This window comes from Argiope bruennichi, chromosome 9 (assembly GCF_947563725.1).
Source record: "Argiope bruennichi chromosome 9, qqArgBrue1.1, whole genome shotgun sequence".
Classification (NCBI taxonomy): domain Eukaryota; kingdom Metazoa; phylum Arthropoda; class Arachnida; order Araneae; family Araneidae; genus Argiope; species Argiope bruennichi.
The window spans coordinates 19025173-19147843 of NC_079159.1; the positions used below are offsets into that span (position 1 = coordinate 19025173).

Sequence of the window (122671 nt, forward strand, 5' to 3'; positions counted from 1 at the left end):
TGTCCTCGCACAATCGCCCATGTCCAGAACCCTCTTTTCCAGGAACTGTGCTAAAAAAAACATGTGCAACAAAAAACAAATGGGCAGAAAGGGAGAGGGACTTTCCTACGAGTTTGAGACATTAAAGATGTGCTATGAATAAAATGCGGGGATAAAAAAACATTTCATTGAGAATTGAAACATTTCACTGAATATTGATAAGATTAATCTAATTTGAATAATCAATCTAATTATCGAATTGACTTTTGAATTATCTACGATTTATTGGGTCGGCAACTACATCATTGCGGATTTTGTCAGTAGATAATTTTAGCACATTCTTTTGTTTTGTCAACACGTTCAAAGCAACAATTTATATTGTTTTCTTATTGTTTGGATTTTTTGCCTTTAATTTAATAAAAAAAATTGTGTCTATTAGTTATTTAGTTTCACTTTTATCCTAGTTTATAGATAAAAAGAACAAAACGCGCATTTCAGACATATTTTATTGTATTATTTCCGAAAAGGCAAAAACCCATCACATACACACAAGAAGTTATGTGCCGGGAATAAAGACTTGAAAGAAAGGCAGTGTCAAAACTGGTTTGCCAAATTTCGTTATGGTGATTTTTTTACTGAAAAATGATCAATGATCTGGCAGCTCAGTTGAGGTTTATGAGACCCATGTCAAGCCTATTATCGATTCATGTCATAGCACAACACGTAGCAAGTTTGATGTATTGCACACATGCATTAAAAAAATATTAAAACAGCTTGAATGCGTCAAAAAACTCGATTTATGGATCTCTCATAAGCTTAAGAAAATTCAGTTGATGCAACGCATTAGCATCTGCGATTCGCTTCTGAAACGCAACGAATTTTATCTATTTCTGACACGACTAATTACTACTGTAAAAAAGTGGAAAGTTTATAACAACGTAAATCAGAAGAGATCATGGAACGATGATGAACAAGCCCAGACGATACCACAAGCTGAGATTCATCAAACACAGACTATGGTATCAATTTGGTGGGATTATACAGGAATTTTGCACTTTGTACTTTTACCAAGAAACCAAACGAATTATTCAAATGTTACTTTCAACAACTCACCAAACTGAGCGATGCAGTTAAAAAAAACGGATAAAATTGGGAAATCTTAAAGATTTTGTTTTCAATATTATAATGCAAAGTTCTACAAATCTTAAGTCTTTCGCCAAAAATTATTGGAAATATGTTGATCTACTTCCATGCAGAGCTCCTTAAGTGGTAAAATTTTTAATGACGCTCATGATGTAAAATAACATTTAAATTGGTCTTTTTGTTTGTAACAGTTGGAAGTTTTATGAACATGGAATTGTGACACTGCCTGAAAGCTGACAAAATGTCATCAACGAAGACGGACAATGCCTAATTGAATAAATTCATATTTTTAAGCAAAAAATTTGATTTTTCCTTCTCATATAAAATCAGCAATCACTTAGTTGCCAACCCAATAATTGGAATGGTCAATTAAGAATTTCATTATGTCTGTGATTCTTTTTTAATCATGAATTGTTAAGGACTCTTTTATACCAAAGATTTTCTGTCCAAGACAAAGGTTTTCAAGATGTTGCAAAATAAATGGGATCAGGGACTTTTCCACAAAAGCAAAATTCATAATCTAATAACTGGAAACGGTGAAGAAAAGAAGGAAATGGACCATGCACTGTGACAAAGATTTTTTCAAGAGTCTAGGAGAATGGTTGTAATTTTACTGTTTTTATGACTTTATAAACAGAAGGGCCAGTGTTTCCATTAATCCAAAGGTTTGCATTTTCTTAAAATATTTCCTGGAAACGCTGTTTAAGATGACACTAGGGTTTTGAAGCGTCAACTGAAGCAAATTCGATGATTGCTGCTTTCATGAGATTATCGTCTTTTTTCATTATCCGGATAGCTAACATGGGCTTCGATCCATCTTAAGAGGATGTTTGGGTTTTGGAAGAGAAGGCATTTGATGTATCAGACAAGTTGATGAGGTGCAAGGGGATCTTACATTGCTAAAAAATTCGAGAGATTCCCTGTAAATATTTTAATTGTTTCATGTTCTTTACTATCTCAAATAATAGCTATTTTCAGTCTAGCAATTCGGTACGCCATTTTTGAATGCGCAATATGAGAATTATGTTTTTCGGTTCTGTTTTGAACCCATCTGTGTAGATTGTCAGATCTTTCTCCACCTCGTACTGTTTTATTGTTCAGATTTAGTTTTCTATTTCAAACAAGAAAGAATGGGTAGTAATATTCCTAGCTTTTTCTTTAAACTCTGTAGGGTAATAAGTTATTCGCATTTCATTCGAATAAAAGAAATAAATAATTCTAAATTTTAAAAAAATTAGGGAACATTCAAATAAAATTATGTTATTTAAGATTATTGCCTTTCACATGAGTATTCTTCATTTAAAAGATGAGTATAAAGCAATTTTTGCAATATATGAATCTATTGTGAACAAACTATTTGCGAAAATGAAAAGAATAAATAAAATACAGCTATTATATGGTAGGGGCTCAAGAAAAATATGAGGAATCGTAGTCCAGCACTCAAAGTTTTGGTTATAGGGATAAAAATTAGAATTTTTGAAATAGAATTTAAGGAAACTTAAAATAGAAGGATTCTTTCCAAATTATATTCATCAAACACTCATGAATATTCTTCTCTTAATATAAACTTTTAAAAATCCTCTTCATTTTTTTTATTTTTTATTTTTAAGAATGAAAAATAATTTTAAGGAATCTCATAATATAATGATCAAGACTCTCCATTTTGATAATTCTTCTCATACTTCGAATAAAACTTTTTTTCATCATTGTATATTTTAATTTTATTGATAAACTGTGCAAAAGATTTTTACAAAAAGTTGCGTTGAGAAAAATTGTTTCATATAATCATAGTTATATGTTATCATAACAGACAAATTGATCAACAATGATTCAAAAATCATTATGATAATTATGGAAAATTGTGAACCCAATTTGCTTGAAACAAATTTTCTATCTAGTATCCTTAATGATAGCGAAAATATATAAGTGTTAGTTACGCTTGGCAATTAGAGTTTAATTATATAATGAGTGATTTACCTGCTAATTATGCTGTCTCAGAGAAAAATAAAATCACTTACAAATTCACTATTTTGTATTATCTTATTAAGTAATTCGAAGTTTATTAAAATAGTTTAATTTAAAACATACTTGTTTTTTGCTGCCAAAACTCTCCTTCAATATGAATCATGTAATTGTCTAAAAAATCCTCGTTACTCTCATAATTGAATCATATGAATCAGTTAAAATTTTCAACCTGTCGAACAGTTTGAAATCCAAAAACTCATTTCATTCCGACAGAATGACACTGTATTTTTTTTCACTCAAACTCACTTTTCATTCATTCAGTGTGCTAAATTTTGAATCATGTCGGTAATCTGCTTTAATCCTAAAATCACATATCAGAAGTCGTTATTCTTCCTTTTAACTTCCCATTTCTTCTCTAATTCCTTTCAAGTGGGGATGATAATTCCGTGGAAAATCAAATACAAGCGTTTCCACTACAACACTTTCTGTAGCTTCAGGGAAAATATTCAACCAAGTGATGAAAACAAGGCGGGTAATGACAGAAATAAAGAGAAAACTTTGTACCTGGAGACACCGATAATGGTTAATGTTATAAAGACTGTGCTCAAAGATATCAACTGCAGATATCGTAAAGTCTTCGGTGAAACATCATTTACTACTTGGATCATGGTTTTCAAAGTAAGTTGTGGATGTGTTTCTTATTCCACTTATGAACTTCGTAAAAGAAAATTTATTTTTATGCAATAGCAAGGGTTTTCTAAATATATAATTCTCTTCATATAGCAATTTTAAAAAAAAGTGTATTATATTAAATAATGCTATTTTTTGTAATTTTTATTACAGGAAGTATTTTATATTTAATAAAAACTTCATTTGTATTTTCTTCACTCATCTGAATCAGTTCTGATCGTAAACAAACCATGCACTTTTTTTCATATTTACCTTTATTATTATACAGTAAAATGCAGTTTTAATCTTGTGAATATCCTATTGCAATGCTTTGTGGCGAAATTTAAAAGGCGGACTAAAACTTGATTAGTAAAACCTTTATACACCATAAAACATTATACATAATTTATACATCTTATTATAATTTTTTCATAGTTTCATATATAATTTAGTATTATCATATTCATTCAAAAACTCTTATTGTATTTTTCGTACTCTATTTAGCTCTTTTTATCATTTAATATCTTAAAAATGCATTACTATTATTTAAACTTTAATTCAACTTAATTTTATTTAATAAATCGACAATTCCATTCACAAACCAGGCTCATTCTCTTAGACTATTTTATTCTAACATTTTAATAAATTTCGCGTTTTAGAATAGTTTGTATATAATTATTTATCTATCATATTTTCAAAATATATTTTAAACAAGAGACCGTTTTCTTGTAAATACATTTTATTCGCCTCAAGATATGCATTCTACGTTTCTCTCAATTGTCTTTAACTGATACGTTAGTTAAAGACAAAAACTGTGCAACATTATTTGGAACTGTATATCAACTCTATATCAGCTATATCAACTTATATCAGCTTATATCCAGATTATATCAGCTTTGGAACATATATCAGCGCAGCATGATATAGTTGATATGTCAGCTATATAAAGCTGAATCAGCAATATCAGCTACTGATTCAGCATATATCAGCTTCTACCAAAATTATGTTTATGGTTTATTTATATTTCTTCATATGAAGTATAAATAAACCATATGAAATATAAATAAAACATAAACATAATTTTGAATGGATTAGTAAAAATTGCCATGAATAATATGAAAAGGAAGGAAGCTATTACCAGTGAACTACTTTTCGACATAACTGCCATTCATGATGAAGTATTTATCCCAACATTGGATCAGTATGAATATCCATTTCTCATAGAATGCGACCGACTGAATAGAGTTCTTGTAGTACGGTCCATTTGGCGTCATCATCATAACCGAGTTTCTGGCATCCAGAAATCTCTTCATGGGTCCAAACAGACGAAAACCTGGGGATTCCAAGTTCAAAATTTTTTTTCGGCGTGAACCGGAACAGTTTCCCAGTTTTCCGTTTCTACAATTGTAAGTGTTCTACAAAGATTCTGTTAGAACACCTACAATAAACTTAAATGTAGTACTCTCAGGGTTCTATCTGTTTGCACCCATGATTGTCTCCTTGGCTGTCAGAAATTCGATTCTATCGATGACTTCAAACGGATCCTACGACAGCGCTCTACTCGTAGCCGACGGTGTTCTATGAAGCCTGGATCATCAAACTGATCCAATACTTGAAAAAATACTTCAATATGAATGGCAGTTATATCGAAAAGAAACAAAATGGCAATATCTTCATTTCCGTTTTAAATTGATATTCATTGCATTTATTATTATTGTGTCCAAAATTATGTCCAATATTTATGCTACCTCGTATATCGTTGAAACTGTGTCAGATCTATATATAATTAATCGATAAAAGAATGACTATCTGTTCCATGACTCCTTTCCAAACTAAGAAATAAATTTTTGTGTAACAGCGAACTTATTGGCTTTAAAATAATTCTACTGACTACCGTATTATGCTTCAAATATTTCTCAACTTAGCTCATGATTAAATAATGATGTTCTTCCCACGTCTTTGTTCGAAAAACTCGATATTAGAGAATTAAAAAGGTTAAGAAGATTATGGTATTTTGTGTGCGTGTCAGTATTATATTAATTGCTTATATTTGGGATTTTTAAAAAATTATGCTCAAAAAATTTGTAATATTTTCAAGCTTTTTTAACACATTTCAGTGATTTTTTTAAATAGTTAAAAAAAATCAACAATATCAGTGATGGAAATGAAAAAAAAAGTTATAATATACGAATATGATTTTAGGAATATAAAATTTCAGAATTTTAATAGTACAAGCGGGGAAATTCTTCATAATGTAATAAAACTTTTAGAAATATTTAATACATTTTTCATTTATTCTATTATTTTGAATATTTTAGAAAAAATTGCTATCAGGATATAGCATACTGTAAATTAATTCTATCTCTTATATTTGTTTATGCATTAGTAACCGATATTCAATCTTTCCTCCTTCCCCATAAAAATAAAATAATTCATGCATTTTTTTTTTAGGAAAAGTATATCTTAAATTTAAAAATAAAAAATGTTCAAATAGTCCATTCAGATTTATAAGAAAAAAGAATAAATAATGATACGGAGGTGCAGTTTGCATTGTAGCTTAGGAAAATATTTTCTTAGCAGCAAACTGATTTTTCATTTCAAGAAATCGTCGATAGATGGCACTAACAGCAAAATAACTTCCTAAAACATATAAATAATGAGTATTATTAAAAAGAAACTGTCCACTGATTTCATTACATATTTATTATTGAGCTATCATTTTGATAAGAAAGGATAAATTATTAAAAGAATATTATTAATAGACTTTCGTAAAATGAAAAACAATAAATATGCGAAGATTCAGATCACAGAAACATTCGATTGCTATAGCTAGTATATTAAATTAGATAAACACATGTAATTAATAATTTTTTACGATTTCTTAATTATCTATTTTATTAGATTGATTGAAAAATTTAATCTAGAATTCCGGATATCTTACTATTAATAGCACCGTCTAGAATGTTAAAATTGGTTACAAATGTTAAATAATGATTTGGTGCTCTTATTTCATGCTTCAGAGAATTGATTTATGGTTTCACTTCTCATTTCTAATAACATTACTGATTATAATCATTAATATATTGTATATTAATTTTAGTAAAAATCAGTATATGCTGATACATTTTAATGCATTACTGATTATAATCATTAATACATTTTATATTAATTGTATTAAAAATTAGTATATATTGATACATTTCATTGCTTAGATGTTGTCCAAACTGCTTGCTTATTTTTCCCTTCTATGTCTTCATAAAATGATTGATTTTGCGATATTAATCATACTACTTTTACATGAAATGTTATCCCATGAATTATAATTGGTTGAAACAGTATGAAGTGTTTAAGGCCTTTGATTACTGCTAGCCGAAAATTTTAATTTTCCGAGTCTCAGTTTTGTAAAACTAGACTTGTAAGACTTCGTTACAGCTATAAATGAAAACTTTGATGTTTGAATATGGACCTTTAAAAGAATGTTTACATGCACCTGTAAACATATCAAATTTTTTCCTGCTTTTATATTTCCAATGTATTTCATACTTTAATCTTGAAACAGTCATTTTCTATCGAATACTGAAACCAAAATCTTTCCTCTTTTCAAACTATTTTTTTAATTATTTTTTTTTTACTTATGAGCATGGCATCTTTATTGGTAGATTGATAGATTGATATTCTACTACTTCAATATAGATGGTATGTGCTAATGAGTGGCGACTATGAACCAAATATAATATCCAGAGAACCAACATAATATCCATCAGTCCTACCGACAGAATGCATGGAATCCTTTAAATCTCTGCTTAGCCTTTAGATGCTACACAGTTCCATTCTTTTTTTATTCTATATCAAGTAGTGCGTGGATCCCTCGCAGTTATTACAAGAACTTCAGTAAGAATATTATGAACCATTTACACTATATGCTTAGTTGTATTTAGAAAACAGCCTACTTGATAAATACAAATTTATCAAAAGAAACATTCGATAATTCATGCTGTGTGTTGTTTTTATGATTCTATTAAATAATTTAACTGCGAGTAATCCTTTTTCATATTAATCCATATTTCTAATTTCTGCTGGCGAATTCTATCGACGATTTTCTGAATTACAATTTCTTTTGTTCTTTAAAAATCTCCTTTTCATATGATGCTTTGAGTGCAATAAATTTATAGATCTGTACAGTTAACATAAATGAACGTGGAAGAAATATTTGGATATGTTTTCAAAATTAAATAATACCTGTATATAATACTTGCCATTATGAACAAGCATGAAGGAATGTCTGATGCTTTTATACCATATATATATATATATATATATATATATATGCAATATTAAAATAATTTTTGAATATGTTTGTAATATATTTTTATTATTTATAAATAATTTCAGATATTATTGGCACTTATAGGCCTATCTACTGCTTTTGCGATGCCTGTTACTGAAGAAAAAGTGAGATAAATAGGATTTTATTTATTATTAATGCTATGTACTATATTTTATTAAAAGGATAGATGATAATAAAATATTTCATACTGAAATGGAATAACATTTCTTTTCATAATAGCCTTTATTTTGTAAATTTTGTATCTCATTCTTTTGAATATTTTCTATAATTAAATTAAAGTTATTTTTTATTGAAGAACTTCGGAACAATGCATTTATATCTGTATAATAACTTTAAAATCAAGTTTGACTTTTTAAAAAGACTCTGAATAATTGTATAGTCTTTTATTTAACTCCTTTTCTTTGGATATTTTGAAATATGTTTGACTTTTATAAAAAAATATTCTCAAATTTAAAAAAAAATGATGTGTAGTTATATTTTAAAATCTGAACACAAGACATTTTAAAGATACACTAATAAAGAGATTTCGTTTGTATATTCATGGTCAAGATAGAAGCTTATTTGAATATAGTTTCAGATAGAAATTATGTACTTATATGACAAGCAATATTCATCAAATTTTTATCAGTTTTATTTAAATAATAGAAATTATCAATTTAATACTTTTTTTTTAATTTGTAAGAGAAATTATTCGATTATGTTAGAAGCAGTATCCATCAAGTTTTTATTAATTTAGATTAAAGAGTGTATATCATTAATTTAATGCAACAATATTCAAACTTTATTGTAATGTATGTGGGAGATTCTTAAAAAAATTTATATACTATAAAGTTCTTACTTTTTTTTTCTACAAATATTTAAGAGTGGTTGTTTCACGGTGGCACAAAGCTCCTAAAAATGTAAGAAAAGAGAAAAGTTGACATAAAGGGAAATTAAAATGAAACACTTTTAAATAAAATGGCAAACTTTCCAAACAGCATGTTCTATTTTAACTTCAAACTGGCCATTTACAAAAATGTTTCAAAAGATATTTAAAACATTAAAAAATATTTATGAGGAACTGATACTCCACAGCACCAAAGTTTATTTTAAGATGAAATTCAGAAATATGGTCACTACAATGAAATAATTAAACAAATAAATTTAGCTGAGTGAGGTAATCAGTCTTTTCATCTAACATACAAATACCTCAAGCAACATGATCCGTGCCTTTTATTGCATTCAAAAGAAATAATTACAAATCTCTTTAACTTTATAATTGTTTTACATTTAATCATCTAATTCATAAGGTCATTGTAGTTCAGGCACTTCAGAATATTAGAATGCCTGAATTTCTCTTTTATAGAAAAGAAAAAGAAAAGAAAAAAAACTCCCTCTCAATAATCGTAATGATAGTCTATATTCTTAAAGGATCGGTATATAAAAGAGACTTCCACTTAGTTTGATATCTGTCAAGCAAACAACAGCTTTTTGAGTGTTCTGAAAAACTCTTTTTGCCCTTCTAATCCATCCGTCACTATCGAATAAAACACACACCAAGGAGTTCAAACAATCACATTTAATAAAAAGGAGCAGGAGAGAATTTAGCAATGACCAACTTGGGCGGGATCCGTAGTGCTAATAAACGGGAGTTTGAGGCCTTTTCTTAATGATAGAGTTATATCAGAGTTTAATTTTTATATAGTGAAAATATCAAACACCATATCTATGATTTCATTTAAATAAATACCTGACTTCTTGCCACAGAGTAATATCATAATTTATTCGAAATTATTTGTATATAATTGCTTTTTCAGCCTGAAAAATCACAACCGTATCATTTCGAGTACGAAGCGAAAGCTGACCATGGAATACATTACAGAAAAGAAGAAAGCGATGGCCATGGTCATGTGAAAGGAATGTATGGCTATTTGGATACCGATGGCATGTTCAGAGAAGTTCAATATGTGGCTGATGAAGATGGATTTCGAGCTGAAATAATGACCAATGAACCTGGAACAACAGATCAAAAACATGCTGATGTTCAGATTATGTCATTTGCTGAACCAGAAACGACTAATCCAGCAAATCATGATTTAGAACAACGTTCAAGCAACGGAAATTCCAAGACTGTCAAGAGTTTGACTCCAGTTCATTTCCAGTTTTTTCAGCAGACAAATGATAAAGATAAGGGATCACCTGGTGGCATTAGATCGTATATGTTTCAGCATACGGGTGAACATGGAGGCCATGAATGAAAAGAAGCTAATAGAGTTTTTTTGAGTTATTTTATGTTGTATACCAAAGAAATGCTGTGATACTACTTTTTGAATAAAAATTTCTTGTTTCCTGTTTACTACATTTTTGTGTTAAGACATATAATCTTGTGTATTGACTGGACAGGTCACATATATTTGATGAATATTTGAGAATAAGCTCAAAGGATTTTTTTTAACAAAATTGTTTTCAAATTTTTGTCCGGGGCAACTGTTTTTTAAATAAGAGTGGTGTCACTTTGTCCTCTATACATATACAGTTTTCCTGAAGAAAAAAAAAAGCAAAATTAACTAGTTAGATAAAATAATAAAACTGGTAAAACAGTGAAATATCTAGTGAAGGCATTTATCGGAAATATGCATTTTGTAAAGTAAATCAATATCCGTAATAGTGAAATATCTAGTGAAGGCATTTATCGGAAATATGCAATTTGTAAAGTAAATCAATATCAGTTGTAGAAGTTTGTCATTCTTTTTTTATATAATTTGTCATTACATAAAAAGTAATTTGTATATTTCTCAATTATTTTCCAAGATTATACAAATTGAGTTTACAGTGCAAATAATATTTTTTTAGATACGAATGTTTCCTTTGTTGGGATTTTTGCAGTACGTTTCTTCATAAAAATGTAAGAAAGTGCTTTCTTAAAATACACTTAACTAACGGACATAAATAAATGTTCTTTTAATAAATCTGTCATGAAGAAACAGCATAACTTTAAAATATTTAACTGACTAAAATATTTTGTACATCATTTAATAATTTTACATAAATAATCCCCAATTTATTAGCATAGACTGGCAATAAAAATCATAACAATTTTACACCTCTAACTAAATCATTTTACCCTTTCTAGGGCCGTGGGAAGTATGCTTCCCCCAAATTTATCAATCTTTGAATGAAATTATGTAGGTTGGCATAATTTTTGACTAATTTTTTTTAGTAAGTCAGAAATTTAGATGCTTTAGTTCTTTATGTCAGACAAAATGATGTGTCTTGATTAGTTACTTAATTATTAATTAATCAAATTAATTAATTGATCAAATTAATTTTATCTAATAAGCTAAATGAATCCCTTTTCTTATTCTAATTTCAAGCCTAAAAATATTGTAACATAATACGACCAGGAAAAAATGGCCCTTTAAAGGGTTAACTTAACCTCTAACTTATCATCGGAATATGGTAACTTTTCAAGATTGATTTTTCCATGTAATGATCACAGCCTCTGCAAAGTAATAGGGCATAATTACATTAACTTTTGCATTCTGTTTTTCAAACAATTTTAAGGATGGTTATTAGTCTCATATTAATTCCTTATTGTTTTAATTTCCTTTCTTGGTAAAGTTTTCTCACTTAAAAGTTGTTTCATGTCACAATTTGCATATCTATGCCAGTCTGAAAATACTTTAAGTTTAAAAAAAAGCACCAACTGACAACAACGTCGATAGTAGTAATTCATTTATTTACTTTAGTACATATTTGAAAACTCGTTTCAATTTATCTTAACCCTTTAAAAGGTCATTTTTTTCTAATAATATTATGTTAAAATATTTTTAGGCTTGAAATTAGAATAAGAAAAGGGATTCATTTAGCTTATTAGATAAATTTAATTTGATTAATTAATTAATTTGGTTCATTAATAATTAAGTATGAAATCAAGACACATCATTTTGTGTAAGATAAAGAACTAAAGCATCTAAGTTTCTGTCTTTCTAAAAAATTTATCAGAACTTATGCCAACCTATATAAATTCATACAAAATTTGATAAATTTGGTGCGAAACATACCTCTCACGGCCTTAGAAAGGGTTAATTCATATACCCGATAATAATCAGTATTTAATTTTCTTCGTCTTATACGTCATTCATTTTATTTGTCAAATGTCCTAGATTTAAAATATCATATAAGTTTTGGAAACGGACATTAAACATTTCAACAGCAATGAAATGGAAACAGTGGCTTGAAATTGAGGGTTAAATGGTATGTATTGATGTAGGTTGGACTTGGAAAGCGAGCAGTAATCTCAACAGTATCCAGCAGTATGCATATACACTGTATGTATTTTATATATATGTTATCTATTAATATCATAAGATACTAAGCAGCATTCGCAAAATTTTACAACATTGGTGAATATTGAATAATATAATGCAATATCGCAAAATAATATATAACATTCTGAGCCCTATCGTGTTATCATATAATATAACATATAACATGAATCAAAATCCCGAAATCCTTCTATAAAGAACCTTCTTTCTGTTTTAAATCAAGATACTATTATTATGAACTATTATATAAAAATAATGGCGATTTAAGCAGTATTTCATTAATCGCAAGAAACTAGGAAATTATGTTTTAACAGTTGTTTTACTAGAGGAAACTTGAACACACACAAACAAAATTGTTTGATAACAAAGCCCAATTTCATTACTTTACAACCATTTTATAATGTGTTTAGAATAAATAAATATAGGTAAATGGAGATAAGGAAGTTCGATTCTTTGTAAGGTAGTTCAAATTATGCAGTAATAATACAGATAAATTATTTATTTTGACATTCGAAGAATATTTAATGCTTGGCTGCTCTTACTGATAACAGTCTACCTTATTATTGAAAAGATGAAGAATTTTTTTTCCCATTTTGCTTCCGACCATATTTACAATCTATTACTTAATGCCCCTTTTTTTAATCTTTTTTCCTATTATTTCCGTGTCTGACTTCCTTTATTTCACATTTTACATATTAAGTTTCAAAATTATCTTCCTGACTTTAAAAATGTAGATTATAAATTTATCAACTTAGTTGAAAATTCTCCACTAGCACTTTTTTTTTTGTATTTAAAATCATAACACATTTCATTCTATGTTTTCTTCCGTTTAGAAGTAAAGTAGCTCAAAATCAGAATATTTTAATTATTTTAAAAGATGTATATTTTTACTTCGATAAATTTACACTAATTCGAAGAATAATATAATATATATAAAAAAAAAACATAGAAAGCATGATGTGTAATTGAAATAAAATTTAAATGGAACAGAATTCCTTTTAGCCAAATAAATTTTCTTCTAATAGTGAATTAATTGTGAGCTTCTTTTTCTAATTCTTTGAATCTTATTCATTATTTATTTTAATTCCATTTTTGGGCTTCACTATAAAACTCAACATATTTATTTATTCATCTATATTATAGAGAAGCAAGGTTTACAAATTTTATCACATGAAAATATTTTCCATGGAAGTTTTCTGCAACAATTATACCTCTGGATAATGCAAAAGTTGTAGTTAGTGTATATACTTTATTGTTTTTTTTTTTTTTCTTTAAGTTAATCTTTCTAGAAGAATAAATCGATTTGGAAGCATAAGTCATTTTCTTCATCCTTAAAATTCTCTTTTTCTTCAGAAACCAAATTGAAATTTTATTTTTCAATTTTTGTCTAACACATTAAAAATATTTAATTAGGTATATTTCTGCTTATAATAGTTGAAAATATTGGAGGAATTTATATTAATTATGCGTTTCTTATGGCACTTGGACAATCTCGCTGCTACGAAAACAGCGATTTAAGCCGGTAGAGGGTGTGTCTCTTGTTTAATAGCGCCAAATAGGGAAAAGAGTAAGACTTTGCCACTCACGCATCACTCATTCGCTTGCAGAACCCCTTTTCACAGAAGGGTACAGTCACACAACTCACAGAGGGAGCAGAGAAAGAACAACCATGCCCGAACCGGGACTCGAGCCCGGTGGGGGAGGTGCATTACCCCGATGCTAGGACGCCAGTATATTAATCATAAAATACATAAAGCTAATAAACATATCCTTACATATTAATATTTTTGAAAAATAAGAATATTTTAACTCGTATAGAGATTAAATATAGTAAGTAATTTAATCATTATTTCCAAATTCATTTTACAGTTTTAAAGCCAAATTATAATTGTTGATTTATAATTTAATTTTGAAAAATAGTTTTCTAATAATTGTTAATTCAAAGGAATTTTCATTCATTTTTACTCAAATATTCCTTTATATTATACAAAGGATTATGAATATTAAGTGATGTAATATGATTAGTTTCTGTTTAGAAAATACAATCAGTCATTTTATAGAAAAAGTATAAATAATTTATAAATGTGTGATAAATTGTTACTCGACAATGGCATGAATTTTACTCATTCTTCTGTTGCTAATAATATGAACGATTTCAAAGCGAAAACTACCATATAGAATTAAAATTCTAATTAAATCACAAAACTTGTTTTGTTGTAAGGTATCAGGAAAAAAAAAGATGTATCATTATTATTTTGAAATGTTTTATTATTTCTCAATAAAACAAAACAACATTTTTCTTATTATTTGGAAATTTTTTGTTATTACTTTTTGAATTAAACTAAATAAAACAAATTCTTATTATTTTGAAATTTTTTATTACTTTTTTCATTAAACTATATAAAAAAAGATTTTTTTCTTATTAATTTGAAATTTTTTATTACTTTTTGAATTAAACTAAATAACAAAGTTTCTTTTCTTATTATTTTGAAATTTCTTGTTATTACTTTTTGAAATAAACTAAATAATTTATTCCTTAAATACATCAACCATAAGTTTCAGAAACACCACAAAACTGATTTCCCAATATAATTAGAACTATATACCTGGATGATTAGTTCCATTCTGAAAACTGATTGCAGATTTCTTCAATTTTTTTAGTTACACTAAATATTTTAATGACATTGTAAGGTTTTATTATTCTACAAAATGAGATTCTGTTTGCATTTTTAACTCAATCTGTTCAGTTTCCTTTTCACTTTTTTCGTCAAATCTAGCTTTCATCTACAATTCATAACCTTTTGAGTTAAATACTTTTTTTATTTAAATCATAATGATTTAATTTTAGAAATTAGTATCTTGTTGTAAAATATATATATTCTTTTTTTCCAAAGAAAATAATAAAAAAATTTTTTTGAAAATATTAAAAAAAATAAAGTAGAAATATAAAAATGTTTTAACGGTGAGTTAACTACATTTCTGATCTAAATTACTATACTAAATTCGTTTATCATGATTAAAATCTTTTCATGTCTGAATATCTGATTTTACTTGCGTTTAACTGAATATTAATTCCCGTTCAATTCCCTGCTTCCAATTCTTTTTGTCTCTCAAAGGGCCAATTATTTTGATTTTACAAATATGTTTAGAAGACCTTACATTTAATGTATATAAATCATACTTTTATGTATTAGTTAAATCTCTGGAATAAAAAGAAAATATTTTAGTTTGAGGATTTTAAGAAATTTTTTTATCTAATTACGATTTTTCTGTTTTTGAACTAAATATTGAAAATGGAAATTTTCTTCTTCCGTCCAAGTGGCTCCATCTGCAGTACATTTGAGAAACATTTATTACAAGGTTTTATAATATTAATTAATTACAAAAAAATGATGAAAATAAAAAAAAAATCTTCTTTTTAGAAAACTGATTACAGATATGAATTAGCATAGTTTTATAAAATTACTTTATTTTTAATTTCATTATAGTTTTAATTTCATCTTAATGATTTTTGAAAATGTTGTAAAATTGGATATTTTCAAAATAAAAATAATTCATAGATAGTTCATGTAATCAAAAATAATAAAATAAACTGTGCGATTGTTGCATTAATTAGCTGTGCAGTTTGAAACAAAAGAATGTGTGAAATTAAATTTGGAGTACACAAAAAGTTGTCGGTCGCAGAAAAACAATTTTTTCTAACTCTGAAAAAATTACTTCGCTTTTGAATTTACGCTTACTAGTCCTTATCACCTCACTTGCTCCTCTAGCCAATCCAAAACCTCATTGGGTTTTTTTTAGTGTATTCAGGAACATGGCTTCGATAAGGATGATGCGGAAGATTTGAAAAGTCTGAAATTCAGAGGAGGCTAGGTTGACGGATCTGTGTCTTGAATTGTTTGCAGTTTTGTTTTAATCGATTCTTTATTTATGTAATTATTCTGGTACAGCTTCTAGTTGTTTGTTTTTTATGTAGGATTATAACTATTAAAAAACTGTACATTTCTGCTCATATTCTTGATTTACTTTCTAATTATGCTTTTTATATGTATTTGTCATTCTAGATCTGCTTTGCATTTTGACCTTGTATTTGCATCATTCACCTATTATTCACTTTATATAATGGGATAGATATATGATTTTAGATATTGGTACATTATTTGCTATTGCTATATGTCTATGTCTACGATATTACTATATCTACAATGTGTTCCATCCTTTGGACGCTGCGATAATTTTTTTATGCTTATGTGTGTTATTGCTTTATACATATATTTTTCAACTTAATCTCCTGATTCCGGAATTGGTTTGCTAACTTTTTAATATAAATATTTTATTTTTCTCCAATGAACTATAATGTATACCCTTATTTACTGGCCATATTCTGGCGATGACTGTAAGACTTTTAATAATAAATAATGGTTCTCTCCCCGGCGATCTTCAAGTTCTAACACTCTTTCTGGTTCGGCGGATCTTCTTCGGGTACACCAGGACCTAACTCTGAAAAATGCAAAATTCAAACTTATTTAATGCTAGCCGCCCTTGGCGACCAGCCGGTTCGCCAATCTTAATGCTCGTTAAAATTTTAATAATTAAATATGCTATGTAATTCCTACTTTAATAGCTTCTTCATTAAAATATTTCAAAATTTCAAATTTCAATTCACTCATAATATTATAAAGACCTACAGTCATAACGTAATTTGTATCTCTCTCATTTTCTGTTAGCTCCCGTAGAATTTATGCTTTACATTAAATTAAAGTGTAAATGATTAATCTGCAATTAATATAATAATATTTTTTACTGAAACAAAGCATTTTTATTAATAATATGATTACTGATAATAGAGTCATTGAGCGTTTAAACTTTATGGGAACTAAAGAATATCTTTCTTAATTTATGTATTATCTTAAGAATTTGTCAACAAAATTTTTTCAGATTCATCATAAACAGATCGATTCATTAACAATGTTTAATTTTAAATGCATCAAACACTAAGAAAATAAAATGAAACGTTTAAAATAATCGGTCGAAAACAGGTTTAAAAAAACTACTTAAAAAACGATGTACTTAAAACTATAAGCATATACAAAAAATATATATAATTAACATAAATACAATTTAATTACAAAAGCAGGCAACTAACCTAAAAATAATTTAAATCATTGAAAACAGGTTAAAAAAAACTACTTAAAAAACGATGTACTTAAAACTATAAGCATATACAAAAAATATATAACTAACATAAATACAATTTACTTACAAAAGCATGCAACTAATCTAAAAATAATTTAAATCGTCCGTTGATAATGGTTGTCATGGTAACAATCGGAACAGAATGCGCATGCGTGAATTTCCTTCGCCAATTACGGTAACGCAAATGTGTGAATTTTTCTACACCAGTTGGGGTACCACTATGCAGATTAGACATTTTTAATTTCCTTTATTCTGAGTTATTTTAATTCAAAAGTACTTCAGAATGAATCTGAAACATGGATTAATTAACAATGTTTAATTTTAAATGCATTACACATTAAGAAAATAAACAGAATCGTTTTAAATAATCCGCCGAAAAACGTTTACCCTAGCCTCATTTCTGTTGGGAGGAAAAAAAACTGAAGCCTTACTCTTTTGGCGGTGGGGAAAAGGGAAGATTTTTTTGGCGGAAAAGTTGGCGGTGAGGGAAAATAGAAGATTTTTTTGGCGGGAAAGTTAGTTTTTAATTAATAATTAAAATTTCAAAAAAAACGGACCCCAGGTGCACATTCCCGACCTCTAAGGTATACATGTACCAAATTTGATAGCTGTATGTCAAATGACCTTGCCTGCAGAGCGCCAACACACACACACACACACACATTGAGCTTTATTATAAGTATAGATTCTTTAGAATGCTGAACAATAAAAAAAAATAATTCAACTTCATTTGCACATGAGAAATGTTTTAAATATATATGCAGAAAATAATCGCAGAAGTAAGTGATCTTTACAGTATATATCTAATAGCAAAAACAATTTAGATCACATTTCTTAGAATATTTCATCAACATAAAAATATTTGAAATAAAAGATGTCTTTTACATTTCATATGTGTCGTACTAACGGATATGTCGTATTCGAAACGGATAAATTTAATAAGTACAGTTATAAAACACATACATTAATGTATTAAATAATAATATTTTTATTTTCAACACCTTATTATTTGCCCTTTGATGCCCTATAACGCCGCAGAGACAGTGCATGCGTATAGTAAATCTCATAAGCTCTGAAACTGCCAGTGTTCAATGCTAGCTGTAATGATTTGATTTGCAATTGCGTAGAAAAATGTTCACATTTGTGAATGATCTCGCTTTGGAGAAATTTTCTTGCTTATTGAATCTGTCATAGAAGTACATAACATTACAGAGGAAGATAGGTTGGCAAACATGCATGTAGTATCACATGCGCTGAATGCACCAATTTCTACAATCCGAAAGTTCTGCTCCCTGCTCTTCACATTATTTTGTCACATCTTCAACGTGTTTTAATTTTGAAAGTAGATGATCATTTGAAACTGCTGAATTTCGCTAATTAATTCCTCATCTGGTATAATTCAATTTTGACAGCAGCAAGCTTTTAGGTATTTTATGAAAAGAAGGGGCAAGGCAAACGTCTTGTCAATCGCTAAGGGTAGGTTAATTCGAAAAATTGCGCATACTCAGAAAATTTCAACCTCCATGATGTGGTTGAACTTTTGTGTGCAATCACAGAAAGTGCCTGTGTGATAAGGAATAACGGTTATCTTCATCCTTGGATCTTACTGTTTGGAAGAAATTACTGTTCAAGGTCAACGATAGTGTACGCTAACGATTACTTGTTTGAATCAATGTTGAACAACTGCACAGCTCCCTTTACAAAAACGAAATATTCTGCTGGACACAGCATTGGTGAAAAGATGGTATTATCCAAAATAGTAATATTATCTGACGTTACCTGAATCTGCATATTATTGAAAATTGTTTATTTATTTATTTGTTTCCTTAATGGAAGGAAACGAAAAATATCACATATTATTTTGCTATAACTGTTTTATTAAAAACTCCAAAATCAAATTACTGAAATAGCATGTTTGTAAAATGCCATAAATGTTTATAAATCAGAAAAAAAACAAAATCCCACTGCATTATTAATTAAAAAATATTATTAATGATATGTTGGTAACAGATTTTTCATTCAAAATACATTTAAAAAAAGAATTTCAAATTTTAAAATATTGTATTTATAAACTTATTCTTTCTGATTTACTGTATAATTAAAATGATATTTGCCTGTTTAATCCATTAAATTAACAATATTACGTAGTCAAGTAGCGGAAATCAACCATTAAGTAGAAACATAAACCTTAATTACCTTCGATGCGCTTGAATTCTTTGAAATCTGTGACACTTCCTCGAAATCATTCGAAAGGAGGAGTGAAATCTATAGCTTAAACTTATCCTACAAATTCAATTACATTTTGAGTTTTGAATTATTCCTATTTAATAAAGTTAAAATATTTTCACATGAAAAACTTTCGTTTATTCCCGGCATATAATGTTGAAATTCATTGCGAATTTTAAGTGAAGAAGGAGATCATGATTTTCATGATCATTTGTTCTTAATTTTTAACTACAATAATGCTATAATGTTGCAAAAGATTTTTATAAACATAAGTAAATAATTCATTGATAATGTAAGAAAGAATTTTAACACGAGAAAATAAAATTCTTTGGTAATAGAAAATCGATTATACCATATATAAATTTTAATTTTTGTCTCATGGTCGATATGTTAGTTTTTCTTATTTCTTATACATAACGCAGAAGGTGGTCTAATCATTAAAACTTTTAATTTGAAGTATTTGATGAATTTCCTTTCTTTAAACCTTTTTGATTTTTTGAAATTGAATCTGATTCTTTTTTATTTATTTATTTCTTTATTTTGAAATTGGGTGTTTGTTTTAACTCGTATCACACGATTTTGTATAATATTATAAAATTAACAAAACTATTTAACAATTGAGTTTTACAGTATTAAAGCAATATAAACGATAATACTTTTGTTGCATTAATAAATATTGGGTTATCAATATTGAATAATATAGTTTTCTAGTATTTCACCAAATTAATTCCCACTGTTATAACACAATAATCCTAATTACCAATCGAGTGCAAAATAAATAAATAAATAAAAATAAAATGCTATTATGCATTTCTCAAATATTTTTAAGATAAATTTGTTACATTTTATTTTCACATTACCTTGAAAATTGAAATCAAAACCAAGCGCCGATTATGCTTCTAAGTAAAATTTTTCATTGCTTTTTTAATTAAAATACTTTTTTCTACAATTTGGAATTAAGAATATGATTTAAATCTAAAAGGAAGTGATTATACTCGTAACTAAGATTTACTATAAAAATAAATGATCAAAATTAGGTATAAAATTAATAACTTTTAAATGCATGAACATTAAAAAATTATTATTTTACTGAAATTATTATTTTTTTTTTAGTTTATGAAGATTTAAATTTCAATATTATGAAAAAGTAAAAATAAATTATCTAAAAGATAAAGTTGGCCCATTAATATTATTTATAATATTATAAAAAATACCAATTTTGGTATATTCTGTTTTTATTAAAAGCTGGATAAAACAATTTTCAAAAAGAAAAATTTCTATAGGTGCATAATTAATTATTAAATTCATTTTTAACTTCCTTTATTTACTTTTCTTCCATTTTCTAACATTATTTCTTTTTATTTTTAATAAGTAAAGGACGGATTAGGACATTTTACTGAAAATCGAATGTTCTTTTATTAGTATAAAAATTAAAATTAGAATTTGAAAAAAAAAATGTACTTGAATAGTCTGATCATTTTTCGTAAAGCACATAAAAGTGAATAGTAAGCTGTAATATCGTCATTTAAAATATATATTTTATAGTTGTATCATCACGACATTAATAAATTTAGAATTTACTATTTTGTTTTCACAATATCGTTCGACATAAATCAGTGTGGAACTTTTAATACTGTCTGTTGCACGATAAATCCGTCGGGGCCAAAAGTCATCCAGCTGGTGTGGTGGGGAGAAAGGGGTGCCAGCTCAGGTGCCCCTCGTCATCTGACCGCACTTTAAAATTACGAGGTCCGTCCCAAAATAGCCCTAGTGTTATTTTACAATGGGATGTTAATAAAACTAAACTAAACTAAATCCATAATTCAGTGAGGACTAACGATGGTTTTTATCAGTAAAACAGATTTCAATCTTGAACCTGTAGCATAGCTGCTCATTTAAATTAATCAAGATCATTCTAGTCGTGACAAAAGAATGTGAAAAAATTAACTTCTGAGAAATTCTTCACAAAAAAAAGCAAGAAAGTCCATGACAGTCAACAATTAATGCTAGTTGTAAATGAAAGATCTGCCAACAATTTCAAATTTGCTTACATTAAACTGTATGAAGATGCCACTAAACAGTAAACTTTAAGTACATTTTAATATTTTAGCTCAGAACCAGAACATTCTGATAATATAGGTAACGTTAGCTGCCATTAATCTCAAATCAAAATGTGATTAATGTGAATTCAAATGTGATTAAATCCACGATCACGAGGAAATCCATCTATCTAATCTTATGTATGAAAGTTAGCAGAATATTTCAATAATGTAACTATATGTAAGAATGAAAATAACTAATAGTTTTATCAACAAATTGTAGGTCGCGAGAAATCTTTGAAGAATGTACTAAAGAATTGACTCTCGATCACTGTGATTATAAGTACACGATATAACTAAAAAATAAAAGATATATATTTTATACTTGATAAGAGATCTTGTTTCGAAAATCATAGTCTGGTTTTCTGTTGATTAGTTATTGTAGTTGTATTAACATCCCGTTTTAAGCAACACTAGGGCTATTTTTGGAACGGGCCTCGTCATTTTGAACTGCGGTCAGATGACGAGGACGGCACCTGAGCTGGCACCACCCTCTCCACACCACGCCAGACCAACGGGAGGACGTCTGGCCTTCATGGATTTAACGTGCAACAGACCCCCTTACATGACGATTCTTCCATGGAATCGGGTCTCGAACCTGAAACCCTACGGATCATGAGCCGAGACCTTACCACCAGACCACTGTGGCTCCCTTTTTTCTATTGAAGGAGGATAGTCGTGGATGTACTTTCGAATTTCTTCATTATGAATAGAAAAACCATCACATTATGTTAAATATAAATCGATATATATTTGTTTGCTCTATGACATGGTCAGTAGCGTAGGTCGTCACTAGTTTGATTGTTCAAACTAAATGGAATCGCCACGAAGAAAAGTAGAATAAACGGAAATAAAACACTAGAAATTCAAATATTCTAATTAATAATTGAAACATAATTAAAAATGTATTTTTTCGTTAATATAGAAAAACATCATAAAATCGAATATAAATGATAATATTTTTATGTTGACATACTACAGGAGAGATCTTGAGCCTACAAAATTTGCCCAATACGCTTTGGAGGGTAGAAAAATAATACATGGGAGTGTGTTTTTCCCAAATTTCATTCTGAATTTAATTTATTTGAAAATTGTGATTTTAGTGTTTCTGCGATAACATGCGATACTATTATTATGAAAACCCTAATTTTTATATTCTTTTAAATAAAAAATATTTCTGGTGATATCAACTTAAATGTGGTGCTTTTGGGGGGAGGGTATTTAGGGAGACAAATTAATTTTTTTCTACCAAATTTTCAACAATGTGTAAAATTGTTGCTGTGAGGTTAAAGGTTTTAATTGCTGCGTCAAATATTTGATTGCGTAATCTTCTTTTTATTTCAAAATTAAGGAAAAAAATTCTACTTAATATATAACAGAATAATAAATTATATTATTCTGCATAATATAATAAATATGATTCAATAAGTGATCAACTAGAAAGTGCAAATATATTAACGCAGAAAACAAAAATCTATTTGAGATGGATGTTTGGATGAGAAAATTTAGTCTAAAGGATACTTTTAGATGATTTCGATTATCTCTTAATTTTATCTAAAGGATAAGAGAATTTAAGTTCTTATACATAAGCTAAGTTTTTAATTTCGTTTTAATGTAATGGGATTTTCTCTATTAAGAATGCTCAGTTCATGTGTCTAAATAAGAACAACAATTCAATATAATTCTATTTGAATCTGATAATAATCCATATTTCTGGTTAAACATTTGATTGCCGAAGGGTTTTAAATGTACACACATATATAATCAAATATTGATATAATATTTATCGCTTTACATTTTAAAAAGCCCATGACGCGAGAAGAGAAATTCACCTTTCAACAAATACATCGATTTTATTGAATATTAGTATTGTGTATTTTAACATAATTTTTATATTATAAAAAATAGATTTTTCGGAAAGATTTGCTATTTGATTTCGATCATATTTTCTGTGTTTTATTCCGAATCAGTAATATAATCACCTGTAAATCATTCATCATTATGGGACAAATCTAAGCAATCATTTTTTACTATCAGTGGAATACCCACAAGAAGATCTCTGATCGCTGTTGGCCACGTTCTTATGTCCACATAGATATTTATGATCTAAGGTTGTGTTCTTAATTGTTGTTATGCAAATAATCATCAATGCGAACTTAGGAATGAAATGTCGGGCTAAATGTTTGTAGTTCTATATCAAGGAAAACACCATTGTGGGTCTGTTTCCTCTGAATGTCATAAATGAAAGCTGCTTACTCTTGTACAATATAGCTCAGAGATTCTTCATTCCATGAGCGAAATTCCAAAGGATACCATGCAATGTAGTGCAATACCATGCACTGCATTATTTTTCTATGGTTTTATTATTATTATTAAGTGAAACAATCGTATTATCATGAATCCATGCCACATAAGTGTGAGATATAATAAAAACGATTTAAAAATCTGAAATATTTTCATAATTTAGGAACATTAGTAATTCTAATGAAAGAAATTATGCATGTGAATCATACAAAAAAGAAAGAATATACTCATTAATTACACCAAATAATGCAGAAACGCGTTTCAGAAATTATAATTGAAAATGTAAAAAAGTCCATGGAAATTAAATTAAATTTAAATTATATTGTTGAGGAAAAAAGTGAGAGGAGTAAACGATGATATTTTGGAAGATTTAGTAATGCATCGATAATTTGTTCATTTACCAAATTTTTTAATCGATGGACTGCATTATTTAAGGAAAATTGTTTAAATAAAACAATATTTTCACTTAATTAGTATTCGGTTAAAATTGGTCATCATTATTTGTATTATTGGGAAAGAGTAATACAAACGTGTTTTCAATAATAAATTGTGTGTTTTAATACGATAATACATTACGTGTTTTTATTTTATAACATTTAGATTATGTTAAAAAAATATTAATTATTGATCATTTAGGTTTTCACAACTTTTGATCATAAAAGAAATGGCAATATGTAGTGAAGAGCAAGCTTAGTATTCAGTCCAAATTTGAGAATTATCATTTGTATCATTGTTTTCGTTGGAAAAGAATAATACAAACACGTTTTTAATAACACATTGCACGATTTGATACAATAATATACTGAGTGTTTTTATTTTATATTTTTTAGATTAAGTTTAAAAAATATCGATTCCATATAATTTAGTTTTTTACGACTTTTGAAAATTAATAATAAAAAGCAATATGTTTAGATTAATCAATATGTGTAATAATCAATATTAATCAATATGTGTAGATTAATCAATATTAATCAATATGTGTAGATCAAACTTAGTATTAAATCTAAATTTGGGTATCATTATTTTTATTATTCTTCTCGTTGAAGAAGAATAATACAAACGTGCTTTAATAAAATATTGCGTATTTTAATGCAATAAAATACTGCTTGTTTTTATTTTATATTTTTTTAGATTAGGTTTAGAAAATATCGATTGCATATCATTTAGGATTTTATAATTTTTGATCATAAAGAATACAAAAAAACAATATGCAGATTGAAGATCATACAAAAAAGACTAATGCAAAAAAAGAAATAAAATGTCGAAAAAAGAGGATTAAAAGCTTATACATTTAAGAAATGTTCAAATACATTTAACATGATAACAGAGAGGAAAAGGTTTGCTGGCACTTACTTTGCATTATTTAAATTATTTGAGGAAAGTATTAATTGTGTATTACATTAATGTAATTTTATTGTAAAGTAATATTATAGAGCGTTGTAAAATCCAAACTGATACAAAAAATTAGGTACCCAAATTCAAAATTATCGGGAACCTTTGATTAAACGCTTATCTACTTATGAAGAATTTCCAATTAACTTTCTTTGAATTATTTGTTCGTAATACTTTTAACACGAAACAAAGAGGAAAAGGAAATATCTTTTACTTTTTTGCATGCTTCATAAAGCTAATGGTTAAAAGTAAGAATGAAACGTATTATTACGGAAGCTTTAAGGTTAAGCATCATAGATCTTTGTACCTAGAAGCGCCAACTTCCTCTTTATGTGCATGTATAAGAATTGTTGTTGTCACCCAGGTTCGTTATTCCTAATCTGAAAATAAAGAAGTGAGTAGAAGGAGCAGTTTCAAAGATGATTTCTTTGGTAAGTTGATAAGTTTGCATTTTCTGTTTACCATCTTTGGACATAGCTGTTAAGAAATGAGGGTTAAACGGAATTCCTCATAGCTTTATTCATATACTTTTATTTGCTAAATATCTGGAAGATGAATGACAAATGTGTCTTACCGTTCAAGTAAAAAACAAATTATTATGTTTATCATTATGATAAATAACACTAAGGTTAGCAAATTGTATATTATAATACCAAAATAATTATAAAATACTTCTCTTGAATGTATATATTTTTAAATATCTTCAAATGCTTTATAAATAAACTGAGAAAGAAATATTTAATTTCTATTTTTCATGCATAATAAGCTTGGAAAAAATCTTAAAGAATAATGAGAAGAATAACAAGACAACAGAAAAGAATTAATTTTATTTCAATGGAAAAAAGATATATGCTATAATTTAACAATTCAAATGTGTAAAAAACAATATATTTATTTAAGAAAACAAACTGAACAAATATTGATTAAATAATATCCTTAAACTCCAAAATGATATACACATATCCACGACTTTGGTGTATAAGCTATTCTATACTGCTCATAAGTTTCAATTATATTTTTCATATAGAATTTTTTGCTAGCAGATTTATTAACAATTCTTCTTATTTTCCTGGCATAATTTATTAAAAATATAACTTCTGTACAGTGGTAAAATTAATTTTTTGACAAAAACAAAATGATTTAAAATTGTTTTATCTAAAAAATCAAAATTCTAAATCAATTTTTTTCTGTGTACAGAATTAATACTCCAAACTATCATAGCAGAGAGGATATTTATAGTTTATTTATGTAAATGGCTGATTTTATATGATCAAATAAAGTTTAAAATAGTTCAGTTCTTTATTTATACATAAAATTACAACTTTTTTCTGAAGATTAGCATGTGCAAAACAGATTTAAATTTTACAGACCATATTATTATTTTAACTAATCCATATACAAAATCATTCCAGAATACATTTTAATTAAAAGTACAAAAAATGGGGTTTAAATCTTTGAAAAAAACTATTTGACTTCTAAAAATGTCTTCATGTTTGAAAACTTCATTCATTTTTCTTTCCTGGTTTTTTTTATTTACAATAATGAAATTAAATTAATTAATCATACGTAAAACATTATCCTTAGTTTCCTACTCTTTCCTTTATTAACAATTATTGAAGTAAAAAAAATATTCATGAATTATTAAATTTCTAAGCAATTTCACATAAACACATACATTACTAAAAGGAAAGAATTTTTCTAAACACAACATAATTACGTTTTTTCATATACTTCTTTAGTAAACACTTGAAATTGAAATAAATATGGTAATTGTTGAAAAATATTTCGGGATTGGTCAAAAAAATAACATGTGCTGAGTTTTTTGTTATATACATACAATACTATTATAGAAATTGCGGAATGGACCATTAAAAAAAACCAAGACATTTATAGTTTTTTTTTATGTTTTCTAAGTAGTACATAGATTAAAATTATTATAGAATTTAGAATTAATATTTCAAAAAAATCTGATGATTTTCAGATGTTTTAAGGTTTTTTATAATTAATTTAGATTTACCTTTCATGTTTCTAGTTTACTTTAGGATGTCTGTTAGTCTGTCTAGTCAATGGAGAAGATGACTCCTATCATCATGTAAGTATTTATCTTACTGTTCTTTATATTTTAGATTTCATTGTAGAATTTCAAGATAACACCTAAATTGTAAATAAATATAAAAGTTACAGAATTATATAAAAGATGTGTTTATCAGGATACAAAATTCTACCTGGAGTGTGTGATTCATGAACCATCTAACGTACCTAAGTAATATCAGTTAGATAACATTGCATAATTTTAATAATACATATTTCAAAAATGTTTCAAATTTTTAAAATACGATGCATCTTGCCCTGCCAAATTTTTAAAATATGATACATAAATACGATGCTCGGAATTTTACATATTATATTCTGCACTTTTTCTATTCTTCAGTATTTAGCTTATTCTATGAAATAGCTCTGAAAATTTGTATTTTTATTTTAATACTAAAAGTCTTTTTTTTTCTGAATTTATTCCGTTAATCGCTTGATAAACAACTGAGTCCAAAAAAAATTTCATATGCCGATATTTTTTTGTAATTTTTTTTATTTCTTTTATTTTTTGTTTGAATATTCTGATAATAGATATTTTTTTAAAGTGTAATATATTTTTTACAATTTAAATCCTTATTTATTTATTTCTAATCTTTTATTTTTTGCTTGTTGACAGCTTTGGAAAAATGATCTAATCAGTCGGTTATTAGAATTTTAAATTTATTAGATGGATTATGTTTAGCATAAAAAACTATAATCTGTTGAATAATTTTAATTTATCAACACTGCTAAAAATCCACAATTTCTAATCCGTCATTAAATCGCATTAAATTTTGAGAATTAAAAAGTTCTTTATACAGAATTGTTTGTTTGGAGAAATATTGCTGAGAAAATAAATAACTTGATATTATTTCGAATATATAATAGCTATAATTCTTTTTTCAAATGCTCATCTGCAAATTTAAGAATTATTGAGGGATATAGACATTTCTTGACATACTATCGTTATTATTTTATTTAATAAAATAGCAATTTTATGTTTTATTCGAGATTATTTGCGGATAGTAACAATATAAAGAGCAATTAGGATATGCATACTAACCTTGATGAATTACATAATTTATTCTATTCATAAATTATTTTTTGGGTATTATTAAATAAATTTATTGAGTAATAAAGGAGTATTTTAGAAATGTCTATGATTATTTCAAAGAATTTGAAATTCTACAAGGATTAATAATGCAAATTCTACGCATTTAAAGCCATAAATATTTAATGAAATTAAAAATAAACTTACCATTTATAAATGAATAACAGGATATTTACTTTAACTAATAAAATAAGGTGAATGATGCAAATGCTACGTTTTTCCTTTTGATGTAAGATGGTTCATTATTTTATCTTCATAATGACTGAAACGATAAAAAGAATTTTTTAAATAATATTTATTTCCAAATTCAGCCTTAGTTATTAACAGCTGATAATTTTGGTCATGAAAATATGTGGTTGAAGAGAAGTGAGTTAAACTTTTCATCCGTTTATTGAAATAAGTCTTTTTTTTTTTAAACGATAGATTAAAGATAATTTATTAAAGTATTTTATTGGTTTTGGATATCATATGAAAATTTCAATCAGATTAAACTGATTATTTATCAAGTATGATTGCTCATAGATTCATTACTAATACTTGAAGATAATAAATTTCATTTAATTTAATAATTCTTAGAGGTTATTGCTATATTAAATTACTTTACATTTAATTATAAATCTTAATCCTTGTTACAACAATTACAAATGAGAAGCCAAAATTTAAAAGAAATGTACTAAAAAAGATGCAAACAAAAATTATAATTTATAATTATTCATAGATTTTATTACTAGCGCTTGAATATAATAATTTTTTTAATTCAATAATTATTCAAGTTTATTACTAAGACTAATTACTTTACTTTTTTATTGTAAATTTTAATCCTTCTTATAATATATAAAAATCAGAAGCATAAATTTAAACGAAATGCACTTAATAAGATGCAAACAAAATTCAAGCATTATATATTAATTATTAATTGATAATTCTCTATTTCAAAGAATTCTCATCCATACAACTTCGGATACGCCGTCCAAAGTCACGACGGAACTCAATTTAGAAAAGAGGAAGCCAACGGCAATGGTCAAGTCCAAGGCAGTTACGGTTACAGAGACCAGAACGGCATACTGCGCGAAGTTCACTACGTCGCCGATCATAATGGATTCCGAGCTCAAGTGAAAACGAACGAGCCCGGAACGATTAACAAAGATCCTGCCGACGTGAAAATTGTAGCAAATGGAAATCACGGTTTCCACAATTACGGACACTTCTTCACACATGATCAGTAAAGCGGAGAAAAGCACTTTTCATTGCTGTAAATCTTATTACTTCATCACATACTTGCTTTCATTAAGAATGTAATAAAAATAAAGTTTTATTTTCTTTGTGTCTCAGTAACGCCTCATTAATTTCTAAATCGTGTATTGTCAAACCCTTTAGAGTTTAGGAAATATGAGTTACCTTAAAAATCTACAATTGGATAAAATATTGTCTAATTTTCTAAGACGATGTGTTTCCGAAACAATGCAGGATTAAAAAGAATAAAGGAGTGGGTAATTATAAAAGCTCAATTTTGGAAGAAAGATGCAATCATTTTTTTTCTATATTAAAATTTAAAAAAATATGTTATTATTTGAAGTTTATTCCCAAAGCAAATTAACCAAAAAGTTATTTTTTCTACTTCGATTGTGATTAATTACAGTTTTAACATAGCTTTTCGAATAACTAAATTCTTTAATGTAATAGAATGATAATGTCTTTATTAAAACGGTTTATATTGTATTCAGTAATTCAACAATTGTTCATTCAAATTCAATCATTAGTTTTAAAAAAAAAACATTTAAAATAACAAGAGCTTTAACAATAAATAATATAGAAATTTGTGAAAAATTTATGTTATAGTCATATTTGATGAATTCCTGCTAAAAATGACAGCAGACATTGAAAATTCTCCTTATTACAAATGTTGTTGTATATAAAAAAAATGTTCATCATCAAAGATGTGCTTTTTTTTCATTATTTAATTTTAATAACTTTTACATTTAGTAATGAACTCATGTTGCTTTATTTTAATCTGCAGCAATTCGAAAGTATTTTAATTTTTCTTACTTATATCACCCTATTTATTTTTTTATGTCCGATAAATAGTGAGAGCTCTACTATTAAAATATTAATCATCATTCGCTCATTTTCTTAAAAGAATCATTTTCATGCTCCTCATGTTCCTTATAAATCCAGGCTTGTTCATAATTTTCAAAAGGCCATTCACATTTTTTTTTTTTTTTTAAAAATGATGATTTCGGAAAGATTATTATGCATTCAAACGTTAATAAAAAAATAGTTTTAATTATAAAAATATTTATTAAAAAAATAATTGCACAGGACCCACTTGCGCATACATATAGTATTGAATACGATACAGTTGCATAATTTCAATTTTATTTGTAAAAAATTTTGCCAGATCAAGAAAAATATATAATTATTGTATTTTAAGCGAAATGATTCTTCATATTAATAATTCTAATAAAAAAATACTATTTATTTTCTTTATGAAAGATATTCTTAACAGATTGCTCTCAATTTAACTCAGTTAAAAAAATAGATAACAAAATTGTTAAATAATAGTATTTAAGTCACTTTTTTACTAATTTCTAGTAATTCTGCTTCTCTCACAGTTACTACTTTTTAAATGTTCTCCTTTAAATCAACTTCTTGGTAATAAAAATTAATTTGCTTAATCATGTTAGCTCCCTTTATGGTGTGACAGATTTGAAATTTTTTGCAGGAATGTGTTTGTTAAAATACGATATTTCTTTCTTTTGGATTTAGAATTTAATCAGCAGTCAATTAAAGAAATATCAACTTCTTATCAAAGAAAATAGCTGAGTTTTGTATCGCAAATAACGAATTTTTACAAGATAGATTATATCGGATTTTTATATTGTTTAGGTGCAAAACAATTGATGTTATCTTTCTAAAACAGAATAAAGGTTTCATTTCTTAAGCGATTTTCTTTTTCCAAATAATTGGAATGCGCAGTTTTGTTACTATACAGTGCAGTAGAAAGCAATATACTTTTCCAAAAATATGAAGATTTTATAGCTTTCGTTCTGATCTTCAAATTTTTCGAAAGAAGTTTTCTATTTTGTAGCGCATCAATGGAATTGAGTTTCTTTGTAAAAATTATTGTGATCTTGTAAATTTTTTTCTACCAAATAATGTGCATCAAATGTCCAAAATAATTTTTTTTAATGTTCAGTGTTTTCCAGTTTTTCTGTAAAGATACTAGAAAAATGCCTGACTAGTCATAATTTTAAATTTTTGAATGCATTTTTTCTAATACAACTACTTGAAAACTCATTTTGGAATATAATTTAAAGTGGGAATATTTTTTTTTCTTTTTCACAGGGCTGTTGTTTGCTGATAATAAGAACAAAAGAAACAAATCCTTAAATAAAACATTTGGATACAAACGAAACCTGAAATTACTAAGAAAATTTAACATAACACTCTAAATATGAATTCAGGCAATACTTGCATGAAAGTGACTTCTTTTTATATATTTTACTTTTATATATCAAGAATACAACACAAAAAAATTAAATGTGATTTAAAGATACATGGTAGTTGATATCTGAAGTCGAGTTTTAAAGTGACAGTGAAATTATGTGCATTGATTAAGTCTGTAGAAATAATATTATTAAATAAAATATTAAAATCATAGTAAAACGTCAAATTTTTTGCATTTCATTTCATAAGAAAACTGCATTCTGAATAATAAATGCAAGTTATAGCAACACTTCTAATTCTCTCGAGCACAAAGTATGTTAAATTAATGTAACATAATTAAAAAAATAATAATATGATGATTTTCACGAATGTCTTTATTATATGTTTTATTGAGTCCAAGAAATTTTTTAAAAATTATTTTTGACTTTTTATTAGTGTCTAAATACTAAAAAACAAAACAAATTTTGTAGAGTTAATAAGACAATACCATGCACAAACGAAGTTTTTAGAACTGCATCAAATCATGGGAGTAGATACTGAAATTAAGGTCTTTCTTGAATATAAACCGGAAATATTCTAAAAGTAAGATAAATTAAATTTGAAAAATTAAATTTTCTTCCAGAATCAAAGATACTTTGAATAAAATCCATGGAAAGAATCATTATCTGTCTGTCTGGATCTCTGTATGTATATGGATGCAAAAGCTTAAAAAATGTAATAAGACAGAAGTAAATGCAATCTAAAATGTATATTCAATTATGTTTATTAGAATTGAAAATAGGTAGGATAAGGTAAGATTGGATCAAATCCATTTAGACGATAATTGTCTGCCAATGTCACTAATCCCATGTGTATGAATGTAAAATCGGAGAAACGCAACGAGAAAGGGACAAACGAATGTTTTCAGGCGATACAAACACAAAAATGACAACCATTCGAAAAAAATTAGAAGAAAAAAATGATTATCTTATCTAACAAACAACGCTTACTCAAAATGTGTCATATTGAAGAATTATACGAGAAAATCTAAGTGAAAACAGCTCGATTATATCAAAAAAATTTACAATTCTTTCGAAATCAAGAAAGTATTTATTAAAAGTGATTAATCGAATGAAACAGAATTTTTAGAAAATGAGGTATATTTCATCATATTATTGCGTTTTATTTTTAGAAATAACAGTTTCATAAATTTATCTCTTACAAAAGGAATTAGAAAAGCAATGCTTTGGTGAATACAGTATTAAGCTTTTACAATTCAGTAGACGTGGTATCTTAAGAATCAATGTCAAGATTGCGATTTACATCACAAACAAGCAGCTTAAAATAGATTGCATCAGTCTACTGGGCCAGAGAATCCGTTAGTTTCTGCATATATAAAAGGAAACTGAGTTTGGTTTCAGTCAGTATCCTCAGCTTGGGAATATCAGAAACTTCAAAGGTATTGTATTCTTTTAAATTATGAAAAGTTTGTTTATTAAAAAATAGGTTTAGGTTCCTTTAGAAAGATAATTTTTTTAATAATATAAACAATTATATCTAGAATTTTTTGTAAGTATAATTATATCCCGTATCGTATCGTAAGTTTTAAAAGACTTGAAATATCACTAGTTTAATTAATTTTTTTATGAATTATTAATTCTTATGAAAATGATATTTATTCTGAAAATATAAATAGTGTTTGTCAAAATATCAAAATCAATTTTTAAAAAATGGCACTTCTAAGTAGGTTTACTTCAAATCATTCTTTTATTTTTGAAAAACATTTTTAAATTCATAGCATACTTCAATAATTCCTTTTTTAAATTATAAATCTATAATTAATGGCATTGATTTTTTCTGAGAGCGAATATTAAAAATATCAATTGTAGTAATTGTAATTGCCATGGAAAGAAAGGATTTGAAGTTCTAATATCATATACAATATTCGTTGTTTCAAAAATTATATTTAATGATTTTTAGCACTATTTAATTTATAATAATTATAGTTGGTTTTTCACACAAAATTATCAGATGCATCTGTTAAATAATGGCATTCATATAACTTTTTTTAAATATAAAATTTGCACATCACCATTAATGAATAAGAATAATAAAATCTGGCTTATCGATTTAGATCAATAATATGTATATATTTTAATTTTGATTGTTACATTTAAAAGCAATTTAAAGATAAAAAGATAAAAATTTTAAAACAAGGAACTCGAATTTTATGAAATTATTGAAACAATCAAAATTTTTATCTGCTAATGGAAAATAGGCTAGACATTATCTACTATTAAGAGACCATCAATAAAAATATTTATGTTCGATTGTTTATAAAACTATATTTTCTAAAAGCAGTTCACTGAAATTGTTTTTTGTTTTACATATAACAGCAGTTTTGAAAATTGAAGTTTTTACACAAATATATTCTTTTAAAATAAATGAACAATTGATTCTTCAGCTCTAGTGGAAATTATAAACCTCCAATTTTGAACGACGATTTTTCAGATCAAATGCCTTTTTTTTATTTCCAATATATTAAACCTTATATTTGTTTTTGTTAGTACTTTATTTGCATAATGTGACAGAAACAAAAATTATTTGTAAATTCTTTTTATTCTATTCTTTTTAGAAACCATCAGAAGTTTATTTTTAATTTACCTTATTACGAGTTGATTAAAATATTTTATAATTTCTAAAAAAAATTTACTCTTATGCAATTTTTCTTTTCTGCCAATTAATTTTTTACGAATGATATTAGGTAAAGGACAAATAAATTCAGAATTCTGAAAAAAAATTGAAGCTTCAATCATGGTTTTCTTTGAAAATAAGAATTTGATTTCCCTGTATAATTACTGATGTGGGACTGAACGAAAAATTCCAATAATTTTCATTCTTGGAAGGTATACGATAACACCTAAAACGATACGAAACTATTTTCACCCAATTTTGACATTTAATGTAATCCTACACATTCATCTGAGAGATCGTCTATGCTTTACGGAGTTTAATATATCACTTAATGTGATATTACTGATTAAAGATTTCGTAATGAGTATAACTGAGATGATTATTTTTTTTTCCAGATGTTTGCTCTAGCCTTTATTGCCTGCTTTGCTCTGGCCAGTGCCATGGGTGGCCATGAAGTGAGTAACAAATTCAGTAATACATTTAAATCTAGTAAAAAATTCAGTAATACATTTAAATCTAGTAAAAAAATTCAGTAATACATTTAAATCTAGTAACAAATTCAGTAATACATTTAAATCTAGTAACAAATTCAGTAATACAGTTAAATCTAGTAAAAAATTCAGTAATACAGTTAAATCTAGTAAAAAATTCAGTAATACATTTAAATCTAGTAAAAAATTCAGTAATACATTTAAATCTAGTAAAAATTCAGTAATACATTTAAATCTAGTAAAAAATTCAGTAATACATTTCAATCTAGGAACAAATTCAGTAATACAGTTAAATGTAGTAAAAAATTCAGTAATACATTTAAATCTAGTTACAAATTCAGTAATACATTTAAAGCTAGTAACAAATTCAGTAATACAGTTAAATCTAGTAACAAATTCAGTAATACATTTAAATCTAGTAAAAAATTCAGTAATACATTTAAATCTAATAGCGGTTTCATGAATTTGTTTATTAATCCGGATGAAAATTAATAATAACATTGAGTCAAACCTTGAGTTAATTTTAACATTCTAAAAATAGATTTAATTAAAAAATATTGAACAATGACAACTAATAAGAATAGTCGTTTTGAATAACAAAACAATTCACCCTGAATAAGGATTTACGCAGTTGCTTTAAAGGCTGTTATAAAAACCTAAATTTCTTCACTGTAAAAAAGTAGTAAGAAATAGAATAAGATACAAATATTATAAAATTCAAAGGAATGATAAAGAATTATTTAACTATTAAAACGGCATATGATATTTTATAGATAATATTAAGAAGCTATTAGTCTGCAAGCTTCAATTAAAATATGAAATAAATTACTTCAGTGAAATGAATGCTTTGGGAAACAATATAATTAATATGAGTAAAAATGCACTAGCTATGAAAATGAATGTTACATTTTTGAAATGAATTTTATATTTCTTCGTAGCATTTTAAAATTATTACATTATTTATTGTTGAAAGCAAACTATAAAGCATAGCTCTTTCTCATTTTCATCCGTGTATGTTCCTTTTAACAATATAATATTTCTCATTGCTTTTAATGGATATTTTATAAATTCTTTTATTACGATATCCATTTCTGAAGAAATGAATAAACGAACTAAAATAACTTATTAATAAATATTTAAATTTTCTTGATTACTAATCGTCGGAAAGATTAAAATTGGTAAGATATAAAAGAACACATGCAGGAATACATTATGGAATTTTATAATTATTATTCTGTTTTTGCTTGATATCATGAATTTTATTAATTCTTTTCAGATTCATCACCCCCAACCTTACAAATTCGGTTACGCCGTTAAGGACCATCATGGAGAACAACACAGAGAAGAATCCGGCGATGGAGTCGGATCAGTTGTTGGAAACTATGGATTCACTGATGACAGAGGAATTGCCCGTCAAGTCAACTACGTAGCTGACCATGCCGGTTTCCGAGCTCAAGTGAAGACCAACGAACCTGGAACCGCCAATCAAAACCCCGCTGCTGTTCAAATGATCTCCAACGACCCATATGCCCGTGGTGCAGCTGAACCTTTCCTCTCTCAGCCAACTGGTATAGCTGTTGCACCAGCTGTCTATGGATTGAATGCTGGATATGCAGGTCTTGGATATGGTGGTTATGGACTCGGATACAATGGCCTCGGATATGGAGGTTATGGACTCGGATACAATGGCTACGGAGGTGCCTTGGGATACAGTGGTCTTTTGGGAGGTTATGGAGGTGTAGTCAACTATGGAGCACCCTTGGTTGGTGGAGCTATCAGAGGTTATGATAGCCGATTCGTTAGATTGAGCCTGTAAATATATCTCGCCATTGTCCGGTTTTGCACAATTGAAAATCTAGAGCTTTATTCTTATACTGTACTAAAATTTGCATTTTTCTTTTGTATTCTAACTTCTATCTTTTGTCTGTTTATGTTCATATGACCTTTACATTCTGACCTTCGTGCGTGCATCTTATTTTCTTATATTTAGTGTCCTATTGTAATCCTTTGACATTTCCAGTAACTTTTGATATTCAAAAGTTTTCCGAAATGTAATAATTCCTCTTTTGTGATTTCAAATCTCAGACAATTTTCTCTACTTTTACTTGCACTGTCTACTTTTTCTTCTTTTTTTTTCAAATTCTTTCGTAGCCAAGCAATCTTTTGAATTATGTTCATATAATGCTGTAAATACTTTTTCTCTTGCACGTTCTAATTCTATTCTGATGATTACAGCTTCTGCATTTCTTCTTTTCGTTCTTCATAATTTGTAGAGCTTTGGTCATAGATAAAGTAACAATCGCATGCCTACCTATTAAAGCGTTTATCTTTTATTTCCTTAATTCATTTACTTTACTTCCACATTTAACGTTTGCAGCAATTAAATTTCTTTCATCAATTTTATTTAATAAAACTGATGCCATTCTGTAGAATATATCACCTTTTTGTATCTTTCTATGAGAGTTGCCAATTTTTTATATGGCTCTGCTTATAAACTATCTATATTTATATCACATGGAAAAACTGAATAAATTCTTTGCTATAAAAAAGTATCATCATTGAATTTCACATTCTATTAATCAACATGTTTCCATCTGCACTTTTTAAAACGATTTTGAAAGATTTTACGGAATTACCCTGAAGGATATGGTATCACTATATATGTCCCGAATTAAACATTAAAAAAAATATCTCGCAAGATCAAATATGTAGTGTGGTTTCTGATTTGGATTACTTTTTGTGGTTAAAAGCTAATGGAGTTAGCTCACCATTCCACAAAATTGCCAATCAAAAAATTTCATAATTATAGTTGTAATAGCAAATAATTAATAATAATAATAAAATTAAACCTGTTTTATTCCACTAAATTTATAATTTATTGTGTTATGGGTTTGAATGAATTTTCAACTATAAAACTTAATTTTTAATAAATACTACGTAAATTATCATTATCTCTTAAAATAAATTTTCTAAAATGTTTGAAATTGCATCTTTTCAAATTATTCACACATATAATTTCCTTTCCCAAGACAAGAAAGTCAAAAATTTAGTACGACATTTTCAAAATGTGGAAATTTGAGCTGTTCTTTTGATTAACAATTTATGAGGAGAAAAGCAAATAAAACTGAAAATAAATCGGAAAGAATGAAAAATCCAGAATAGACAATGAAACAGCAACGATAAAATTTATTCCATCATTTTTTGCCCAAGTTAAAACTTTCATATATAATTTTTAAATAAAAGTAGAAAAGGAAATAGAAATCTTTGTTATGATGAACAATCAAGCAAGCTTTATCCATCTCTGTTATGATGAAAAATCAAGCAAGCTTTATCCATCTCTGTTATGATGAACAATCAAGCAAGCTTTATCCATCTCTGTTATGATGAACAATCAAGCAAGCTTTATCCATCTCTGTTATGATGAACAATCAAGCAAGCTTTATCCATCTCTGTTATGATGAACAATCAAGCAAGCTTTATCCATCTCTGCTATGATGAACAATCAAGCAAGCTTTATCCATCTCTGTTATGATGAACAATCAAGCAAGCTTTATCCAAAGACTCTGGTCTATACAGCAACAAAAAATTTCGCTAATTTTACTGGTCTTAATATTCAATATTTTGAAATTTTAAATATGATTCAAGGAGCATTTTACTTTAATTTCATATTTTCATTAATGTGAATTTCCCCCATCTTTTTAATCACCTAGAGTTATACTAGCAAATTAGCAAAAGCAATTTAATTTCCGGTGTAATTTTTGTACATATCACTTGCAGATATAATTATTTTACGTTAAGGGGATCTGGGACACAAAAATCTTCAAATTTTCGAAATATTTTTTAGCTGAAAAAATTCTGCATGCTTTTCTGCTTAAAATAACATTTAAATCATGTTTCTGTCTTAATTAGAGCGAGATATATCATAATTTTTGTTGAACACTGCTTTGAAATTCCAACTGGCAAAAAGACGTTGCCATGGCAACTTCATCTCTTTAAATGTAAACATACATTTCCCGGCACTGTTTTAGCTTAATTTTTGATCTTTTTTTAAATAAATTTTAAAAGAATTTATTTTAAATCCTAGATTTAGTTTGTATGCAACTCAACTCCTTCAATAATGAAGTGAAACGAAGAGATTCTGTGTTTATTAGAACCTCTGTGTTTACATTTCATGAGACAACCTGCTTTTTAATTTTCTGCTCTAAAGTTTGTTTTCTTAATTGTAAATGCAAAATTAAATTAAAATAAACACTTGTGAGGAAGGGAGGCGTCTCTTATGCATCTGGAAGCTTTTAAATGTATTTAAATAGTTTTAATTCTTATAAATTTTATTTTTAAACTTTAAACGCATTTTTAACCATGTTGCGTTTTTTCATTATTTGTTGTGATCAAATTGATATAAGTCCAGATCATATAAAGATAGAGGTCTGAAATTTGAAACACATACTTTTCAAACTGTTTGCCTTAATTTTGATTCAGCAAATTAAAAAAAAATTATTTTTCAAAATATGAATTTTTTTAAAAAAAGTACCCAAGATTTTTTCAAAATTTTCATTCAAATTTTTTAAATTTTTTTAAATTGCCGAATCAAAATGAAAGAATATATATTTGTGTTTGATTTAATGAAAAAATTTTGAAAATTGATCAAAAATATTTTGAGTTATATCGATTTAAAACAACATCAATTTTTTTAAAAAAAATTTAAATTTTAAGTTTAAAACAAATTTTTGAAAACTTTTGTGTTGTGATTTTGCTTATTAATAAAATGGTTGATCAGTACAAAAAATTTCAAAATTTTAAATTAATTAATAAAAAAAATTTCAAAATGTGTCCCGGACCCCCTTAAAATGTTTTTCTGTAAGAAAGACGAACCTTAAAAAAAGCAAACGAACCAAAAGAAGTATTAATTGAAATCTAAAGCAGAAATAAAAACAAAGTCAAAACCCAATATAATTCACTGAAGTGTAATTATCTTTCAAACACTTTTATATCTAGAAGAACCAAACATTTTTCTGTATGTGATTTTCCGAAGATATTTGTGTTTTTATTAGACTGAAATCAATGTTTCTTTCTTTTATCCTTAATTAAGTTTGATTTGAGATAAATACATCTTTTACAAAACGACAAAACTTCAAATACTTATAAATTGACAAATAATTCACTGAGATTATTGGATATTAAGATAATAAATTCCATACAATCATAACCTAGTTGAAAGCCTTGTATCATTTAATATTCGATACTATTGTAGAGCAGCTATGTAAAAAAAGTATAAGAATGTTGATAGTTCTTGACAGAAGTGATTTCCTTAACAGATATTGATAAAGAATATACGAAACTTCAATTTTCACTACATTGAATGAAACAACATGTGGACATTGAAACATTTTCTTTCAAAATTTGTATGATTCAAAATTGTTTGATCTACTTGACACTAAATAGTGGAGGTTTACTAATAATTTATTTCCAATTTTTATAAAAAAGATATCAATCATAAACCACAATTAGAAAATATTTATTTCAACAGTCGTGCAATTTTTTTTTCAGTTACATTAGATATTTTTGGTAAGTTCAAATTTTTTTACGGAATCGAATCCAAAGAGAAGATTCCATTTCCTCCGTCGCATTCCATTTCATTCCTTCTGTCTACACACGAAACAAGTAATCATGTTCGTAGTGTCGCCAAAACAAGTTTCTTGAAGATTCTTGGAGGTTCTACATGTTTCTTTTCATCATGCGAGAACATGACATTGTTTTGGTTAGGGGGTTTTGAAGCGCGTAGGCAATGAATATTGAAATTCGAAATGGCGTAGGAATTGAATATTGAAGATCGAAATCACGTAGGCAATGAATAAAGCATAAATGGCAATTTTCATCATCATCTTTTAATCGCAGATATTGCTTACTGCATAAAACAATATTGATTTTACCAGTATTGCATTTATATTATCTAAGCTTCTTTAAAAGCAGATACGTTTTTAAAAGGTGACCTGCTTTTACCAGTATTTTTATTATTATTATTATTATTACGTATGCTTCTTTGACAGCAGATGCGTTTATAAAAGGTTGACGTAGAACTATGACATCATAGCTGTTATTTCATCTCGAAGCTCCAAAACTTTGTTTTAGAGCTAGAAAAAAATACAAATGAAAGTTAAAAAAAATTATCATTATATATATATACATATCTATACTTATAATAAAGCTCAATGTGTGTGTGTGTGTTGGCGCTCTACAGACAAGGTCATTTGACATACAGCTATCAAATTTGGTACATGCATACCTTAGAGGTTGGGAATGTGCACCTGGGGTCCCTTTTTTGAAATTTTAATTAGAATTTTAATTATTATTTAAAAACTAACTTTCCCGACAAAAAAATCTTCCATTTTTCCCACCGCCAAATGAGTAAGAGTTCAGGTTTTTTTTTCTCCCAACAGATATGAGACTAAGGTTAACGTTTTTCGGCGGATTATTTTTAACAATTCTGTTTATTTTCTTAATGTTTTATGCATTTAAAATTAAACATTGTTAATGAATCCATGTTTCAGATTCATTCTGAAATACTTTTGAATTAAAATAACACAGAATAAAGGAAATTAAAAATGTATAATCTGCATAGCGTTACCCCAATTGGCGTAGAAAAATTCACGCAATTGCGTTACCGTAATTGGCGAAGAAAATTCACGCATGCACTTCTGTTCCGATTGTTGCCATGACAACCATTATCAACGGAAGATTTAAATTACTTTTAGGTTAGTTGCATGCTTTTGTAATTAAATTGTATTTATGTTAGTTATATATTTTTTGTATATGCTTATAGTTTTAAGTACATCGTTTTTTAAATAGTTTTTTTAACCTGTTTTCAATGATTTAAATTGTTTTTAGGTTAGTTGCATGCTTTTGTAATTAAATTGTATTTATGTTAGTTATATATATATATTTTGTATATGCTTCTAGTTTTAAGTACATCGTTTTTTAAGTAGTTTTTTAAAACCTGCTTTCGACCGATTATATTAAACGATTCATTTTATTTTCTTAGTGTTTGATGCATTTAAAATGAAACATTGTTAATGAATCGATCTGTTCATGATGAATGTGAGAAAATTTTGTTGACAAATTCTTGAGATAATACATAAATTAAGAAAGATATTCTTTAGTGCCCATAAAGTTTAAACTCTCAGTGACTCTATTATCAGTAATCATATTATTAAAGAAAATGCTTTGTTTCAGTAAAAAATATTATTATATTAATTGCAGATTAATCATTTACACATTAATTTAACGTAAAGCATAAATTCTACGGGAGCTAACAGAAAATTAGAGAGATACAGATTACGTTATGACTGAAGGTCTTTATAATATTATGAGTGAATTGAAATTTGAAATTTTGAAATATTTTAATGAAGAAGCTATTAAAGTAGGAATTACATAAAATATTTAACTATTAAAATTTTAACGAGCATTAAGAGTGGCGAACCGGCTGGTCGCCAAAGGCGGCTAGTATATATATAAAGAAAGAGAGGGAGAGAGACCGATAGAAAAGACTCGTGATTGTTTCAAACCGGTTTAAACTGGTTTATGACTTAAATTAATTAAGACAAATAATGACTTAAAGAATAATGATGTTCTCACATGATAACTTGAAATTTGCGATCGTAGATTTCATTTCGATTTTTCTCCTTTTTTCTTCAATTATATATATATATATATATATATATATATATATTATTTTATCTAATATTATTACTTATTTATATTTTATTTAATAAAATAATACATTATTCATTTAAAAATACATACGAATTATTAAAATTTATCAAGCTTTTACAAAATATATCAGAACAATTTAGATATATACACATTTCTGTTGGGATTTAAATCATATTTATTTAATAAATGAAAGTTTAGTGAAATTTTACTTCCATTATTTCTTCTTTCAATGATAATTCAAACATCTGAAAACTAATAAATTTAAAAACTACAAACATTAATGAGATTTTGTATTCAATTCCTCATCTTTTTTTTTTTTTTTTTAGACAATGGAAGAAAGGATTTATATGCGGGTTGTAATCAGAAATACGAAAATAAACTTACTATCTTTAAACTTTTCGTGTTGCATAATTATTTATACGCTTTTTCCATTAGTAAGACTCGGTGAGAATCAACAATAAATAGAACGATTAAAAACCCATCGTACAACCCATCTCATATGCGGCAAGCCCTGATATCGGTAGGGGATAATCATCCCCAAACAATTTCTGTTCCCGCAAAGTCAGCGAATACCAAACACCAAGCCAGTAGCTTCTTAGCCCATTTTTAAGGTGTCTTCAGGAAAGATTTGCAAAAGATTAATATAGGCTGAAAATCGTCACCATTTCACTTATAAGAAATAATTTTATTGAAATATTATAATTATTAATAATTTTGCTTCTTCACAAACTTTCCTTTTTAACTCATAAATGCTTCTTTGAAAAAAAAAATGAAAAAAACATATGCTTTTCGAAAAATTTAATGCTCCGAAATTCAATTGGGTTTCTATAGATTCGGTTTCTAAAAAGTGGGTTACAATGCGTAAATACTAGGAAATCGCAGCTCCACGCCACTAGAAACCATATAAAGCCAAGTTCCAGAATATAGAAATTTTTTCATATAACATTAAATTGAAATGAGAATTATTAATTTTATGTCATTCTTGAGTTCTTCTCAAAGGTTTAATGACTCTTTTTCCAGAGAGTAATTACAAGTTATTTTTTATAAATGAATATAGATTGAAGTGATAAGATGCTGAGCATATTAAGAAGAGAGAGTATTAATTTTTTTTCTTAGCTCATTTATTTTCTTTCTTCCAACTAAAACAGACCAGTTCCAGTTTAGAAAATAACAATATCAAATATGCATGTTTAATGGACGAAATCTTATTAAGAAGATATAGTGAATATTTCTAAAGTTTGTTTGAGAAAATAATGATATTTTTTTTTATAAATTTAAATTACTTTTATGCAACTTCTACATAATAATCCTACAGGAACTTAAAGAATAAGTAGAGGAAACTTTGTTTTTTATGTAAAACCGAATATTAAATGGACTAGATAAGATATGTAAGAGTTCAAAGATAGTTCCATTGGCGATTAATCAATCATTGACCTTCAACTGACACCAGGTTCATAGCAGCCGTAGCTGTATATCTGGGGTGGGGGAGAAAATTGGTAATTGGAAAAAATTTAAGCGACTCTTTTTACCCAAGATATATCTGGTTAGTCATTCTAAAGAGAAAAAAGTTTGCAAAAATTTCTGGAGTTTAACCTGGGTATATTATTGAAATCTGTTCTTGCCAATTAAGCTAAAATGGAAATGGATGCAGTGAACTATTAATTTGGCTTACTAATGATAAATAAGGCATTCTCATATTTCAATAAATGACTCTGTCAGTTAAATCCAAAGTTATATCTGTTGATATTTACTTAGATATACATATAACAACTCGCACTTGAGTGGTTCATCATTAAAATAAATTTAGATTCCCCAGCATTCTAGTTGAATTATTGACTTTTGATTAATGTATAAAGAACATTGATGAGGAATGATGATCACAGCACTTCTTAGATTTGACGGATTTCAATTCAGTAGAATTCCGGGCTTAGAAAAAGAGTTTGAGTAAAATTCTTGAAAAACTTTTCGCCCTATTCATAAAATTAAGACTTTTTTTTTTTTTTTTTTTTTGCATTTTTCAACCAAAGTTATTTTTAAAGTTTCAGTTTCAAAGTTAAAGTTTCAACCAAGATTTTTTTTTTTATGATGGGTTTCTTAAATATATTAAAGTTACTCAAGGCAGTAGAATTTCAAACATATTATATAATTTTAAATATTATTTTCAAAACATAAATTGCAATTTAATATACGTTTGATTTTATTGTCTCCAGTTATACGTATAAATCGAGAGTTTACAATACTTTATGACTAATGAACTTTCAAATTCAAAGTGAGTTAAAATGGATCCAGTTTTTATATAATCACTCGGATATCTATTCTTATGAATGTATGAATGTTTAAGGGTATTTCAAGAATAATTCAATCATTAGAACACATTTTGGAAATGTACCGCTGTTTTTACTAATGTCTTATTTCAATAAAAAATCTTTTTACATTGACATTTTACTGCAAATTTATCATGAGGTCATTTCGTCAAATAAATCTTATCACGTATTTAAAAACTAATGATTTACTATTTGTTAAACAATGGAAATTCCGCTTTCAAAATTTATCATTGCAATAAACTATTAAGTCCTACCACTTAAATACTTTATAGATTTTCTTCAAATGATCATTTATCAAGGCAAATTAAAAGAAAAGACTGGTGGATTCATAAACAGGATTAGTGACTGATTGTATTTCTTTGCATGAGAATACAATCAAGGAGAATTTTTGATCTTGATCATTGCTACCTGCTTCCTTTCACAAGTGTTGCACTCAACATCTGTTCTATCAGTTTGGTGTCAGTAGACAGTTCAAGGACTATATGTACTGAGAATTGCATATCTAGATAAACTTCTTTAATTTTTCAATAAAGGTAATTGTTACCACTGAGATAATTCCTCGAAATACCTAAATTCCCTTCGGTAATGTAAATACCAAATTTTCATCATTATTAAAACGTCCTTATCAGTAGGAAGCTTACAGCCTGAAACTCTTTGTATACCATTTTGCTATTAAGATAGTATCTTCTTTAAATTATGTATGTTAATTTATTTATTTCGTTTATTATAAAACAACAAATGATACTGTAAATTTTTATTTATTTTTCCAAGGAATAGGATGCGGTTATATTATTTTTCAAAGTCGAAATTTCAAAAATAAAAGCAATTTCAAAACTCAAATTTCGTTAACATTTTGTGCATAAGTTCAAAATATAGTGTCGTGTAATGCATATATATTTTCAAGCAAAATAAATACCGGCAAAGATGGAAATTCCGCTGTCCCTCCCCCAACCTCTAGTTAGCAATACTCCTATTTCCTCTTGTAGCACTGAAACAGTTCGATTTGGACATACATACGATAGAATGAAACGTACTATGGTATTAGATCCGCCAAACTGAATTATCCTAAGCCATCGACAAAACAATTTTTCTGAGCAGTTAGTCGCTGTTTCGGGATAATTAACCCTTTAATGGGTTATTTGTTTTAGTGAAGGTACACTACTAATGGGAATTTAGTCAGGAATTGATATTTTAGAAGTTTTTGTTATTAGTTTATTTCAGGGCTCACCAAAACATGAGTGCCATACTTAAAACTCAGGTCAGGAAAGCTTTGGTCAATCGAATAGACATCTGAAGGAAACAAATTTCTCATCGGAGCATAGATGATTTTTTTAAAAAAAAAATAAGGATATTGCATTCAAATTATCTATTTAAACAGTGTTTGTATAACTATAACACCTGCATATGAAAAATATTTATCTAGGTAATGAAACTCGTTTGTGGAACTCTGCCGTTATACAAAAAAATGGGTAGTGGGCTCTTTGTAGTAGAAACAATGACAACTACAATACTAACCTCTGTTGAGATTGTCAATAATTTGAGAAAAACATACATTAGCATTGGGAAGCATAATGTTAAACATACAATGAAACGCAAATGAGCAGTAATGAAGATTGAAACAATTTTCAGCAATTAAAATTCACTCTGCGGTGGTTATTTGCGATTTGAGGAAATTATTTATTTAATTTGGTGTTAGTCGCTAAATTTGTATTTGCGCGTGTTTCGATGATTTAAAATACTTTTTTTTTCATCTTATCTCAATGAAGAAAAAAATTTATAACATTTATAAAATAATATTATCAATGAAGAAAAAAATTTATAAAATTTATAAAATAATATTATCCATGAAGAAAAAAATTTATAAAATTTATAAAATAATATTATCAATGAAGAAAAAAATTTATAAAATTTATAAAATAATATTATCAATGAAGAAAAAATTTATAAAATAAAATCAGGAAACGAATTAAACTTAAAGGCTTGTAATGCTACAATGTTTATGACTATTATTTTGTATCCCATTTAATTTTCTTTACTTCCGAGATGAGTAGTACTTACTTTATGAAACCTAATAATGCTAAAAATAAAATTTGTATTTTAAATTTATGATGACTGATAAACTTTCCTTATAATATTTTTAAAACATTCTTATGTTAGTATAAAAATCCATCCAGCTATAAATGATTTTTAAATGCAGATCACAAAACTTAAATGTTGGCATAAAATATAAATTTTTTTTTATGTCCTCAATGGCGTCTTTTGTAACAAAATCAAGGAAAAAACTAATAAATTTATCAAGTTATTATTATTATTTTTTTTTTTTTTAGTTTTTAAGAGAATATCAGTTTTGTTTTCATTGCTAGATTTTTTACAGATAATCCAATGTTAAGTAACAGATTTCTTCCAATATTACATTTTCCCACAACGGAATTTTATACTTTTAAAAGGATTTTAGAAATGAAATACAACCAACAACGATCTGCTTTAAGACATAGTATTAGGCAAATAAAATCTTTCTAATTTAACATATAGAGTTTTTCTGAATTTTTAAAAATTTCAACGTGAGAGATCAAGCACTCGCATCTAAAAGCATCTAATTTTGTGTCTACTTCTTGGAAAAGAGGAGTGATTTTTTTTTCTTCGGTCATTATCTTATGTTTTCGGAAATATACTTATAACATTCCCTATATTTGCGAGAAATTTATTTCAAAGAAAGAACAATAGTATAAATAGATTATTTCTACAAAGTCCATCTAAAATAAAAGTTAAATTTCTAGATTTTGGGTTACAATTGAAAAGTTCAGTTTAGTTTTAGTTATATTAATGTCCCGCTTGAAGCAACACTAGGGCTATTTTGGAATGGACCTCGTACTTTTGAACCGCGGTTAGATGACCAGGACGACACCTGAGCTGGTACCCCCCTCTTCCCACCACACCACATCAGCGGGAGGACGTTTGGTTAGGACGGATTTTGCGTGCAACTGACCGCCTTACACGACGGTTCTTCGGTGTAATCGGGTCTCAAACCTGGAACCCTCCAGGTCCGAAGCAGAGACCTACCACCAGGCCACCACGACCCCCTACAAGTGAAAAAGAAAATAGTCAAAGAAATTTATTCGAATAAAAGTATGTTATGTAATTGGTATGTTATGTAAAAGTATGTTATGTATGCAACATATAAAAAAAATATGTTGTTTTCGAATCATGCACGTATTCAGGTTAGTGGGGTTTCCTGAAAGATTGATTCCCTTCAATATTTGAGTATTGATTCAATTTTTCACGTTTTGCCGCCAACTTAGTATCTTCACGATCAGCTTCAAATAGGCAATTGTCGCTCGGTATTTCTAAGAGTTTTTTCTTCATCTGATATCGCTGGACTCTCATTACTATTTTAAAAAGAACAACGTAAAGTTAACACGTATATTAATTATATATTGAAAAAAATTGCTACTTGAGAGACGCAAAAATTTCTGTTACTCCAAAAGGTTAAATTAAACGGAAAGCTGTTCATTTGTGTTGCCACAAACGGTGGGTATAAAAGTAGAATTAACAAATGATATGCTTTAAACAAAATGTTCGACCGATATGATTGACGTTAATTAAAGATTTATTTTTGCTTTTTTTGTCAGCATTTCACTGTCAAGTTCAAATAATATATGGCAAACAATATTGGCAAAACAAGCATCAAATGTCTTGGGTCTGGTAACTATATTTGCCAATCACAAAGCAAATAAAATTCAATGTTAACATAAAAAAATTATATAATAGAAAGAAATATGTATATAAAGGCTTCATAATAGTACCAGAAAAAATATTGTAGAGAAAAATATTACTAAGTTATTCAGAAATGAGATTTGATTTTTTTTTAATGTCGCTTAAAGTAAAAAAAAATGACGAAATTTCAAATTTTCAATTTACTCACAATTTTGAGTTTAATATAATTCTATCTTTTGTTTCTTCAAAACAAAATATTTGTGTTCTTTTGTTTCGCAGTTCAATCAGAAAATAAAGAAACAAAATGGCCGAAACACTAGAGATAATCGGTAGAAACACTTACTCCTGCAGTTCACACAAGAACAGCAAAAACAAACTCCATACGAATCAGTCAGATATTATTGCAGAATACTCTCAAAAATTCAAATAAGATTCTGAATCAAATTTCGTATTTTCTATGGAATTTTCTTGTCAATACATGTTAAATAACATTTACAAGAATTAGTAGGTTTTATATATTTGCATAACAGTTTTGATCATTTTTATGTGAATAAATTGAAGAAATGCGATACGATTATTTGCACTTGTTCAAAATAGTCGTTTCTTAACCAATTCCTTATTAATCATTCATTTCTCAGAAGCTTATGGTAAGTCAACCAACTGACTCTCCGGCCCGCCACGAAGACACACGGATTTAAGCCTTAAGGATGAATGACCGGACCGACGCAACAGCAACACTGGTGGGAACTGTGGTTGAGTCCTAAGGGCCATCACCGGTCACGGTACAACCCTCCCCGAAGGAAGTACGACCCGTCATCGATGGGAGGAGTCAGATCCCCACCTATTTGTGTACCCTCCAGAGTGGCGAGATCCAACCACCATGCCGGAAACATCTCATCCTCATTTCGAGGTGCCCCCCGGGGGTGTCAAAAGCTTATAGTAAATTGAACTGAAAATGTCAAATTTCACTTCATTTGAAAAGTTTATTCACAATTAATTTTAATCGAAACTAACAATCACCACATTTCTCAAAACTGCGAAAAGTCTAGACAAAAGTTTGCTATTGACAAAAATTGGTACACTTGTATTAACTTATTTCATTATTTAAAGTAATATATTTAGTGAGCTTCAACTAAAATTTTGTTAGTAATCAAATTTATTATTAAAAAAGTATAACCCGAAAGATTATGAAAAAAAATTGAATTTTTGCATTTAAATACATCAGGTATGTCTTAAAATAGAAAAGTGAAAATTAGGCAAAATTGATTATTCATACATTATATTTATGCGGACGTATTAATCTCTATCTTTAGATATCAAAAAGAGGTTTTCTGTTTAATGGCACTTTTTATAATTTTGTTTATAAATGATATAATGATAGCTCCTTTTGCTTTTTGTAAATGCAATGTATAGCTCATAGTTAGTTAAATTCATCAGTTAGACCAAATGCTATATAATTTCACATATCAAATATATTTATCTTACTATAAACTATTCTTTTAGATATTCCCTTAATTCTTTTGAAAAGCTTAATATTTAGCTTTTGTTCTTATTCCAGGAAATCAACCTTTTTTTCAAATTTTACTATTAATTACGTGTTTATACTTTTGATAGTTATTTATTATCATTGAAGTATTGATCTTTGATTTAAATTTTCTACCTAGCAGTATTATATCAAAGATCATGCTTAATCAGCTCTCAGTTCTGATGCTAGATAAGCCTTTTGCATTTACTTATCTTTTTAAAAAATCTTTGCTGAAAAAATACTTTCATGCAACATTAGATCATTTTTATCTGCTATGCTAAAATGTTGCAAATTTCTTAAAAATGATTATAATCTATTATCTGTTAACTTGCTAACCTGCTAAACATAATTATTTTTTTTATTTTAACTATTTTATTTTTTTAATTCTTTTTACTTATGTTATTTTTCACCTCTGTGTTTCTTGACAATTTTCATTAATTTTGGTACTTAAAAATATGCAGAAAATTCTTCATTACAAATATTTTATCCCTAGTCATATTTTATATATATATCTTATGAAATTGTAATTCTTATATTTCTATCATTAACAAAGCATCTAAAAGCATGCCTATTTACATCAAAGCACAAAGCTTTTAATGTAAATAGGCATTTTCTTACCAAGAACATTTTTAATAAAAATGTAATTTTATCTGCGGAATTCTTTGTGTTTCTTTTTGTAATTTTTTGAAAGTAATGTGAAATGCAGAGAATAATATTTCGCTTAAAAAAGAAAGATTCAATTCTTTTCAGAATTTTTTTACATTTATTATATGAAGAAAATGGTCAAATATGTGACTACATTCTCACTCTGTTTCGCAGTATAGAAATATAGCCAATGAAATAAATTTTTGTAGCATTTGCAATTTTAGGAAAGATTCAATTAATGCTCAATGTATAATATTAAATTAAGTATCAATAAAGCAATATTTCTTCAAACAGAATTTAGTAAAACTAATTTCTATGAATTTTATGGAAAAGAAATTATTTATAAGAATTTTGTGTATGCTTGAGATATGAAAATACTATCTGCTATTTGAAAATACTATAATATTAACCAAAAACACTAATTTCGAACATCAGATTTAGAAACTTTTTTGTGTTAGTGAAAATTTCTATTTTAAATTCAAAAGAAAAAAGCAAAACTTCTTTTATTTAGAAAAATATTTATAAAGTGCTAGTTTTTTATAATTCTCTATTTTATAAACATTAAGAACATTACTTTCATGCAGTCAAGTGAAATATGTAATTTTATAGTGTAATGGATAAGTTCCAGGAAATGAATATTTTTAGGCTTTATTAAGAGCGTTACTTGGGATATAATAAAACAACAATTTTTAAGCTATAAATGTACATAGGCGAATATTTATTAAGTAACTGGAATTGAAAAAAACTTTCTCACACAGTTAATTATATGCGAATCAAATATAATAATCAAGTATAACACAGTTAATTATATGCGAATCAAATATAATAATCAAGTATTGCACAGTTAATTATATGCGAATCAAATATAATAATCAAGTATAACACAGTTAATTATATGCGAATCAAATATAATAATCAAGTATAACACAGTTAATTATATGGGAATCAAATATAATAATCAAGTATAACACAGTTAATTATATGCGAATCAAATATAATAATCAAGTATAACACGGTTAATTATATGCGAATCAAATATAATAATCAAGTATAACACAGTTAATTATATGCGAATCAAACATAATAATCAAGTATAACACAGTTAATTATATGGGAATCAAATATAATAATCAAGTATAACACAGTTAATTATATGGGAATCAAATATAATATAATTTCATATCAGTTACATGAAATAATCATTATTATGAATAAAATTCTGCTTATATTAACATTATACAGGATGAGTCTAAAATCATGGTACAAACTTTGATGGGTGGTAGAGTTCACTATAACAAACAATTATTGTATAGGAATATATAACCGGAAGTGAGGTGTTACGGCATAAACATAAAAATAACACACGTGAAATGAAAAACTTTGTTAATTTACAATGTCATTGCTAAATGATTTTTTTACGACAATGTCTACAAAAAATGCTCAGTTTTGCTAGGGATGACGAATATTTTCAGAGCGTATTACGTAACCAATATCAAAAAGTCACAAATACAAGTGATCAATACTTTTCAAAGAGGGGTGTGATTCAAATCCTTCATACGATCTTACTGATGATATTTCGATTACAAGTTTTGGATAACGATAGAAACTAACAATCGATACGATATCACTGAAATTTGCCGGAGCGGTGACGATACGATCTGTCCAATGGAAGCTCTCGAAAGAAATCTGTGATTGGATGAAAAGTGAACGGACCGGTTATTGGAATTATCGTATCGTATCATTGAATTGCATATCACTGAAATTTATCGCAGCGGTGATTTCACCGGAAAGTGCAAAGTCACCGATATTCGTATTTGATGATGCACTATTCCATACAGATCATTTTTTATTGCTCGTGACATGATTGACTTTGATTACATGTACTCTGTTTACTGCCGGCGCCATCTATTGGTAGAATATAGGACTAAAGTAAACATTTTAAAGAAATAACATATATTTTTAACTCATCTTTTCCAGAAAATGGTTCACTCTAATAAATAAATTAAATAAATAGTTTTGAGGAAAAAAAATAAAATTTAAGAAGTAAGCTGAAACAGATAAATTAATTCAATCACACGTTAATTAAATTAGTAAATTAAGTATTAATTACAATTAATAAATTTTATATTTAATATTAAGTAATAATTTTTAATTAATAATATGATTGAAATAACAGATATTTGGAACGCATATTTAAAAATAACAATAGCAATATTATTTGTTATTCAAAAAATCGTGGATTATGCATCTCCAAGTTTTGCGGCCATTGACAGTAATGCAAGCTTGTTAATGTCGGTGAATTGATTGGCATACCGCGGGTATTTCACGTACGCATGCAGCCGCACAGGATAGTCGAGCAACGAGTTCTTCAATGGGGTCAACTGGAGTCTCGTAAATGAGGGCTTTTAAATGCCGCCATTGGAAAAATTCGAGACTCGATAAATCTGGTGATCGTGGTGGCCATCGGACTAGCCCACCAAGCTCAATCTAGCGCACCCCAAAAGTAGCATCCAGCAATTTCCAGCAACTTTTTTAACATTTTATGTACAAAATCACTGGCTAAGTTTCCTGCTAATGAAAATTTTATGATTCCGTTATTTTTTAATTTTTTTTTTCTGATTGTGCTTCAACACGCCACCCCTCAAAGTTTGTTCCGTGATTTTAGACTCATCCTGCACAGTACAAAGATTCTTGTAAATAAAGTTAGTTTGAAATATGGACATTAAAGTCTTAAAAATATAATCTTAAAAAGAAAGAAAATGTAGAATAGCGCTACATTGATAGGCATCCACTTATGGAAAGTTATCCCTTTGTGGTAACCACTTTCTCTGTGTATAAATTCGCACAAATTTCAGCAAAATGATTTATCTCAAAAGAAATTGAACAAGATTTTAAATAGAAATTGTTATTCTTTGAGATGATATACATTCATTTTAATAATGCTATTGTATTTATGAATATATTTATCACAAAAGTATTCAAAGTTAAAACAGGAAAACGTTTTGGAGATAAATTTCAAATACAAAAAAATTAGATTAATATTCGACAGTTCAAATTTCACTATGGTTGATCAGTTTGCTATTTAAATCAAACTGAAGTCAAATTCTGAGTTAATTAACTCCATATGTAATAAATGTGCTCATTTGTACGTGGACATTTAGACTTCCTTTGAAGGAATCTGATAGAAATCTATACATTTCGTGTGAAGACCATATACCAAATTTCATTCCTATACCTGAAAGTAATTTTAAGTTTTCATATCCATAAACAGATAGAAATAATTCTAAAAAGGTGTTTATAAAGGCTTAAAACGTGTTAACTCTTTAAAATCTAGAGATATAATTTTTTTGACGATTACAATAATTTCTTTTTTTCTATATAAGCAAGAAAGTAAAACTGTGCCGAAGTAAAAATTTATTACAGTTATTTTTCAGGGTAATTACACTAATTTTTTTACAGAACGTTGCGATTTAAAATATTTGTGGAAAATAAATGTCATTATAGTTAAGGATAGACAATGACAGATTTTTCTTTAATTGAAATAAAGTTTTTCTAAGCATGAGAACTAAAATTATAACTTCACATAATGCAATTATTAGAAAGGAAATTACTGTTGTTTAAATTTATTGAGATAAGTTTAATTTATTGACACATTTTCTGTTCTAAGCAATGATCTTGGAGATAAATACACTTGAATAAATATTATTAAATTATTCATTCACTCTTCAGATCCATTCATAATTTATCCTTGATTTATGAAACTCAGAAATTTCCTCATTCAAGGCAAAATTTTGAAAAAAAAATATTTCATTTTTTAAAATTTATTTATTGTAAATTTTATCTCTTTTTTTTTATTTAGAATTTAAGAAATGCCCAATCGAATTATTTTTGCATCATTTTTATAATATTTTATTTATGATTTATGATATAAATACGTAATTTTTTTATTTATAATATTATTTTAGAATATTAATTTATTTTTTCTTATTTTTTTAAAATATATTTCATTTTATAAGGATGATTTTTTTTTCATTATCAATTTAGTAGCATAAACTAAATCAGAAGTCATTATTTTGATAAAAATTACATATATTTAAAGCAAAGATTTTCAAAACCAAATTTTGATTTTGCTACAAATTCGATTTTTGAAAATCTGAATCAAATGCAGGGAAAACATTTTCATTCATAAGGTGTTAGAACGTGAAGAATTTCTACTTGAATGGTCATTCTTGACTTCGACAACATGGCAACAAGAGATTAGAAATGCATAAAAATGTTAATCTTTTACAAATCAGTAGTCTTGAATATTTAAAAAATGTTGTTTCGATTACAATCTTTGCCATAAACAAATAGGTTAAATTTTATTGCATCAGCCGTTTATAAATCTTGCTCAGTTTCTGCTATATAAAAGAAACTTGCTTGCATTGTCAGTCAGAATTAATAGTCTTACATCACTGTTCTAGTCGTAGATACATCAATTTAAAATATTTCAAGGTATGTACCATGTTTGTTAGAATTTGAGTTAGTTTCTATATTTAGTATTTTACTTGACAGTAACTTGACAGCTTGCTTTTTTAGATTACGCTGCATTTACTTGAGGAATCGTTTTTTCAAAGAATCATTCTTTTATTTTTGCGTTCAAAATCATGTTATTAAATAATATAATCAATGAGGAAACAGGAATATACTTTTCCTTAATTACTAAAAATAGCCATTTTTTATATAACATAGAAATTATTAGTATTATTACAAACTACAAGAATTAATTATTGGCTTTAAATTCAAGTTTTAAACTACTTTAACTGTTGATATAAGCTAAAATAAAGACTTGCATTGAAACAATGCTAATTTTATCAGAAAATTATTTTTTTAATATGACAAATAAGGCGAAAATTATTAATGTTGTTAGCTAACCATTCATCTCTTAGTAAACAAGAAAATATTTTCTCTCCTACAAAATATGCCGGCATCAAGTTCATGTCTTATATGTAAAATTTCCAGATCAGGATTTAAAACAAAGCGTTTACGCATTATTCTTTAGAAAAGAAAGTTTTATTATTTGATGTCTTAACATTTATGATAATGTCTTAAAATTTTTAAAAATTTGCTAAATTGACAATTTTTTTCAGATGTTCGTTGCAGCTCTTATTTCATGCTTTGCTTTAGCATCCGCCATGGATGGACATGAAGTGAGTGTAATATTTCGTGAATTGGTAAATGAATATTAAATTCAAATGAACAGTTTCCTTTAATATGAACTATAGCAACAATTATGTAATTCAGTTTTTAATTCAGAACCTCATATAGAAAGGAGCTTTAAAAGATGGGGGAAAATACATGCACATTTCTTAAAATAAAAATACACTACTAGATAATCATTCAAAATATTTTTTGCTAGTCATCTAGAGAATTATAATTTTGATGGCTGGTGAAATAAAACACATTATTACAAGAAATTTTTAAAGAAATTAATATATTTTTTTCATAAATATATAGATTTAAATTTCATTCTTAAAAACAATTAGAGTAGACAGAAATATTGCATTTTAATATATTTCCTACGAAATAAATTTATAATAAATAATCTCATACAAGTTCGCAGATAATCTTGTATTTAAACTGAGCACATGCTGATTGCTAATAAACGAAGTCATTTTAGAGAAAATATTTTTATATCTTTTCTGATTTGTACTCCAATTAGCATCAACAAAAAAAATCTATTTTTATTAATCAATAGGTACAGAAAATATCCATTTTCATATTCCAAAATCGCAACATAATCTGGATACAAATGAACAATGGATGCATAGTTTTAATTATCCTTGATAAATCTATGAATTTTGGATACTCAAATATTCATTTAATATTAATTTGGAATGGTCAGGAATATAAAGTAGAAGTTCAAAAAATTAAATTGATGTATCAAAGATACATATATATTAAACCTTCAATAAGATTTCATTCAATTCAACAATTCTTAGCAATAAGAAGAGGATATCCACTAATAAGAGAACGAAACCGTAATCGATATTAATATTAATATAAACTAAGTGATATACAGGAAAAAATTCTAATATTTTATAAATTCTTCACTCAGATTCATCATCCTCAACCATATAAATTCGGATACTCCGTGAAGGACAAGCATGGTGAACAACACCAAGAAGAGTCTGGAAACGGTGCTGGAGCAGTTGTAGGAAGCTACGGTTTCACCGACGATAGGGGAATCGCTCGTAAGGTTAACTACGTTGCTGACCATGCTGGTTTCAGAGCTCAAGTAAAAACCAACGAACCCGGAACTGCCAACCAAAACCCAGCCGCTGTCCAGATCATCTCTAATGATCCCTATGCTCGTGGCGCAGCTGAACCCTTCCTTTCTCGACCAACTGGTATAGCTGCCGTCCCAGCTGTCTATGGAGGTGCAGGATATGGTGGTTATGGAGTCGGATACAACGGTATTGGATATGGAGGTTATGGACTCGGATACAATGGCTATGGATATGGTGGTGCCATGGGTTACAATAGTCTTTTGGGAGGTTACGGAGGTATAGTCAACTTTGGAGCACCTTTAGTTGGAAGTGCTATCAGAGGTTACGACAGCCGATTTGTCAGATTGAGCTTGTAAATAATTTTCGTAAATAACTGTTCCTTTGAGATGGCTAATTTGTCAAAGAATTTCTTACTGTGTCAGTATCTTCATATGCTTTTTCTGTGAATATCCTGCAGACATTTTAATAAAATAATTTATCATGATTTATTTTGATTTATTATTATCATGATTTCCAAATATAATTTTATTCATTTTTTTTTAACTTTCTTACGAAATGTATGTCTTAATTCATTACTTTAAGTTGAAGACACAATTATATTAGAACCATAATACCATCACTCTCACTTGGAATACAGACATTGAAAGTTGGGATAAAGTAGAAAATTATATGAACCAATGTTTATTAGAACTATCTATTCTCTCAAAAATTGTAAAAATAATGTTTATTTTAATTATTTATTTTTCAGTCTCAAGTTTTAAATTTTGTAAGCCTTTATTTTATGTATATAATATTACTAATAAGTTTTGTGTATTTTTTTAAAATTAATTTATTCAACACTTTTTAAATTCCGTATATATATTGCAATGATATATTAAAAATATTTCCAAAATTGATATTCATTTTTTTAAAAAAAATGTTTATTTTTAAAATTTTTGATTTATAAATTCCTTTGATTAATTAATAATTAAGGAACAAATCGTGGCAATAACATAGTGAGTGATACGAAACTGACACGACCACTTTTATCTTAATAGTCATATCATTGCATACAAAATCGAACATACAAAATGCGATGAATTTATGTAGAAAATACTACCAGTGAAGGTTCACTTATTTGCTTTGAATGAATTTATTTCTGCTAAATTTATTCATCACTAAGATTCCAGTTTATCAGCTATTATCTTAGAAATGATTGAAAAAAAGCAATGATAAAATTATTGATTTTTTTTCAGTTCAGTTTGAATGCATTGAAAATTTGTTTTCAGTCTTTTGAAAGAATTTGAATGTTTTTTAAAATTTAATTTCCGAAAAAAAAAAACTCTTTAGAATGTTGAATAAAATTCAAGCGTACAAAATCTCAAATCTTGCACGGAAATTTCAGTTAATTCTTATAAAAGCGTTATGTATGTTTTAAAGTTCCAATATAGGCATATAATATGGCCTTCTATTGATATGTCAGATCAAGAATATGATTTAAGTATATATTTTCCATAAGTTTTAAACGTATGAATATTCAAGACTCCATGTATTCTCCAGACCACACAGAGTCAATTTTATATTATTATAAACTTCTTCCACGCGCTAAAGCTTGACTGCAATTTCTGCTAATTTTCAAAGAGAGGGCTCCGAATAATAAAAAGGAAATCATTGCCTTTCCAAGAATCATCCTTTCGCCGATCTATGCTTCCTTTACCATGCTCATCCATGCGATCGAGCGAACAAAATTTTCTCCCAAAAGCATTGTTGGCGAAAATATCATTAATGCTATTATTTTTACAATATCTAAAAACTCTTATCCACATGAATATGATGTCATTGCATATCGACCTTAACACAGATGAAAAAATATCGCAGATACTTTTGTCGCATGAAATATTACATAGGAAACCCTATTCAGAGTATTTTTCGTTCTTTTCGAAATTGTAAAACATTATTGTACAGGTTTCATTTTCAATATTGACAGGACCAGGTAATCATAATAACAATTACTGTTATTATGATTACCTGGTTCTTCTGTATTATTCTCTAGTATATCATTTCACTTTATGCTAATTTCCAGGTAATCATAATAACAATTACTGTTATTATGATTACCTGGTCTTTTCTGTATTATTCTCTAGTATATCATTTCACTTTATGCTAATTTCCATTGTTACATTTACGAATAAACTTTCAAACATTATAAAAATGTGGAAAGAAAGTAGGTTAAGAATAAAGTTTGCATTATTGAATTAAACTATTTATAATAATAGCATATCTTTTGGAATTCAATCAATTTATATAAAAATGATATTAATTTAGAATTAGTGACTAAATTGATTATACTTAATGATAAACAAAAAGCAGTCATGCTCATTTTCTTCATTTTCAACTGATCAGAAGCAATCTATACCTTAAAAATGGTAATGTGATAATGCATAATTTTAGTAATCTCTTTTCCTAAGAATAAAAATAAAAATAAAAATAAACACTTCAAAATTTTTATACTCTTTTATTTAATTTGATTAATTTCACTTTTTTTTTAGATGAAAATTTGTAACCATTTTCTTACTGCCAGAAATTAAAATTTTTTTACTCTTGTGAATTATCTCTAACAATGTATTATTTTAGTATTTTCAGAACTTTGTTATAAAATAATACATAGTTTTAACAAAATTGATTCAAAAGAAGTGGTATCATCTATAATATACCACTTGTTAATTTGTAAAATTTATTGCAGGATTCTCTGATAATTATTACAAAGAATTATAAATAACATTTTAGAAAGCAGAGAATGATTAAAAGAAAAATAAACTCTTTACTACATAATTCAAAGTGATTTCTAATGAATTGTTTTTATTAAATTAATTTAAAAGATATCTATACGAATATCACTTATTCTGTAAGGATTAAGATTGTCCGGATGTCCATTCCATTTTGAAACTAAATGAATAATTTTGGAAACGACCTCATGAAATTGTATTGCAATTAAATATGACAACTGCAAACCCATCGCAATAATCTTGAGGCCAGTATAAAGAAAGTCTTATTGCATTGTACTGTATATTTATTTTACTATTTTTTAAAAGAAAACTTCAGAGAATTATATTCTTAAACAATGACTTTGGAAAACTATGGTTTAAAAGTGCATACTTCAGCAAAAAAAAAAAAAAAAAAAAAAAAATGGCAATTAAGTTACATTTAAGATAAAGAATGGGTAAGCGGTTTTTCTGAAGTTTTTTCGAATATTTTTTAAAAAGTGTTAGCCCTTGATCCCCTCCTCATCCCTTCTGCATGACTCAAGATTTCATTTGTGAGGTCCTACACATGCGAGTTTTGTGCTTCGTAGTAAATAAAACGAAATAAAAATTGTAATACTTTCTTCTCGATATATTTAAACAAACATTTGGCGCAGAACTGTTTTAATAACAAGCCAACACATCAAATTTAATTTATTTTTAAGTATTCCATTTTAATCATTGCGTTTACATACTTGAGAAAGTAAACGTTGAATGCTTTGACGGATTTGATTTAAAATTGGATAAAGGTCTATATTTGAGCTATTAAATCTGCTTATCGAATTTTATCTTTCCAGCTAATTAGACTCTTTATTTATTATGCTCATCTGTATTCGGGCATTTAGATAGAAAAACAGACTGATTCCTGCAAATAGATTTCGTTGAAAATTTGATGCGGTCTAACTTTAGATGCTAAATTTATGTTTCAAGTTTTTTTTTTCATCTAGTTTTTTAATGTTTTGCAATACCATGTTCATTTGCACTTGCATAGCCAGAAAGAATTTCTCTAAATGGATTTCCTTTAAAATTTTCTCGAAATTCACAATTTTTTGTGCAGAGACCAAGTACCAAATTTCATTCGTCCTGTCCAAAATGTATGTGAAACAGTATTCCAATATTTTTTTAAGACTCAAGGAGGTCTGAAACGTGGAAAGACTTCAAATTCTCAAATGCGAGTTTTCTGACTATTGCAATAATATATCTTTTTGTATATTTTGTAAGTGAAAATGATCCATGACAATAATTTAAAACTGTTGTTGGATTTTGATCTGTGCGTATTTAAGAAAAATGAACCCTTTGATCTATATAATAATAAATTTATTACCAGATAATAAATATGCTTTACAGTAATGTTTATTCATCTGTGCTAATAATAAAGAAAAATGTGCGTGTTGTGTGCATGTCTGTGTTGCTTGTGTGTTTTGGCACTCTATGAGACATTTTGACCTATATCTAGCAAAGTTCGCACACATATATCTAGGTGAGTAAAAAAGTGTTCCTTTTAACGTTTTTTTTTCTTTTAATGTGAAATTTAAATGAATAAATTTTGTTTTCTTTCCGCGATAACTTCTGACAATAAGAATTCATAAAAAAGAGTTTTACGTCGTTTCAAAGTTTAAAATTTTCTTTTTAATTATGCCACTTAAATACACGAGTAGTAAAAAATTAAAACAAGTAAAATACGAATAGACAAATAGTAAAAAATAGAAGAGATTCGAAAGAGAATTCAGGTTAACGATTTAACATGCGAAAACAATTTGAATTATAACATTTTAAAAGAATCATTTCGCGCCTATACAGAATATTAATTCTTAAATCAATTTCTCTACACATTAATGAATGAAACCAATTTTCTGTCCATTTTTCTCTGGGCATGAAAATTATTCAATATCATTAGTGTTCAGTTTTAATGACTATTCCTTATTACTTTATTTTAATAACTTTAAATACTAAAATATTACTTTCTATTAACGTTTTTTTTTTCGCATGATTAAATCTCTGAAAACTCCAAATTAATTTTTTCCTGAATTTTCAGAAAACATACATATGAATATGAAATATCTACTTTTTATCGTATATTTATAAATAAAAGGAAACTGATTTCGTGGAATTAAAGTGCTACAATCACTGAAAATGCTTAAAAAGTTGAAATATTTCAGAACTGCATTTGGTTCTCATGTAATTATTTAAACAATTCAAGATGTACTTCACTCAATTAAAATAAATAAAGAAAATCGGAATGAAGCATGCAATATTTAATATTAATGCATTTTTAATATTATTTGTGTAAACTTTAGAATGAATAAAAAAATAAAGATTAGGAGATTTAAATTGAAATTGCAACATAAGCACAAATTTTGTGCTTTTAAGTAAATAAAATGTGCATTAATAAAAAGCTTTTGTATTGTAACAATAAATAAAGCTTTATAAGTTGAGTCAGTTCTTTCGTATAATGGGTCCATTGTTTTGTCCTGCATTTTATATAAAAGTATAACTATTATTTTATATACAGGTTTAGTATATGCAAAAAATTATTTCCTAATAGTATATTTTTTGTATCCTTAATTTCCCAGCAGATCGAAAGCTCACAACTCCTTTTCCATCTATCAGAGATGGAAACACTAGATAAAATTAATTAATCTAGATTAACACTAGATAAAAACTCTAACAGGCTTGCTATCTTGTCCCAACAGTTTAAATACTGGGCTACAATTCTTTTACTAAATTATATAGAATAAAAACAGAATCAGCTAGCTTAAATTTAATTCAGTAATTATATTTTATTACTTTTATAAATATCTATTTATAACTATATTTTTATATAGCTTTATTTTTACTTTATGTTGATGGTTTTGATCAAACAAAATTTTCTTGCCTAAGATAATTGATCCAAAATTTCTAATTAAATTTCTGCTGAATTTCTCTTTATATGAAAATATTTTGAATTAGCCTGCAAATAAAAAAAGTTTTTTAAAAAAATTATATATTTATAATCACTATATTCACGCCATTTTTCATATATCTTGATTTTTTCCAAACTTTAATCAATTATCTGTGTATGTTGCATGATAATTACTTAATATGTTTTCAATTGAGTATACGATTGTCTGTATGCAACATATTTACAAGAAAAAAAGAACAGTTGAGATAACATTTGTTTTTTTATTTCATAAATATTTTACCAGGAGACATTGCATCATAAGTGAGATTTCATTTAGGATGTGAATCTTGAGAAGTCATATATCACAGAAATTACTCTCTTGAAGCCAAGTATATTCCCTTCCTACTTCTTCCGTTTCTCCAAGGGTAAGAAATAAATCAATACTAGCTAAATTTTTTCTATTTACACGTAAGTGATATCAAAGCATTAAAGTATATGGAAAAGTTAAAGATTTTGATGTAAGTTCTATAAGGAATAAAAAAATTCATCTTATATTACAAGTCAACTAATTAACTCTTTTAAATTAATATTATTACACTGAAACTTTTTCAAGTTTTCTGAAGACTAATTATTAAACGTATTTCTGTATTTTCTAGTAGCAGCTTCGTTACCATGATAACCATACTTTAAATCACAGACCCTTAGAATTTTATGCAATACCAAATGGTAATTGGCAAAGTTTGAAATGTATCGTCGATTTCAAATATCATGTGGCAATGCAATTTAATTTTTGCGCTCTTCCCAAGTGTGTGTGCGTATGTGTATTAATGATTCTACAATAAACTGTCTAAAATGCGATTTCATGCTGGAAAATAAAACCCTCGAGTATGCATATATGTTCAAATCTCTCATGTTTCATTCTTTGCCTAAAATTTAGTTTGCCATTCAAATTTAAAAATGAAATTACAAATAGGTTAGGAAATTTATAGAACAATAATAACAAAACTCTCCTACAAAATTTTGAAAATGAAAAACAGCTGTGATTGTCTTGTATATAAGTTTCTTGCAAAAAAAGTATTGTTTAAAGGAGAAAAAATATCATATATTGCAATAAATTGCATTTGACCCATCAAATTAAACTGCAAGTAGAACACACACACACAAAATGGGAGCACATTTTGAAAGCGAAAGTGTTTCTATCAACGAATTTATTTCATTAATGAATACAATCACAAGTTCTTATTGTTTCTAATAGCTCTTGTTCTAGAAAATAACACTGACTTTAAGAAGTCATTTGTGGTTTTAAGCCAAGGGTACATCTCTTGTTTTTTTCATAGCACCCTCTAGGGCCAAGAGAACGACTTAGCTACACACACGTCACAAACCTTTTTACGTGGCGGACTTCATTCATGCATTTCTGTCACACACAGATCAATTTAATTGATCCACAGATCGTAATTTAGACTTGAATCAGAGAATGATCACCCCTGATGCAGTACCCCCAGTGGTATTACTCTTGACATGGAGGACTTTGTGACCACGACAGATTTATACGAGCGTCATCCAGCATACACTCGGGGAGTCTTCGGCCGGCGGGGTTCGAACTCGCCCTACCAACGCACTACCAACCAGGCTATCCCGGCCTGTTATCACAAGTAAATGAGTATGTATCATTTATTTGTGAGCCATAGATTGTTAATTTATGTCAGAATTGTAACAGGGCACAGAAATGGAATTATAATTAGAATGTTGATTTTGTTATATTTCATTTTGAAAATCACCTTCTTTCAATGAAATCAGTTTCTATCAAAGGAAGTCTTTGCAAAGATAATACCGCATTTTCCCAGCTTTGAAATATGTAGAGACACTTGAAAATGCTTAATACTGAAAAAGAAGAATCTCTTATTCATGGTTTCAATATGGAAATACAAATCTAATAATGGCGCTCGATAAGTAATAATTTTATTTACTGCTGTAAAGTATCAATTTTGTAATAATATCAAGATGTGTAATTTTTCTGGATTCTGGAAACTTTTTTTCTATGTTTTAGCTCAAGCTTTAAATGTTTATATCTAATTTTTTCTGCAATTAAAACATTTACGAAATCAACCTCAAAGAAGAAAACTGTTTGGTATAAATGCAATTCCCAAATCTATTACTACTTTTAATCTACAAATATTTTAAATAATTATTTTCCCGATTCCAAAATTTATTTGCTTCATTTTATCAATATTTTTTTTTCTAATCTGATTTGTATAAATTAAATATGTGCATGAGAAAAATATTATTATATTCTAAAAGATAGTTTCAAATCCATAATCATTATAAATGATATGACAACGAAAATATTTAATAATGCAAAAGCCATTGCATTAATTTAATATTTTTTCTAACTTTTTTGAAAAATATAACATCAAGAAACTATAAATGCATAATTAGGCCAGAGCATGATCAGTAACTTACTTTTTCTAGAAACATTTTCAAACTAGTCTAGCTTAATAGAAGAAATCTCACTTTTATAATATCTACTTAATATTACATGTCATATTCACCTTTCTGTGTTAGTAACAAATGATTTATATTCAGTTTTAAAGGAAACTATATATGAAAATCAAGAAATATATTTCTGAATAGTATAAATATTTTAATGAGGTAAATAATTTATTAATTTCAATTTAAAATTTTTTTGTTAAAATCAAATATAATAAAATTAATAAATTAATTACAAACGTCAGTTGACAAAGCATTTTTTTTTTAACTCAGAAACTTCTTTTTTTAAATGAAATATTTCTAAGTATATTATAATAAAAAATTAATCATTTGAATTTAATTTAAAAAACACATATTATAATGATGATAATATAAATTCTTACACTGATGAGGGTTAAAAACACAAAAATTATATTAAAAGATATCACAAACTTGTGTACAAATTATCTGATATTAGTTTCAATTGATGCAATAAATAAAAATCCGAAATAAATAATTCTACAAAGTTTGCAAGTAGTATTTTCATACGAATTTAATAAATTTCAGACTTTTTTGAATAACAGAAATAGTTCCACGGTCAATAAGAAATACCGTTTACAAAAACAAAGTATTAATTCTAATTAATCTCCCCAAATATTTTTAGTTGTTCCGAAATTATATTATCTATTCTATGTTCGTTCACTTTTTGCATTTAACCGTTTATGGATTAAAATTAATTTATTCTATAATCAATAATCTTAGAAATTTCCTGGAAATTCGATGCTTACTTGAAAGCGCTTGACGAATTTCCAAGGTCAAATTGAATGACAAAGAGGGATTAGTGAAAATAATGTCGCAGGGATAGAAAAAAAAATATGTTAATCTTTCTAAAATCCTCAAATGTGGATTTCAGCGAAACAATGTCAAGATTGTGACCTAACATAACAACAATATTACAACAGAGTTAGATATAAAAGGAAGTTGGCTACACATTCTCTCAGTATCTGTAATCGAACTTGTAGAGATCAAGGTAAGTTTTGATTTAAAGTTAGAGATATTTTTTAAAAAGCTTTTTAGTAGTCATCTTTTTAGAATCGTTTTATTTTTTCTGTTTTTATTTTCCTTTAGATATCAACAAAATTACTTTGAATGCAAATGCTTGATTGTTTAGGAATAGATGCCTTGGATTTTTCACTGTTATATGTAAAGAAATCGTACTAATCTAATCACAAAATTAAAAAAAAAATACAATAAATACAAAAAAATATAACTTCTCGGGTTTTTCCACCCTCTATTAATGCTGTTTTTTCATTCAGGTGTATCTTTATCCTCACAATCATATGTATCATATGACTGTGAACTGTGGAATCAACAAGGATATAAAATATTTTCATTGTATTTATGGAATGGTATCGAAACTGACTTTTAAAATAAATTAGAACAGAATAAACTGAGTCTTATTATTATCAATTTTTAATTATTATTTTACATTATTAGTACTACATGATTAATTATTTTTAACTATTTATTTTATTTTTATCAATTTATCCAATAAACGCAGGATTTAACATTTCTGTTTGACTATGTGAAAGCATTTTTCTGTATTATTTCTGTCTATGTAATTTCTTAAAGAAATAAAGAACTTAATTATTTTTTACTTATATTTAATTTTTTATGCGTTTTAATTGTAATAAAGTTTTATAAGGTCCACAGTAAATTATATCACGTTCATTTTTGAAAATTAGAGTATAAAACTTGCATTTTTAAACTGTCAAGAAAATAGTTTATTTCAATTTTAAAGGAATAAAGAAATAAATTATCTGTTTTTACTCATACATACAATAATTTTTAAGCATTTTGATAGTAATATTCTTAATGATATCTACAGCAAATAACTCCAAGTTGATTTTTGAATGTTATTTTAAAATATCATTATAAGTTTCTTTTAATTAATCTTCTATATATAATAAAATGTTATTTTAATGTAAAATATAATTATATTTATTAATGTTCATTTTATACTTAATAAAAATATTTTTCTACTTTTAGATGTTTATTGTAGCTCTTCTTTCTTGCATCGCGTTGGCTTCTGCCGATGGTGGTTATGATGTGAGTATTCTTTCTGAATGTATAATAAAAAGAAGTATTTTCCTCATGGAGTACTGTATTTATATATAGAGAAATGTGAACTTTTTAAGTGATAAGTAATAAGATATTTTTTACATTATGTCAAAATATTATCATTATTTATAATTATTATCATTATGTATATTTCAAACTATAAAAAATTTCATCAATAAAAATTCATGAAAAAATCATTCTTTAAAATTCTTGATAAAACTTCTTTTTTCATTTTCTATAAATAAGATGTATTTTATGTAGAGCATGTCATGCAAAATTTATCCATACTTTTTTCAACGCCTGCTTTATAATCCATAATAATAGTACCCTATTTTTTTCCCATTTTATATTTTCATACTTACTTTCAAATAAAAAGATGTTTTGCATATTAAAAACAATTTTCAAGAACGTAATAGTATATTATTACATAATAGCACAAAATTAAAAATCATTGAGAAAAAAATTAAAATCATTATCAAAACAAAGATAGCAATTGAAATAAGAAGAGAAAAAAATATATAAACTGAAAAATAATGATTCCAGTCAAAATATAACAGTATCTAAAGAAGTTATAAACTTTTATTTATATTTTTTTGTTGTTTTTTTACGATTTTCGTATTTTAGAAATGCAAATAAATGCTACACTTCTATCCCATTGCAATGAATAAGTTACTTCGTTTCTATTAGTTAACTACGCCAGTGCCTCAATTTTTAATATTTTTAATTTTTTTTTCAAAAAAATTAACGTATTAAACAAAAAAAATCCTAAATCATGGCATCAAAAAAACATTTTGAGTAATGACTTTTTCTGAAGAGAGCTTCTAAAGCCTTGCCAAAATCATTAATGTATATACAAAATCGAAATTTAAAAAAAATATATCTTGTGACAATAAATGTCATAAAATGTTAGGGAAACAATTAATGTCATGAGTTAGAGAAACAATTTTATAAGTAAGTTGAATAATATAATTAATTTAGAATTCTAATTTCATAAATTAAAACAATATTTTCTACAGGCACATCATCCCCAACCATACAAATTCGGATACTCTGTCAAGGACAAGCATGGTGAACAGCACCGAGAGGAGTCTGGAAATGGTGCTGGAGCAGTTGTAGGAAGTTACGGTTTCACCGATGATAGAGGAATCGCTCGTAAAGTCAACTACGTTGCTGACCATGCTGGTTTCAGAGCTCAAGTAAAAACCAACGAACCCGGGACAGCCAACCAGAACCCCGCCGCTGTCCAGATCATCTCTGACGATCCCTATGCTCGTGGTGCAGCTGAACCCTTCCTTTCTCGCCCAACTGGTGTAGCTGTCGTCCCAGCTGTCTATGGAGGTGCAGGATATGGTGGTTATGGTCTCGGATACAATGGTCTTGGAAACGGAGGTTATGGTCTCGGATACAATGGCCTTAGCTATGGAGGTTATGGTCTCGGATACAATGGTCTTGGCTATGGAGGGTATGGACTCGGATACAATGGATATGGAGGATCCTTGGGATACAGTGGTCTTTTGGGAGGTTACGGAGGTATAGTCAACTATGGAGCCCCCTTGGTTGGTGGAGCTATCAGAGGGTATGACAGCCGATTCGTCAGATTGAGCCAGTAAATAATCATAATCCACCAGTTAAATCATTCGACTTCGCCAAATCGGAAATCTAGAACTTTATTCTTGAATATTGTATAAAACTCTGTATTTCTTCCTGTATTAAATCTTCGATCTCTTAACTTTTCTTTGGTTTTGGAGCACTCTTAAGCATGGAGACTGTAATTTTTACTACTGGTAGTCTTTATTATTCGCTCTATGTGCTAATAATAATTGATTATCTTCTTATTTTAACATTTTTATTTTCTACTTGTACATTTTTATTCTTTCGTGTTTTTGCTTAAGGCTGTTCTATTTCTGAAAGTTAAATCTGTTTATATTTTTTGTAATTATATCCTACTCTACTTTTCACAAAATAATATTTCCTTTCTCTTTCTTCTCTTTCTCATTGAAATTGGATGTTTAAATAAAATTGAATTCATGTGATTTCAAAATGCTTCTTTATTTCCCTTAAGAGTTTGAAATGTTTGCGAGTGTTAGATAATTAAACAAAGAAGAATTTGTAGAAGTGTTTGTTCGTACATTCAGCAAAAAATAGCTTTTTTTCTTTATAAAAAGTAATCTAATGTCTGTTGGACATAAAAATGATCTTAGCTATAATGCATTTGATTCAATGCAACCTATAATCTACTGAATAGGACATGCTTTGATAATACGGATTAAAATTTTCGAAACGTTGTTTGACTAAAATAATTAAGATTAAATGAAAAAACACGGAAATATTTTATTATTTCGGTTTTTTAAGCTCTGCTTAGAATTTTAATTGTTATTTTTCTGATGAATGATTTTAATCATAAATTTCTAATATTTCGCAAGGCAGTCTGCTTGCATATTTTACTTATCTTTCAAGAAATAAAACACCTAAATTATTAATTACCAAGTCCACGCAGAACAAGAAGCTTCGAAACTAAAAAATTTTGGTTTTTGGTTATTTTTTCAATATTTTCAGAGATAATTTTTGCACCAACAGGTTTGTTTCATGCCAAAATATATTTTAATAATCTAAAATAATATAACATAAATAATATAATATAATAATTATAATAATAATGTAAATAAAAGACATTGTTTATATCGATGATCTAAAATGTTAAAAATGCTATTGTAAATAATTTTACAATATTTTTCTATTTGAATATTATAATTGTAATTTATTGAAACTTAATAAGTGAAAGAATTAATAAGTTACACTAAAAAGCAATAATTTAACAGTGCGATCTTGCAGAGTTCACATGACGTAGACAGCTGTGTAATATAAATAAACATACATGATCCTACCTAAATATGAATTATAGTTATAATTGGTTTTGTGATGGAAAAAATGACAAAAAAAATTTCTTTATGCTTAAACCGTTTGGTATTAACATTGTTTAACAATAACGAAAAACTTTTCATCAGTGTTTATTAGTTACCTGTTTGGGTCTCAGTGTCTCTCTAAGATTTCTTTCTCTTTTAGTTTCTAGCAGTTTCAGCAGATTACGAAACAATCCTAAGATTTCTTTACTTTTTGTCACCAAATCTAATAAAAAATTATGAAACTTGTTCAGTTATAGCTGCTCAAATTTTCTTAAGAATTTGATATTGAAAAGAACATTTTGTATTAAAAATATTTTCGACTTCTATAATTTTTGAAACCATTTTTGACCTAGCTTTAAAAATATAAACTTATATCGAAAATATCTCTAATATAGATTTAAAAAGAGATAAAAAGGTTTTCTGAGAAAATTATTAGGAAAGTGGATTTTTTTTTTTTTTTTTTTAGAAATGTGGTTTTCAAATCTATGAAAGTGAACAAAACTTTATGTTAAGTAAATCGATTTCAGTTCTGAATCATTGTTGGAAAAATTGTAATAGTTTCTTGTTACAACAAAATAATTTCTTGTACAAAAACGAAAACACTAATTATCATTTTGAGAAATGATAAACAGCGTATTAGTATTTATAATATCGTTTTAAGTTAATCACTGAATATGTTTTACTACTTAATTCTATATAAATTAACAATTTCTATGGTATGGTAAATATTTTAGTTTAATATGCTGTTATAACAAAAGTGTATTTTTATTGAAATTTTGTAGGTTTTTAACCCAATCAGAACACAAAATTGATAATCAGAAATTACTGTTTTCTTAGCCACACCATAGCAGTAGAAAAATGTTTCATTCATATAGAATTATCACGTACATATCTACTTTACATGGTAGATCTAGATTTAACATTTCAAAAATAATATGATGTGGACTAACTTACTTCAATAAATTTAATATTGCGATTTGACCCATGCATTTTGATGCAAACTCGTAGGTTTTGATTGTGATCTGAAGACAAAATTAATGATCAGAAATTGCCACATTCTGCATGAACATGTTATGAGAGATAACATGTTATGGATTAATTTTATTCGATACGCTTGGCATTTTTTTTGTTTATTAGTATTTTTAGGTGAATAATGTCTTTAATTCTTATTATTAAACGAGAATTCAAAACAACCCTCTTCCAACTCACATCATAATGTGACCACCCTGCTTTCATCAAGATGACGTCGCATTTTAAGCTGCGTGCTCCTGCCAGCGGATTAACCATGCGATGCACGAGATAACTGTATTTTTTTTTCTGTGTTCACGAGATTTTTATATTTCGTAATGTACTCCATTAACTAGCAAAAACTCCTTATTTAAAAAAAAAAAAAACATTTTTATTTAAAGTTTTTTAAATCGCTGGCATGAGCACGCAGCTTAAAATGCGACGTCATCTTGATGAAAGCAGGATGACCACAATAATTATAGAAGTCGCACATAGTTACCGCATGCCAGTCTAGTATAAATTACGGATGTAGGCAGAGAATCTACAATCCTCGGGCTAGGCACGAACAGAGTGATTTTTGCACAATTTTGATTAACAATATTCAAACGCATGGTACTGAAAAAAAGGCACCTTTTTTTATTGATTAAAAAAAGGAATAGTATTACAAATTATTCAGAGACACGTGATCAAACTGTTTAATTTTAAAACCCTCACACATCCTAAAATAGAAATATTCACTCTTACTAGCTGATGTAAATTAACTCCAAGAATTTACTAAAAATGACATTTCTTACCAGAAAGTTTAAAATATATATATATATATATGCCAATTCTCATTCCTTATGCGTTTTATTTCAAGCCACATGTTATATTATAAAGCTTCTAAGCAGTTTGTTGTGGTGAAAAAGTAGTTTTCTCGAAGTTCAGTTCACGTGAGACAAGAAATGTTTCAACTTTATAGTAGAAGTTACCTCAATTTTATTTAGATTTATTTTGGAGCAGAGATTGTAATACTTTGAATTGTTCTAAGTGGATTCATTTTTCAATTTCAATCCAAAAGCCTCAAATATTTTAATTTAATTGAAAAAAGAAAATCGTCTGATATATACAATCTGTAATCAAAGATATTGTATGAGGCTGAAAACGAATTTTTCATTATTTTTTTTGGTAACTATTAATGTTGTCTGATTTTAGTTTCAGGAGGTTAGACTCTATAAAATGTAATTCATATTAACAGCCAATAACTTTCATCTGAGACTTCCAAAATTGCTCGAAATCTATTTTCATCCTCACAATATCCAAATATTTCTTTATATATAACTTCTAAATAAATATCACATTGTCACATATTACCGAAAGCTCACTGTAAGAAAGTGAGAAAAAAATTTGAGGATGTGAAAATATTGTTTTAGAATGAAATTTTTCAAAAATATTAAGATAATAAATTGGATAAAAAATAAATAAAAAGTAATGACTCTGATTTTTTTTAATAATTTCCTGATATTATCATTTACCAAATAAGAATAAAAAGCAAAAAAAAAAAAAACCTGCTTATATCATTTTATTCATCAATCTTTTAATCAAGTTTACAAATGGGATTGTCTAAATATTTTCAATTAAATATATAATGGTGTACTAGTTGCCAAATCTCTAAATTTAGATCAAATTTTCAATGTAATTGAATACTTCTTTAAATAGTGTTTATAAACTTACAGTTTTAAAGAAAATAGCTGGAATGAAAAAATAAGGCTTAAAGCAATATACCATCATATCCAATGACAGTTCCTCCAATTAACCCTTTGAGACACAGAAAAGAGAACTACTGAATTTCATGTGGAAAATAATTAAATTAAATCAAATACACGGTATGGGAATGAAAATGGCAATTTATTATTTTTTTTTCGTACATTTGATACAAATTAAAGGGCAGCTTGAAGCCATCCCGTAACTTGACAAATTCTGTGTTCTAACTGTGACAAATCTTATCGGCATGCATGGCTTAGAAAAAATAAAAGGCTAGGTGAACTCAAACGAAACCACTATGCTTCAAAGGCGTTGCAAAATGGACAATTTCTCCATGAATTCTTTGAAGATTTGTCTCTTAAGAAGACTGTGTGATGTTATGGCCATGTCTAAAACCCAGTTCATGGAGTGTGGAAAAGTAATTCCACATTTTCTTATGGCTTTAGAAATCATTTCAGACAAAAAAAAATAATATAAATAGCATCTTTATTCATCGGTTTAAAATTATTCCAATATTTTATCGAAATAAAATTTAAATATCAAATTTTAATTATATATATTATAGTGAACAAATATAATGACTACTCAAAAGAAGAAAATCCTAACTAAATATTTGTTTTTAAAACTACATTCGTTAATATGCTGTCATATCCTCTGACAGCTCCTTCATCAGAGGGGATTTTGAAACTGACAGCCCCATTATGACCTCCAAGAAGACCAGCATATCCCAAGACAAACTCTGTAATACCCTTATTCTACCACGTGGACAGCTGGGACAGAAAATACATCAACTAGATGAGCATGGATAGGTTCGACCGTTTTAACTACACGAGGTGGATGGGAGTTCACATGAACAGCTTACGAGTTTATATTTTTCAAATTTTTATCTAATTTCTTGTATATGGTACCAGTACGAAGACTGATAAATATTGAGAGAAAAATTCAATATCCTTTTCGTTTCTATTTATACTTTCTGCACGCAAATACCGGTTCAGGAATTGTATACAGTTACACTTTCCAATAAGATACCACAAATTATTATAACACATTTTTTAAAAGACATATATGTTATTTCCAAAGGATTTACATTGATTTTTATTTTCAAAAATAATATTAAATTCTTTAAAATTTGTGCAAAAAATATGCATTTTTTTAAACAATAGGAAATACAAGACTATTTTATACAGGTTAATTAAATATGATTATATCGGCACTGAAACATTTGTTCATACTCTTATATGTGGCAAATTTCATGTCCAGTAAATTTCATTGAAATTTATTGTTAAAATAAAAAAAATTTCCAAGTTTGTTTTGAGACACACATGTTCAAAATGACGAGATAAAAAATATATTTAATAATTTTATCATTAAAAATTGAAATCAATGGAAATCTCTAATGAATGGAAAAATTAACATTAGACTTTTTGCCATGGCATCATTTAAAAATTTCAATGGCCTTATTTTTTTTATTCTCCAACTGATACACAAGAATAAATTCATTATTAATTGTTGTTAAATTAATAATGCGTTTTGTTCTTAAATGTGTTATTTTTGAGGAACTTACCTTTGTCAGAAAATTACATTTCCTTCACTGAAAAAAAGGTTGAATGTGTTTGCGACAATAGATAGTTTCATTTCCTGTTGTAGTCATTTTAGAGATACTTGAGTTGATATGGACATGATTAATATCAACTAAGACATATTGTTGATAATGATAAAAGCTTGACATAATTTAAATATTCATATTTGCATTTTTAAAAAAATTTCAAAATTTGATATGAATATGAATTTTAATAAAGAGTGACGAATTTTGTGATATAAAGGATTTTAAAAATTGGAGTAAATTTTTAACCGTAGTAAAAAAAGTAGATTAAAATATTGATATTGATTTACAGTTGACATAATCTCATCGTATTCGTACTTGATTCAATTATGGAAAGATTTTTAAAATATTTGAAATCTAGTCTAAAAAACGACTCAGAATTTTTTAGCATATGCGATTAGTTCAATTACATTAGTTTATTGAAATGAAAGGATGAATAATTACATGTATGAAAGCAAAAAAAAAAACATCAATAAAATATATTCTTAATTTAAAAAGTAAATGGCGCATATTCTTTTTTCTATACATATCTGATCTTGTAATCTCATAACATATATAAGCTTGAATAAGTCTTTGTTACGAAAAAGCATGCTAAAGTATTTGATAATTTTTTGTTTAATGTTTTTTATTATTTTAAAACTCAATCTTAAATACTATAAAACACATCTTCAGAGTCACGTTAATGCCGTAGTTAATTTACAAACTATCGTGAACAATTAATTATATATTATTTCCAACTGAGCATATGTTACAATTTTATTACATAATATTAATGTGTTTTCATTTTTTTATTTAGAACTTACTAACCTTTAATTTCAAGCACAAATAATTTTAATTTCCCAATCGGAATTAAAACTGATAAATTTAAAATTTGTTGCAATTACACCTAATAAGAATCTGCGTTCTTAATTTCTACATATTAGAAAATACGTGTAATGTTAGAAAAACAGAATATTCACTCTAATTTTCACCGGATAATAAGTTTATAAATACTAAAAGACAGATCAATACTACCAACTAGAAAAATGATTTAAATGATATAAAGAATCACATTTAATCTTTTAATGAAATAATTACTTGCCAAAAAACCAACCAACTGAAAATTTATTCAAGATAAACAAACAAGACCACAGCGGAAATGTGAGTAATATACAACCAATCTGGCTAAAGCCTGCACAAACATGGCAAGTCTGGCAGATATGGAGAAAGCTTTCAGATTCACTGTATTTTATAGTTTTCAATTACATCAATAAAATATTGAATAGAGTTTATATGTAATGAATGAGAATTTTAAAAGATGTGAAGACTATGAATTTAATAAAATTCAGAAAACATGAATTTTATTATTATTATGAAGTATACGCAAATAATTCAAAATGTTTTTAAATTAGCTAGTAGGCCACAATTTGATTTGGCTTTGGCTTTGGTCAAAAGTGTATTGGCTAATACAATTAATTCAGAAAAGGAATAAGTTCTCATTGTGCATATTTAATCATACATTGATATAAAATAGTCACTTTCTAAAACAAAGGTAATTTTTTACTTGCCGCTACCAGCTGCTTAACCTACATCTATAAACTGAAACCAAAGAACTAGTTTCCTGTTTCATGGGAAAATTAGGGTTTTGTTTTTTTTCGCTAACAAAAACTGAAATTGAAATTGAAATTTACTTTTAGTGCAAATTAAATCTATAAAATTGTAATTTTCCCTCACGCATCTGCAAGAAATGAAATATTTATGGAACGAGATATTTTTTAGAAAATTAAATTTAAGAAAAAGATATTTGTGAACTTGAAAATATCTTTATTATTAATTCAATAATTTTGTAGTATTTAAGGAAAACATTGTTTATATTTATTGAATGATATCCATTTTATTTGGTTGTCAACACTTAATTTCTAAATATATTTTACTGGCATATGCATTTAAAGATAAGATGGAACAGAATATTATTTTATGCAGTTGAAGTCAATAAATGCTCTGGTGAATCACGAATTCTACATTTTTATACAGACTCCTCGTCCTATGGCTCATATCCAGTAACAAATTATTGGGACAATAATAGTTTAAATAAAAAAAAAAGTTCAACTCTGTCACGACTAAAACTAATTGATTTTAAAAATAGAAAATTGCTATCTTATAATAATGCGCGAATTCAGACCACACCAGTGACCGTTTCATTGGAAAAACGTCAATAAACGTTCAGAGTTTCCACAACGCTAATTAGTCTAAATTTTCACTACTTTGTTGGATTTGTTCGACTAAAGCTTTTCTTTTTCATTTAGAGCGTCATGAATATTTTATTGAATATGATTCATAGGATCAAAGGACTATGGAACTTAGGCTTCATATTTTTTCAGAATTACATTAATTAATGGAAACAAAATAAAATGTTATTTTCTATAATATTTAATCTTTATGAAATTAAAATTAATAACTTATTTTCATGATAAATCAGAAAGAATTTATATTATAATTCTACGATTTATGGTATAGATTATAAAATATTTTCTGTAGTGCATATAAATTAATGCTGGACGAGTCTCTTTTCTGTGTTCATATTTTTAAAAAGTGTTCTGAATTTCAATAAAAAAGTTTTTGTATTAATTTAATCACTGTCACTTCGAATTAATGCTCAAATTTTAGTGAAGTTAACAGAAAATTTAAGGATCGCATATTACAATGAATACATATAACTGTATAAGGCTTCCATAATAGTATGAGCGGCATTGCTATCAAAATTTGAAACCTTAAAATATTTTATTGAAGATGCCATTAAGACAACGTTATATAAAACATTTCATTGAAAATCTTAGCTTCCAATACTCCATACGAATTGATTAGTCACCATAAGTAGCTAGTTATATAAAAAACTAATTTAAACGGAAAGGAAATATTACTTAAGAAATATTGGTTTCTCATCTAGTGTTACATATTCCAAATAGGTCAAATTTAAACACTTAATGTTAAAGATATAAATATTATAAAATCAGGCAATTATATATCGAAATGATAAAAAAAAAATTGAAAACATATACATTTTAGGAATATATAATTTTTAAGAAAATCGTATTCAAATAAGTTCAAAGAATTCTCATAACTTCTTACACTTATAAAAAAATCGAATTTATAGCAAAAAAAAAATAATTAAAAGTATTTTGCTTTTGCTCTTTTTTCATGTAGTTTAGTTTATAACTGATTAACTCCCACAAACACATTGGAGTATACAAGTAAACAGAAAGTAAAATTTCACGCATTGTGACTTCCAAACATTCTGCTTATTCTTAAACGAATAAATTTCAAGGTTGATGACAACAATCATTGACATGAAATATGCAATTTTAATGGTTCCGTTTATTTCCTTGTGTTCCTTTTGAATTCATTATCCGAGGTCAGAATTCACTTTTCTTCAAACAATTATCTTTAAAGAAATGCCTATAAAAATTTTATTTACTGCAACAATATTTTTAATCTAGGTTCTTTTGTATTTTTATAACTTGCCTTGGGTTTCATTAAATGCTACAAAAGGCATATAGTTTTTTTTCCATACACTTCTAAAGAGATACTTTTTCGAGACATGTACTTACTTTCCTTAGTAACTACTCATATAAGTCTTAGAAAAATACGAAACTTCACTGCTAAGGTGTTTTTTTTTAATTATTCGCCTTTCTATGAACATTCTCTCTATCTCTGAAATATACTCTCCCCTTGACTGTCGTGGGGCTCACTGATGATCGGCGAGCCTATATAAATTACACTGGAAGGAATTCAGCTTGGCATTTAACGTTTTAACTGCCAAGGAACATCCAAAGTAATTGGGAGGGCCACGGGAGCCTGGTGGTAAGGTCTTGGCTCGTGAGCCGTTAGGTTTCAGGTTCGAGACCCGATTCCACCGAAGAACCGTCGTGTAAGGGGGTCTGTTGCACGCTAAATCCGTCAGGCCAAACGTCCTCCCGCTGGTGTGGTGTGGTGTGGTGTGGAGAGGGGGGTGCTAGCTAAGGTGTCGTCCTCGTCATCTGACCGCGGTTCAAAATGACGAGGTCCGTCCATAAATAGCCCTAGTGTTGCTTTACAACGGGACGTTAATATAACTAACTAAACAATCCAAAGTAATTGGTGAATTTTGACCCTTTTTATATAGGCAATTTAGAAAGTAAACTCCATTAGCAGTTTACGTAGCAATTGAGCTTCACATGGATGTCCATCAGTTCAAGCCATCCGTAAGAAAAATGCGTGATCATTAGGGAAGAAAGCAAAGCATGTTTTTTAGAGAGTTCAAACAATATTGAAGAATACTAGGGGGCTTAGTCCTCCGCTCGCTTTCGCTCGTCAATCTTGATGTTGTCTGATACTATACGGATACTCGTCTGTTCCAGTTATCAAGGTTTTAAACTCCATTGCCCATTTGTCCATCGTTGGAAGCTTAATTTTTTCATGATGCTAACAAACATTTATCGATCAGCTTACTTCCGATTCAAAACTCAAAGCCCCGCAAAGAGAACATTCTTTATTCATATTTCCTATATGTAAATACTGATTCTTATGTTCAGTTTATATTATAAATATTTTATATTATGTCATTAATGTAAGATATTTATGATCACATTTTCTTTTTAAATTGGCAGATTGTCGCTCGGTCTTTCTTCGCATTTTTGTACATCTCATGTCGCTGGACACTCCATTACTATTTTTAAGGAATAATACAGGGTTAACATGCGTATTGCTTAGATATTTAAACAACTTCTAGCCGAGAGACAAAAAAATTCCACCACTTGAAAATCTTAAGTTATAGGTATTACTACTAATAATAATGATTAAAATATTTTTTCACTCTTTCTTTTCATGTGCATATTTTTGCTAATCTATTTGTTAGAGCTTTATGATCTACATCTCAGACCATAATTATACAAGAAATATTTTGATTCAAAATATACGAGAGGTATATTTAGAAAACTGAAATTCAAAGAATTATTTTCTCAGTATTATCAGTTTTGCTCCAGAACAATATTTTTCATTTATTTTCAATGTATTTTAAAAATTGTTATAATATGATTACAACAATATAGTTTTGCTTATTGTATAGAACCTGTTATACATATTCCAAATAACAACAAACAAAAGTGTGGTTATTTTAGTTCAATTTAAATTCAATAGAAAGTCAGTAAAAATTTTAGAATTCAAAATAAAAAAAACATATTGATTTTTATTCTTTCTTTCATTTCCATCATTCTTATTTTATTAAAGAAGTATTCTTGAATATGAAGTGACAAGAAAGGAGAGCAGATTTATGTATCTAGGATTGCCCTTGAACAGGTTTTAAAATATTCTATACGTAACGGAATGCGATTTTATCTTTAGGTAATAGCATAAAAGTATTTCACCGAAGGAATCAAACAATGCTAATACTTCGAACCTTCGATTTTATGTTTTTAAAAATAGAAATAATTCCTTAGTGTTAAAAACTTAACCATCTGTCACTTTCCTTAATCATCTGTTACCTTAATCCTCAGAATATTCGGAAGGCTGATCGTCTGTGAAATTCAACGATACGAATCATGCATGCTGTACAGAGAATACAAAATAATTTTGTAATGATCATTGAATAGTCACCTCAGGAAATTAGCTGTTTTGATGGATAAATTGCTAATATTTAATTATAGATTAGTCGTTTATTTAATTATAATTAAATTTCCTGTTCATAAATCTGCCAATTGTTTCATACTAAAACTGTGTTGTTTTAGTTGTCTTATTGAAAGTTTGTTTATTCTATAAGTGAAACCAATCCCATGATGTCATAATGCCATTAAAAACTTAAATTTCCAGTTCACCCATCTTCCAAATTTTGCGATATTGCAATTTCATTTTTTCATCTTGTAAACTATATAGTTATTAATTAGAATAATTCTACTTTAACTTTTAACAATGGAAGAAAATCACGCAATAAAATATTTGATGAAAAAAATCGAAACTGTTTGAATTTTAGGACAACAACGTAATCTAATCTATTGTCGGAAATTAAAAAGAATTTTTAAAAAATGCGAAAATTCAGAAAAATTATCATGATTTTTAAATAAATATCATTAAAAGAATATTTTTTTTAATTTTGAAACGGCATAAAATTTATGACCCAAAATTATCAAAGAAGATCGCCAAACATTAGCTTAATTTTTAATTAATTGAAATTTCAATTAAAAATTCAAAAACTCGCATCGATTAGCGTATTTCCACCTTGCATGATAAATATATGCCAGGTTTGGCAGTTCTATGTCAAACGGACTGACTTGTAGAGTATCAATACGCACACACACACGCTTTCATCAATATTATTAGTAGAGATGTCAGATACAAGGAAATTGTATACGAATGATTTTTCATTGCAAAAAATCACACATTTTGTTGATAATTTATTTTAATCTCTGAAAGAACTGTAAACACTAAAAATAAATTATTTAATTATGAAAGAATACTTGGATCTTGACTTTGTGTAAATTAAACTGAACGTCACGTACATTTTTAAAAAGTGATATTTTTACATTTTATAAACAGTATTATTTTTCTATATTTCATTCGTATTAATATCAAGCAGGATGCCGTAGTATATAACATAACGCCATTCTGTGCCCCCTTTGCCAATAACACTAAGTTATCTAACCAGTTGGATGAGCACAAGATGGAAGGAAGGAAAAAAAAATGTTAAAAGAAAGAGAGCGACGACAAACCATCCAGGTATTTCCAGAGAGAATGCCATCAGGTGTCAAATCCTACATGACTGCATACAGTGTTTTGATGAAGTAATAACTGGATGGAGGGGACAGAAATACTTAAACAAACGGTGATTATGTGTTGAACTTACAGGGAAATGAGATACAGAGTTCTCATACTTACTTTTGATTTTTTTTTAAATATGATTAAGAACATGGACTACATGTCTAAGGAATATTAAAAAATGAAAGAATAAGTAAAGACAATAATCTTACATAAAATGATAAATAAATAAAGCAAGCTTGATATTATACTTAAAACAAAATTGAACTAAGAAACAACATTATGAACATTCATATTCATCTAATTTATGAGCTACAAAAGATCTTACTTTCAGCGCTAACAATGAAATTGATATTAAGTCTATCAAAAAAGAGCTGGCATTTGTGAATCAGTTACTGGCCTTTTTAAGGTCAGTCAGCCAAATCTTGACTCAACTATTAGTGGACCGATCACTAAGCTGCATTATTTGCAGATAAAAGAATAGGAAATCTACTCAAATTATATTTTGTATTACAGAACAGACACTATAAAGATATTTTAAATATTATGATATGTTGTTATCTGTATTAAAAATAAACTGCAAAATACAAAGTATTTTAAAATGTTGAGCTTTGTATAATTTATTTAATTATTTGAAATATTCAACTGCAAATATAGTTGAATTCATTTATTTCCCTTTTGGCGACAGTTTATTCTTTGTTGTTTAATGTAAATATTGCAAATAATTCCCTCTGGAAAGTGATTTGTTTATAAATATTCTTATTTTTTTACTTTACAAAAAATTAATTGCCATCAAATTCTAAAACATTTAAATTTATTGATATTGATGTATTAACTTATATTAATATAATAGACAGTGTGATTATAAATTATTCATCTGTTAAAAAAGTAAATTGAAACTTAATTTTACAAATTATGAAGAAATTATTCAGATTTATATAATCTTTATTTTTAGAAATTTCATTTGTTTTCGTTTTTATGAATTGCTATAACAAAATTTGGGTGTTTTTTTTACAGATAAAATGTTAGCTGTAGTGAAAACGTGATGTTCGTTTTCTGGTTATGGAAAAGGAAACGAAATCTTGAAAACGGTTCAGAGAAGATACAGACGTGATTATAATACACTTCCGCCAAAGGATTAATCTGTTAAAAGGTGATTAAAACAGTTGCCAGAAACCAGACAAATAATCAAAGATGCACGTGGGAGCTTTCTTTTATGAAATATTCTCACATGAAAAGAGACGGAACCCCTTTTATGGCTTCCACGTTTTTCTTTTTTAAATAAATACTTGGAAAACCGAATTCATGCAGCAGAGATTCGCAGAATTGAAGAGTTAAGAGGTAAAATCACCATGGAAACAGTTACTATGACTTCAAAAGTGCTTAAAAACGTCACTGGAAAATCAATAATAGGCTTGATATTTTTTGGACAACTATTGATGTTCATGTTGAAATGCATTAATACAAAAAATTTTGAACAGAATTCTGTACGACTTTTTCATCTATCTCCATTTTTTTTTTAATTTCATTCCTAATAAATATTAATAAGGTGAATATTATAAGGATATAATGTATACATTTTTTCATTCGCATTGATATTAATGTATTAAATATATATATAAATATACAATTATATTTTTATAATAAATATTTATAAGGTAAATATTGTATGGCTATAATGTATTTTTTTTCATTCGCATTGATATTAATGTGTTAAATATTCAGTTCTAGGATTTGGAAGCGAATAATCTTTTTATGTATTACGGTCTCATATTGTCAATGAAATATTTTTTTTTATTTATTTATTCAATTTCTGTTCAGTGAGTGGCCCAAGTATGGAGATGACCTTGCACACGGGAACGGAAATTTTAAGGAACGATGTTGAAGCTAATTACAGTAACACCGTAAGAGTATATAAAGATTTTATACGAATATTATATATAACCTAAAAGAATTATGAAAATCATGAATGATAAATCGGCGAATAAAATATTTTGAAAGTTATCAACAAGACGAAAGAAAATTTCTATGACATTAAAGGCATAAAAATAGTATCCTATATTATAAAACAAATATACAAACGTGCTATATGTAAGTTCTGAATTGTTTGCATAATAATAGTAGTTAATTTTTGCCTTTCAATCAGTAAATAATGTTTTACAAATAATGTTCATGATTAAGTTGTTTGATATCGAACTACTTATGTATATCGAATTAATACATAAGTAGCTTATGCTAATATATAAGTAGATTAAGTCTTTTATATGATAATTAAAACACAAGTATATATGAGTTTTTTTCTACTTTGAACATTACATTTTTATACGATTATAATGAAATAATTAATATTATTTCATATTCTAAAAAAAAGTAAATATAGGATTATGTACCTCATTATTTCTAAATAATCGTGTAATAAAAAAATCTTGAATGTCTCATTCTAATACACTGTTTTTAAATGTTTAACTTGATTCAACTTTTTTTTTTTCGCTTTTAACAAGTATTTAAATGTTTTTATTGTTTCATTTTCATTTAGTAATTCTACCCCAAAAAGTTTGCATTAAATTTAATACATTAATCGCCCCAAAACAAAATGTTTTGGACCTGCTGGTTCAAAGGAAACAACTGGGATTTTATGCATGCAAAATCAAGTAACAAAATAATTTTTTGACAAATGTTTTTAAAAAATTAATTTGTTAAAAGTGTAGAAAGTGAAACAAATGTTTCACACATGGCGCTTTAGAGAAAAATAGTTAATCGAGTCAGCGGAAGCAAGCAGGATTCAAATAAAGAATGTGTCTGTTTTTATTGTATAGTCCCAACTCTCCCCGGTCGAGGCACCTCGTAATTCAGGATGTGAAGCTCCTGGCATGGTGGTGGGTGCAGAAAAAGGTGGGGTTCTGGCTTCTCCCATCGATGACGGGACATGCTTCCCAATGTAAGGTTTGTACCGTGTCTGGTGATGACCCTTAGGACTCAATCACAGTTCCTGCCAGTGCCTTAGGATGGCTCTTAGCACTCAAACACAATTCCGCAACTGTAACGACGGTCCGATCATTCAGATTTTTCAGTGTGCCTTCAGGCGGGTCGAAGTAGACAGTTTAAAATTGTTTAGTTGCAGCTGAATTCTTTTAGCTTCGTATTAAAGAGTAAAGTAATATAGTAGAAAATCGTTCCTGCCACAAATTTTAGTTGAGCATGAGCACATCAATTTCAGAATGAATTAGTGATCCGTCATGGAATATCTCAGCAGATGGTGATAAGTTGTCATTTAAAAGAGAAGGACAAATCATATCTTGAACGTAAGGCCAGTCAATATATTTTATTTGGTAATAGTCGTTTCACCACTACAAATCTTCGTTAAGCTACAGGTAAAAAAGGAAAAGATTTCGCTTGAAGCCGGCTTCATTCATATGACCTAAACGGAAACATTACCTATGAGACCTTCGTGCTTCATATGGCGATTACTATTATTAACTATCGTATTAACATGTTCCCTGTGATGTCAGAAAACAATGTTATGTTGATATTAGAATTTTCAATATTCAATGCAAAATTACATTCAAAAGGTATTACATTTCCTGCTGTTTCATGAACTAACAAATACACAATATCTATTCACATTCACGCAGAGTAATGCGGTGATTACTTTGTTAATATTTTAGAGCTACTTTTATTAATTACCATTGTAAGACGTGGCCTGTGATGTCAGAAAACAATGTTACATTCTCTTCCTACTGAAACAAGGGAAAAAACATTCACAAAAATTAATAAGTAGCATTATGGCAATTAGTCTATGCAATAGTCATTATTTTGTGACTGCTTCCTTTGTGATATAACCACATGTATTTTTTGAAAGATAACCTGCTGCCAAGAAAAAAGACCTTTGCATGACTATAAGATATTTAGCAATTTCCTGATAGTGTAGAACTTAGTGAGGGAAATAGTAATAATAATCTGTGTTTTGCAAGAGTCTCAGATCATAATCCTGATTGGGGCTGAACCATACTTAGCTTTTTGCAAGGTTACTTGTATCATTGTCGTTAGTGTGATTGCTTAGCATGATCTCTAGTGAGCATGGTCACTCATATAATTTTTTAGAAGGATTATGTTCATGCGTTGTATTGCTACAATGTCCACAATTAGGCGTTTCATATTTGGCAATTACTGACTTCATGATTGAAAGGCTTAAACTATTAAAGTCTGTTTCAATTTTTTTATCAAAATTTCAAATTAAATTAACCAAATTATTTATATTTTTTCGCAATCGTTTCAATCAAGTTAATCACTGCACAAAAACTGCTTTTAAATTTTTCAGCAATATATATTATTGCACCACCAAACGAATTTTCTATTCTTTAATTTTAATAAATGTTTAAGAATATATTGTGGCGAATTTGTGATGTGCGAGGATAGAACCTGGAACCTTATAGCTCGCAGTCCAGTAACATGACTACGATACAAAATCAATTGCTCGGGTAGCGTAGCTGTTAACTGGCTTATAAGCTTTCACCACAGACTCTCCCTCCAGTGAGTCGGAGGGTATGGGTGTTGATTGGTGTTGTATTTAGTTGTTGATTCTAATGCGCCTGTACCCATTTGAGTAACGCCAAGCGTTATGGATGAGTGGTTGCTGATGCTGTTGCTGTGTCAAGTGAATCTGACGACTTTGGGTTGCAGCGTCAAGTGAGTCTGACGACTTTAGTTTGCTGAGGCCAAATGAATCTGACGACTTTGGTTTGCTGTAGGTAGATGGCGCCACAACAGCTGTACGAAGGTTGAAGGTTCATTGTCTAAGGTCACCAATATGGAAGATTGTGATGAGCGAGGATAGAACCTGGGACCTTGTGGTTAACAGTCCAGTAACATGACCACGATACAAAAGCAATTGCTCGGGTAGCGTAGCTGTTAACTGGCTTATAAGCTTTCACCACAATATCATCACAGAACTTTACTTTTAATAAATGTGTTTCAATGAATGTATTGTGTTTATAGTTTTGAGTGCACGATATAATTGCTTTAATTAAGAATAAATATATAAGTACATTCAACCTTAAACAATATTATGCTACAATGTTTTGAACTAAAATTCCGAATCTTTCTTTCCCATTTTTATTGTTATAAGATTTCTTCTTGAGATATCAAAAATCAGCAAAGGTTTCTGTCAGCTCTGTATTTGTTAAGACAATTATGAGATACGACAATTAGATAAATCGTCATTATTTTCAAGATGTCCGATTTCGTATTTATTTTAATCGTAAACCCGTTTCATTCTTTTTTTAAGATATTCTTTCAAATTTAAGAAATTCTCAGTTCTAAATCAACATAAACTAAAAAATTATAAAGCGAAAAATTTAAAAAGATCGAAAATTGGTGTTCTACAATGATAAAACATTTAAAAAAATTGTAAGCTCATAGAAAAAGCATTTAAGCATTAAATCCAAATAAGTTTATATGTTTGTGTTTCAAAACCTTTGGTGCCAGTTTACAAAATGAAATAAATAAATCAATTTATGAAATAATAACTAAAATTAGCATAATCTTGTGATAAGAATAGTAATAGTTAGATTACAACATTGGTCAACTGTATATTCTGAATACTAATAGCAATATAAATTATTCGGTCAGATTACTAAAAAATATTTTTAAAAACAAATAATTTAATGCATTCAGGATTTTATATTCTAAAATATATCTTAATATAAATCATATATATCAATTTGGTCAAGTTATTTAAATTTAACAATAATATAGCATACTAAAAATACCTTTTTCGTTTATTATACTCTCAGAACATGCAGTAAAGGGCAAAAATTATCGTGGTCAAGTTTTGCTTAAGTTCAGATATAAACAAATAAAATCATATAAAAATATCCTTAACATAATTGAAACGTTTTGCCTATCTGACCTATGGCCATCCAATTCTAATACCTATCTCATTATCAATATCAAGTAAAAAAATTATAAAATAATTCCTATTAAAAATAAACATAAATTGCAGAATCTTTACCACAATTGTGGTTAAACCTACACTCAAGCGAAAAATTATTCATGGTGTTATATTTTGATAACAACGTTATTTCATTATCAGTCTGGAAATTTTGTTTTAGAAATGAAATAAAATGATATATGAAAACAAAATTCAAGCATTAGAGATGTAATTTTTTAATTACATATCATCACTGTTTCATCAAAAATATATAGTATAGTTCATATTTTTCTTTTCTTTTATTTGGAGCATTTTAGTCGGTTTTCTTTATTTTCTGAGTTATTTTTTGCAACTTCCCTATTTCACCGTTAGGAATGCTGTAACCTTCCTCAATAAATTCAACATTAGTATAGGTAACTGCTTATATGAGATGAAATTTTGAAACTAAAAGGCTTCAAAGGACTTTAAAGATCACTTTCTAAATTACTGTCAATATTTGTTTAGGAAACTATTTGCATTTCCAGTTTATTTACAAAGATTTTATTCAATAAATCTTTTAAATAAATAGTATCAACCATTTTCAAGTTGATTATGTACGGATAAATTTGAGACCCCCTAATAATGATATTTATTTTTAAATTGAATAATTATTTTTATATTTTCCAAAATTATTATTACTTTAGGATATTTAAAAAAATTCAGTAACAATTTCAACAAAAGACGAATTTTTACTTGCCTTTGGCTTAATAAATTCGATTTTCATATCAAGGCAGTCAATGAAATGTGTTTTCAAGAATTTTAGTAAATTCGGAAAAAATTCTAGAAAGGAAACGAAGTAAGTTAGAAAGCAAAAACACTATTGAAAAAACATTTTAAACCAGGAAAATTTTATCCGTGATTAACAATTCGGATGAAATAAAAATATTCTAATAAATTTAATAAAATTTAAAAGTTAAATAATTTGACTAATTTTCCGGCATGATAGAAAAATTAGCATTTATGATATAGTATAATGCTTTTATTAAAATATATTAAAGAAAATGCTGACCAAAATCAACTTCAAAATAATATATAGATTATTAGATAATTTGTTGAAAGTTAAAAAGTTCATCTGGTTATTTCAACTAATATTTTGAATATTCATAATAAGAATATGTTTCCTCAGAAAATTTAATATGAGGATTAAGTAATGTAATAATGATTTTATAAATGTAATAATTTTATAATGATTTTATATCCATTGAGGAAATTTTCATCTAAATTTTAAATACTTTTCAATTAATAATATGTTTAATATGTATCGCGAATTGATATAGATTTCTGAAAAGTAGTTTGAAAATATAAAAACGCATGAAAAAAAGGACACAAGAAATTTAATCAAAGTAAATTTATTTCTCTAAAGAAAACCTAATGTTTTTTAAATGCTTGGAAAAACAATAACAATATTTATAGGTTGTGATAAAATAAATAAAATTTTCAAGAGTTTGTTATATAAATTTACAATTTCCCATTTCTTTTCCTTTTTATAGAATACTAAAACAGTCATTATCAAAAGTAGCTGATAACAATATTAAATAATTTCTTATAAAAAAATATATAATTTTTTCAGAAAAAAAAAATAAGCAAAATTTAAGGAGACATTATTTAGACGATCACGTTAGCGAATCGGCTGTCGTATCCTCTGACAGCTCCTCCGATTAAAGGCACGGAAAATTTGACGCCTCCATTGTATCCCAAAGCATCTGGGAACCCATATCCGAATCTGTAATCTCTATCAGCAGCTGGGACAGCGACCACGGGGACAGGGCGGATGGGTTCGACTGCTTTAACCACAACGGGCTGATGAGGATTAACGATAACAGAAGCAGGGTTCTGATTGGCGGTGCCTGGTTCGTTGCCATTGACTACTGCTCTGAATCCAGCATGGTCAGCGACGTAGTTGACGTTACGAAAGATTCCTCTGGCATCTTTAAAGCCATAGCTTCCTACGACACCTCCGAGTCCATTTCCTTTTTCTTGTCTATATTGGTCACTGGTGTGATCCCTGATTGCATAGCCGAAGTTGTAAGGCTGGGCATGATGGAGGATCTGTAAAAAAAACTAGGTTTGGAAATTGGGAGTACCCCAGGAGTAAAAGAACAATTTAATTTATGAAGCCAGAAGTATTCGATATACTACTAATAATTTTTTTTGTGTATTTTCAACACAATTCAATCGAATAAAACTAATAATTTTCGACTTGTAAACATTTTTTTTTTTTTTTTTTGCAAATTTGGTATTTAATATGGTAAGAATTGTTACATATGAAATAACTATAAGGAAAGTTTTGTTAATTCTCCATCAAAACGCTAAAAAAATATCAAGCTTTGTGGAAGATATAATGGACCCGCCGCCATCCATGCACGGGGGTAGCGCGTCTTCCCCGTGATCTGGGCGTCCCGATTCGGGCATTCTTCTTCTTCTTCTATTTGTGAGGTACGTGAATGTACCTCCCTATAAAAAGGGGTTGTGCAAGCGAATGTGACGCATGATGTTGTTATATCTTGGCCCTAGTTGGAACTACTTGCAAAACATGAGACGCTCACTAGGCTTAAATCCCTGGCAGATCTGTCAGCGGGCTTGTAAAGTGCCATAAGTCACAACAACCAGAAAAAGGGCCATGTTTATATTTCAGCCTCGTATCTGGTATAATTATTTTTAATTTAAATCAAAAATATAGTACTTTACAAATTCACTTTAATTAAAATCTTTAATTAAATAGAAATTAAGCATTAATATTTGGTAATATTATCATTGAAGGAATTTATGTTTATTATTTGTGAAATTTCTTGCTATATTTCCTTGTTTTTTTAATATTATTAAAGTGATGATTTTTTAGTACATGATAAAGAAGAACATGGCTTCAATATCATATATTTAACATTGATTACGATCGTTGACAATCAATTAAAAAGTCTTCGAATTTTATTTAAGTTCTTGTCAATAATTTAAACACAAAATTATTTTTAAATTGAATGGATGTTTTGGAACCGGTCATCAATTAGCAGATCTATAACAAATAACTACAACACAAGATTTATCCTACTAAATCCTCCTTAAGGATTGAAATAAAGAAGATGAATTTTGGGAAACAAATGTCTGCCCAAAACTTCCATTTAAGTAGTAATTGCAAGAAAAATAAGTGACGATATTTGCAAGAGTTTTTCTTTCTTTCTTTTATGATTTCATTTCCGTTTCTTTACATAAAAATTGATTTCTCACCGTCTAAAATGCACGGTAATCAATATGCGGCTTTCAATTGAACCGTTTATTTTCATGCGGCTGATTTGGCCAAAGATGTTTAAATAATTTTCATTCTACATATAAATACAAATACCAGAATATATCCAAAAATTTTAGTATGTTGAAATAGAATGGCCGCTGGATTGTAACATTCGTCTATGAAAATGTCTTTATTTACGATTCCTTCATCTTATGATTCAATTAAAATTTATTTCTTCAGAAAAAGCTTGATTTTTCAATTCAATCCATTATTCATTAAATCTATCTCAGATTTTAATTCTAAATCTCCAACTATCGCGCTGACAGTCTAAATATCACTTGTCAAAAATATTATGATATTTCTAATTCCAACTGTTCAGTTCACATCGAAATTATTATTTTTTAATATTCCGTACAATATTACAAAGTGCTGTTGATGTTTACAGTTTAGCAACTAGCATTTAAGATACTGTTATTTTTTTTTTTAATAAGACTGTTATGAACTTTAGAATTAGTTCTTATATATTTTAATAGCTGAATCCTGATGTAACTTCAGTTCTGCAATAAAATGACCCTTTACATATAAATTAAATTTTTTCATCGTTTTCAAGAAAGTTATTGTACTTACGAAATTCAAGCAAAAATTTCAAAGTCTTTTTCTTTCCTTTTTTAATTTAATACAAATATTCTAAACTTAGGAGTAGATGAAGATCGACTATTTTATAGGGCTGAGGTTATATTATGCATTTTAATCTTTATGCAATACTTATGTACAATAAACTCTTAAAAAATCCATTTTTTTGTACTTACAGGTTGAAGAATCTGGGAAGCTTGAGATAAAGCCACACAAGAAAGTACTACTAGAAAAAACATCTGAAAAATTGAATAAATATGTAATATAAATATGATTAATAACTAAGTAATAATTAAGTAATTGATAAGATTTTAATTAATCAAGGAATTTAGCAATTGAGAAATATATAGAATTAACAAAAAAAAGTATTTAGAATTTCAAATTTGAAATAGAAATTGTTCACTTCTTCACAAAATTGTTACCGAATGTTTCATTCGCTAAAGCATGAGAAGAAATGCAATAAAATATTTTTTTTAATATTTTCTTTATTTTGAATAAACTTTGAATAAACATATTTGTTATACAAATAATAAATTTTCATTCCTGTTTAAGAAATAAATTTACTTTTTAAAACGTAAACTCTTGTAAGGTCCGCAAATATAAAGATTGGAAGTTGCTAAATAAGTAGTAACTTCCCTTTTAACCCTATGAGCCCTAACCGCCCGATATCGCCCCGTTCGACAGGGACCTGACTCAGGCGCTTTTGGACTGTTAAATGAGTTTAAAGGGTGAAAGGTATTTCTCGACAAGCGCTCATTTATGCTGTGTTCTAAAGACCTGTCATTGTCCAGTTTATCCACAATTTTTCGGTAAACTGAACAAGCATCAAAGAACCTAGGAAAACCGCAAGAGAGGGGAAACGGGGGACAGCGTGCCCAGTCTGAACACTAGCGTGATCATGGGTCATTGGAACACGGCTTTAAATTCATTTGAATTCATTTAATTGCCCCCCGTGCCAGGCCCCTTTCGAACGGGTTGATATCGGGAGGTCAGGGCTCATAGGGTTAAAGGAGGATACGATGATATTGGTAAGTTTCCTTTTTCTATTTACTCTCTTCAAGAAGAGTGGTACTCGCCTATTTATAACCAGTTTGTTACTAACGCGTGTTGTTACCATCACACTATACAATGAATACTATCATCACCCATATTAGTATCATCACAACTTATCAGTTGACAAAGATCATTCAGTCACAATAGATAAGAAAGCTGGTCATCATTACGTCATTTTTAGTTTCATTTTCGTATTTTAAATTCAAATTCGGATTAATCCTATAAAATCTTTAGTCAAATTTTGAAATTTAAGAACAAATTAATATAGATATTTAATGAATAGAGTTATTTAAGAACAGATATTTTAATATTACATTTCGAAGTTCTTGCTTGTATTCTTATTCATGCAATTCTTACATTCAGTTAACAATGTTTAAATAAAAATTTCAGCATAGAAATTATTTTATTTTCATAAAAGATTAAATAGATAAAATTTCTTACATTCGCACATTAAATAAACATTAACTTTTGATTATATGATTTTGGTATTTCTCATATTTTATATGATATTTTGTAATAAGATTCAGGTAAAGAGTATAAAACTTTTAACAGGTAAAGTATTTTAAAACTTTTAAAATATTTAACTAAATTCATTTTCAAATTTCTCAGATATATATGAAATTAAATTTTCAGGTAGAATTTGAATTTTCAGAATAAGCAATCTTTGCATGAAGGCGAAAAAACCTTTCTTTGGAATAATTTGAAACTAAGCTTAGATTAAAAGAAAATAGAAGAAAAGTCTTTTACTTACTTTCACAAGTTGTTCAGTTGTTTCCGAATGATTCTTTGGGTTCTAAATTTTCATATTTATACCAGAAGTTCTGCAATGAAGGTGAACGAAGCATTTCATTTGCTTATCATTTTTCTGGATCATAATCTTGACTTTATTTCTTTCTTTTGCGGTGGAAGTTGGATTATAACAGATTAACCTTCAAATCCGAGAAAATATTCATTCACTGATGAATATCTCTAATATTATAATGCACTGCAATGCTTTGCATTATATAACTCAAAATTGGCAAATAATTTTTAAGATTGTGAAACTGATGATAATAAAAGAATCCAGTAAAATTGATTTTAAAAATTTGGAATAAAGTATGTTTATGACTAAACTTTGCAGCGATGTTTATCTCACCAGAGACATTAAATATTTTCGTTTATTTTGGGTGTTTATTATTATAAGTTATGTCATTGTTATATTCTTATTACTTCATAATTTTTTAATTACATGCTTTTTCTCAAATTTCACACGCACTAGGGATTATAGAAAATAGAGAATTTCTAATAATTATTTAAATCTTTAGGCTGAGGAGGTTGAAGTTAGAATACTTTGGGAAAATTATATGAAACTGCTTCTTCTCTTTTAATGTCATACTTAAGTAAATTATTACCTTTTTAACCGCAGCTTGGAGAACCTTGTCGGTGGTTATAAATCCATGTACAATAAGTTATAGCGAAAAACTAAGTGAAGGAGTTTTGTGGGAAAATTGAATTCCTATAAGTTATCCATTTATATGTCTTATCCTTCACCAAATCTTTAGCTGAGATAAAATAATTCCTTACCGCAAAATCGTGATTGTACTTAAGCTAGATGTTAATAATTTCTTTACGTATAAATTTGCATTTTTTAAATGATTTTAGACACTATTTTTGATATTTATTGATTTCCAAATTTACAACATTCGAATTAATAAGGTGCTGTTGTTTTAAATGCTTGAAATATGCTTACAGAGAAAAATATTTTTTTTTCCGTCTTAATATGAGAGAACATGATGTTGTTTTTGTTTGGGATTTATAAAGCCTCAAAGTGCAAAGCAGAAAATTGGTGATTTTTGCTTTTGAGGCATTAATTTTTTGCTTTTAGTGTTATTAGAAAATGATAAAGGAAGTTGTCACATTTCGCGACAACAAAAAATCACATTGCCATGTACCCTATTCTCCTGTCTAGCCAATAAAGGGCCGGGTCATAAAAAGTTACCGACTTTTAAATCCAGTAAAACCGCGATTAACCCACTCATATTATCTAAAATTCCTCCGAAATTACAAATAAAAATAGACGTACTATATTTCATGGGATCAATCGTTGCTTTAAATGACTAAAATTTTTTGCACAGTGCAATGAATCAATATTTTCTGACACTATTTTATTGAAAAGAAAAAAATGGAGATGATAACTATGTAAAAACATTAGAAATGCGTGAGAAAAGACGTTATCTGTTTTTCGTAATGATTTATTCAAATGCAATAAATTATTACCAAATATATTTTGATTATTTACTGTAATTCTAATGGTATCATTTTAAGTTTAATGAAGATCAGATGCGTAGCCTACAACAAAGAGTTTTTAAATCATTTTACACTTCAAACATTTCAGACTTAACATACTATTATTAGATATTAAATAATATGTTCACAACTTAATCAAAGAAATGTGCTGGCTTCCCTTTTCCCTTTAGATCGGTTTATCGAGGTCCAATTACACCGTAAAAATTTAGTTCATTTTATTTTCATTATTCATTTATTTATTTCAGACTTTCCGTGAATAAAAATGGAAATGGAATGAAATTCTGGTATGAAAATGGCAAAAATAATAAATTGCTTGTAGTTTAATAAAGTATAAAAGCGATTATTATTTTAATACCATGTTAAGAAACGTCATATTATATAAAATTATTTCTGTTATACTAATTCATGGCATACATAATATAATACTGTTATAAGTCAGAAGTATTTCAGAAGGGCATTTATTGCGGGATTAGATTTAATTTCCTTTTTATGTTCTTATGAATATACGTACAATACGTACAATAATACGTACAAAAAAAAAGGATCATATTAGTGCGGAAACAATAGCAGTATCAACAACAACTAGATGTGCAGTTTTCTGGGTTCGTTTGACAAAATGTTACAAAATATTCCGAATCATTTTCAGATTTTTAAATTTTATTATACCCTAATTATTAGGATGCCTTTTATATTTATTATAACTTGAAACTTCAAATATATTCTTATTGATAATGCAATGCGTTGTCGCCTGCGAAGGTGAACACGTTGAAAACCTGTAATTATAACTTTCCATTCCAGTAAAAACTTTTTTTTTCTTTCTTCTCTGTGTTCTCATTATTCCTCTCTGTGTTGTCATTATAATGCTCTTCTTTGCATATGCTTTACGGTGGCAATTTTCGTCACACGCTAATCGTTCCAACGCCATTTGTTTTTTTTCAATACGCGGATCAATTTGCGCAAGAAAAATGCGGGTGTTGCCATTCGAAAAATTTCAAAATTCTTTCACTGTAACCGTAACCGTGAACCCTGCGTTGTTTAGAATCATCACAATCACCAGCGCATACCTTCAAACAACCATGTCTGAAATTTTGGTTCGATTGGTTGAGCGGATAGGCCGCTAGGGTTTCATATATAGGGGAAGTTTTTTTTTGACCACCCTGTATATATATATATATATATATATATATATATATATATATATATATAATCAAAAAGAGATATAAAGAATGTAGAATCTTGTCAGTAGGTCAGTTCTATTTTAATGGAATTTTAATTAAAGAATATATTTTCAATGTCCGCGATAAATCATATTTACATATGCATAATTTCATAAAGATTATCTAAACTTATTTTGCTGTAATGAATATGTCCTTCATATATGTACACATTGCTGAATTTGTTACAAATTTTCGACTACATGAGTGAAACTTTTTTATAAATCTTATAGGCGTGAAACTATTCATATAAATAGCTTAAATTCCGACCATGATCGAAAAAACTATTCTTATCTTTTGATATTGCTTTTATTACTGTACATTCGTATATAAAACACACTATTTACACACTGAAGCATTTAAACACCAAAATGTATAGTTAGAATTAAATATCAAATGGAGCAATAAACTGTATAGGACTTGCCTTTTGTTCAATATATGCATTCATTTCGTATTAAAATTTTTAAGCATTTTAACTCATATTTTCATCAATTTGTAGAAATAATTGAACTGAAAAAAAAATTCTAATAAAATTAATCTTATTGCTTCTATATAAAGCACAGTGAACAATTTGTGCAAGAAAGAAGAGTGGAACAAGGAATCTGGAAAATTTTAGTAGATTAACAAAAAGTAATTTATCTTTCGTAATTTCAAATATAGAGCACTTTCCATACCGGTGTTATTTCAATGAACAAAAAAAATCACGAATTTCCTATAAAGACAAAAAAAAAATCTTAAGATTAAAAGCCTTTTATAATAAACTAAGATAAAATACAGGATCTTTAATTGGCTACTCTCGTCTTTTAAACACCATTTCATACATTGAAGATTTCAGATAATGTCGAAATAATAATTTGAGATTGCGATATAAAGCTCAATTATTAAAAATGCCATCCTTGCAGGAATTTTCAATTAAATCCATTGCCCTTTTATGAGTGCGCTACATGAACGTAACTATCGTATATCTTAAACATCTAAAATTGAGTCAGTTATTTACAATCAATTCAACGGTCTAACTTAATAACAAAATAAAATCAAAGAAATTTTGTTGGAAGAACAGATACAAGCTGGTATTTAGACAATCCATAGGAGAGTTCATACAATGAAATGAAACTAATCTAACATTTCTACAAATATGGGCAAAAAAATGATAAAGCAAATATTTATAAGTGTAGTGCATAGTTTTTCAACACTGAGAGTTTGAAAATTAAAGGAAATTCAGTGAATGCTTCAACTAAGAATAATAATACCGTTGGTGTCTTACCAACAAATGTTCAGAAATGATATTTTATCACTCCAGAATACTTAACAATCAATATTATTAATAACTGCAACTCGTAGACAGAATAAAAATATTTTATTAATACAAGCCCAAAATTTATAGAGAAATTTAGAATTTTGAGAGAAATCGATATGCTTATAATATAGCACTTGCTGTTTATACTATAATTTAATGTATACTATACTATCATTAAATGCATGTATACTTAATATAATTAATAATATATATATATAATTTAAAAATATATAATTTAAAAATATATAATTCAATGTATACTATAATTTAATTATGTAAAAAATTTAATGCTAAAAGTTTTCGTAAAGACTCGCAATACAAATATGGTTTATCATTTTAGATTTTTCAATAACTGAAATAAATCGACTAATTCAAGAGATTCATTGTAAATATTTACAGCCGGAATGGAATTGAGAATTAAAACCATCCTGATTTACTGGTAAATAAAGGTTAATTTAGTTTTTTTTTTTTAATTGTCGAATTTTAGTTAAAACAAGAGCGAATGAAATACAACCAATAAAATGTATATATGTGTTATGATCTCTATGATTAATATAAGATATACGAAAACAAGTCTATTTATATGGTTAGTTTATAGAAGTGTGAATTCCAGTTACAAATTAATAGAATTCACGATTTAAAAAAAACATTAGAAAAATTTTAAGGTTTCATATTTAAGATTTTACAAAGTTTGAGAGTTCACATAAATTACAAAGTTTGCTAGTTCATAAAGTTTGTCTTAAACAAAGTTTGTCAGTTAAGGTTACATACAATGATTTCAGCAAGGCTTCCAAATTTTTATTTCGAAATCCCCTTTTTATAATTGAATAAATGCACACAATTCTGTTAAAAAGAGAAATTTGTAGAGCCAGATTCTTTCCAACTCTGTTGTGTGTGGGGAGGGGGGGGTCAAGCCTAATTCTCAAGGCTATTTTAGAAATTTCTCCTTCGTAAAATTTAAATTCTCAGAAAAATAACATTTTCGGAGAAATTGCAATGAATGCAAAAAATTTTGTTTTAAATAGAAATTGTATAATTTGAGAGAAATAAGAAATTTTACAATGAGATGGTACAAGACATTAAGTCAATTTTATATATCAAAATGCAGGTCTACAAGAAAAAAATTTATGGTTACCTTCTTATTAAAAATTCATGACATTCTGAATGACAAATTAAATATATTTATTACCACGAAAAAGAAAAGAATAATTAGGCTCTTAGAGTATGGACCAAAATCAAAAACAATACAAACATTGCAAAATCATTATTTTAAAGAACTAAATTTACTTCTTAAAATAAAATGAAGGGCATAGAGATTTTTGAATAGCCTTGTTTGTAAAGAGAAGATTGTAGAAAGAAAAATGCACAAGGGATAAAATCAAAGAAAATTTATTTCTTGAAAATAAACATTAGTATTTATCAAAGAAAAAATTGCATAAAATATAACAATTATTTTTTATAATTCCTTAGATATAATAAATATAATTTAAAGAAATTTATATAAAATAGCTCATAATTTTCATTTCTATATTTCTTTTCTTTGTAAAGAACTCTGGAACAGGTACAATATTCAATAGAGCTTTATATTCTAATGGTTTTCAAACAGTTTTAGGAAATTGGAAATTTTTCAATTGTGACATTATTTAAACGATGACATTAGTGAATCGGCTGTCGTATCCTCGAACAGCTCCTCCGATTAGAGGAACAGCAAAGTTGACGCCTCCATAGTATCCCAAGGCATCTGCGAATCCAGAACCGAATTTGGAATCTCCAAGAGCAGTTGGGACAGGCACCACGGGGACTGAGCGGATAGGTTCGACTGCTTTAACCACAACAGGCTGGTGAGGATTAACGATAACAGAAGCAGGGTTCTGATTGGCGGTGCCTGGTTCGTTGCCGTTGACTACCGCTCTGAATCCAGCATGGTCAGCGATGTAGTTGACATTACGAAAGATTCCTCTGGCGTCTTTAAAACCATAACTTCCCACTACAGCTCCGAGTCCATTTCCTTTTTCTTGTCTGTATTGGTCACTGGTGTGATCCCGAATTGCGTACCCGAAGTTATAAGGCTGGGCATGATGAAGGATCTATATAAAAAAACAAGGTTTGGAAATTAAGAAGACCCACGCAGTAAAAGTATAATGTAATATATTAAGCTAGAAATAAGCTACATTTTTTTTGTAATTTTTTTTTTAATCTATGATTGTGAAAATTGTTACATGGAAGGTGATATAAAAAAGGTTTTAAATATCTGCATTAAAATGTTCAAACCATTTAGACTACAGGAAAATATGCCAAGATAATTTTATTTATAATTAAACATTTTATTTAGTCTAACTTTTTCGCTCAAACTATAGTTGTGATATTTTACATAATTATTTTAATAGAAAACAGAAACCAAACGAAATTTTACATTAAATATCTATATCATTATTGTTGAAAGACAAATTATTATTTCTGTCTATTATTGGCATTGCTATAGTTTGTTTTCTGGGTGAATATTTTGAGTCGACATTTTTATAGCCTTCGATGAAGAACTACGTAGTTTCACTATTTTATATTTAACATTAGTTTCCATGGTTGGAAATGTCGTTAATTGATAAATATATGTTCGAATTTTTTCAAATATTTTTTGCGAATAATTTCAAATTTTAATTTTGTTTTCAGAAGATGAATTGAAAGATAATATCAATGAATACCACTATGAAAAATTTACTAAATAATAAGATTTGTACTTCGAAGTCCTCCTTAAAGATGTTAAAAATAATCAAAGTGACTTCTCTATAAAAGTCTTTTTAAACCTTCCATATAAGTACTAAAATCTGTAATTGCAATATAAAAATAAACGGTGCTATTTACAAGAGTTCTTTGTATTTTCTTCCTTCTTTTTTATTTACTTCAGTTTAATTTTCTAATGATCTAAATAGCTCGCTGCGAGCATTTGGTTTTTTAAAGAATCATTTATTTTCATGCACTGTTTTGTACAGGGATATTTTAATGATTTACATTCTGTATACTTATACAGACACAAGAATATATTTAACAATATTAGTAAATTGAAATATCATGCCCTCTGGATTATAATAATAGCATATTAGAATTATTTCATCGAAGGTTTTTCGTTTTAAAGAATTTCTTCAGAAAGTTCTTGATTTTTCAACTCATTTTGTCAAAACACTATCCAAATAAGGCAAACCGAATTTTATTTTAAACTCTTCAACTATCGTATCAACACTCTGAATTTCAGCTTTCAAACTCATAATGATATCCCTAATTGTAAAATATCTATTCACATCTAATTCAATTATTTCAGTATTTCAAACGATATTATAAGATTTTTGTGATGTTTTTATTTTGTCAACTTACAGTTGATATTATGGATTGGAACAGACTTCAGCAAACAGTCTTGCGGGAAAAGATTTTAATCTGCAATAAAATTGCCCTTTACATTTAAATAAGTTTTTTTTTATTAATTTCTATAAACAATTTGTATCACTTGGTATTAAATAATGGTAACAAATTTCAAGCAAAACCGGGATGGGCTTTTTATTTTTAATTTGATCCAAATAGTTCTAATAGAATTCCGAAAAAGATGAATATCTAAACTTTTATAAGTCTTTATATTCTATTGTGCACTTTACACCTTTATGCAAGAACCCTTATATTATTTATAGAAATATTTTTAACTTCTGATTTTTATACTCACAGGTTGAAGAATCTGGGAAGCTTGGGATAAAGCCACAGAAGAAAGTACTAATAGAAAAAGCATCTGAAAAAATTCACATAATAAATATATGATAAGTCAGTATCTAATGATTCAGTAATTCATGATATTTTAATTGAACAAATGATTTAACAATCTTTTTAATTATAAATTTAACAAATAAAATGTGGAATTTGAGTTTCAAAATTCAAATAGAAATTGTTCCCAGAATTTACAGAATTGTTATATAATTTCTCTGTTGCAAAATATGAGAAGAAAAACAATAAAATAATTATGCTAATATTTTAAACTTTAAATATCTATAATTTATTATGCATGTATTAAACAAAGAAAACTGTTAGTATTTTTTGCCAAAAAATAAAATTATTTTTTAAAGCAACCGTTCTGGAAAAATTCGAAAATTTAATGATGGGAAGTTGCTGCATAAGTTGCAAATTCTGTTTCAAATAGAGAATACAATGATGTATTCACTTCCTCAGTCGCCGAAGTTAAAAGATTAACCACAAATCCTTTGCTATTGTCATTACATTGAGCCGTGTATATTATCGCCACTTTTTTATTGTCACTGCCTTCAAGTTTACCACAGATCATTCGGTCACTGTGGATGCCAAAGTAATCATACATTCTTGGTTATTATTACATTTAAATTGTGTTACGCTTGAAATTCAAAATTTAGTTGAAGTACATCACAATTAATATTTAAGTTCTTAAATTCATACTGATATTAAAATGTTCTAAGTCAAATTTCAAAGTTCTTAATTATGTTCAAATTTTAAAGTTCTTGATTATGTTCAAATTTATAAATTTCTTAGACACGTTTAAAATGGCTTTTAGTAGGAATCTGAGGGCAACTTTTTCGCACTCACATGTTAAAGAAACTTTTACATTTCGATTATAAGTTATGTTACATTTTTAGTATTTTTCATGTTTTACATGATGATTTGCATTAAGCTTTAGGTAAGGAGTATAAAAATTTTAAGCAAATAATAATAATAGCTTTTAAAGTTCTTCGCTAAATTCAAAGGTACGATTTAAATTTCTCAGATATATTTGGAACAAAGATTTCAATTAGATTCTGAATGGTCAGAATAGAGATATTTTTCGTTTGAAAACAAAATACATGATTCTTTGGAATAATTTGAAAGAAAATAGAAGAAAATCAAGTTTTCTTACTTACTTTTACAGGTTGTTCAGTTGATTCTGAATGATTCGGTAAGTTTTAAATTCGGATATTTATACCTGAAGTTCTGAAAAAGAGTCAAATACGTATTTCATTTACTTGTCATTTATCTGGGTCATAATCTTGACATTTCTTCTTTTTCTTATAAAGGAAGCTGGATTATAATAGATTAACCTTAAAACACGCATTCATTGACGAGTATCTCTGATATTAGAATACATTGCAATGCTTCAGATTACATAACTCAAAATTTGATTAATAACTTTTAAGATAAAGAAAAATCAATGACAATAAAAAAATTTCCAGTTTAATTGAATTTAAATTAGTGTAATGAATATTTATGACTAAACTATTTGGCGATGCTTATCTCTTCCCTCACACTTAAGTTTTGGATTTATTTTGGATATTTATTAACATAAGTTATAATTCCCTTACTTATTTCCTCTTAAATTTTGTAAATGCCTGCTACTTTGAAATTCCCACGCATTAGTGATTACAGAAATTAAACTATTTCTATTAATCATTAAAATCTTTTGGTTACGGAAGTTGATATTGCAATATTTGTATATATATTTAAACATGGTATTTGGAAATAAATATATGTATGTCCTTCCGTTTTAATGCTATTCTTAAATAAAATCTCCTGATCCTTTCCAACACCATTGCGACAGTTACAAATCTAATGACTTCGCATGGAAAAGTGCAATAAATAATGACGAGAAATTATCTACATGGGATCTGTGGGAGATTAATTAATGATCAGAAGTTATACATTATCTTAGTATGCCATTTGCATCAACCCGTTCTCAGAGATAAAAGAATCTCTTGGCATAAAATCGTTAGTGTACTTTAGCAAAATGTTTAGAATTTCCTTTATATTTGTATTTTTGAAAGGAGTTTGCTCTATTTTTATAAAATTTTCCGAAGCTGAGACATTATAGTATTATTTTTTTTAATAAAATAATACTATGTTGTTATTTGAAATGCTAGAATTATTTACAGAGAAATTGTGTTTAATATAAATTGCTTTCCAATTATTCCAAAAGATGTAAGTAATTGCATATTGTCACGTAGGACTTTAGTACGGGACTGGATGACACACACAAGAAGTAAAGTTAAACAAATTTATTAACTCTGAACTCAGAACACAGTGACTGACAAATCTTCTGCCTTTATACTAGCAGGGAAAGTTCCATAATACTTTTCTGGAGACAGTAAGTAAAATCCAGAACACTTGTCTGGTAAACTAAAGAAATGCCCAGAATCTCCGGAAATATGAAATAAAAGAAAACATAAATTCAAGGAATTAAATATTTACACAGACTGTGAATCGCATTGTCTCTAGCGGGATTCGAACTTACGATCTATTGATTAAGTGGCCAGTGCTATGACCATTCGGTTATGGAGAGTCGACAGCCTCTTTTCAATGCGGCAATATTATATGGCCTGTTTTAAATTTGCATGATCATACAAATGCTACGTCACATTTTTATCAAAATTATTTATCCCTAAAATAGATCTATCTGCTTTTATAATAATTGAAGAATGTATTGGAATATATAAAAATATTACCAGAAAAAGGAATCTTTCCCGGGGAAGGAACATTTTTCGTCTGTCGGCAAGTATCCGTCAAAATACTTAAGCAATACATTTGTTAATCGCGCATCTTATATTTATTTATTTTGAAATAGTAATGGTGTGTTCAGTGACTTCAAATGAAGAATAAATGGAAAAAAGGGTCGTGCGAGATTCTGGCAATTTGAAATAAAAGCTCATCTTAAAACTGCTAAGGTGGCAGAAAAATGGAAAATATTCATTTAATATTTTTTATATTGAAGATATGAGAAAGAATGTAATCAATGTGGCAATTTGAGTTTTGAACGGAAGTAGGCCGATCGGAAAATGGATGTTCTCATCATAAAAAGATTAAACATGAAGCATGTTGTAATGATTCAGCTTCTTCCCTGGGCGACCACTGTGACATTCCTTTTTCCCACACTCGATAATTTACATTCCGGGCCATTCTTCATCAACGAAACTCCCACAGTGTTAAGTGCCTCCAGATTGCCAAATGGAAGATCCTCCTTTTAAGTACGGTCGTCTGGCCAATTAGTGCTAATCCAGATAAGGAACCACACGTGCGTTTCCCAGGGAAATAAATCGTGTCTTCGAAAGGCGAGAGTGTCAAACACTCCAGATGTCCAGATGTCCTTCATTTTTCCCATTGTGGAGGGTGGATAATCAATGGACATTTCCCACGGGCGACCAAAGACGATTCAGGTTGTTCTGAACGGTGATTGGGTAACAGGGAGTGGACAGGAAAGGTGGAGTCTGAGAGGAAGATAAAAGGGAGATTTTCGGAAGAAGAGAGAGAGAGGAGCTTGGTATGAAGTGGACTTCTGAGAAAAATTCAACCCGAATTAAATTCGGTGGATTCCTAGTGCTAACCCTGGAGTAGCCTGAGACGCCAACCGCCTGTTAGCTGTTCTTGTGAAGGCGTTTTCTCCAAATTTGTTCGAGGAACTATTCTTGTTTAAATTTCGTGCTATAAATAGCATCATTCATTTAACCAAGATGAGAAAGAGTTGTTTTTATGTAATGAAGCTCTAAATAAAGAATTTGATCATAACGCTACCTGTTTTATTGGATCGAGACTTTACAATGTTATGAATGGCCAGTGGAGTTTAAAAACTTACTGACTATAAACTGATGAACATAGTGTGCAGTATTGAATAATATCGGAGTTGGAGTGCGACAGAGTCCAAGAGGAAAAGTTCTTCAATATAGATATATATATATATATATGAATAATTAGTATGTTATAAATTAGTATTGAACATTCGGGCATTATTTCTGTATCTGTGTGGTTCATTCTCAACAGTTAAATGCAATATTCTCAGATTTAAAATGTTACGTTACCCGAAATAGAAAACTTTAATAGTTAAATCGCGATAATTAAAAAAAATAAGAAATTTTAGAAAGGTATGTCAGTAAATCAATCCATTCTTAAATAGCAATAGCATCTAAAAGATTTATATTGCAACAAAATTTTTAAACAGTGTCAGCCATTTCTTCATCGATTGGGAAAAATGATTAAATTACACAATGAATTTTAATAAAAAAAATATCTTATTGCTCGCATGTGAATTTCTGCAAGCAATTTTAGCGCGGTAGAGAATTAACAGAAGGTAATCTTGAAAATTTTTGCAGATTTTCAAAAGATTAATTTATTATTCATAATATTAAATAGAGGGGAGTTTCCATACCATTGTTATTTCAAAGGAGGAAAAATTCCTGAGATTTTATATAAAAACCAAGAAAAATTCTCCTTAAGATTGAAAGTTTTTCATCAAAAAAAGATAAAATACTGGCTTGTTAACTGGCTTTCTTCGCTTTTTAAACATCGTTTCACACGTTAAATATTTGGTGACGGAATGGGGATTTGAGATTACGATATAAATCTTTATTACGGATTCTGCCATGCGTGAAGGAATTTTCAAGCAAATCCATTGTTGAATTCTACATGAACATAATTATCATGCTTTTTAAAGATCCAAAATTGAGCATGTTATTTCTAAAGGTGGCGCAGTTAGTCATTGAATTTTGAAGGAATAAAATATCATGAGTTCTGTGGTCTCTTGATTTAACCAATACAATAGATAACAAAATAACAGGGAAATATTTGTTTGAATATCGAATTGTCTAATTAGGTTTTTAGGAAATCGGCCAATAAGCAAGCTGCGGTGTGACTCCCCTATTGCTCACGCTCTCCTATTGATTGCTCACAACTGAAAATTAATGGCTCTTCTTCGCCATATCAACATACAGCTGAGTTGATTGGTATATTCTGTGCTGTACAGAAAATTTCACTTTCTCCTCATCATAAATTCATCATTTATACCGATAATATGAGTGCGTTGGAAGCACTTTCTCATTATCATAGTCGGATGCACCCTATAGCTATACAAATTTTGTTCACTTTGCGTCTTTTGCAAAAGAAGGATTTCCAAGTCAATTTTTGTTGGATCCCTAGTCACACTGGCATTTCTGGAAACGAAATGGCAGATTCAGCGGCAAAATCAGCAACGAATATTTTGTCTCAGGGACTTCCTTATTGCGATATCAAAAAGTTCTTCGCGAAACACATTTTCTCTACTTGGCAATTAACTTGGGACCTGTGGACACAAAATAGCATACATTCCATCAAACCAACTATTGGATTGTGGTCTGTTCTTCCAACACGCGAGACTGATGTAAAATTAACTCGTCTCCGTATAGGTTGTAAAGTCTCGATCCAATAACAGGTAGCGTTATGATCAAATTCTTTATTTACAGCTTTATTACATAAAAACAACTCTTTCTAATCTAGGTTAAATGAATGATGCTATTTACAACACGAAAATTAAACAAGAATAGTTCCTCGAACAATTTCGAAAGAAACAACTTTACAAGAACAGCTAACAGGCTGTTGGCGTCTTAGGCTACTCCAGGGGTAGCTCTCGGAATCCACCGAATTTGCTTCGGGTGGAATTTTACTCAGAAGTCCGATTCACACGAAGCTTCTCTCCTCTATTCTTCCGAAAAATCTCACCTTTTATTTTCCTCTCAGACTCCCTGTTACCCAATCACCGTTCAGAACAACCTGAATCATCTCTGGTCGCCCGTGGGAAATGCCCATTGATGATCCACCCTCCACAATGGGAGAAATGAAGTACATCTGGACATCTGGAGTGTTTGACACTCTCGCCTTTCGAAGACACGATTTATTTCCCTGGGAAACGCACGTGTGGTTCCTTATCTGGATTAGCACTAATTGGCCAGATGACCGTACTTAAAAGGAGGGTCTTCCATTTGGCAATCTGGAGGCACTTAACACTGCGGGAGTTTCGTTGATGAAGAATGGCCCGGAATGTAAATTATCGAGTGTGGGAAAAAGGAATGTCACAGTGGTCACCCAGGAAGAAGCTGAATCATTACAAGGTCATACGCATTATACACAACGACATCTCATTTTTGGTGAGGTGGCACCAGAGTGCCCAACATGTCATAAGGATTTTACTGTAAATCATATTTTAATTGAATGCCCCGCTTTTAATCAAAATCGCGTTCATTTTTTTAAAACATCGTCATTAACCCTGCAGAACTTGGTGGGCGAGAAATACCATCCAAATATTTTTAAGTTTTTAAAATCTATTAACTTTTATATTTGCATTTAATATTGTGAACATTAGTTTTATCTTTATGGTCATTAGTTTCATACCATTCATCTAACATTCATTCAAACAAGTCTATCTTATAGTATTGCATTATTATACTATATATGTTTTTATTTCTATCTGCTTTTATATTTTAACTAATATATTCAAACAACTATATATTAATATTTTATTTCTACTGTTATTTTTTACCATTTGCTTGGCGCAGCATGGCCAAATATGGCCCTTGCGCCACTAAACATCATAAACAAACAAACATCGCCATCTCAACAGCTGTAACAAATGAGCCCTCTCATTAGATTATTCAAATGCCAAGTGTGAATTTTAATAGAAAATGTGTTGTGGGAATTCATCGCAAAATGAAAGTTGCATGATCATTAAATATGGCCTTAAAAGAGACGATTTTGAAATTTGCTAGAAGATATTTGTCAATGTTATTTTATGACAAGAAGAAACCAAGCGAATTTCATCAGTAGTGAATTGGGAGAATTATTTGGTTATCATATAGCACAAGAATATTTTTGGTAAATGTAATAAATTGGAAAAGAGGAGTAACTTAACCTTTCTGTGCCCATTTTTTAAAAATATTACATATGTAAGAACGGAAACTTTCAGTGTTTAAGAAACTTAGAATTTATGTTTGGTATAATTAAAAATATAATAGCAAAAATTTGCATTATTTTTTGTTTTTGTAATAATAACCTAAAAAGAGTAAAAACGATATTTCCTCATAAATTGCTGCCAAATTCGACATAGAGAGGCAAACAGTTAACATACGTTTCATATAATAGAAAAATTCTCTGTAAGTCATGCTGGATTTCTATTCATACTGAAACGTTCAAACTTTCATATGTTACAAACAGACATATCTCACTAAGGTAACTTACAAAAATTACCCTAAGTTTAAATATTGATGATAAAAATTTTAATTTTTATAAGCATTTATTCAATTACTAGAGTTAAAAACTAATTTTACTGTTCTTTTTCGAAAAAAAAAAAAAAAATTGCAACGCAAGCTACACAAAAATTTCTGAGAAATTTTCAAAAAATTACTTGCGAGTCTAATTTAACATCTAGATCTAGATAAACACCATGAAATTTTGATGGGAGAACAGATAGAAGCTGGTGTTTAGCCTGGCATTCCATAGAAGAGTTCATAAGATAGAAATGAAACTCTCTAATCATAATTTTACAAGTATTTGCGTCAAAATGACAGAGCAAGTATTTATAATTATAATGCAATAATTTTCAACACTGCGAGTTTGAAAATTAAAGGAAATTCACAGAATGCTTCATTGAGATCAATAAAACCGCTAATATCTTAAATAAAAAGGTTCAGAAAGATCGTTTATCACTCCAGAAGATTTTACACTGAAAATTAATAATAACGGGAATTCGTAGACAGAATAAGCATTTGATTAATCCATAACTGGAAACATGAATTTTCTCACGCGACCAAAGACATGGAGTTAAAAAGACTCCATTGTTATTTTTCTTTTCTAACTTTTGTAAACATCATTGAATTTTGTTTTGGAAACTCAATAAGTTCTGGAAATCCTGTAATTACCAAAACTATTAAAAATCTTAAATGTTATAATATTAAATGTTGGAAAGATGTTATAAGAAAAACCTAAGCAATCTTTTCATGGGTATTTGGAAACCTAAACAATCTTTTTATGAGTATTTGGAAACCTAAACAATCTTTTCATGAGTATTTACAAACCTAAACAATCTTTTCATGAGTATTCACAAACCTAAACAAACTTTTCATGAGTATTCACAAACCTAAACTATCTTTTCATGAGTAGTATTAGGAAAATTAGAGGTTACGGGATTACACTAATGCTACTAAATGTTAACATTTTACAAAAAAGTATTTTAAAATATTACTTTAAGAATATTTCTTTATTCTTTTTACATTATTCAAATTTAAAATTATCAATGTAAAATAATTGACCTATAAAGCCGCGTAATCCCATTATATCAAAATCATGCACATCTGATTTCTTTTGATATCTATATTTTTGACTAATTGCAATAAATTTAAAAATTGTATATTTTACAATCATAAGCAACATTTCGGTTGAGAAAACGCAGATGCAGGCTTTATATTCAGTTCAGATATAGCCGTTGAAAATTAGGACAAATTTTGAGCAGCTTCAAATCAATATTGTGTTGAGGCGTCTGGGAATGTGAACCCACTAACGGCTTCATCGACCACTTGAAAATATCTTTTCCTCACCCATAGAAATAATTTTCCATGTCAACCAGGTCGTCTTCCTCTTCTACCGAATCTACAGCTGAAATTTCTTCACTTTCTTTTTTTCATACTCTCTTATAATCGTTTCTGCATCACTAATAACAGAATCATCTTCCTACATTTCGCATTCTTCAAGCCATTGTGTTACAGTATTATCAAAATATACGTTACACGGTCAAATTTTTTTCCTAGAAGTTCCTGGTTGGCCATTATTCATTTCTTTTTAAGCAACTATATGTTATTTTAAACAAAGGAAGTGAATTGCAACTCGAAGTACGTAGAAATTAACTGGTGCGTTATTATTTTTTTCAAACATAGTTTCAGAGACGTGGAGTCAATGATTCCACAAAAAAATCTTTGAAAAAGGAAAAGATTACACGCACGTGTTCATACTTAGAGTTTGCCAACTTAGACTTTGAAAATCTTGAAAGTACAAAAGAGAAGATTATATTAAAGAGCAATAAATCCACGTGATAATGAGCAACATCATTATCAACATCATTATTTTGATTCCCGTATCCAATTACGGGTTAATATAAGCCCAGAATTTGTAGTTAAATCTAGAAATTTTGAAACGCAAAATGGACATGTCTAAACGGGAGCATTTGGAATTTATGCTTTAATTTAATGAAGCATTCATGTTATAATTTAACGCTAAAAGTTATCATAGAGACTCTGATACAAATAAGATTTACCATCTCCGAATCTCAGATTTTTCAATAACTGAAATAAGACGACTAATGTAAAAGACTCGTGAATATCTACAACTGAAACGAAATGGAGAATTAAAACAAATATGATCTGCAAGCAAATAAAGGCGAATTTTAGTCGAAACCAACGTGTATGAAATATAATCAATAAAAAATGGATATATGTGATATGATCTATGATCTATATAAGATATAGGGAACTAGTCAACTCTGTTTATAGAAGAAATTAAATTCCAATCAGACTGTACAAAAATGAGTAGAATTCGCAATTTAAGAATAACAAGAGAATAACTTTAAGGTTTCACATTTAAAATTTTACAAAATATGATAGTTTAGATACATTAAGATTACATTAAATAAGACTTCATTTTTTTTTTTTTCGAAATCATTTTTTTTTATTGAATAAATGCACCCAATTCTTTTCCGAAGAGAAATTTGTAAAGAGCCAAATTCTTCCTAACTCTCTTCCGGGGAGATTTGAATTCTCAAGGCTATTTTAGCAATTTCTCCTACGTAAATTTGAAATTCTTAAAATTGTAATGAATGCAGAAAATTTTGATTTAATTAGAAACAATATAATGTGAGAGAATTAAGAAATTACACAAAGAAATGGTGCAAGACATTAAGTCAATTTTATATATAAAAATTCAGGTCTACAAGAAAATATTTTGTTTTTAAATAGTATTACAACTTTAAATAAGTTTATAATGCAAGTTTGACAAAATTACTATAACAGGATAAAGATTACTAATTACGATTTTAGAGCATGGGCCAAAAAAATAACAGCACAAAAATTATAAAACATTACATTAAACTATTAAATTTTTCTTGTTAAAGTAAAATAAAGCACATACAGATTTTGGATAGCATTGTTTGAAAAGAGACGATTGTAAAAATAATAAGACACAACAGATTAATTCGAAGAAAATTTATTTCTTGAAAGTAAAATCTAGTATGGAAGTAAAATCTATTCAAACAAAAAATGCAGAAAATGTATCAAAATTAACGTCCAGAAATCCTTGTAGATAATAATTTTAATTTTTAAGAACTTATCATAAAATAGTTTACAATTATCATTTTCACCTTTCTTTTCTTTGGAGAGTATACGGATACAGGAATGACCAAAGTTGGATTAAATCAATACTCAATAGATTCTTATATTTCAAAGGTATTCAAAACGTTTTCAGAAATTGGAAATTCTTCAAATGAAGCATTATTTAAACGATCACATTAGCAAATCGGCTGTCGTATCCTTTGATAGCTCCTCCGATTAGAGGAACAGCAAAGTTGACGCCCTGATATCCCAAGACATCTGCGAATCCAGATCCGAATTTGTAATCTCCAAGAGCAGTTAGGACCGGAACCACGGAGACTGGGCGAATGGGTTCGACTGCCTTGACTACAACAGGCTGGTGAGGATTAACGATAACAGAAGCAGGGTTCTGATTTGCGGTGCCTGGTTCGTTGCCGTTGACTACCGCTCTGAATCCAGCATGGTCAGCGACGTAGTTGACGTTACGGAAGATACCTCTGGCATCTTTGAAACCGTAGCTTCCCACTACACCTCCGAGTCCATTTCCTTTTTCTTGTCTATATTGGTCACTGGTATGATCCTTAATTGCGTACCCGAAGTTATAAGGCTGGGCATGATAAAGGATCTGTAAAAAAAGGGTTGGAAGGGTATACGCACGCAGTAAAAGTACAATGCAATATATGAAGCTAGAAATAAGCCACTACAATTATTTTATTTTCAACAATTTATGATTCTGAAAATTGTTAGATGTGAGGCTGATATAAAGAATGTTTTAAAAATCTGCATTAGTATGCTCATAACCATTAAGACTCCGGGGGAAAAAACCAAGATAATTTTATTTATAATTAAACATTTTATTTGGTATAACTTTTTTGCTCAAACTATAGATGTAATATTTTACATAATAGTTTTAACAAAAATGGTAAACTAAACGAAAATGTATTCTAAATATTCATTGCAATAATGTTGAAAGAGACAATTTTATTACTGTTTGTTATTATCATTGCTATAATTTATTTCTAGATGATTTTTTTAAAGTGACATTTTTATAGCCTTTGCTAAAGAACTACTTAAATTTAGTATTTTATATTTAACATTAGTTTTCAGGGTTGGCAATGCCATTAACTGATAAAAATGCGTTCAAATTTTTTCAAGTTTTTTTGTCAATAATTTAAAAATTAAATTTTGGTTAAATTGCTGATTTGGAAGATAATATCAATTAATACAACTATGAAAAATTAAGTACAGACACATGAGTATTTTAATAATATTAGTTAGTAGTAATTTCATGTTCTAGGGATTATAATAATCGCCTATCAAGGTTAATTCACTGAAGTTTTCTTCGTTTTAAAGGATTTCTTCAGAAAGTTGTTGATTTTTCAACTCATTTTGTCAAAATGCTATCCAAATAAGGAATTTAGAATATTATTCCAAAATATTCTAAATGCCTTAATCAATCAATGCTAACAATCGCATCACAAGTCTGGATATCAGCTTTCAAATTCAAATTACATTCCTAATTGTAACATTTCTATTCACATCAAATTCAATTATTTCAACATTTCAAATGATATTTAAGGTTTTGGTGATGTTTTTATTTTGCTAACTAACACTTGATATAATGGATTGTATCGAAATAGACTTTTGAAAATGGTTTCATGCGAAATTTTTAAATCTGCAATAAAATGACCACTTACATTCAATTTTTCATTATTTCTAAGACAGTTATAATATTACTTACGCAATCAAGTAAAACCTTGGAAAGTTTTTTTTTATTTCATCAAAATAGTTCTAATTGTATTTAGACGAAGATGAAGATCTAATCTTTTAAAAGGCTTGCTATTACATTATGCATTTTACATCTTTGTACAAGAACTCTTATATTATTTACAGTAATATTTTAAACTTCTCATTTTAATACTCACAGGTTGAAGAATCTGGGAAGCTTGGGATAAAGCCACACAAGAAAGTACTACTAGGAAAAACATCTGAAAAAATTCATAGAATAAATATATGATAAGTCAGTATTTAATGATAATTAATTGATGATATTTTATTTGATCAAATAAGTTAACATTTTTTTAAATGTATAGCTTTAATTAATAAAAAATGCAATTTGAGTTTCAAAATTCAAATAGAAGTCTCTCTCTTCATTTACAGAATAGTATATAATTTTTCTGTTGCAAAAGTATGAGAAGAAAAACAATAAAATAATTAGGCTAATATTTTATCTATTTTAAATATCTAGAATTTTTTATACATGCATTAAGCACATCATAGATTTTAATACTTTTTTTATGAAATAAAATTACGTTTTAAAACAACCGTTCTAAAAAGGTCCGAAAATCTAATGATATGAAGTTAGTGGATAAGTAGGAAATTCTGTTTCAAATGGAATATACCTCTTGTCCCTATAATGAGCACCGTATATGATCGCCACCGTTTTGTAGTCACTACCTTCCAGTTTTGCCACAATCATTCAGTCATTGTGGATGCCAAAATAATCACATGTTCTTCGTTTTTATTGCATTTAAAATTGTGTTACGCTTGAAATTCAAAATTTAATTTAGATATACCAAAACTTTTATTTAAATTTGGAAATCCATTACTTATATTAAAATGTTTCGAAGTTAATTTTCTGAGTTTTTGATTATATTCAAATTCAAGTTCTCAGATTTACGTAAAATTTTTTATTAAGAATCTGAGAGTAATATTTGTTTGGTTTTTTTTATAAGATTTATATATATAAAGTTCTTTGCACTCGTACACAAAGAAACTCTTACTTTTCGATTATGAGATATAGATATTTTTCCAGGTTTACATGATGCTTTGCATTAAGTCCCAGGTAAAAAAAACAACAATATAAAACATTTAAGCAAATAAAATAAAAATGACTTTCACAGTGCTTCATTAATTTCAAAGGTACGATTTATATTTCTGACATATATTTGAAGTTAAGATTTCAGTTAGATTCTGAATGATCAGAAGAGAGCTATTTTTCGTTTGAAAACAAACTGCACGATTATTTGGAACAATTTGAAAGAAAATAGAAAACAAAAATGAAGTTTTTTTACTTACTTTTACAGGTTGTTCAGTTGTTTCTGAATGATTCGGTAAGTTTTAAACACGCATATTTATACCTGAAGCTCTGCAATGTAGATTAATGATGCATTTCATTTACTAGTCACATTTCTGGGTCACAATCTTGATATTTTTCTTCTTTTTTGAGGGGGAATATGGATTATAACTGACTAACCTTCAAATCTGAGAAACACATGCATTCACTGATAAGTATCTTTAACGTTAGAATTCATTGCACGGCTTCACATTATATAATTCAATATTTGATTAATAACTTTCAAGATAGTGAAAGCCAACGATAATGAAAATTCCAGTTTAATTCATTTAAAATTAGAATAATGAATATTTATGGCTAAAGTATTTGGAGATGCTTATCATTTACGTAACATTAAAACTTTCCTTTTATCTTGGATTATAAATCCGCTATATACATATTACTTCACAAATTTTATAAATAACACCTAATTTAAAATTCCCATACTTATAAATACGCATTAGTTATTGCAAAAATGAAACCAAATTAGAAATAAATATTAAGTTTTATGAAAAAAAATATATATATATGACGAATCCGACCTAAAGACTTTCTCAAATCCGGATTCATCATCTTTCTTTTTGGTTCTTTTTGCACTAAACTTAGTATTTATTTCTAATTTGGTTAAGCTTATTTGTGTTTTAGCTGTAGTAGCATTAACGCTCTCTAAATACAATCTGTCTTATATTAGTTTGGTTCAAGAAATATATTTTATTCGTTTGAATTTCATAATGATTGCTTTTGGATTGATAGTTTCTTGAAAAAATGAAACTATTTCTGATAATTATTTAAGTCATTATATTACGAAAGTCAAAGGTCCAATATATATATATATATATATATAGGAGAATCTCATGGCGTAAAATCATTACCGTACTTATTCAAAATATTTAGAATGTTCTTTATATATCTATATTTTTATTTTTAAAATGACTTTACTTACTTTTCATATGATTCGACCAGCTTTGACTTTACATTGTATTTAAAATTATATTTTAATCCAATAATATTAAGTTACTTTACAGATTAATTATTTTTTCTTTACTTTACGTTACTTTACAGATTAATTGTTTAATTATTTACAGAGAAAATGCATTTTTTAAAAATTGTTTTCCAATTGTACCAAAACATAAGTAATTGCTATTAATGTATGGTTTGGTTTTCAGTTTATATGCTCAAGACGTATGATACGTTAAATTTTTATGAAAGTTAATTGTCCCTAAAATAGACCTTAGATAAGTAAAAATAGCTGTTTCAGTCACTAAAATAGCTTTTGTAACAAAAAATATATATTAAAATATTAAGAAATAATTGAAATATAATAAATGTTAAGATATAAATATAATTTGAAAAATATTGAAAAGAAACCTCCTTGACTTATTTCAATATCTCTTAATCCATTCTAAATAGTCAAAATGAGATTTAAAGTGCTAAACAACCCGAAACGAGAAATTTCTAAACTCCAGTAGTTAAGAAGATTAAGATAGTTTAGGGAGGTGGACCATACTGTAGATAAAATCTGGTTACATTCATAAATTTTCTGGTTTAATTCGAATAATTGCGGAGATACCATTTTTTTTTCTTTTTTTGTACTTTCAATAATAAATTCTAATTTGACATCTAAACTTCCTGCCTTAATTCTCAGACGTAGATTACGAAAACAATATGACAACCTTGACCAGATCAGATTATTGTCTTTTTAGAATGTTAAGCCTTTTGTGGTTTTATCCATTTCTTCGCTCGTAGTTTGAGTAGTAGTAATAGCAAGAATAAACTCCGCTTAAAAAAATATTTATTAATAAAACATTATCATCTCCACGCAACCAGCTGTTGTAATAAGTGAGTAGAAAAGTAAAGGTTAGTTTATTTCATTTCACTTCTTAGAATAAAGATTCATAAAGCAGCGCCAACGCAGTCTGGAAGACGGTCACACAGAAAATCTCACGTGGTTGATCTTTATTTCGGGAAACTGAAATGGTGGCTTCAATCTGTCTATGTTAATCGTCTGCTTAGGCGATCCAATTTGAATCGTGAAGTGCTTTGGAGACCTATCTAACACTAGATGTGATCCATTATATGGAGGAACAAGATATCTCTTCAATCTATCCTATCGAAGAAAAACATGAGTACAATTATTAAGTTCTTTAAATACGAAAATATTTTTCCTGCAATGTTGCGAGGCAGGAGTAGGTAGTAAAGCCCTAACTTTACGCTGCAACGCCACAAAAAATTGTTGTTTAAACTCTTAGAGTTGAAAAAAATTCTCCAAGCAAAGTTATAGGTGTACCATATACTATCTCAGCAACAGAACACTGTAAGGGTTCCTTTACCGATGCTCGAATGCCCAGCAAAATTGAAGGTAGAACTAAAGCCCACTTGTCAGTTGAATGGGCACGAATTGCATTCTTTAATTACCTATGTAATCCCTCTACCAATCAATTTGACTGAGGATGGTAAGGTGTGTTATGTACAAGCTTAATACCAAGAAAATTGGCAAATTCAAGGAATAAGTTACTCTCAAATTGCCTTTCCTGATTCATTGTCATTCATCCCTTCTCAGGGACGCCAAATTTAGCAATCCAGTTGGAAAAGAACTCAAAATCAACTGTCACTGCTTCTATGGCCTGTAGAGGTATAACTTCTGGCCATAGGGAAAAACAATCCACACTCGTTAAACAATAAATATAGCTTTGGGATAGAGGGTGAGGTCCCACCAAATCAATGTGAAATGATCAAATCTTCGACGAGCTAAAGGATATATGGCAGGAATACTTATCACATATAGCTGTACTTTACATATTTTGACATGCTACACAACAACGAGACCATTCGGCAACGTCCGTCTTCTAGTTAGGCCACACGAAACGTTCTCTAATCAACTTTGTGATAGCTCTTACACCAGGATGAGCAATGAAGAGTCTCAAAGATTCTCAGCCGAAATTCTCGAGGAACATATGGACGTCATCTTCCTTTAGTAACGTCACAAAATAGTTCTGTATCCATATCTGAAACCATGACAAAATTTAATTTTAATGATTTATTACAAGAGTTTTAACCAAGAAGTTCCTTATCGATTAATTGTGCCTTAGCAAACTCTTTATAATCAACTGGAGAGGGCATTTCAATCTCCGATACCCTGGATAAACTGTCAGCTATAAATGAGCTGAATTTGTAAAGGTAGGCGTTGTAACCACAATTTTTTTAAAACTTCAGATGAAATTTTATCGGCTGCTAAACTTTGTATCTCATAAAGAAGTTTTGATGGGTTTTTTATCATCTAATTCAATACCTGAAAGAAATTTTTCAAACGAAATGATTCAGAATCGGCATTTTGTGCAATTAATCTAGATTTTATTTGAGCATAAGCATTACCATTAGGTTTATTAAGTACAATATCTGAAAAGCAAGTTGAATCATCGCTACCTAAGGCTGAATGACATAATAAAATTTAGTAGATTCAACTGCAATATTAACCAATTGAAATTGAGATTCAAGCTGAGCAAACCATAATTCAGGCTTGGCATTCTAAAAAATGGGAGTCTTAATTGCAACAGAGTTCTTACTGCTTGAGCTACAACTTTTATTACACACCGGCTTTTTATCCAGTATAGTAGCATTTAAAAATTATACTGCAAATATTAACGGAATACAACAATTCAAAATGCACTATGATTTTTTTTTTTAAATACCGATATCAATGAAAATTTCAGCATGACAATTAAACCGGCTTATTTAGTTTTATTCAAAACAACTTGTTTGAATCTATTTTTCGGCATTTCTATTAAACCGAAAAAAGACAAGAAATGCGAACTGACTGGGTTATCAGTGGTGGATTTATCCATTACTTAGTTAGTAGTTTGAATAGTAGTAAGCAAGAATAAACTGCACTTACAAAAGAACAAAATCTTTATTAATAAAACATTATCATCTCCACGCAACCAGAAGAGAAACTTTAAAAATTTAAAACTTAAGATTCACCAGAGAAATGTTGGAATGCTGAGCAGGAAAGTAAATTTCTTAGCTCGCATTTGTGTGTTTCCTAAAAGATAGACTTATTCAATAATAAGGAACTGTGGATGCAATTTATGCTTTATGTAATCCTAATGCTAGACTATTTGCAGAAGAATATAAACTTCGTTTTCCGTTTTTCTTATTGGATATATGCTTACAGAGCGGTTTAATGATTAAAATAACAAGATCTTGGTTTCCTAGAGCGAAACAGGAAGGATGAGGCATTATACACGTAATGCACAAATTGACATTTGACTTATTTTGAAAATTACCTTAATGTTAGTGTATGAATAGCCAGTCTAAAACTGATTTAAAAAAATCTGATCCAATCCAATCTTTAAAATTTGGATTGACTCCTATTTTTAAAATATTTCAAAAACTCTATAGAGATATTTCAAAGTAATAATTAATATCCATACAGTTCCGTGGAGCCCATGGAGTACTGCAACAATTACTCAATCAGCTGACCGACGTCTGGAATTTTACAATTCGACTCTACTTTTGGAAAAAAAAAAAAAAAAAAATCTTTTCAAAAATCGCAATTTGGACAGACAAATGTAGTTTTTATTCAGATCTAATCCCTAATCTTCAGAACTATCTCTACGATAACCGGTGACGGAGCAATAAAGATACATTATTTATAAAATAGAAACATCTTCATTGGAAATTTTCTATAAATGTGCAATTTGACATATATTTAGAAATTTTCTTTGTATATGGAATTTTGCACATCACTTGATAAATCATAATAGAATTAAACATGTTTTCAGGCATTCCATTATTTTCAGGTATAACTTTTTTATTGCCACTGTATTTTCAGCTTCACAAAAATTAAATTTTATGTCTTTTTCATTTATATATTGATGAAGAAGTGCATTGAATTTCTCAAGTGATTTAAACATAATAGATAATAATTCATCATATACAAAATTTTGCTTTTCAGTATTATTAAATATTTGATTAAAAAAAGTATCCTTTCTAAAAACAGCTCTAAAAATTAAACATACGAAATTTATTTGAGAATTCTTAGAAGAAAGATTTCTTTTTTAAGATTTCATGACTGAAAACTGCAAGACATTCTCCTAGAACGGCTTGAAACTTATGAAAAGTACTTCAGAAAATTTAAAGGCACAAAGCATTTGTAATAATAAGAACGTTTACAATTATTACATATAATTTACAAAAATACCCAATTCCGAGTTAATGAAAAATATATAGTAATTATGAAGAAAGTAAGTATAGATTTCAGAAGTTTTACTATAAATGATATTAAGTCTATCGTTAGACAAACACTCATCATGGCGTTTATTTTAATTGCATAATTACTTAAAAATTAGCAGGATTTTTTTGTCTTTCATAAATGATATAAAGTATTTATCTATCTCGAATCCATATTAAATCGACTCTTTAACTTGTAATTTTTCAGTTACCTTCGCGTCGATGATATATCAAATGTCGTATATAAAATGTTTTAAAACATTTTTTTGATGCAATACACTTGTATAGATTAGCTAAATCCTATTCCGAAGTTTCTCTATAGGATATGTTAATGTTCTGTGCTGTCGCATTGTATTTCCCTCCTGTTTTCTGCTGCTATATGACAGACTTGATATGTTTTTCATTTTGAGGTTATGACATATGGCATTCTACTATAAAAACAATCATTTTAATATAAAATTAAGTATATAAGTGCTTGACGATTGGTGAATATTCTTTACTTCATTTAGAGTTTGTCATTTTAATTTTAAAAAATAGGCTTAAATATAACTTTTTGTGACGAACAGATTTAAATCTCTTTGTCTTCTTTCAAAGAAGGTCTAATTTATTTTTTTATTTTCTTTGTATAACAAAGAAAAAAATCGTGCGAATATATACGAAGAAGTGAAGGTTTTATCTATGACACTTTTTTTGAATGAAAAAATTTTTATTATTAAAAGAAAAGTTCCAGAAAATATTAAAAATAATGGTTTGTATTATTTTGAAGTTAAATAAATAGAAAGAGCTTTTTATGATACAGATTACAATATTTAATTTTTTTTTTCTTTTCTTCGTAGAAAATATTGAAAGAGGCCTGACCAAAAAACGTTACAACAATATTCAATTTTCAAAAAGTATTAGCAAATATTTATGGAAAATTAATATCGAATGTATTCTCTCTATGAATAATACAGAACATAAAGAACATAATTTGAAGAATAAGGAAGGACATAATTTATATTTGTCAATGCAATATCCAACAATATTTTAAAAAGTTCTAAGACACTAAGACATTTATGGATTGCCTTATAAAAGTATAAAAAATTTGGAATGTTTTGTTTCAATATGGATATTTGCAAGAAAAGAAAAGATACAGTAACTAAAATTGAAAACATTTATTTCACAAAAGTAAAACTGAATGTAAAGAAAAATGTAGAATTCCATACAATAAAATGAAGTGAACGATAAAAAGTCTATAAAGAAACATCTTATATCTTTTTATTTTTATTTATAAACAATAATTAAGTTAGCATAATTATAAGAAGGTGATAAAATAGTTAAACATTTTCTTAAGAAATTAAAGGAGTTATTACAATCATTATTAAATTTTACGAAGAACTGAATATTTTACAAGAGAAACATTATTTAAACGATCACATTAGCGAATCGGCTGTCGTATCCTCGAACAGCTCCTCCGATTAGAGGAACAGCAAAGTTGACACCCTGATACCCAAAGGCATCTGCGAATCCAGGTCCGAATCTGTAATCTCCAAGAGCAGTTGGGACAGTGGCCACGGGAAGTGGGCGGATGGGTTCGACTGCTTTAACTACAACAGGTTGAAGAGGATTGACGATAACAGAAGCTGGGTTCTGATTGGCGGTGCCTGGTTCGTTGCCGTTGACTACAGCTCTGAATCCAGCATGGTCAGCGACGTAGTTGACGTTACGGAAGATACCTCTGGCATCTTTGAAACCGTAGCTTCCCACTACACCTCCTAGTCCATTTCCTTTTTCCTGTCTGTATTGATCACTGGTGTGATCCCTGATTGCATAGCCGAAGTTGTAAGGCTGGGCATGATGAAGGATCTGAAAAAAAGCAAGGTATTAAATTAAGAATGCGCACGCAGTAAAAGTAGGATGCAATCTATGAAGATTGAAATATTCAATGAACTAATTATTATTATTATTGATAATTTTCAATTCTTGATTGTGAATATTGTTGCATGTGAGGCTAATATGAACAATCTACATTAAAATGTTGAAAAGAATCAAGCCTTCGGGGGGAAAAAATACCCAAGATAATCTTATTTTGAAGTAAACATTTTATTTGGTATAACTTATTCGCACAAACTACATATATAATACTTTACACAGTCTTTTTTTTTTCTTTCAAATCATAAACTAACTGTAAATTTATATTAAATATTTATAGCATTATTGATGAAAGAGACAATATTATTACTGTCTATTATTGGCATTGCTATAGTTTGTTTTCTAAGTGAATTATTTGAAGTGACATTTTTATAGCCTTTGATAAAGAAGTACTTAGTTTCAATATTTTATATTAAGCTTTAGTTTCTAAGGTTGGCAATGCCGTTAATTGATAAAGATGTGTTCGAACTTGTTCAAATTAATTTGTCAATAGTTTTAAAATTTAATTTTTATTAAATTGTTGATTTGGAAGATAATATCAATTAATACAACTAGGAAATATTAAGTAAATACAAGATTTGTACTTCGAAATCCTCCTTAAAGATGTTAAAAATAAATAAAGTACTTCTCTAAAAAAAGTCTTTTTAAACCTTCCATATAAGTACTGAAATATATAATTGCCAGATAAAAATAAACGGTGATATTTACAAGAGTTCTTTTTATTTCTTTCTTTCTTTTT

The 122671-nt window shown here is 28.0% G+C and overlaps 5 protein-coding genes across 5 annotated transcripts; 3 read left to right on the forward strand and 2 right to left on the reverse strand.

The window, feature by feature from the left end:
• The first annotated feature begins 3666 nt into the window (after positions 1–3666).
• Positions 3667–30129, forward strand: LOC129984884 (uncharacterized). The gene is made up of 6 exons (XM_056094841.1): positions 3667–3765; positions 8149–8208; positions 9901–10330; positions 26028–26059; positions 27661–27720; positions 29748–30129. Exons 1-6 carry the CDS (start codon positions 3667–3669, stop codon positions 30033–30035), a joined length of 969 nt encoding a protein of 322 aa, XP_055950816.1. The 3' UTR covers positions 30036–30129.
• Positions 30130–35324: 5195 nt separating this feature from the next.
• Positions 35325–37236, forward strand: LOC129984886 (cuticle protein 16.8-like). Its single transcript, XM_056094842.1, has 2 exons — positions 35325–35384; positions 36697–37236. Exons 1-2 carry the CDS (start codon positions 35325–35327, stop codon positions 37234–37236), a joined length of 600 nt encoding a protein of 199 aa, XP_055950817.1.
• Positions 37237–56512: 19276 nt separating this feature from the next.
• On the forward strand, positions 56513–84822 carry LOC129984887 (pupal cuticle protein 36-like). The gene is made up of 7 exons (XM_056094843.1): positions 56513–56527; positions 57436–57945; positions 67787–67846; positions 68875–69464; positions 74174–74253; positions 83702–83784; positions 84697–84822. Exons 1-7 carry the CDS (start codon positions 56513–56515, stop codon positions 84820–84822), a joined length of 1464 nt encoding a protein of 487 aa, XP_055950818.1.
• Positions 84823–89449: 4627 nt separating this feature from the next.
• Positions 89450–93522, reverse strand: LOC129983622 (adult-specific rigid cuticular protein 15.5-like). The gene is made up of 3 exons (XM_056093158.1): positions 93509–93522; positions 91881–91943; positions 89450–89897 (listed from the first exon to the last, which is right to left on the reverse strand). The coding sequence occupies exons 2-3, from the start codon at positions 91941–91943 to the stop codon at positions 89454–89456; spliced, it is 507 nt and encodes a 168-aa protein (XP_055949133.1). The 5' UTR covers positions 93509–93522; the 3' UTR covers positions 89450–89453.
• An 18137-nt stretch (positions 93523–111659) lies between these two features.
• Positions 111660–114765, reverse strand: LOC129983562 (cuticle protein 10.9-like). The gene is made up of 3 exons (XM_056093085.1): positions 114756–114765; positions 113603–113665; positions 111660–112302 (listed from the first exon to the last, which is right to left on the reverse strand). The coding sequence occupies exons 2-3, from the start codon at positions 113663–113665 to the stop codon at positions 111862–111864; spliced, it is 504 nt and encodes a 167-aa protein (XP_055949060.1). The 5' UTR covers positions 114756–114765; the 3' UTR covers positions 111660–111861.
• Positions 114766–122671: the final 7906 nt, after the last annotated feature.

Excerpts from the sequence above, each read along its gene's own strand:
- LOC129983562 (XM_056093085.1), bottom strand. The coding sequence starts at position 113,665 with ATGTTTTTCCTAGTAGTACTTTCTTGTGTGGCTTTATCCCAAGCTTCC. Across the intron at positions 112,303-113,602 it reads CTTCCCAGATTCTTCAACCT|ATCCTTTATCATGCCCAGCC; the intron begins GTGAGTATTAAA and ends CTTTTTTTACAG.
- LOC129984886 (XM_056094842.1), top strand. The coding sequence starts at position 35,325 with ATGTTTGCTCTAGCCTTTATTGCCTGCTTTGCTCTGGCCAGTGCCATG. Across the intron at positions 35,385-36,696 it reads GTGCCATGGGTGGCCATGAA|ATTCATCACCCCCAACCTTA; the intron begins GTGAGTAACAAA and ends AATTCTTTTCAG.
- LOC129983622 (XM_056093158.1), bottom strand. The coding sequence starts at position 91,943 with ATGTTTTTTCTAGTAGTACTTTCTTGTGTGGCTTTATCTCAAGCTTCC. Across the intron at positions 89,898-91,880 it reads CTTCCCAGATTCTTCAACCT|ATCCTCCATCATGCCCAGCC; the intron begins GTAAGTACAAAA and ends TTTTTTTTACAG.
- LOC129984884 (XM_056094841.1), top strand. The coding sequence starts at position 3,667 with ATGGTTAATGTTATAAAGACTGTGCTCAAAGATATCAACTGCAGATAT. Across the intron at positions 8,209-9,900 it reads TGCCTGTTACTGAAGAAAAA|CCTGAAAAATCACAACCGTA; the intron begins GTGAGATAAATA and ends TTGCTTTTTCAG. Across the intron at positions 26,060-27,660 it reads TTTCAAAGATGATTTCTTTG|TTTACTTTAGGATGTCTGTT; the intron begins GTAAGTTGATAA and ends TCATGTTTCTAG.
- LOC129984887 (XM_056094843.1), top strand. Across the intron at positions 67,847-68,874 it reads CTGCCGATGGTGGTTATGAT|GCACATCATCCCCAACCATA; the intron begins GTGAGTATTCTT and ends TATTTTCTACAG. Across the intron at positions 69,465-74,173 it reads CGATTCGTCAGATTGAGCCA|CTCCTTCATCAGAGGGGATT; the intron begins GTAAATAATCAT and ends ATCCTCTGACAG.